Below are 144,179 nucleotides of genomic sequence, written 5' to 3' on the forward strand. Positions count from 1 at the left end.
ATGGATGCAAACATTCCAAACTCTTTCCACACAGGTAACTTTCCTTACAGAAGTTGTTCACAGCCCATTCCAGGCTGCCCAAACAATTCATTTCATGGAGTTCAGCAATTCCTGCTTGTGTACCTTTTCCAATTTAATCCTCCCAGTTGCTTTGGCTGCTACTTCTGAGCTAGAAATAACATGATCAAAAGACTGCACCATACACTGGTAGTAGTAGAGGAAGCAATAACAATATGTTTAACCAGAGTTGTCACTGTGTAAACACAACACAAAGCCTACTTTGCCCCCACCCCCTTTTTCACCTGCACTAATTTCACCCAAATTCATTTATTGCTCTACATTACCCAAGATACATCCTCAGATGCAGGGAATAGGCAGAAATAGGAGTACAATGTGGAACAAGACCAAAGCTTGTTGGGTTAATGTATTTGCTTACAACAGCACATATTCACCAAATGTAAAAATATTCCAGGTCTTAATAAACACCCCTGTAAACTGAATACAGTATAACTGCACAGACAAAACCTTCTTCTGTTTGTGCTATGCTTAGGACAATTTAGATACATGAGGGGACAGGGAAACAGACATGCTGCAAATATTTAAGACCTTTAATACGTTTTAAAAATAATAATCACAGCTCAAATACAATTGCAATGGTTGTCCACCACAGACCGTCGAGTTTGCATGTGCTACACTGTAACACAATCTGCAGACAAGGTGACGTTTACAAATAGAAGGAAAAACTGCATTAAGATGAGTGTTGCCACACATCCCATTCATGACTGGTTGACTATATGGAGGAATATTCAGTTGATCCATAGGTAGGGACCCCAAAGAATTGGGCCCCTTTAGGATGAGTTCCCCTTTAGAGAGGCACCATGAGGGTGGCCTTTTGGGTTATGGACACCTAAAGGTGGTCCTAGCTGTTTATGTGTGAAAAGGGAGTTTCCCTGTTGTTCAGCAGCAACCACTAGGTGGCAGTGTGCTGCAATATAAAAAGGGATGACACCTATTTTGTAAAAGTCTTAGTCCTGGGACTGCCTCTTGTGAAAAGGTGTACAACAGGCTAGTGTTCTAGTACAGGGGTACTGTAATAGGTCACTCTAGGAGTGACAGGCAGGCTAGAGAGAACGGGCAGAGATAGCCCCAACAGGAGAGAGAGGGGTTAAGACCCCCCAGCATTCATGGCTGGAGTTAAGGACCTGTAGTGTTTAGTAAGAGGGGCCAAGTCAGCACCTGGGAGTGTTCCCAGTGAAGGGACCCTACGTGTGGACCGGGGTGAGTTCCTAGGTGGGATCATCCGGGGGGAGTACTGGGGGTAGCCCAAAGAGAGAGAGTGTGACTTGAGCTGTCTGTGTGACATCCTCTGAATGTTCTGCCTGCATCAACAATAAAACAAGTTCATCTGGTTCATCATTTTAACCGGTGTCTGGGCTGTTCATATACTGAGGATCCTCAGCTACCAGGAGAAATATAGTTCTACCTATACCTACCCTGGGTGGAGGCACGCCATTCATTTATATCATACCTGTCCCCCATAAATAAGCGGGGGCTCAGGGCTCCTGTAGCGCCACACGCAGGTGATTGCGTGTTAAAAGTACAACAGTAGCCAAAATAGGGTTACACATACAACCAACCAGTTTGTCAGTAGTTGCTCTCCAGCACTTGAACTGGGTGAAAAAAGTGGAGGGATGCTATATGCACTACGCGTAGAGCAGTATGCTGAAAATAAACCCCTCCCACAATTATAAGCCACGATTACTGTTATAATGAGTCTGTAATGAGAGTATGTGGCCTGTCGGGACCCCAAAATGAAAAGTGTATATAGGACTTTTCTTAGCTGCCAATTCAGCTTCTACATAGTACCTTGCCTGTGTATTGTATACAGCACAATACAGCACAACCTCTCATCATTCCTTATTCTACTACCTTTCTCTACCTTTTCTTTTTGTTTCTCCTATTTACTTCTTCTCTCCTGTTCTCTATAACCCTCTGTGATGCTTTACCTTCTTTATCTATATAACACTTCTCCCTCTCTTTTCTACTTCTCTCCTAGCAATCTTTTCTCTCCCTTTTCTCTCTATCTTCTATGTGCTCTTTTGGAGAAGTTGGGAGGAGCAAAAGCTCTATTGTTACAATAAAAAAAAGTCAGAACTCTTGCATCCCACCTGAGGGATGCTATTTCACAGAAATAAAGAAGTGCAGGGATAGCATCCCTGTGCATCCCTCCCCAATTCCAGCTCTCTGTATCACACCAACACAAAAAAAGGCTGGTGCCCGGGTCGGACTGGGCCGCTGGGCATCAGAAAACCGGTGGGCCCCCACCCCTGATGCGCTGCTGTTCAGTTTTCTTCACGCGCCCTCGGGGGAAGGAGGCCAGATGGGTGGGGGGGCTAGGTGAGGTGTGTGAAGGCCGCAATGTCGGCCATTGCGGTGTGCAGGGGCCCCTGATGTTTAGAAAGTACATCCAAAGAAAACCTGTTTAACATTACTAATTCTATCCCCTTAGGAATAGGCAGTTTTCAGTACTATAGATATTGCATGACATTAATGCCCATCGTGTTCCTGACATCTCAGTTGAATGGGGAAAAAGCTGTCTGCCCCCGAATTCACTTTGAATAGGAATCACCTCCGAGCACCCAGCGCATTCAAGGGACTGGTGCTTTTTACTCAAAAGTGCCACATTTTTAACAATAAGGGCCTGTCACTTACAGTGAGCTCTCAAGTGATTCATGAACCTTGTCCCTAGTCCAGGGAGCTAAAATATGTGTCATTACCCATAGGAAAATTGCAGAAAGAGTGTTTTACCCTCTGTGATTTTCTTCTCTAAAACCAAGTGTCAAAACACTTAAGAGCACTCTTCATTGCCTCTTTGAAAATAAATCAGGAGAACATGCTAGCTCAGGCTATTATCATGTAATTCTATCTTGAAATCAGAAACATCTCCAGCAAGTACTGTTTTCTCAATCCATAAATGGCCAATATAATGTTGTTTAAGCCTATTTTTCTCCCCTCCACTTTCGCTTTCAGGTTGGTCAAGATGTATCTGAAGTCTACAAGCATCATGTGAGTTTATTCCACTACACGTTTTGGTGCTTTCGTCAAATACATTGTTTTGATACCAACCTTACCTTCATTAGTGAATAAAACATGAGTGATCCTTTCACTGAACCCTGTTCTCTTGACATACAAGTCTTGTCCATTTCAAATATGTTCCAGAAACAACCACTTTCCAGTTCTCTTTATAGTTCTTTGTGACACTGACAACCATAGATTGTAGGTGTTACTTAATATTTGAAAGAATACAAAAAATGCTATCTGGGGCAAACAAATGTATATACTGAGTGGACTAACCATATATGTCAGTTCTCCATATCAAATATGTTCCATTAACAACCACTTTCCAGCTCTATTTATAGCTCTTTATAACACTAACAACCAAAGAAAATGTGAGAGTTACAATAACATGCTAAAGAACACAGTGTAAGGTAGGGTATAATCAGGGCTGGCCTTAGGCCATTTGGACCTATTGGGCCCCATACCAGCAGGTTATGCAGGTCATGTAATTCCAAGGTGACTTCTAATATCCTCATATTTTACAACAGGGGGTGATATATTTATTATAATAATACAAGTTTCAGTGAGTCATGTGTCAGAAATGAAATCACTAAGCTCTGATTATAACCGATGACATTGCTAAGCACCGTCTATAAGGATATAATTTGCAGTTTGATAATTTCCTTATGGGGTCAAACTGCAAATTATATCCTATTATTATATCCATATTATAATACAATTACCGTATATACCCGAGTATAAGCCGATCCGAATATAAGCCAAGGTACCTAATTTTACCTAAGAAATCTGGAAAAACGGATTGACTCGAGTATAAGCCTAGGGTGGGAAATGCAGCAGCTACTGCTAAGTTTTAATAATCAAAATAAATACCAATAAAATTACCGGTACATTAATTGAGGCTGATTGTATACTGTGTATTATTTACTGCACTGTATGTGTTTAACTTCAAATTAATAATAATTAACAGTATTCACCTGTATTAGCAACTCTGATCACATGATATGGATATACCTGATCAGCATTGCAAATACTGTACTTAGGTACTAATTATAGGTAATTATTGAAGTTAAACACACATGATATGTGTAATCCTTTCAGTGCCACAAATACACCACACTCAACCCAACAGGTGTCCCCCGTTTTATTGCTGTTTGCACCAGATTTCGCCTTTTCCGCTCAGCAGGGTTGTCTCACTTTTGCCTATTTACTAACTGGGGGGCAATATTGTGCACTTGGTGCCAATGCAATGCCAATATGGGCAAGCTGTGTATAGGGGGGAGGGGAAAATGGGCGCAAAGAATCTCATCTGTTTTTCAGATGCAAAAGATCATTCATTTCCCAAAATGCCATTTATTTCCGAGAATGCCATTTGCCCCCAGCCAGATGGGGGGATGCTGGGCAGACACACTACAGCCGCCATTAGATTTGGTGCAGATATTTGCAGTCAGATGTGCACAAGATTTCCCCTTTAATTAACCCACTGGCTCCCTTTCTGTATTAGGCTGCAGTGGAATGAACCCTAATGTTCTTACCTCGCACTCTCCTTCAAGCAGTCTAAGAAGGAAAGAGTTAACAGCACCTCTTCAGCAGCCCCTTGTTACAGCCTGTAACTACTTGAAATGTGCCAGACCCCACCCACCCCCCTCGCATTGCCCCGCCCCACCTTGCCTCGCCTGAAATGCACGCAATGTGACGTCACACACTACTGAGGCGCGCAGAAGAGCACACTGACAGCCGCAGGTACCTGAGGAGTCCGGGGTTGGTGGGGGCAGCGGGAATTCTAGGTGTACCGTATATACTCGAGTATAAGCCGAGGGTGACTTTTTCAGCACTGCATTCATACTGCTATCCCAGAATACACATACTATGCATAGTGTGCTTGAGGATCCAATAATCACTGTCTCACACTGTATATAATAGACTTGGTGTGTCAGTGCCCAGTGCTTGGGGGCACATTGTGCCATGAAATGTTGGGGGCCAATGGAACAAGAGAATGAGGGGTGATCTATGCATTTCTTCTTATTCTGACATCACATCCCTCTCATTTTCTCTACCCACCCAGGCCAGCTTTCTCCTGCCTTAACTCTTTCCTTCTCACCTAACCACAGTTGAACCTAGTTCTGCCAATCTCTAAACATAAACCAGTGTAATCTGGCTGATGGTTATTCGGATCCTTTGTCATGCAGCCCCTGCGTTTATAGCTTCAGGGCTATCGATATATATATATATATATTATATTGGTAATAAAATACAAATTTTGGATACCTTGATATAGAATCCTTGCATCTATGTGAAGCATAATAAATAGGGCTTATGTATTATGTCTTTTAATAAAAATATTTACTATTTAACTATACCCCCAGAATGAATACTTAACCAACTGAAATATATATATCAGTAAATATTGCCCTTTTACATCCTTTCCTTTGAGGAAAGAGTTAACAGTACCTCTTAAGCAGCCCCTTGTTACAGCCTGTAACTACTTGAAATGTGCCAGACCCCTCCCACCCCCCCCTCGCATTGCCCCACCCCACCTTGCCTCGCCTGAAATGCACGCAATGTGACGTCACACACTACTGAGGCGCGCAGAAGAGCGCACTGACAGCCGCAGGTACCTGAGGGGTCCGGGGTTGGTGGGGGCAGCGGTAATTCTAGGTGTACCGTATATACTCGAGTATAAGCCGAGGGGACTTTTTCAGCACATTTTGGGTGCTGAAAAACTCGGCTTATACTCGAGTATATACGGTATCTAGCCACTATATGTAATTATATGTATGTTATATGTAATCATACAATGATTGCCTGATAATACTGCTATGAATTCTGGGACATAAAACACAAAGTGGGCACTGCATTCATACTGCTATCCCAGAATACACATACTATGCATAGTGTGCTTGAGGGTCCAATAATCACTGTCTCACACTGTATATAATAGACTTGGTGTGTCAGTGCCCAGTGCTTGGGGGGAAAATTGTGCCATGAAATGTTGGGGGCCAATGGAACAAGAGAATGAGGGGTGATAAGCCAGGGTTACTTCATCAGTCACATGGAGAGAGTGAGAGGCAGGGACTATTTGCCACGCAGCCCTGGAATCCTGTGCCAGCTGGCAACACCTCGTGTAGGGGGCCTCGCCAAACTGGTCCCACAGACTGACCCTGCCCCCACCCCACTTACTACATAATAGAATGCTCACACACATCTGCTAAAAGTTGTGGATTTTTCTTTTTCACAAATTGTATTTTTTAGCACAAAAAATTGTGGATTTTACTATTTTCTCTAGACTTCCAGCAAGCCATTGTAGTTTCTCTTTGTTATTAAAATCTCAAAATCTCAAATGTTTAAACAAAAATATCCTGTGATCACATGGTACTGATTACTGTCCCTACTGTTTGTCATAGGGTAGGTGTTAGGAATAGGGCACACTAGGCCAGCAGTGCACCTCATTTGCCCATCTAAATTATGAGGAATTTAGGTGGAGGAGAAGCCTACATGCCTCCTTCACCCTCCTCTCAGGGATACAGCCCTTATGCACACTGGCAGTGCTGTATCCATAGGAGGAAGTGCAGGTCTTTGAGTGCAAAGACCTATAGTATGGTGCAAAGTACTAGGAAGGGTACAACATGCAAAAATCATTGTGGTGCATCTGTGCACTATTTATTTCGCTTTGCACTCTGTCTTGCTCTTTCTAAACAACCCCTTGTATCTTGTCACCATTTCATATGTAGTGGACAAGATGGTGCAACTGCATGCAACTTCAGTGCTATGGACAAATGGAAGACATCCCAATGAATGTTTGTGCTAAAAACACATGCAAAGCTTTTCATGCCATCTTACTATTTATTTATTTGTAAAATCTTACACAACAGGTAGCAGCAGGCCTGGAATGGCAATATGTGGATTTTGGCAAATGCCAGAGGGGCTGCGGTAAGATGCCATAGACAGTCACTAGTGGGCTGGTGGGGATCTATTTGGGCCTCTGTGTCCTAGAAATGCCAGGGACTATTTTCAGTCCCAGTACAGGCCCGGTCGTATGCCTCAATAATTGTATAAAGACCCAACAAATATGTTTCTACACCAAACTACAAAGCCTTCCTAAACTCAGCATTCGCTTAAAAATGTTTGCCAAATTTATCTTGCGCATGATTATGTGTGACATGATGCCCAAAATGCATAGATATACCAAAGTATGTGGCATCTAAGGACCCCGAATGCTCCTACATTAATCTCAGAACTTGATGTCCAGAAAAGGGGCTCTATTCCAAAAAAAAATAAAAAATCTGAGTGGCAAAGTGCTGACATCCATTAAAAATTAAGCACTCACTTTCAGAATACTGAAGGGCAATGAGCCTTTTAACTAAATTATTTGCCCAAGTAATATCACAAGCAATGTGTATCAATTGACTTATTATTGCCAATAATAAGAAACTGATTTTTCTTGCCAGAGTTGCTTTCAGCTCCCATAGACAGCACAATTCGACTAACTGTGAAAGGGACAACCAGCCATAATTATAGTTGGCAATTTGACAGCTGGTATCATAAATCATTAGCTGCCCTTGAAAATGCAAAAACAGAATTTGTGGGGGTTCGTAAATGTAGCCACTGAAAAAGTCAAGACAGCACTCAAACTGCCCATTCTAAAGCGAGCTTGTTGTGCCAGTACACTGGGAGGTTTAGTGACTTGTCCAGGGTCACAAGGAGCTGCCCAGGAGGTAACCAAACCAAGATTTCCCCTGCTGAAGGCCGAAGCCCTAAACACTAGGCTATCATCCCTCTTGCTTGTATGAGGTTCTTGACAAGGGGACTCCTCAATTGACCTTGAGGCACACCACTGAACCCCCTTGTTACATACCTTAATGAAACACCAGGAGACAGAGGTTGAGAAAATGGCCACAGCATTTATTCACATTTTATCAAATAAATAGGACCATGCCAGCCTAACCCAAGGCAATATTCTAAAGCCATAATTCCATAAGGAGGTCGCTACTATGCTCTGCCGTTCCTCGCAGAAGACTTTAATGAGTATTAGACTGCCTCAACCTACAGAGAGGATGGCCCCAAACTCTGCTACCAGCAGGAGTTGCATCGCCCACCATGAGAGAAGTTCAGCAGCCCTGCTGCCCGTCCTGAATCTGCAGTGCCTCGATGATAGGAAATCCAAGCAGGTTGTCACATAGCACAAGCAGCAGTGTTAGCGTCTGTGTCTATCAATCCACCATGCAGTCACAAGAGAGAACCTCTTTTCGTCCTCTGCTAAAATTACCTGTGCAGTACTCTGGCAAGGTCCTACCGCTGCTGTGACAAATAAAACTTAAAATATATTATCATATATCCATTGTTTTGATCCAGAGGAAGGCAAAAAAACCCAACCTGAAGCTAGTGTCAATTATGCAATCAAGCAATTGTAGTTAACATGAATTAAATACAATGCTGACTCTTAATTTATACCATATAAAGATACAGAAAGCACAATATACCAATGAATTCAGGAAAACATCCACATTCAGTTATTAATAGATAATATGAAAAAGAAGAGAAACTCCTGACATTTTGCAAAATATGCAAAAAGGGTGAAGGTGGGTGGGATGTTTCTACCTGCTCAGAAGATAAGGAAGTGGGGGCTTCTTATTCTGACATCACATCCCTCTCATTTTCTCTACCCACCCAGGCCAGCTTTCTCCTGCCTTAACTCTTTCCTTCTCACCTAACCACAGTTGAACCTAGTTCTGCCAATCTCTAAACATAAACCAGTGTAATCTGGCTGATGGTTATTCGGATCCTTTGTCATGCAGCCCCTACGTTTATAGCTTCAGGGCTATCGATATATATATATATATATATATATATATATATATTATATTGGTAATAAAATACAAATTTTGGATACCTTGATATAGAATCCTTGGGACATTTGCATCTATGTGAAACATAATAAATAGGGCTTAAGTATTATGTCTTTTAATAAAAATATTTACTATTTAACTATACCCCCAGAATGAATACTTAACCAACTGGAATATATATATCAGTAAATATTGCCCTTTTACATCCTTTCCTTTGAGGCACCATTTAGCGATGGGCTGAGCTCATCACAAAATGGTGACTGAATAGGGCTTATGCTGAACATACCTTTTGCCTATTGGTTATTAAGAAATCTCCATTGTCTCCTGTCCCTTCCAGAGGAGCTTATAAAACTAATTACCAGTCCACTGACAAGCCCCTGATAAGGAGCTGCTCGAAGGGCTGTTTGTTCAAAGGTAGATAGGGAGGTCTGAACAAATTGCCCTGGTTATAAAGGAAGAGAGTGGGTAAGGTTAGTGAAAATAGTCCAACCAACAAATTATTTCTTTATAATGGCAACAATATGTTTTTTTTTAATTAAAACAATAGGCGAAATGTAATTTCAGTACATTCTTATGAACACATATTTATTGTGTTCATTTTTTAACAAAAGTGCTTTTAGGTGTATACTGTCCATTTAAATGAGTTAAGATAACTTTGGCATCCTGGGAAATGATGAATATAGCTAGCTCCATGTTAAATTTAAAAGTTAAATATAAAAAAAAAATCTGTTTGTGTTTGAAAAATGGATTTCAATGCAGTATTCCTTTAACAAACAAAACAGGGTGGCTTCATCTGTACTTCCATATATCTGTATATTTTGTACCAGAGACTGGCCCCTCTGGAAAAGGGATCTTTCAGTAATTACTATAAAATCATTTAGACATTAAATAAACCCAACAGAACTGTTTTGCCTCCAGTAAGGATTATTTATATCTAAGTTGGTACTATTTTACAGAAGAAATGAAAATAATTTCTAAAAATTTGAATTATTTGCTTAAAATGGAGTTTATGTGAGATGGTCATCCTGCAATTTAGAGCTTTTTGGATAATAGGTTTCTGCATAAGGGATTCCATACCTGTATAAAGTGAGGCCATACTCCATAATAAAACAAACTAAGTATAAATCTGTAAGGAATGCAATGTACTGTAGCAACTTATAACAACCAAATAAAAACAAGTTTTGATTGACTTAGAATAGAATACTGGATAGAAATGTCTGGTCAGTTACTTACGGTTATAGCTGTGGTGTAAAATCACACCCATGTAAGGGCCATGTTCCACTGCATGTTCCACTTCCGTTGTGCTAAAATCCTTCAGTGAGGGAATAGAAGATGCCTATCCTTGGCAGCACATTTCACTCTCGGTAACCCTGTACTGGGAAGCCCTGCAAAAATTAACTATTCAGTCCCTAAAAAGGCATAATCATTTCCGAGATTAGGGGTAATTAGCGGAAAGGCAATACTATTTTTGGAAACTATTTACCAAAATCCCTTTAGAGATTAGGGGTATAGGTGCAAGTGTCTCTAGTTCTCACCTGCATTCAGCACAGGTATGTAAAATAACCCAATTTCTGTGTACTACCCTCTTTATGTGTTACTATTGGAAAAACATAAATAAAGAATATATATAAAAAAAAATAACCCAATTTCTCAGTGCATCACAAGTCAGCCTCGATTCATGGTTTATTTAGATCAGTGTTATATTCCTACAATTGACTTAATCAGAAATCAGTTTTGGTTTTTGTTTTACTTGGGCTCCTGCACTGTAATCTTCTTGGGTAACATCATCTTCATTGCCCTAAGTTTATGTATAGTGCTTCCCATTCTGTGGGGCTTGCAAATAACTCATTATACAGAGGCAAGATATTGCCCACCTCTCATGGCAATGCTTGTTGGAACATGCCCACCCCTCATTTGAAACACAGACAGGGCCATAGCAGATCTATAGGGAGATCCAATAAAGGGGCCATTTTTAAAGGTTAATGATCATTTTTATCCCAGAGTGAAAGCTGGCACACATAGGTGCGGATTTATTACAATGTGAGATTAGAGCTCAGCACAGAAAAATTCACACACTTCCCTATAGTATTTATTATTGCCCACAAGTTATGGGGCATTTTCACTTATGCTATATGTTGCCATTAATATCACAAACAATACCATGAAGTATTTTAGCTCTTCTAATGTTATTTGTGATCTGAAGCATTTGCTGAGACACTGGAGAACAAAAGTTCTATAAACTGTCAAAGTTTCTAAATAATAGTATTGTTTTTTTCTATATCTATTATTTTTACAAATATCCACAGTAAAAAGTTAGTTTTTCCAGTTTACTTTTTGTAATTTTTTTGTCAGTCTAATTTTTATAATACACAGTGCTGTGGAATATGTATAAATAGTAATAATAATGCCGAAATGGTAGATTGTGATCTTCTTGTAGATCTACAGCTGGTGACCCTTAAATGACAGGAGCCTAGCACTGTTGACATAAAATGCCATCTGGCTTGTTCTTATTATTAAGCAGTATATGGAACATAGGAACCCATTATGGTGGTGCAATTGCAAGTTCCTATCTTCCATATACTACTTACTGGTATATGCCTGGTGTCTAGGTGAACCACTAATATTCTTGTATAAAGCAGTTATGCAAGTAGCAAAGACTTTGTAGTTCTAATTATTCACTTTTTAAATAAAATGGGAAGCAGCTGATCCTATATATACAGATATGCAAGAAATTGATGGTTTCCATGGCACTGAACCAACTGACAAGGTAGACTTGGAGGCATTAATTTAAAAGCGAACTTCACATGAGTAAAATATGAGTGCCCCTGTCCTTATGTATTCAGATTCTGAACAAGATTTCTATAAATGCAATGAATTTTAAACAAAAGAACAGTAATGTTATTATAATCTGTATAATAAAACAGTATAATGCATTTCGCAGAACTCTGAAAGCTGTTGTTTTATGCTTAACTTCCCCTTATTCTATTTTGGCTGAGGCTAGAATTCACTTAATGGATATTTACATCTTAGCAAAATGACATTTCTCTCTCTGTCTCCCTCTCCATATTGTTAGCTAAACGAGTGACTTAATCCTTCCCCAAGTTATGATTTTTCTTAATGTTTCTTTAGCACCGAGTCTGTGTGGCATCCTTCTTAATAATAGTTTAGACTGGCTTAGTTCCATTGTTGTAACTGCTATTACTGCCAGGTAGCTGAATTAAATAGACTGATACACACACAGCTTCATGTAGGGAGGAATTATCTACACTTTTGTGAAAGTTTGCACCTTTGGACATGAAGCAGCTCTATGATTTTTTAATAGCAGGACATGTGACTCCTTTTTTGATGACAGCAAGCAGTGACAAAACTAGCTTTACAGCCTGGCCCCTCTGTGACTGCAGGGTCTTCTGTATTGCAGTCCCTCCTCCCCCACCCCTCTCCTACCCTATAGGACACGTTGCAGAACTGTGCATTTATTATCCCTACTTTGAGTTAAACTGTGGGACTGCATTAAATGACTGTGTTATTTAGTCAGTTAGCTTATTACTTATTATCTTATTAGTAAGACTGCCAGACCCCCATACATCCCCATTGCAGGAGTGTTCAGTTGTTTAGATACCCACTGCATTAACTGAATTGTGAAACCATTACTTATGCCCATGAAGTGATGGCACTGTACTGTTAAATCCCAGTTCCCAGTCTCCCCCTTTCACTAGTTCTAGTGTCAATTGGATAGGTTTAAAAATCACATTGGGTCGAAAACAATAAAAAGCAAGGAAGGTCTCTAGCTAAGCCCTCTTACCTGTCTCAACTCTTTCAATCTTACATAGTTACATAGGGTTGAAAAGAGACCAGTTCAACCCTTCCAAGTAAACCCAGTGCACACAAACCTATACTTACCTATCTATACACTCACATACATAAACTATATATATAAACATCAATACTAACTGTAGATATTAGTATCACAAATGCCTTGGATACTTTGCTTGTTCAAGAACTCATCCAGGCCCCTCCTAAAGGCATTAACAGAATCTGCCATTACAACATCTTGCTCAAGCCTTGCCAACTTGCAAATAAGTTTTGGTTACACATTTTGTTACTTTCCTGACATATTCACATAGTCTGGTAAAAGACAATATTCAATATCCCTTTTTCTCATCCATGTACTAAGAACTCTAAATGGAAATTATCTACCCTTTCCTCGTGCTGAGTTTACTCACCTTTATTGCCATTTGTCCAAATGAGTTCTACTCAATGAGCAGCAAACATTACATCTAAAAAATGATATGTTAGCATCTTCAGAAAGGGCAATATGGGCATATCCACCACAGACATATGCAACTCTTAAGCCCAGTCCAAATATGAAGATATACTCTATGTTTCTGTGTACTGAGACCATCAAATCTTAGTTAATTTATGTAAGATTTATGTACAATCTTAGTTCATTTATATCCAATTTACATTTACAATTGTCTAACGTTTTCCACTGAATAAACAAGCCAAAAGTCAACTTGCTAACTGAGTGCTTCAGTATATATGAAATAATATAATTGTTTATTGTAAATTATATTTGTGGGGCCAAATAAAAGCACACGTTCGCACATCCTTTCTTGTGTATTTAAGGTAACTTCTGATATCCTTTGTGATTTTTAGTATGCATTCTAATACATGATTAGTTAATAACAAATATTAATATAGAAGAACATTTATTAGCAGTGGTGTAACTATAGATGAAGTATATAGAGCATGCTGCTTCTATAGCCTTTGAATGACTGTGTGCCGGTGCAGGCAGATACGCACATGCACTCAATCGCACGCACATCTGCCAGCAGTGGGGGGAGGAGGGATGGGAAGGCTTTGGTGTATGCCAGTGTATCGTTACACCACTGTTTATTTAAAATATACACCAGTGACTGAAACATTTTTTATGCCATCATAAATGCCATGACTGATGTGCGCTCCATTCCAGGAAGTGTGTTGAGCAGTCAAGGGACAGTCTCTGTTGCCATAATTGAAATGGAAAGTACTTCTTGCAGCTTGCAACCATTAGTGACTTTTCTCCATCCCTTACAGTTCAACACAAGCTATAACTGGTCATATGTGAACAAGATCCTATTGGAATCAGACAGCCTAGATTACAATGCATTACATATTGTAGGATGAGATTTTGCAGCATATCATAGCATTTTGTGCTCTTGCAAATAGTCAAGTGCATCAAAACCCACTACCAAGGCAGGTAAGCTGTGAGGTAATTCTACCAATAAAGCAATACAGAGCTCAAGATCGCATGTCATCTCATTGTGTCAACTGTATTCCAGTCGTCTGCTTTTATAAGGGCTGAGCTACAGGAATTTTCTTAATTCTCCTTTATGACTATTTTTGCCCTGCAGTTGCCATAGCTGACTGCGCCTGGATTGTCAAACTATAACTGGTGAAAGTGCAGGAATGTACATTTGTAGGCTGACCCTTACCTAATACATACAACAAAATGGCTCACAGGCTTGGTTGAATGGTTGAATTTTTACTTTAATACACCAACATTGGAGCAATTGAAATTGGAGAAAAAAATAAGCTTTTTTTCCCTAAATCAATCAACCTTGGAGGCAAAATATTCACAGATTATTGCACACCATGAAAGCAAATAGATGGAATTTTATTAATAGATCTGTGTGTGTTATACCAGTAATTTATAGAAAGCAGCAAGAAAGGGTTAACTAATCTCCAGATAGTAGAAATGCTGCTGAGCTTTGTGCCCTCCCAACACAAGGTTATTGGCAGGGTTCCCAGGAAGGTGGGTTTGTGGGTTTGCTTTGGCAGTGCAGTGTTGCCAACTGTATCCAGGTTTTCTCTGACCCATAAAATGTTCTGTTTTTTCTTTTTAAATTATTTATTGTTCGGTACAGCTTTGCTTTAAAAATTAATCATTTTGTTTTTGAATTTAGACAGATTTTCGGTTATGCACTATTAAAAGATTTCATTTAATATCAATCTTACATTTAAGCCTTTTGTCCTTCTGACTGTTGAAATGTATGATTACAGAATGTCTTTTAAGCTCAGAAGTAACTGAGAATGCTTGTGGGCATTGATATAGTATTCACATGTAAAGTACAGTTACAGAGTGTCAAAGAGACGAGGAAGAAGATTAAAGGAGAACTAAAGCTTAACTAAAGACATAGGCTAGAAACTTTGTACATTATGTTTTGGGCTTCTGTTTCAGTCCAAGCCAACCACAGCCCTTTAGCAGGGAAGATCTGTGCCCCCAGTAACTCCCCATTTCTTGTCTGCTGATTCCCTGCTTTGTGCTGCTGTCAGTTACTGAGCTTAGGTACCCACTCACAATATACTGAATATATAGAATATAAATATCACAATATAAGGCAGTTTTACAGAACAAGAAAAAATCTTTTTACAAAATTTTTTTTTTTGTGTTTAAATATCCCAGGTCTTTAGTATATCCTCGCTGGCTCCTCTCTACTTCTCCTCCGGATATAGCAATCAATAGGTTGTAATATATAGAGTAAGCACTCAAAGTACAGGAAAAGTGAAAAAGAAAAATCACAATAAGGTGCAGTATTTTTTCTAAGGCTATTCCACTTTTTTGTGTTGCTATGGATATAGGAAAGAATGTGTTCCTACACCTTTTTTCATAATCAGATAGAATGTGGTGTACTTGATTTTTGACTTTAGTGCACTCTATATGGTAGAAGTGGGTTCTCACAGACTTCAAACAGCAGACTTAAAATTCTATAAAACAGGAGAACTATATAGCATAAAAGCTTTTTATTAATATATAAATTAAAAGATTGTCACACTAACAATTTAAAGGCCATCTTAAATGCTTTAAAACAGTCTCTTCAAAGGTGTCCGCATCTGTTCCACTGGTTAGGATGTTCCAAGCCCAAGTTCTGAACCGCATGGTCACAAGGCGCACCTGGATGATATAAGCCTGGCGGCTTTTAAATTGTTAGTGTGGCAATCTTTTAATTTATATAGTAATAAAAAGGTTTTATGCTATATAGTTCTCCTGTTCTATAGATTTTGTCTACCATATAGAGAACACTAACGTTAAAGATCAAGTACACAACTTTCTATCTGGTTATGAAAAAAGGTGTAGGAACACATTCTTTCCTATATCCATAGCAACACAAAAAGGTGGAATAGCCTTATAAAGAATACTGCACCATATTGTGATTTTATAACAGACAAACATAATTTTCTTTGCTTGATAATTTCCGATGACCCCTAAGCTCAGCTTCTCAACAGCTGCTCACAGCGCACTGAGCTTGTGAGTGTCACAAACACTTCTAACATAAGTGTCTAGTATGGTCACCCCTGTGACAACTTTAAAGGACAGTATTATTACGACTATAGAGATATTAAACCTTCAGGCTGGTTCAATAAGTTCATTATATAAAATATGGCATGTCTAGCCATACTCATTTTAGGCTTTAGTTCTCCTTTAAGTGCTGCAGGTTACAGGGGTTGACACTGTAAATATAAGTGGCAGAAATGGGTCAGGTGTTATGTGTGTATTCCAAGAGACTGAGGAAGAATTCTCTCAGGAAGAAATCAGGGATGGCATTCCAAAATTTAAGGAGCAACACGGTAGAAAGGTTTAAGGCAGGAAACAGCAGTAGTAGTGGGGGGTTGTAAAGTAGTTGAGTGGTCTCTAAGTCTAGTGGCCAGAAACATATGGAGACACAAGAGAAGACATGTAGTGAGATTCAGAGGAATGAAGTGCTTTACAGGTTATAAGAATTTATCAGTTATTCTTTAATGGGAAGCTATGATAAAGACTTCCCAGGCGTGGGGCCTGTACTCTCTTGTATGAGAGCAAAAGAAGTCAGACTGAAGAAGAATTTAAGACAGACTGTAGGGGGGAGAGATGGAAGTTTGGGAGACCTCAGTAGTCTAGTCTAGGACGATAGCACACATAAACATCTTAGATGGTGGAAGAGAGGGATGGGTTTTGGAAAAATTGCGAGACAATGTGTTGAGTTGAAAGCATTAATAAAGATCAGTTCATTTTTTGTTAGGTTCCGATTGAGGTGGCTTTGATTGATTCAGTTGGAGATTGCTAGGAGGCAGCCAGAGATTTGTGTCTGATGGGGACACATGGGGCATGTGATTAGTCACGGTAAATCATGTATTAACCTATGGTAGCTAAATTGCTGCAATTAGTCAACACAGCCAAGTTTTTAAAAGTCACGCCGACTAATTGCCCCGTGTGTCTTCGCCCTTTCATGAAGGGGTTGATAAGTATATTTGGAAATCATCAGCATACAGAGGATGTTTAAAACCAAATAAACACATGAGATATTCCAAAGACAAAGTACAACAGACCAAGTACAGAACCATGTGGCACCCAATGGAACAGGAGTTGAGCTTCTGTTTGTATAAGAGACAGTAAAAGATTGGATAGAAAAGTAAGAGGAGGGCCAGGATGCAGCCAGATTAGAGAGCGCTAAAATATCTAATGAAAACGCTGAGGGACTGTGGAGCCACCGGGGGCTCAATTCCCTCTGTGCTTTTAAGGAGTTAAGTCACTTATCCATTCAGGGAAAGAACAGCCTCCTCACTCACCCCTCCCCTTTGTCTGCCTGTCAGCTCCCATGCAGCGTCTCACCCCCACCTCCTGCAGTCTTACAGAGCGACATCTCCCTCCCCCCTCCCTGTTTAAGCACATCTATCCTGTGACCTGTAATTCTGTATTTTCTCTAAGCTATATGATATATTTTTCTTTTCAGGCACTGTTTATTCTAAAAAAAATAAAATATATATGTTTATACTGTATTTAGTTTGTCACAGCTAATGGCGGGTGATAGTCCTAGCCATTTAATCTCTGGTGTTGTTTGATGGTTTCCACATGCCCACTGCATTTGCAGTGGCTGGAATTTGTTTTAAAACAGCTATAAAGTTCATTAAGATGTTTGGTAAAGTTTGAAATACATGGAAAGGACTATTGTGATGTTTGGATTCGTGATAAAGCTGTGGCCGAACTCCACCCACATAACGGTGTCAATGTGTTTTTATTGTGTCAGCTGGGTACATCGGGGTAAGGTTGGAATGGAGGGAATAAGTCTCCACAGTCTATAGATACCAAGCATTTACAGAATTTTCATTAAGAGAGTGGTCAACTGCATTAAATACAGCTGATAGGTCAAAACAAAAGCATAGAGAAGATACATTTGGTTTTGGCAACCTAAAGATTATGTGTTACTCTGTACAAGGAAGTCTCAGTAGAGTGCGCAGGCCAGAACCCAGATTGCAGTGGGTCCAAAAGATTTTGGGTGTGTAGGAAGTTAGTATTATGGAAGAACACAATACATTCAAGGATTTTAGAGGCAAGCAATGGAAACGGTAGAAGGGAGACAGGGCATCTTAAGCATGACCTCACCTGTATCTTCCTCTACCCCACCAATTTCCACTGTCACTTGTTTCACCCTTTCTTTGTTATCCATCTCCCTTCTTTTCCTTGTTCTCTACCTGATCATGTGTGTGTGTTTCCCTGCTTTTTCCTGTTGTTCATATGCCTCTTCAACCAGCCCACAATCCTTTCATCCCCCCATATACTCTCACTGTGACTTGTCAAACATCTTTGCTATCCATTTACCCTATCCATCTGTTCCATAATATCACTGTACTCACCCCTACTTTGTGCTCATTTTTGCATTCATAGCTGCTTGTCCCTTCAGTCCCCACCCACATATTTTCCCTTACTTGCCTGACCTCTTCTGCTTTATCTTGTGCCCTTTCTTACCTGTCTATCACTTTCCCTGCTCCACCTGCCCTCTATTGTGCTTCCCCTGCAGTCCTTATACAGCTGTAACCTACGAATTTCAATTTCCGCCTCCTTCTCCTACTTCAACTGCATTTTCTCCCACCCACTGCATTCTCTTCTACCCACCCTCTCTTGTCCTTCACCCTCCTCTACCTAAGTTTTACTTGTATTAAGCCTCCCCCTCCTATTCCAATTATAATCTGGTTCCCCTCCCTCTCCTACCTGCCTATTTTCTCTATTCTTCCACCCCCACCTATTCCCATGGTGAGCTTCCCCAGCACTTCTCTGCATTCCTCCTCCTGCTGCTAGCTGCCCATGACCTCAATTCTATTTTCCCTACCTTCTACTACTCAGAGATGCCCCTAATTTCCCTAAATTGTTGTCTCCATCATCTAATGATATCTCTATTTTTGTGGCTTTTTCTAATAGATTGTTCCAAAGGCCACGTAGGAAAAATTAAGTCTTATATGAACTCCTGTTCCCTACCAGCTCAGTTCACACTTTCATTGATTCAAGTACTTCTTGGAGACAATGGGTATTCTTGTTTTTATTGGATGAAAAAGGATGAGGGCACAGTGGCAATGTTACACATGGTATTGCCATACCAAGAAGAGATTGCAGTCAGGTTGCAGAGTGCAATTTCCCACCATGTACAGTTGAACAGTTAACAAGAATGTTACATAGTTAACTACTCTATACCATATCTGTAGATTATCTCCCCATTAACCCATTCTCTATAACAGTCCTGCAGAGCATTTCATCTCAGCTCTTTTCATTCTCTTTTGTTTGTTTTTTTTGTGCTGTTATTACCTTGTTTCATGTATACTTTAAACCTATCTATTTTAAACCACTTTGCCTACTTTGTATATGCAGTACCCCTTGCCTGGCTGATTTGCTTAGTACAACTCTATTACCCTTTCCTTCTGCCAGAGCTCGGCCAAACAGCTGGAGCTTAACCCCTTCTTAATGATCCATCTATTTATTCCCTTAGATAAATCTATTTTTCTGCCTGAAGGCTCCTATCTCCCATATATGGAGAAACGGCACAATTCTGCCCAGTAGGATTCTTATGGCAGTAATAAAGCAGAGTTCTTAATTACTGAGCCGGCATAACGAGATCACCACATCTGTGCTTTCTGGTAATGGGAGGTGATAGAATTTAGTGCAATTAATGCAATTTCTTTGAAACAGAGACTCTTACACTGACAATCTGCATCAGCCCTTTAACTGTAACCATTAAATAAAAGACCTTTGTATACAGCTTGGCATCCACTGGTGCTCTTGGCACTGTGTTATATGTGTATGGGGTGGGCTGCAGGGGGATAGAACTGTCAGCTCTTCATAGACCTCATTTTTAACTCTTCTCTAACCTGTCAGGAATATATCTCGCTGCAGGCTTTATAAGTCAGAGCAGTGGGTTTTAGCTCAGTAATCCAGGTTTGCAGCACAGACAAATCTGAAAATATTTAGAGAGATACACCTATCAGTGAGACACTGCCACATCAGCATTCTTTGATATATAACTGAAACAACTAGTGCTGGCTGAGGAAGCTTCAAAAGGGGCTGGTGAGCCATTACTTGGGTGACTGAGGATTCTGGGAGGTGCAGTCTGGCAGTAGCTAAATATATCCGTATTCTGAAATGTGTTCTTTCATTCCTTACCTGCAGTTTCCATGTTCCTCATCATCTTTGCCTTCCTCTGCCATCTACAGCATGCAGTGCTAACTGCACATCTTTCTTTTGATGTATTTCTCTATGAACCAATTTCCCACAAACAAAGCTGCCTTTCTGGCAATGTAATAAATTCAATTTCGGCTATAACATGATAATTGTTTTGCAAATATATAGATGGGATATTAATTAGCAGAGCAAATTGAAAATAAAAACTTCAAGAGCAAAACATAAGCTTTTACATAGTGCTGTTGTATGATATACCCTATATAGCAGTCCTTTGCAGCCAGATGTAGTAGGGTCCATTGAAATGAACGTGAAATTGCAGTTGCAACATTTTTTGGCAGTTATGGATTTAGGGTGAAATTTTATTTGGAAATTTTCATTTCCGCATCAACTAATATTTTCCTTAAATTGCAGAGAAATTTTGCAAAGAAGGAACGCAGTAATGAAACACTGCCTACAACTTCCTGCCTCTCCCAGATGTTTGTACAGTGTAGGAAGCCACTTCTAATATGATACATATAACATACATCATACAGGAAAACAACAATAAACTGTATGTATTGGGGGTCAACAACTGACCTGGAATGTTTTCTAAAGTGCTACAAGTGCCAGTATGCAAAGCACTTCTGTTATCTTCAGCTGTTAGTTCTTTGTCAAGTGACAGTTCAGCAATCTAATGCAGAAATATGGAAAGTGAGATGTATATTTCATATTGATATTTAATAATTGTATTTAATAGGAATGGGGCATCCCTGATATGGAACACAATATTTTTGTTGCTTGCATATTAGATAAGTAAGGATCAAGGATCAAGTTCTGGGTTTAAAGTCATGCTGCCATTAGAACACAGGCAGTTACATAGATACATAGTAACATAGGGTTGAAAAAAGACCAAAGTCCATCGAGTTCAATCCTTCCAAGTAAACCCAGCACACACAAACCTATACTGACCTATCTATACACTCACATACATAAACTATACTGTATATACCAACATCATCAGTACTAACTGTAGATATTAGTATCACAATAGCCTTGGATACTATGCTTGTTCAAGAACTCATCCAGACCCCTCACTTGGAAGAGCATTAAACAACCTCACTGTCCTGACTGTGAAAAACCACCTACGCTGCTTCAAATGGGAACTCCATTCCTCCAATCTAAAGTGGTGGCCTCTGGTTCACTGATTGTTTTTATGGTAAATTGTTCAGGGGAAAGTTTTCCCCCCACAATTTATTTTTTTTCATAATGGAAGAAAATATAATTCTAAACTTTCTTATATACATTATTAATGAAGCTCATTTATTGAAAATAGCATTTTCTGTCTCTTTCTATTCTCCTCACTGCTGTTTCTGACTAATCAAACAATGTAGCTTGTTGCTTGCAATAGCAATTACATTTCAATGAACTTTAAAATCATTGACATTTCTCAAAATTGTTCAGACTTTGTTGTTTAGAATTACATTATGCAAAAATAATACAAAATTAGTATAGTCCGCTTTTCAATTTTTTATGTTGTTGATGTAGCAGGTAAATGACTATCATTTTTTAAAATCTGTATTTATTCTATGACGTGAATTTGGTTTCTTGTATATGTTAACATACTAAGCAGGAATAACGTTTCTATAGTGCTGTTTCAAAGTGACCTTATTCAGGTCTACAGATTTGCATAGCTGAGGCTGAATAAAGACACGTCCGTCAAGTTCAGTGCTGAAATCATTGTTTAATATGAAAGATTGTGTGCACAATCCAGTATGGTGGAAATCACTCAGATGAATCTGTGGGCTCCAGGGAATTTTAACACTTGATAATAATATAGTAACAGGAACAGAGGGCACAGTATTTTCAGTATTAAGTAACTATAGCAGTAGTTACAGACAATATGGAAATTGGTTACATTTAGTACACTTGGGTTCCAAAAACACCAATTACAAGGCACCTCCTTTTGCAGACTGCCAGGGAACAGACTTCTATATGTAGCCCACTTTATAAATAGATGTGGCACTACCTGCTGATATGTCACTAGACTTGGCGCTTTCAGGAGTCCTGAGCCCCGCTTACTTTGGGGAACAGCTATTACTTTGTACTTTGGCGTGCCTCCACCCAGGATAGGGATAGAATGAACTATAACTCCCCTCCTGAGAACTTGATACTGTACTGCAGTGTGGGGACTCCCAGCACTCCTGGCACCTTGCCCCCTCCCTGGGGTAGTTGCTTACCAGGCAGGTGGATCCTCCAGATATGCAGAGACAGGACACTGGATGGATGTTTAACCAGTGGAACTTATTTATTGTCACAGATGTATCAGACAGGCAGGTTACACACAGGAGCAATGAGACAGTCTATAACAATCACTCACTGTCTAACTCTGACCTGTTGTTAACCTCTTCTCCAAGAGGGGTCCCAGGCTGAAAGACCTGCAGGCACATGGCTGCACAGCCTTATATACTGTGTGCACCTTGTGGCCTAACTATTGAACTGCAGGGAAGCTAACTCCCTGTTAACCCTTATAGTGCCAACCACCCAATGTGTCCCACTACTAAAGTACTACCCTCCCTTGGGGTCTATCCTGGGGCAACCATCCTAGGGGACCCTAAATTTTGGGGAACCCTACATTCTCCCCCTGCAAGAAAAATGTCACCTCCCGGCTGACATACCTTTTACAAAACCATATACATTTTACTCACACAATACTTATACCAAAATCACTTCTTCCACAGTTCCTCGCGGTGTCTGCGCAGAAACCTGTATTACCTGGGAAGGAAACAGTAAACACAATTTTACCTTTCCCACCACCCCCAAAGTCTTGGTATAAGTCCCAGAGAGTCTTTTCCCTGTAAGAAATTTCACACATAAACTCAGAAATGCACAGGACAATTATTTCTCAAAGAACAAAATAATTTTTATTGAACTGCTCCTTTACTACTCCCTCCTCCTCCTTGAGGGAGTCCTTACCCCCAGGTGATCAGCACCTCCTGGGGTCTTCCACCAACGGGTGGGGATGCTTAACTCAATTGGCAGCTCCAGCCGGCAGCTGCTGTGCCCTCCTTGGGCCATAACTTTGGGGCTTTTTCCCCCTTCAACTGAAGATAGATCCTCCTGGGGGGAGAAATGGCAGGCAGTCCAGGCCTCCACTTCTTAAACAGACAAGATAACTTTGCTTAGGCATCCCCCTCACACGAGGTAGGTGAACCTGCTCTTTACATCTGCATATGAGGTGTAGTAGCGGGGGTGAGGTTTCTCCACCTTCCCACCATCAGGCATAGTGTGTTCCACACTGAAGAAACGTGGCTTGGGGTTTCTCTTTCCACAACTCTGGACAGCATGCTTAAGCACGGTGCGGCCCCACCACCACTCCTTCTCCCTGGAGCGCACGTGTTTCCAAGCCTGTAATCTTTTGGCCCGGTCAGGGGAGTGCAAGATGTTAAGTGGCATTTTTTCCTTCCTCTGTATCTCCTCTACCACCCATTCTTCCATCATATGCTCAATTTTATCGTACACCCAGAGGGGTGCATATGGAAGAAAATACCCCCACATCATATGAACCTTATAGTTCAGCACCCTCTGTATTCTGGATACAGAACGAAAAACTGCAGGGTCTGCCTGGCCAGGCAGTACCCAGAAGTACTTCTCCTCTTCTGGGCTTACTTTGGGAGGGGCCACAAAACTGTGGGGAGATCTTAGCACTGCCACCATGCCCCCTTCAGCCTCCTCTGCTGAATCCTCTGCCCCAGTGGTGTATTCACTCTGGGAACATGTCCTTTCCTGACCGTAGGGTGGGGGTGCTCGGGCAGTTGGACCCTCTCTCAATGCTTGCAAATAGGAAGGGGGAGCCAGAACCTCATCCAGCCCTGACTCGGATGGCACTGGTGATGGGGGCCCCATTGCTGCAGCCCAGGCCTGATCCCTTTCCCCCTGGTAAGTGCCCCTCTTGGGTCCTCCCCTGCGTCTGCGGGATCTGGGTAGATTAGCTCGGTTAGCATCCCCCTCTGTGGGTGGGTCAGGGGCAGGCCGTGTATTACTTTGGGCCCCCTTTTCACTCACCTCTTCGGCCGCAGCTTCCACCGCCGGTGAAGTACAAGAGGCGGTATAGGCGGGAGCGCAGGCCCCATCCGGATCGATCTCCCTTCCTGTAGGATCCCCCTCCTGAGTTGGAATGGCAGGCACTTCATCTCCCTCCTCCAGCTCTTCCTCCTCACTGAGGGTAAGGCCCTCGCAGGCCTCGGTGATGTCCTCCACCTCAAGTACTTGCGCCCCACGGGGGCCCACTCCAAGTGGTCCGCACCAGTAGGGTCGGTCGCAGGTGGGGCAGTTTGACTCCGGATGTTTTAAGGATCCAAACGACTCGGTCTCACACCCGCCACATAGCGGTACCATCCAATGCAGTGAGTCATTCACTCGCATCTCCGCGAAGCTGCCCGACCAGATGAATCTGCGGCCGGTGTCCTCCATCCGCACGGCTCCCCGTCCGGACATCCTGGCAGGAGGTGGGAGTCCCTGCTCAGGTGGTAGCTGTTTACTTAGATGAGGCATTCAAAAGTTTTCTCGGTGATGCGCAGCAGCTCCTCTCTCTTGCTCAGCTCATTGCAGTCTGATGCTTCTCAAAATGGCCGCGGTGACGTCACCGGCCAAGCCGCGCCCACTCACTTTGGCGCACTTTTTCAGCCACACGGTTGGCTGGTAGCTCTAAGGGGCGGCTCCTACAATCAGGAGGGTCCTGTCTCCTCCTCCTCACGGGGCCTCCCACGTTATCTCCCGGGTCTGTTTGGCGCCACTGGCCTGCAATCTGATTGGCCCAGAGCAACTCCTCTACTCTTTTGGCGCCAATTATCCCTCTCTGGATACAGATTCTGGGTGCCCAAACTTTAATCCAGACGGAGGTCAGGCTTTTACAGTCACACTAGGCCCAAACGCTGTTATGACCTTTCTGCACTTCTTTTCTGTTCTTTTACTGCTGTTTCAGCATCTCAGCAGTGCCTCCAAATGTAGCCCACTTTATAAATAGATGTGGCACTACCTGCTGATATGTCACTAGACTTGGCGCTTTCAGGAGTCCTGAGCCCCGCTTACTTTGGGGAACAGCTATTACTTTGTACTTTGGCGTGCTTCCACCCAGGATAGGGATAGAATGAACTATAACTCCCCTCCTGAGAACTTGATACTGTACTGCAGTGTGGGGACTCCCAGCACTCCTGGCACCTTGCCCCCTCCCTGGGGTAGTTGCTTACCAGGCAGGTGGATCCTCCAGATATGCAGAGACAGGACACTGGATGGATGTTTAACCAGTGGAACTTATTTATTGTCACAGATGTATCAGACAGGCAGGTTACACACAGGAGCAATGATACAGTCAGGGTATACTCCCTCTTCCTTAAGAGACCCTCTCTCCACGAGATATTAGCAGTACTACACGCCAGATGATTCCCTTTAGGGGTTCCCTCCGGTACTTCTCGCCAGAAGCCCCTCTCTAGGGCACTTCCCGGTACTACACGCCAAGCGGACACCCCCTCAGCAGACCTCACCCCGGTACTTCCACTTAGATACCCCTGGATTAGGCAAATCTCCTACACTTAGCACTTTATACCCTGACTCCAGCTATGAGTGCTGGTGGATCTTAATCCAGTAAATCCTCCTGTAGGGGCCACGCTGCCCAGCTAGATAACCTGCCTACCACTCCTAGAGCGGTCTATAACAATTACTCACTGTCTAACTCTGACCTGTTGTTAACCTCTTCTCCAAGAGGGGTCCCAGGCTGAAAGACCTGCAGGCACATGGCTGCACAGCCTTATATACTGTGTGCACCCTGTGGCCTAACTATTGAACTGCAGGGAAGCTAACTCCCTGTTAACCCTTATAGTGCCAACCACCCAATGTGTCCCACTACTAAAGTACTACCCTCCCTTGGGGTCTATCCTGGGGCAACCATCCTAGGGGACCCTAAATTTTGGGGAACCCTACATATATTTATGTAACCCACTTGCACCCCTTTGTGGGGCCAACTATGCTCACTAAATAGTTCTGAACACTATATGCTTCTAAAGTAGTTACAGTTGGAATGTTACCCTTACTAATCTTTATTCATAGTGCTATCTAATATTTCTAGTACTCCCCACTAATATTTCTAAATATTTCCTTAATTTGTTTGCTGTTTTGCTTAACTATTAACTAAGCTCATAACCATCCATATTGCCACTCAGCTCACCTCCTAGCCACCTTGAGTTGGCCAAATTAATGCTGCCCCTCTATTCCACCCATGTGTCACGATCTCCCTGAGGAGACACCATGGAGTACCAGGAAGGTGGGAGCCTGAAGACTGGGTAACCCGGAGTGTAACCATAGATCACAGAACTGGTGTCAGAGGCCATGATGATAGTGAAGAACTTTAAAGGAGAAGGAAAGGCAAAGTCACTTGGGGGTGCCAAAATGTTAAGCACCCCCAAGTGACTTTAACCGCTTACCTTGTACCCCGGGCTGGTGCCCCTGTTCGGAGAAAATAGCACCAGCCCGGGGTACCTGGAGCGCAGCACTTCCTCCTTCCGCCTTCAGCTTCCTAAACTGCCGGTGGCCGGGCATGCACAGTAGAGCGAAAAAGCCGACTTAAATGTTTAAGTTCGGCTTTTCACTCTACTGCTCATGCGCGCGCAGCAAAGCCGGAAGGAGGAAGTGCCGACAGCTACCCCGGGCTGGTACTGTTTTCTCCTGACAGCGGCACCAGCCCGGGGTAAAAGGTAGGCGGTTAAAGTCACTTGGGGGTGCCTAACATTTTGGCACCCCCAAGTGACTTTACCTTTCTTTTTCCTTTAATAACTAGTGACATAACAGTGCACACAATGGATATACACACTGAATATAGAACGGCAGGCAGAGGCAAAATCCAAAACAGGCAAAGGGTCAGGGCAAGCGGCAATCAAGCGAAGTCGAGGACAGGCCAAGGTCAGAACCGGGAGATCAATGCAGAACTAGGAAGGGAATCAGAGAACAGGAACAGGGCAGAAAGCATGAACAGGACACGGGAAAACTGGAGTTTGGAACCAGCAAGATAACAAGAAAAGTCACTGGAACAGGAAACACGGAGGCAGGGTCACAAGAAACAATTAATGACCAAGCAAGGGGCAATGGTCAGGGAAAGGCTTATAAAGGGTGAAGATTAGGAGATGGGAAACACATGAGGTTAATGAGGTGGGCGGAGGAAAGGGAGCAGACAGAAAGCAGAAAACAGACAAGAGAAGAATCAAACAGACAGCCCAAATGCCTCCAGTGGCTACAGAGGCAAATGCATGCCGCCAGGAACACTCCAAGTGGTGTTTGAATCCTGGCTGATCCTGACACCATGCTTACGTTTTTTCGTGAGAGGGGGCCCTATAACTAGTGCATAGAGCGCAATATCTCTGTTTACACTAGAAGAGCCGACATTCTGGTGGAACACAGGAGAACGCAGCCGTAGGGGAGCACAGGAAGAAACTCTTGTAAATACCAGCCATAATGTTCATCAGATTATGGATCGTTTACATATTGACTACATCTGGACAACTGGAAATGATCAGTGATCATCCTAGCGTAATGACAAATCAAGCATTAACTCTCTGTCTACAGTTTGGTAAAGATGCAAGAATTATTTATTAAAAGCAAATCAATAGTCAATCAGAACAGTGTGTAATCCAGTTGAAAATATTTATGTGAGAGGCTCAAAGCATCTTTCAGTCATCAGAGGCTCGTTAATTTAAATCTACACTGAGTGCAGGAGAAAAGGTCATTAAGCAATGCCCTGTGATCTGCATGCTAACGATCCACACACAGAGTGCATGTGTTTAGAAGAGAGAACAGGGGAAAGGGTAGTGAAATAAGACATTGGGTATTTGGGTATCTGTGGGTGTTATATTTTGGAACCATGGCACCTAACTGAATGGTATAGAAATATGACATGATTCCCTTGGCACAGAAATCTATACCCAGTACAAGTACATTATGCAGAATATAATGCAGGCAGACTCTCTGGAACAGAAAGACACACATTTTGGTATGGTGCATTCAAAGGTTTCCTTATACATACACTTTATGTTGAATAACACACAGCTACCCTGGCATGATGCTTTGTATGCTACAGGCAGGAGTTAGTAGAGAAGGTGATATAGATTAAATAACCGTTTTCCCTAGACAGCATAAAGGTAAGGAGAGAGAGTACTCTGAGTATTCTAAAAATATAATGGCAGAGTCTTTAGAATGACCTCATTTTGCAGTGTAGTGGATAGCCTTGGATATTATGCTTGTGCAAGAAATCAACCATGCACTCTTAAAGACATTTAATGGAAACTAAATCTGAATAAGAATGTAGGCTAGAAATGCTGCACATTATGTTTTAGGGTTAAGCACAAGGCCACCACAGCCCTTTAGTAGTGAAGATTTGTTCCTCTAAATATGGCCCTGTAGCTCCCCATCTTTATTTCTGCTGATTCACATGACATCCTCTGTACTGCTGTCAGTTACCTGGGCATAAGGGCTGACTTACAAAATACAGTATATATAGAATATAGAAGTCATTATGCTTAAATCATAAGGTCTTCCATACCCTAAGCTCTGGTAACTGACAGCAGCACAAAAGCTGTTGTGTGAATCATCAGATAGGGAGCTACTAAGAACTACTGATTACTCATTAATTCAGATTGTCATTACATGGCAGCTCAGGAACCAGAGCAACTTACATCAGAATTTAATCAGCAGCCCTGTAGCATTAGCTTGTGACACGCAACTGTTATTTCCTGCTTAATGATTTGTGGTGACCCCTCAACTTAGCTTCCAAACAGCTACCCAGAGCCCACTGACAGAATCCAAAAAGGTGACTCCATGTGCACAACTCTGAAGGCCTGAATTATTACTGTTATAGAGATCTTGAACTTGAACTGGTGCAGAAAGTTCAGTGTATAAAATACAGCTTCTCCAGCCATATTTATTTCAGGGTTCACATTTACCATAATCTGCCATCACAGGGTATTCCACAACTATACTGCCCTCACTGTGAAGAACCATCTGTACAGCATAATCAAGGTGAGGCCTTTCCAGTGATCTAGAAAGAGGCAAAATTATGCATTTTGTCAGCAAGGTGTGTTTTGCATAAAACCAGGCAGGCACAAACTTATAGTATTGTTATTTGAAATGTATTCAAGTATCTTATCCCTTATACTCCCTCTAAAAGCTTTTTTTACAGGTATACTGTGTGCCCCCTCACTCTACCCCATGACCCCATTATAATCCCCAATCCCCATCTATATTAGCTTCTCTATTTATGCTCTAACCCGCAGTCACCCTGCTCAACCACATATGGACATATTAGACATATTTGCTTGAAAATACATGTATACATGTATAATACAGATTGTTTGTTGATGGAGCAATGTGCTCTAGAGGAAAATGTCAGTGGCCTCTACTTTATGCCTCTATATAGTCCACTGTGCAGAGCGCTGGTAAGGCCCCATCTAGAATATGCCATGCAGTTCTGGTCTCCAGTGTTTAAACTGGATATTATTGAGTTAGAGAGGGTCCAGAAAAGAGAAACTAAACTGGTAAAGGGTATGGAAAGTCTCAGTTATGAAGAAAGACTGGCCAAGTTGGGTCTGTTTACACTGGAGAAGAGGCGCTTAAGAGGTGATATGATAACTATGTATAAATGTATAATATAATAGCCTTTCTAATGTTTTATTTACCAGTTGGTCCTTCCAACGGACACAAGGGCACCCGCTTCATTTAGAAGAAAAGAGGTTCCGTTTACTGTGAGAGCTGTGAAGTTGTGGAATTCCCTCCCTGAACTGGCTGATACATTATATAGCTTCAAGAAGGGGTTGGATGGCTTTCTAGCAAGTGAGGTAATAAAGGGTTATGGGAGTTGATCCAGGGACTGGTCCGATTGCCATCTTGGAGTCAGGAAGGAATTTTTTCCCTCTGCGGCAAATTAGAGAGGCTTCAGATGGGGTTTTTTGCCTTCCTCTGGAGCAAATAGCAGTTAGGCAGGTTATATATAGGCATTATGGTTGAACTTGATGGACTTGTGTCTTTTTTCATCCTAACTTACTATGTTATGTTACTATGTTAAAATCCAGCACCACAATCAGCAGGAACATCCAATGTGATTTATTTCAGTCAAAAAGATATGTATGTATATTTTTTCTTTAATAAATGCGTTGTTCTGTAGCCCCTTTAAGAGGGAGAAAAAGCAACCTGCTGGCCTCATCAAGTGTTTGGTGGTGGGAGAACCAGCAAGCAGAACATCACAAGCCTCCAATTTACCACCATAAAAAATCTGCACTAAAGCTTTCAGATACAGGTATACATAGAAAAAAACATTCTAATACCAAATTAGAATAAAAAAAAAAAAAAAAAGAAAAGAAATGTTAAAACATTGTGACGTTAATCCCCCAGCTAATAATAACGTGCTGCTTCATACATTATTGTATCTAAAAGGGGTAATGCTGGGCCCTGGGCCAATGCCCCTTTTGTCCTTTTATTAATTTAATATCTATTTACTATCCATTTTAGTTTTTAAAAAAGGGCACAGTAGAGGCAGAGAGAGTTCTAGACTTCAAGCCTATTCTTGATTGTATTCGCCTGCTTTATCGCAGTAACATTGTTTATTAAATTTTCTACTTATAAATGGAACCTTTGGTATCTCAGGAAACAGGGAACTGTGCATTGCTATTTAAGCCACTTTAAAATGAAAAGAAATGATCCTAAACAGGGAAATTACATCATAACAGTATCCATTTAGTCATCTGCATTTGATTGCTATGGTCTAATAACAAAGCCGTTAATGTTTTATTAGCCACAGAGGAGACATCTTTTATATGTAAGATTTTTACACTGTTTCACCTGCTGATCTCCCACTGCAGAAAATTCTTGCTGATGAAGCAGAATTTTTCTTTTTTCCTGCAAGGCAAATTCTCTCTGCAGATATCTAAATACTGAATAAAAGGCATACAGCTGCAGACATAGAGGGGCGACAGAATGCATACTTAAAAGCCCATAACTATACATAAACATTACAAGGCTTGACTCAAAACAAACAAATTATGCAAAAATACACTAAAGGGAGGTGGATGACTATATAATTGTCATACAAAATATAAAATGCTTTTATGCTTAAATTGAACAAATTCCATATTTATATGTAGGGTTTGTAGTCCTTTTTGTGAATACATTTATGAGAATTTCAGGATTTGCAAAGCATCTGCACAGCTATCCCTCCTAGGGTGTACTGGACAAGCCAGCCAACACTGCAATACTGGGCTGAATGGGGAGGGTCATAAACATCACAATGAGCTTTGTGGGTCAGCAGATTCAATGCTTTGTTCTAATTTTTCTTTGTTTTTTTTTGTTGGAAGTTACTGGGCCCACAGCAATTCATTTTAGCCCCCACTATGCTTTGGGAACAAGACATTTTCAAGAAATTGCTTATCAGTCAGTTCACTCATGGGAATTCACAGGGTTATTCACAAGGTCTGTTTCCTCTATAATTATGTTTTTTTAGTCTTATGATCTAGTTGATGAATGAGTAATTGTATGAAATATAGTTGGTGCTGCTGAAGATAAGACTGTCCCTCACTTTTAGTGATATGGGTAACTTAAAAGTCCCAGAAGGTCAATACATACATATAGATCTCATTGCTTGTTTATTAGCATTGCCTACTTGTACATGAACATTGTGTTGGGTGAATAATTGGACTTCTACTATTTGCACCCAGGCCCACAGTTTAAACTAACAAATATTGTCTATATATCACCCAATATTCATGACAATTTACTTGGATTTGTGATTCTGAGCAGTGGTGGATTATTATATTAGCCTTGGGCAGTTCTCAAGACATGGACCCCAATTTCCTACTTGTCCAGGCCCTGATTACTGTAACATAGCATTTCATTTTGTAATGTGCATGTTAGAAATTCTCCTGTACCACTAGTACTTGGGGCCATTTATCAACACTGGGCAAAATTGCCATGGACAGTAACCCATGGCAACCAATTAAATAGTTTCATTTATTATTGGCTGGCTAAAAAATACAAATCACTCATTGGTTGTTATGGGTTACTGCACGCAGGCAAATTTGCCAGTGTTGGTAAATGAGCCCAGGATCATGTAAAGTATAGATTGCAGAAACTAAATAGGGAAATATAGGCCCACACTGGTAACTTGCTAGGGATTGCAGATGCCCAAAAGAGTGAGTTACTTCAGTAGAAAAATCACTGGCCAAAGGAGTCACATTGGACAGTTAGGGTCATAGACAGAAGAACATGATTTTAATGGGAGATGGTGCACAAATTCCTTTTTTTAAACCACACCCACTTCAAACCAACCCAACCAAATGGTTGGTGCTCACTGCAGGATACTCCCCTTCATTCATATGTGAAAGAAGTTTATTATGTCATATTAAGACACACCCTTAAATCCATATGTCTCCCCTGCGCCCTAGGTGACCCAGCCGGCCACCTAGCCTCCACCCCTTCCCTCTCTCCTCCCACCCACACGTGCACAAATGCCACACGCGCGGGGACATCATAGAGGGGGGTGCGCAGACAATGTGAAAGGGGGGAGCGGATGGAAATCAGCTATGGGGGTAAGATATCCCAGCCCCCTCACTGTTGCACCCTAGACAGATACATCTTCTGCCTAACCCTAGTTCTGGCCCTGACCCCCAGCATATAATTACATACCTTAGGGACCATATAATGACTATTTCCAAAAGCTAACAAACTCCCAGACCAAACCCCTGCCTGGTTCACCTTCCACAGGCAGCATAGGGCAGGCAGAGTAAGGTACACACAGGCAGCATAGGCAGGCAGAATATATTACACACAGGCAGCATAGGGCAGGCAGAGTATGGCACACACAAGCAGGATAGGGCAGGCAGAGTATGGCACACACAGGCAGCATAGGGCAGGCAGAGTATGGCACACGCAGGCAGGGTAGGGCAGGCAGAGTACGGGGCACACACAGACAGCATAGGGCAGGCAAAGTATGGCACACACAGGCAGGGTAGGGCAGGCAGAGTACGGGACACACACAGACAGTATAGGGCAGGCAGAGTATGGCACACACAGGCAGCATAGGGCGGGCAAAGGATGGCACACACGGGCAGCATAGGGTAGGCAGAACATACATTGACACAATGCTGGCACTGCTCCTACAGTCTGAGGTGTGAACAGGTGAACAACGTGGATGCTTACAGTCTGAGCTCGAGTTGTGAACAGTGAACAATGCAGGGATTTAAAGGTATGAACAATACAGGGTTTAAAGGTGTGAATAATACAGGGGTTCAAAGCCTGAATCTGACATGTGAACAATGTAGGGGGCCAGTTAATCTTAGTACTGATACCATTTAAAGTTAAAGGCCACTGGGGGGGGGGGCAGAGCAGGCTGGATGCGGCCTGTGGGCCACCAGTTGGTCAGCACTGGTCTAGAGAGAAAGTGGCTACCATTAAGATGTACTGTAATTCAAGAACTTGAAATAGTGAGAACATCTCATCATCTTCTGTCATTCCCATCATATTACACAAAGAGAACAATGAAATAGTATGATAAAGTAACAGCAATAGTTAATGCAACAGTGTCACCAAAACATTATACAGTGACAGCTGTAGGTAACAGAACCAAAGGAGCATTATACAGTGAGTGCATCGGATAATGGTGTAATTTCCCCAACATAAAAATATGAGCAATTAGAAATGTTCAGAACATTATTCACAGAGAAACATGGGGAATGACATAACCATCAAACTTTAGGATGGGAGTAGTGGATCCTGCAAGAATAATATCCAGTATATGGCATTTTACGGTGAGCGGTAAATTGAAAGAGAGCTGCAAAGTAAAAGTTTCTGGCACCCCATACACATTATACAGTAAAGAGTAGTGGGCACTGGCACCCCAGTGGCATTTTGCACAAAGGGCAGTGGATATTTGCACTGCAAGAACAGATGGGCAAGACTAGTGGGGTTTTGGTGGAATTTCTCAATAAATCAGTCCGAAGCACAATTTAATTATATAATTTAATTGTACATTCTTAATTTAATTGTACATTCTTAATTTTTATATGATATGTCTCCTTTAAGGCTTGAATGCCCTGTAGTCTCTGGTGTTTTGAGATTATTCTAAAAGTGACCATATGGCCATTGATTCGATATTGCAGTCCAGGCAACAACTCTTGGATATCTGAATTATATCTCTGATGTCTGAGCAGGGCACCCTAAGCAACCGGGTCGGCCACCTCGCCCCTGCACCTTCCGCCCCCCCCTCGCATTTCAGCGCGCATGCGCAGTTCTGGGGGAGGGGGGGCGGTGGCTACGCGATAGTTCATTGCCCCCACCGCGTATTGACAAGCGGTGGGGGCAATGAAAAAGGAGCTAGGGGTAGGCAGGAGAGGTTCCTGCCTCGCGCCCCCCAGTGTTTGCGCCCTAGGCAGCTGCCTCTTCTGCCTACCCCTAGTTCCGGCCCTGTGTCTGAGTGAGAAAGCAGAAGAGCGTTGATATGCAGGTAAAAGGGTTTTATTGTATTCATAGTTGTCAATATTTAAACATAATATTGTGAAACTTTTTTACTGGGCATTTATGCCATGCAAGTAGAATGTATGTATGTATATCTTTATTTTTAAAGCGCTACTTATGTACGCAGCACTGTATAGTAGAATACATTAATGCAAACAGAGGGTTATTAAAATAATAATAGATAAGTACAGTAAAGTATAATAAATACAAATAAATACAAGCTACCGTTACAATAAGTTAAGAGACAAGAGAATGGAGGTCCCTGCCCTGTAGAGCATTGTGCACTAAAAGTTTGTATCAGTTCTAGTAACCCATAGCAAATGCTAATTGGTTGTTATGTGTTTACAGTCTAAATGCCAAATTGGAGACGTGCCCCGGGGGCAAGTGCTAGACCCCTGGATCTGCCTCTCTCTGCTGTGAGCGTTGGATCAAAAATTTTGCATTTATTGCAGAGAGCAGCATGGGGAGGCACAGCTACACACTTTTCCCTACTGGCTACCTTAGGGCTTAGGGCCTCCTGCTGCTCACTACCTTGCACCTCTGAATAATGCTCAAGGTAGGGGGCAGGATGGGTACAGCTATGTACCACCCTTACTCACCCCTTACTAATACAATGCTGCCTAACATGGTCAGCCTGGCATTAGTGAGAGGGATCTTCAAAATGGAGTACAAAGGCCTGTGATTATTTGTGCACAGCTGAATGCAGTGTGCAATATGCAAAAAAACAAAAATGTGACCTCTTTTTGCAGTTTGCACGCTGTGCTTGGCTTTAGAAATTAGACACAGGGGTGCTGCTGCCATGAGGTGAGATGTTTTGTTTCTTGTATAATGCCTAAATATTTTTGTCTACATATATAAACATCCTTTTTAAGGATTTATGGCCTATAGCACATGGGGGTTTTAATCAGTCAGCGCAGTGTTCACATTGTCAAATGTGTTCCCTTCTTGTGGCAAATTGACAAGAGCCATAAAAGCCCATAAGTGCCTTAACCTTAAACCATTTATTTTTTCTTTTTAGTGTTGTTCAGGGCATTACCTGTGTCTTTCTGCCCATGCCCGTGGTCACCTCCCTTCATAAACCCTTCATAAACCCTTCATAAAGCAACTTACCTAGTTACCAGCTTTCATACTCCAGGCAAGAAACACTGGGATGCTCCACTCTGCAATCATCCTCCGTTACACCACCTTGACCAGCTCTTCATGCTGAAATTTTCCCTCTGTAGCAGTATACTTCATTAAGCTGCTGGCAAATATACCATGTTGCTTAGAACATCGTTAACCCTTAATATTCACAAAATGTTCTGCTGGGCATTTAGCCACACTAATTACTAAAAGCAATTAAAGGTAGTGGCATGAGCAAGAGTAGGACTGCACACTCCCTAGAGGAAAATAGAGCTGGGTTAGTAGCTTTCTCATCCCTTATCATTGGACCCCAGAGGTTCACCATACTTAGAAACCTTTCACTGCCAGCCTGGCTGGATGCACTGCTTATATTGCACATTAACAGATAATAATTTAAGCCCATCTCTGTGCAGCAGATCAGGGTCCAAAGATGCCTCTGTTTGGGAAGGCAAAAGTGGGACAAATAAGGAAGGTGTAGCCCATTATTTTAACTGTACAATACCCAATTTGTGCAACATTCATGCTCATTACAAGGCAGACTTGTTTCCTATTCACAAATCTAATTAGCTGCCGTCTCCTGTTGCAAAGTAGTCACTTATTATATGTTATTATGCAGAGATCAAACTCATTATAAGTCCTTTTATGTTTGTGCTGCCTCCTCCTTTTCTAATCATCTTACTGTGATGACTTCTATACATTTACTTCTGGGCTTCCCACTGTTTCTCTCGCACTCTTCCCCCACCCGCTCTCTTTGCCTATTTTATTTTACAGTCCTGTGGGGGTCACTGATTTTGTATAAAATTCCCCCAGTTATAGCCCCAGACACTGGACCCAAATGGCCTCTAAATAGCCACTAATTCTATTACTGACATAAAATAATCCCTTAAAATAAGAGAAGCAGAACTTAACACCTTTGTGTTACATACACATTCAGCAGATTTTTCCCCTTTTCATCTTATTTTTCTATGTTTACAAAAACAAAGAAAGAGATTTTAAAGGCAATAGGAATTATACATTCAGTTATGAGAAACTGGATGAGGGCCTTGGTATGGTTTCCTCTGATAAGTGAAATTGGCACAAATCCACCTGATAGTAGAAAGTAGGAACTAGGATTGGCACAAGAGCTTTGACAATGCTTGTTGTACAGATATATACTGATATTGTGTCAAAGGAACAGAACCCAATACTGGGCTGTCATGGAACTGGAGTGCATTAGAATAAGGACTGGGAATGAAAAGCTAAAATGGCACACTGGATTGTTCTGTAAATAGCATAGATTAGAATGAAATAAAAATGCAATAACTGGGGAAGGCAGACAGACAAAGGCAGCTACATACCATTAGATCTGCACCAGAACACTGGGTTATCCTGTAATTGGCAGAGGCTAGCATGGGATCAGCGTGCAAGGACTGGTAATGCCAACTGTGAGAGATTACATAGGTTACACTGGGAAATTTACAATCAGATTGGACTGGTTGGAAGTTCTCTTAAAATAAGTCCAACATTTTTAAAACCAACCAGAGACTGTCCAAACAAAACACATTTAGATCAAGATACAGGGGCATACGAAATGTTAATTCTAACAACTTGAATCCTTGATAAATTTTAATGGAATGTGGGTACCTACACTGTTCTTCAATGTCAGCTTCTCCCTTCTGCTAAAATCAATGGCAGTCACTCGGGTTAAATTCAGTGGTTGCAGGTAAATATGGTAAAGGAAATAAATGTTTAAGGCATGGTAGAAGAAAGGCAATGATATAAAGAAGAAAGGCAATGATATAGGAGGGGAAAGAGGAGGGAAAACATAAAGAGAAACTCTCTGATGGAACAGAGGCAGATGTTCTGCTCTAAAAGTGATCAGTATTAAACACCCACCCTGCCTCCCAACATATGGGATGTTAAAGCACTTGGGCATTCTGCAGCCTACTGCAATTACTGAGCTGGGTTTTACTAATTGTATAAAAATTCTACATGGCCAAACATTTAATGAGAAAGAAAACTCTGTGCCTATATTGTCAATTAAAAACCAAAAACACATTTATATATTTCTATACTGTTGAATGAAATATCTTCTAATACAGCAGTTCTCAACCTGTGGGCGGGGACCCCTTTGGGGTCGAATGACCCTTTCCCAGGGGTAGCCTAAGACCGTAGGAAAAGACATATTTTCTTAGGAATAATTTTATGGCTGGGGGGTCACCACAACATGAGGAACTGTATTAAAGGGTCCCGGCAGGTATGGGATCTCTTATCCAGAAACCCGCTATCCAGAAAGCTCCCATAGACTCCATTCTAATCTAACATTCTAACAGTACCTTGTAATTGATCCCAACTAAGATTTAAATAATCCTTATTGAATGGAAAACAATCCTATTGGGTTTAATTAATGTTTTATTGATTCTTTAGTAAGCTTAAGGTATGGAGATCCAAATTACAGAAAGACCCCTTATCTAGAATACCCTTGGTCCTGAGCATCCTGGATAATGGGTCCTATACCTGTATGTATGTATATTCTTGGAATTAATTACACATACACTAATGTTTTGCTGTATACATAGGTAAATAAAAGCTGTTGATTGTATTGGCTTGTTGATGTGATCATTTCCTGATACTGATTTGATTGTTTGACCTGGGGACCAGATGATCAGGTTATCCTGATTTGATTCAGCATGTTGGTGGCCAAATCCAGAAAGCTTCACTTATTTGGTGAACTTGCAAAATTACTGGATCTTACTAGTGCTGCATAGACCTTGTGAAACCACCGGGGTAAGGGAGTCAAACAGTTCACACTTCCAGTCATGTACTTTGAACGATTAACACCTGCATCAATGAGACTCATGGCACCATTGTGACTGGATCATACCTTCTTACAGCTGTCAGTTTCAGCCAAGACCTAACTGAACAAGTGGAACCATTGTGATTGGATGTATGTGACTGTACTACCCTCAAGGGTTTAAATGCCAGAGAATTCCCTATTTGAACTGAAGAAGCTACTCGGATGAGTGGTGGTCAAGAAAAAACTCAGAAAAGTCCAGTTGTTTTAGACTTAATTCTACTAGATTCTGGCCTTTTGTTTTCTTTTATAACCCTGCACTCTCCCATGACATCAGACCTGGGCAGGTTGAGCATGGGTTTATAAGGCATGTTGATATGGCAGGTTAAGTTGGGTCCAGGTTGTGAGAGGGCAGGTAATGGTCAACCTGTGCATCATCAGATCTTACAGTTTATGAACGGCTTTAATGGAAAAAGTCAGATAGCAAATGCCTTAAACAGACTGGGCATGTCTAGTACTAACTTACTTCTGTTGCTCCTTCACATAGTCAGAAACGAGCTGGCGAGACTCTCTTTAACAAACTTCTAATGATCCACAAATAAACAGCATAACCGCACACATCTATCAGCTTTATACTACTGCTCCACACAGCCAGCATCTTCCTTTTGCTCACCCACACAGGCAACACTCTGCCATTCACACAGACAGCGTGCTTATGTGGGGGAGGGACAATGAAGCAAATACACAAAGAAAACACAGAAACAGAGCACTGAATCACAGATAGGATTTTTATTCCCCCCTTACCAACTGGAGTGTTTCCCTCTGCAGTGGTATCTGAGGGGGCTGACACAGATCTTTAATGTAAAAACCTGTGTTAAGTATTAATCAGATAATCTTCCTTCCCGTCAAGTCCCAGGGAGGCTTCTGACTTCATGGACTCAAAATGGATCCAGACCAGCTAGATGTACAGAAGGTATAGGTTATCAGGATTCCTTGCCATCTTGGTGGATACATCCCTGTGGGATTTCACTTTCTCAATTTCATAGGAAGGTTTAGTACAGTACATTTGGGTATCGTGTCATTTGTGCATATGTCCTGTTTCCCCTGGATGAACCAGAATGTCCATCACTCACCTCCACCAACGGGCACAGAACCCACTAGGAATGAGAGGATGTCTTTTTCTGGCCTGGGTCCCAAAAGCCTGTGTGCTGGCCTCTCTCTTGGTTTAAGGCACTGCTTTGAGGGCTCAAAATGTATCCACCACAACATCAAAACATAAGCAGAGCAACAGCCCTTTATATCTCAAACCAGAAGACAGAGGTGTTAAGAAATAAAATTAGGACGTGTGAACTTTGTTACTGAGCAGCAGTGTTGAGTGGGTGGGCAGTAATCTAATTTTTAGCATTTGATGCTGTTGGCTTCAATTGCTGGGTTAGAAAGCAGTAGTGTTTGGTCCCATTTTGCTTTGCTGGCTCAGGAGCAGCAAGTTTGCGATGGTTAGCTGTATGATCACACCTTCACCACTCTCTTGCTGAATGAGATTGCTGCATTTTATATCAGTATCTAGCCTAATCTAAACACTGCTTCCTTACACTAAACAAAACATAGGCCATGGAATGTCATGGAGTGCATGGTTGGTTGATTTAATATAGGGGCTGGCTACTTCTTTAGTCTGGTTCTTGTTTGAGGACAAGTAATAGAGCACTCAGCAGAGATCTATGATGCAGCACACTCATTCTAAAGATGGATGGACCCTTTACATGTTCCTCTGTGTTACCTGCACCCTAGAGGTTCTGTGCCCCCAAAGTGTCCTTAAACTGTGCTTTCTAGCATCCACTCTGTGCTGCTAAATGTGACCCTCCTGTGACCAAGAGCAGTCTCCTGATTCTGCAGCTCAGATGTGGACATGTGTCTCTTTGTCCGTGCCCTGCGGGGATAACTGTGGCTCTGAAACAAGGTATAGTCTCCATCAAAGGAGAATCTATGCTGATAAGTCCTGGGAATTGCTTTAGGCCCCTGCTGATTTTGCCCATCAGTGCTTATCAGACACAGTGAGGTTGTTGAGCCAAGTGCACTGGTTTCTGTTTGTTCTCCATCCCCTGAAAGGGACGACAGGAGAGCCACTGTTTGGAGATCACTGGATGTCCTTGTTCTCCTCTTGTCCAACTCAGTCAAAGGAATTGGAGTAGGTGAAAGTTGGGGGTCTTCTTTACCAGGGTCTTTGCTTTCCACTGGATGATTCTTGCAAGGTGGTGGTAAAGGTTCATAGTTATTTTCTCCCAACTTGGCACAAGAAAGAGCAGAAGCCACAGCTTGTTGGCCATTTGTCTGGGAATATACATTGCTAACCCTGGTTTTTCCTCCTTCTTCTTGACCACTGTATACCTTATATCTTATCATAAGGATGATTATAAATACAAGCACCGATGCCACAATGATTCCTCCAATAATTATAATCATAGTGCCCCCAAGGAACTGAGTGTGAAGTGGCTGGCACTGCCCACTCTCATCCCGTGTGCTAAACTGGACACAGCCTACCACTCGAGTTGCAGTCAGTGCGGTCATTCCGTCATCATACACAGCCAGTACGCAGAGATCATACTCTCTACCAGGTGCCAAATCATTCACCAAAAAGCTTCTGTTGCTCGGCGGGATCATCCTGCAGGAAAACAGCAAATGAGTAAATGTGAGTGGTATAATAAATGAAAAAAAACACAGGTCCTTATTAGATCTGAATAAATATAGAAAAACAAATAATACAGATGAACAGATCACTGACATGATGATTGGGTAACAAAAATATCTGGTAGCAGGAGACAAGAAGCACCTATACAAGGCAAACAAAGCAAGAAAGATGGGAAAAAGAGGACAGTAACCTACATCTGCAGTCAAGAGTAAGAAGGGAAGAAAGAGACATATTGTATGAATAAGAAGGATAGGCATATCAACAATGGGGGTGTTACTTTTTTTGCAAAATACATACATAGGGGCACATTTACTAACCCACGAACGGGTCGAAATGAGTCCGATTGCGTTTTTTTCGTAATGATCGGTATTTTGCGATTTTTTCGTATTTTTTGCGATTTTTTTGACGTCTTTACGAATTTTTCGTTACCAATACGATTTTTGCGTAAAAACGCAAGTTTTTCGTAGCCATTACGAAAGTTGCGTAAAATCGCCCGATTTTTCGTAGCGTTAAAACTTACGCGAAAAGTTGCGCCTTTTTCGTAGCGTTAAAACTTAAAAGGTGCGAAGTTTCGCGTAAGTTTTAACGCTACGAAAAAAACGCAACTTTTTACGCAAGTTTTAACGCTACGAAAAATCGCCAGATTTTACGCAACTTTCGTAATGGCTACGAAAAACTCGCGTTTTTACGCAAAAATCGTATTGGTAACGAAAAATTCGTAAAGACGCCGAAAAAATCGCAAAAAATACGAAAATGTCGCAAAATGTTCGTTTTCAAGTCGGAACTTTTCCAATTCGGGTCGGATTCGTGGGTTAGTAAATCAGCCCCATAGAGTATTTAACACAGTTTAGATTGTAACATTTGTAATATTTAAACATGTTGTACATAAGAAGAAGAAATGTGCACAGGAGGCCTATCTGCAATATAAGCTTAGTTTCCCCAAGCACCCCGTCATAGAGCTTAACACATACTTATTTAACCAATGGACACTAAAGTACTACATTAATGATGATGGTAAACTGTGTTGGTTGTAGAATATGTATCAAGCTTCATCTGAATTTGTACTTTGCACCTTTCATTTACTGATTTATTTGTATTTTCACAAAATATAATTAAAATACAGAATGGCAGCTAAGTGTATCTTAAGGACCATTACTGTAAAATTAGATTTCAAAAATCAAGGCCATTTCTTTCAAGGGCAAATAGCTGATTTTCTAGAAGTGTCCCATCAATTGTCACAAATTTGAGATACTAAGATAGCAAGATATTTCTTGCCGTCACAGTATCACCATATCATCCACCAACACGTTTACCCTAATTTAAGTTTCACAGGAGAGTACAAGAGTGAAATCTGGAATTAAATCTGGAAAAGAGTAGAGAAGGAAAGGAAGAGACAGTTCTGTATCTAATGTGTCAAGGTAAAGCAGGAAACGAGAAACAATGTAATAAATCACAGAGAAGATGATGAATGCACAAGAAATATATATAGGAAAGCACAGAGATAAGCGGGGTTGTTCCAGGATGGTGACAGCAGGACAGTCAGAACAGAGAGGAGACAAAAGTAGAACAGCATAGAAGGACAATATACAAATAGTATGATCAGATAGAGGGCCATCAGCAGAAGAAGACAACTGTAGGAGAGATACTATAGCAGAACCAGCACTGCAAATAAGGTTCAATGGCTAAACAGTGACTGGAGACAGGGGCCAGGGACAGAAGTGGGACTAGACATAGCAAACAGCATTGGAATAGAGCAAATAACAAGCAATTCTGAGAAAGAGCTGTGACAGAAAATGGCATGTAGATAGAGGATTATGGAAGGACTGGTATTCTGAGACTAAAGACTGTGGCAAAAACATGAATGAAAAAGAAGCAGCAACCAAGCAGGAAATCCAAATAACCATCTGCATCAAACACATAAATATATATATACTGTTAGTAAACAGAATTCATATAAAGGACAGTGGCAGCATAACTACTGTAAACAATGGGCAATGAAAAAAGGAATGTGCAAAGGGGAAGCGTATAGGAACAGAAGTCAAACTGAGACTGCAGAGATGGTGATGTATTTAGAGGACAGTAGCAGACAAAAGAATATATTTAGGAGAACACCACATCAATTAACAAAGCAAGGGTGCAACAGTAGAAAAAAGCATTTCAGAAACAGCAATGTAGCTAGGGGACAGCTGCAAAATATGTATCGGAGATAGACAGTGTTGGAAAAAAATGTATTTAAGAGACAATGGTAATAGAAGGGATGTTGCTAGGGGACAGAGGCAGATCAGATGCAGAGAGAAAACGCTTGCAAAACACAGACTGAAGCTAGGTGTCAGCACCACAAACAAGTACAGAATCTACCATGGAACAGCAGCAGTACAGAAAACATAGGAGAGGATTATAAAATCAGCTGTTAATCAGTTAATGCTCATTCATCAGAAAGCAGTAGGGAAAGAGATGTAGATTGAACACAATGAATGCAGAACTTCAAAAAACATCAGTGATAGAACAATGACAGTAGCAGAGCTAGAAATACATATAAGGGGCCACAGTCAAGAACAGACAGAGCAGAACAGCACTGAAAAGTGAACAGCATAAGGTCCCCAGCTTGTTGCCTACTTAGTGCCTAGGGCATTGGCACCAACAGTCAGATTTATCTGTGCATAAGCAGCAATAACAGTTGTAGCGCACTATAACTATAAATATACCTAGATACATACATTATGAAGCATGACACATGGGGCAGAGGAATGGACATAACTGTGGATAGTGCAGAAGGGTAATGCAGATAGAAGACATCAAAAGCAGAAAAAGTAGGAAATGAAGAAAGATCTTAGCAATCTCTGAATGAAGGGGCAACACTAGAAAAGTACATTTAGATTTGGCTCTGCATAGCATTTTGAAAATGAAGTTTCCAGTTCAACGTGTATTGATAGTCATATAGAATTTATATGGTATATCAGGATTCCAGAGGTCTGAGGGAGAAGCAAATTATCTGAGACTGTGAAAACAATAAGGCAAAGGAACATCCTTAAATTTCCCTGTAAGGATACCTCAGCCTCTTTAAAATTAAACTCATTGCCTACCTATTGAAACATTAACACAACATCTGATTCAGCATTGGCACTTATTAATGCTTTAACCACTATGAATGGCAGCAATAAATCTGCAGCCTCGAGTGAGAGGGAGGACAGAAGCGCTCCCTTCCTTACACAATATACGGTCAGTTAATATGAAGCAGGACTAAGGATAGGAGAACAAGTGAAGATTAATTCAGTCAGTAAAAGAATTAGCCAGAACGAGGGTTGCAACCTGGCCAGTAAAATGGATCTTTATGGTCTATGCCACACAGATTGTATTTATCACTGCCATATTTCAGGGCTGGAGAAGAGCCGCTGCTACCTCCAGGGGTACCTGACAGTAGTGGTTACTGGTGGTTAGTTATGCCATCAGCCTTATGCAAATATTGTTAATTTGGAAGTAATTAAAAAAAAGCTATGCAAACACTCAAGCTTTCAGTTCATGTTCCTATTGATGCCTTATATTTGTCCATCTCTTTTCTCTGTTCATTTCTTGCAATTCATTTGTGAGTCATTTGTGAGACTGGAGATCTGTTTGCTTGCAGAGAGCTGCCAATTGTACACCGGGTCCATAGCACTAGACACCTACCCAGAAGCAGATCCCAAGTATAATTACTATTCATATAGTCTCTGAGCTCTGATTATCTAATGTACAATTCTAGCAACACTTTTATACAAGGAAGTCTTACTGTAAAGAGAAAACATAACAAAGTGCAAGTGTAACAAGGAAACTTAGGAAACATAATGAGAGGGTAAAAATAACATACAGACTTAATGACTGACAGTATGTGTAATTAGGGAAAACACAATAGGAAGTCAAGTCAGCAGTACAAAGTGGGCATAAAAAATATGAAATGGCAACTATATAAGTGTAACAAGGCCACTCATTGGGGCATACGTAGTCATGGGCAATTAGGGATAAATAAACAATTATACAAAAGGGCAAGCCTAATGGGGGAGGGCAAATCAGAAGAGAAAAAGGCAAAGGTAAAGATAGTAGGCTAGCTTTACAGTAAAAGCATGCTTAAGCAAACCTAACAATGTCATGCATACCAATATTGTTAATTTTCCTATGCTGTCTAATGGAATTTATAAAAGGCAAGTTTATAATTATTTTCCTTTTGCTTTGTTATCCTTTAGCCTTGACGAAGCTTTATCTGACTGCCATTCCAGCCCTTCCTTCCATTATCAAGCTACTGGCCCATTGGTCTTTACCACCTCCCATAACCTGATATTGCATAATAATCCTCTAGCATAGCCTAGTGATCCTGTGGCTGTGGTGTGACTTCATTTGGGGCACTGTCAGCAAAACAGGCCTATACTGGACATTCAACCTTGAAAAGGAAATATAAATAACACAATAATAGCTAACGTTTCTTTCTACAGGCTTGGGCCACAGTTAGGAACCAGAGCTTAGAAGGCTGAGGATAAAAATGCTCATAGCAAACAACAACATAAATCACCCCCTCTGGCTGCCAGGCAAGAGAAAAACATCTAACTGCCCAGCAGTGGAAAGCTGCACAAAGCAACTCCTAGGGTTTCAACAATTCAAAACTCAAATTAAATCAATGGTCTTTCTTATCCCGGAGAGAGTCACTAGAAGTGACTGCTGTGCTCAATGATGAATGCATTTTCTTTCCTTGGGGGACACTAGGTCTTTAAACCCATAGCAACCAATCAAAAGGTAGCAATTATCATTTACCCGGCTGAAAATATTTGATCGGTTGCTATGGGTTATAAGACCTGGTACAAATATTGTGAGTTTAATTATATTGTGCCAGAGGCAAGAATAAAAATAAGATGGTTTTGTCTTCTTAAAGCTTAATAGAACCTACAGTTTACTAGAGAGCTTTACATGAGCTGCAGCTTTGGGCTCACTCTCTGCCCTCAGATGACAGAGGAAGGCTACAAACAATTGTGCTCATTTACTCATACTGTACAAATTTACTCCAGTACAGCCAATACCTGCCAATAGGGGGTAGTTTTGGACAGTCTACTGCAGGTTTAATATTAACAGCACATTTTTGATTAGCTGCTCTGGGTTACTGCACTATTACAAATCTGACCATTTTTAATAAATTTACCCCAGTAGGTTTTTCATTGAACTGCTTGGGGTAGGGGGACTATGATTATAAGCCTAAAAGAGCATTGTGTATATATATATACACATATGCACAGCGCCTTATCTGGGAACTAGCACTTATATTGTAATGTCACCCACTGTGACCTACAGCACTTATATTTGCCTATTTGTGTCTGTTAGTTACCCTCCCATCTAGATTGTAAGCTCTACGGGGCAGGGACCTCCATCCCCTTGTGTCTTTGACTCTTAACTTATTGCAACTGTATCTTGTATTTATCTGTATTTATTACTTTGTATTTATCTATTATCTTAATAACCCCCTGTTTGTATTAATGTATTCTACTGTACAGCGCTGCGTACATAAGTAGCACTTTATAAATAAAGATATACATACATACATACATATACTGGTATATATATATATATATATATTTTTTTTTTTTTTTTTTAAGTGAAAAACTGAACAAAACAAAAGAGTTAACCTTCAACTAACTATATTAGCTCTTAAAAAGTGGATATTTTACTGACTTTAGTTTTGGTTCACATTCATATCCCACAGCTAAAAATTCCAGAGAAGTAACCTATAAAATATATGTAACAATGGGACAGTCCTATAATTTGCAACAGATTAACACAAATGTACCAGCCTGTCACTGCTGTAAAGTCCAAATTTCCTATTTCTTCTGAACCCTATAGGTAAATATGTTGATTAGCACTTAATGGATCAAAGTAATATACATATCTGCTTCCATAAATTGGAAACCAATAGTGCTGTGAATGGGGGCAATAAAATGAGTACTTCTTTACCCAGAATATATAATTCTTTCCCAGAATTCCAGATATTTTGTGGCCACAGCAATTTTTTGCCTCCAATGTCAGAGATGCAAGCGTTTTCACTGGGTATTGCATTGTGTGCATTTACATAGTTGCACTCTATTTAATATGTACAATTACAAGAGCCATTTGGAGCCCTGTACTTAGCTGAAGACAGTTGTTAAGTACACAAATAAATTGTGCCAGAGCTTGCTGTGCACTGTGCAAGGTAAGTGCAGTTGCCAACAGAGGTACAGAACACTCCCATACTGCCCAAGTAGGTGCAGCTTTTGTTTTTAGAGCCAGTTTCATAGTAAAGCAAACTGCAATTGGTTCTGTAAACAAGAGGAGCATGAGAAACTATAACAGGAATCATAAACCAAAAAAAGAAAAAATGCATAAATAGGAACAAAAATGTTCAGTGCAATGTTCCTCATTATGCAGTTATTTCATTGCAACTTAATTTTGCATAGTGTGTTTTTTAAGACCTCTTTGTTGGTGGCATAATATTTTTCAGCACAGAACGTTTTATTATATGACCTGGTATAAACTAGATAATGCACAATCTATTTTCCACTGGAGCAATGGTTGCTTAATATATTATTGGGTTCCTAAAGCAATTAAATGCATGCAAAAGAAAAACTTGCACAAAGGATAAGTAGCTTGGGTTGTGCATATATCTTCTGTTCCATATATATTAAACATAACAGTGATAGGACTCCATTGATGTGTCGTTAATGATGCATATATAATGGGCAATGCTCAGAAATCACTAGGCAGTGGCATCACCATGAGGAGTAAGTTTATGTTTGATGTCCAATTCATAATGTTAATTGGTTTTAGATTACAGCATAATACTGTTTCTTTTATTTTTTTTGCTCTTCCCACAAATCACTATGTTCAAAGAGTACATTTATGGTGGAATGCTGTGTGGGTTTTAAAATAGTATTTGCGGGCAAAATGATGTGCTACTGGGACCAGACTTCTGCTGGACTGAATGAATTGGGTCTGTCTGACATGTTCCTCTATCTACATTGATTTAGCATGTACTGTACTGTACATATGTCCTGAAAATGTGAATAAACAAAGCACGCTGATTATATTTGATTGCAGAACATGGCTATACAATGTCCTACCTAGTACATTAAAAAACACATATTATCACAGCTAAAAAATCACATTCAGTATAGATTGGTTTGTTCATGCAATCAGTACATTGTTTATTTCCTATATACAGATAGCTTATTTATATATATATATATATATATATATATATATACACTTAGATAAAGACACAAATTAAATGTTATGGGAAACAATAGTTTTAACAGGCAAGGAGGACGAGCCCGTGACTTTGATGAACTATCTACAAATCTAATAAAACTAATATTATGCAAAATAAAAAAAATATCTTACCTATACACCAGAGAGTCATCCAGAGAACTGTTATACTGGATCTGGTACATACGTATTCCAGGTATGTGGCGCTCAGATGGCCACTGAATTACTACAGATGTGGATTTGAGCTTGTCCACCACAATTCTTCGATCATGGTGGCTCTTCGTATCATTGAAGCCAGGTTTGGTAGAAGTTGTAATATCTGAGGAACCAGGATCTTGTTCTTTAATGTGCGCTGTATTGTTAACCAAAAGTGGAAGGGGTACTATTGCCAATTCCACTGGGGCAGTAGCCTCTCCAGCTGCATTGGAGGCAATGCAAGTAAAAGAACCACTGTCTTTCAGTGTTGTTATCATGATGTCCAAGGATCCATTGTCATGGGCCACAAGCCTTGTTGTATTATGGATCAGCTTGCCATCAGGAGCAATCCAATGGATTGATGGCTCTGGATCTCCTACCGCCTTGCACTTCAGACTGACTGACTGTCCTTCCATGACAAAGGGTTTGCTGGCATAATGTCGTGTTATAAGAGGTGGATCACAGATAAACTCCTCCTCTTGGATAGACCAGAAGTACTTGTCTGTCAGCTGCTCTGGAGAGGCACATGTCTCTAGATCGTCCTCCCTTGTCAGTCGTCGAAGCCACAGAAGTTCACAGTTACAGTGCAGAGGATTCCCACCAAAGCTTATGGCCAAGGAGGATGGGCTGGAGCCTCTAGCATTGGCTAACACTTGTGACCTAAGGAAGAGGTTGTCAGGTGGCAGCTTGTGCAATTGGTTTGAGGTCATATCCAGTCTTACCAGTTTATGAAGCATGGTAAATGTCCCCTCAGCAATATGGTCAATAAGGTTGTGATCGAGTGTCAGAGTGTTAAGATTGACCATTTGACCAATGTCTTCCCAGGGTAATTCCTCTAAATTATTGTAAGACAAGTCAAGGTCTTCTACAGTAGACAGAAACTCAACAAAAGCACCAGGTTGTATAAAACTGATCTGGTTGTTGCCAAGAATGAGGTGACGCAGGTTGCCCAGCCCCCGAAAGTGTTCATGCCTCAATAAAGAGAGCCGGTTGCTGTTCATGTGCAGAGCTCTTAAAGAACGGAGGTCAAAAAATGCCAGTGGCACAATCTGGCTAATGGTATTTCGTGACAGTGTCAGATGCACAAGATTGGTCATGTTAGCAAAGTCCTTTCGCCGGATGATGGTAATAAAATTGTCAGTCAGACGTAGCTCTACTGTTCGACGATCAATGGCTGGTGGCACAAAAAGGAGACCTGTTTTGGCACACAGCATGGTTAGTGTAGGGGAGTTGCTCTGGCAGAGGCATCGACCAGGGCAGTGCTGTGTGGCCTCTACATACCCCAGGGCTCCCATCACAAGCAGGCACAGCAGCTTCTCCATGGCCCTTTGGCCAAGATGGTCTGTGTAAGAGAATGAAAAAAACATGGATCCATTTTTAAACATAGTATTTCTTACTAACCACAAACGACAAATTGTCTTTTGTAATTTTTATTGCTTAGAAAACTCTGAATCCTCCAAAATCTAACAACTACTCTATGGCTTAGGTCACACAAAATTGTTTCAAACTTTTTCAAACTATTTCTTAGAGGCAAATGCAGTCTTTTGGGACAATTTCAGGGTTTTTGCTATGAGATTCTTCCAAATCAAGCACTTTTTCAAGGTTCAGATTTGGCTAGATCCTGAGTGCCCAGCCAAACTGTTAAAGTAAAACTTGTGGACAAATGAAACTAACTTTTCAATTTATTTGCAATTTTTATAATTTAAATTAGTGTGCGAGTTTTGTATCTTTTGTCGAGGATTCAGTATGCAGCTAAATTAAAATTTTTTAAAGTTGTTGCATGTCTAGAAAGAAGTCTCTTTTATTATAAATCCTACTGGTGCAAGCTCATGCTCATAGGTGCAAAGCTATGAAATAGTACAGTTACTAATAGCAACTAAACAGCAATTCATTTTAAACACTCTGTAGCAAAGAAGTGATTGCTTTCGAATGGCAACTGCACTAGTACCTATGTTGGTAATGGTAATATTATCCTTTCAAAAATTAGTCCAAACAATGATCCAACAACTTTATTAATGTCTAATGGAAATATTTTAATGTATGGTTAAAACCAGTAGCATACTATAAAGATCACAAAAATGTACTCATTATAAAGGGATACTACTTTCTGCCATTTGTAATGTATTGCATACTGCACCTAACATTATAATACAATGATATAATTAGGTCAGAGAGAAATGCGGCAAACTGGAGACAAGGTTGGGGGAGGGGGTTTCGCCTTCCTATGGATCCGTTTAAATATAGGTAGGAATTATGTAAGAGAGAGATTGAGATTGATGAATCTTTTTCTTTGTTTTCAACTTTAACACATGTGTTATATAATAAACACTATAAAACATGAAATGTAAAAGTCTGGTTTTAAGAATAACAATTGTAAAATATACTCGAAGGCCCAAGCAGCATGCCTTTTAAATGTTCATATAGTAACTTTGGTGAAAGTACATGGATCTCAAACACCAAAGTTCTGGGGGTAGGGGCGTAAGACAATAGACATTCTAGTAAACATGAAAGAGGGAACTCTTCACTCCTCACCCCATGAAATGTTGTTAAGAGTGTCTGGGGATTTCAAATCTGCAAATGCATTTTAATTTAAAACACATTACAAGATCCACAAATATATGCATGTTACAGGTATACTTATCTGCTGTGAACATGAAAAATGTGACTAGTGGTACAGGTATGGGATCCATTGTCCGAAATGCTTGGTATCAGTTTTCCAGATATGGTGTCTTTCTAGTATTATGCTTTAAAGCTAATATAAACATCATTTGTTTTGTCTTTAACATGGATTGGTACTAGCTTGGATAATCTTAAAAGTAAGGTACAGGTACGGGACCTGTTATCCAGAATTCTCAGGACCTGGGGTTTCTGTAAGAGTGTTGCTTATGAAGTATAGATATGACTGCATATATAAAATTCCCAAGGGGATTTGCTCAGAAAATATAATGTCATATCATGTAGTTTGGGAGGAATAATAAGTCATAAGCTCGAGGAGCACCATTATAACAATGTAGGTCCCCAAAATGCATGGGGAATGGAGTTTCCTAGATAAGGAATCCATTTGTAATATGAAGGACTGTACCTTAAAGCCTATTAACATTTAAACATCAAAATAAGTTAGTATTGTTTTACCATAAGTAATGATTTATGCTAGTTTAGTTTTCATCTAGTAGCAGGGATTGTGTTAATAATACAGAAAATAGCAAATCAATTGAAATAAGCAATTATTTGTTCAAATAGGACATTATGGTAAAGAGCACTGCAGTTTTTTAGAAATTTTCTAGATAATGGATCCCAAACCTGTACTATAAACAATGTAAATACCAGCAACCTGGGAACCTGGTAGGGCCTGGCATTTAGATACTATAGACATGCATGATCTATAGTTCATTTATGGTTAGAATGGCGCTTATGCCTCATTCTTTCTCCCAACTCACAAGATCAAATATCTTTTCTTGACAAACGTCTTTGAGAACTTTCCATATCCACTCTTTAGAAATAACAGTCAAGTGTTAAAGAAAAACGATACCCCCAGAATAAATACTTAAACAACGGATAGTTTACATTATGTTAAGTGACCTATTAAAAGGGTGGTTCAGCTTTGAGTTAACTTTTAGTATTTTATAGAATGGTTAATTCTAAGCGACTTAGTCTTCATTATTTGTTTTTTAGTTTTTGAATTATTTGCCTTCTTCTTCTAACTCTTTGTAGCTTTCAAATGGGGGTCACTGACCCCAGCAGCCAAAAGCTATTGATCTGTGAGGCTACAGTTTTATTGTTGCTTTGTATTACTTATCTTTCTATTCAGGTCCTCTCCTATGCATACACCATTCTTTCATTTAAACAACACCCTGGTTGCTAAGGTAACTCCTTAGCAACCAAATAGCTGCTGAAACTCCAAGCTAGAGAGTTGCCGAACAAAAACTGGAGTAATTAAAAAACTACAAATAATACAAAATGAAGACGAATTGTAAATTGTCTCAGATTATAACTCTCTACATCATACTAAAAGTTACCTTAAATGTAGACAATCCCTCTAAAGTGACATTGAAAACTGCTTCTCACCAACAAGACAGTGGGAATAAAAATATGGCCAAAAAAAGAAGCTAACGTTCTGATGAAGGGTACACTGATGTCTCTTCTGTCTATGGGGCCAGTTACTTTTGCTCCTGGCTGATATTTTTAGGCTTCTACTCTATTACTTAAAATGCTATTTAAAATGCTATTTTGCCATTTTGGGAATATACTTTAATCAAGATTTGGGAGTTGAATAATCATTTCATAGATGTGCCAATTGGAGTACCACTCTTCCTTTGTTTTTGCTGCCATGAAAATATTTTGCATAGGGTGCAAGTCAACAGTCATTTTTTAAATGCATTTAATCAGAAGGACTCGCTAACATACAGTATCTATGACATTTTTTTACATAACAAAGGCAATGCATACATATCTTCGAAAGTCGTGTCATATTGTGGCACAAATGTGTATTTTATAAACATTCGTGTTTTCTATCCCTGACCATGCGTGGTTGAGTGGCATGGCTCTGATAGGTTATGTGAGGTGGTAGTTATTCTCCTGCTGTTCTTAGTAAAGAAATGTCAGCTGTCTCAGATTAAGTAACATGAGACTGAGTCATTGTGACACTTTTGGACAGGACAAGCGTGGACTTTTCAGTTTGATTAGGCTTCACAAGAGACATGCAGGCTGCTTCACAACTGTGTGCCTGTCATTGGCAAGAGGGAGGAGGTAAGTCCAGGAGGCAAAAAAACATGCTGTTAAATAAAGTGAGCACCAATGAGCTGATACACTACAGAGACTGAGATTACTGTGTGGCAAAAGGAATACTTATGTCTTCACAGAAACTGAGATTTATACCAAGAGTCCAAGGCAACATTATACTGTATAAAGAGGCCAGATGATGTCTAATGTTAAACAGAGAATCAGATGCAGCATTGTAGGGAGAGGTCAGTATTACATTGGCCATACATGGTAAGATCCTCTCATTTGGTATTGTTGCAATTCTTCACTGACCCAGATAAAATTATCTAACAACCAAAATCACTACATTCATAAGCCATTTCTCCATACAGGCCCTCATCTGTCTTTTTTCCATATGAAGAAACTATTCTTTATATCTCATTCATACAATGAGTCAACTTTAAAGAAACAGTTCAGTGTAAAAATTAAACTGAGAAATTGATAGGCTGTGCAAAATAAAAAAATGTATTCAATATTGTTAGTTAGGCAAAAATGTAATTTATAAAGGCTGGGGTAATAGATGCCTAATGTAATAGCCAGAACACTACTGTCTCCTTTGCATGCTCTTAGCAGCTTTGCAACCTGCTACCAGTCAGTAACCAATCAGTGACTAGAGGGGGGGGGGGCATATGGGACATTAATGTTTGCTTTCTGGCCTAGGTACTCAGGATCAAAAGCAAACTAACTGAACAGTTATGTCCCATGTGGCTAAGAGGTTAAAGAGCTGCAAAAGAGGAAGCCGAGTTCACTTCCAAAATTACAATAATGTATAAAACATGGCACTTTCATGTATGTTCATGAATCTGGGTTTGCCTGAGAAACAATGATCTAACCTAGTAACTTGGGATTGCCTCATATTTGACCAGACCAGATTTTTGTTTAGCCATTTGTTGTTGTATTTTAGTATTTAAGGTCTGACCAGTGTGCTCCCTATGTGCTTTGCACACATGCAAATCAGTGCAGTACCTACCTCTCACCAGGGAGGGTGCATTACATTTTGTCCTGAGGTAGCACAACAGGAAGCCCTGTCACATTGCAGCATATTACAGGAACCTGCCAATGACAGATAAAGAAATGTTGAATTACAATTTTCAAAAAATAAATAGAACATCGGATGCCACATTGTGACATCTTGATGCCCTTGAGGCTTAGAAATGGACAGTTATGTAATGGAAGATTTCATATGTAACTTGCTGCATCTTCACTTTATTTCTATGACAAGGATAGCTGATAGAATACAAAGAACCTTCTATATTTCGGATTACCAATATAATGTTCCATGGCATTTTTGCATCAAATGCTGTGCTATAAGCTGTTAAGTCTCATTTATGATTGCACTGCAATGTTTACAATGCAGTTTTTGGATGCCAATCATCATGTTTTGTTCCCACAACAGAGCATTTATCCCCAAAAATTCCAGCCACAATTGCACATCATGTGACAAAACACATGCTATTTTGTGTGCATGCTTTTGCAAATCAAGCGTAAGTTGTGGTTAGCATTATCAGACTGAAAGTGAGGTTGCTTCCAGAGTACCAATGCACACAGCATTAATGATAGCATTCCTTTCGCTTGGTGCAAGTGTCTATAAGTGTCCACAGGTAAATGTACTCCTAACATCAAAGATAATATTTTACGTAGAAACATATATAGATTTCACCAAAGAAAGGAAGTTCTTATTAGAATGAACTATACATTTCTTAAGCCCATGGCTTTCCATTATCCCATCAGATCACTAGTCTCTCACCAGTGCACCAAACATTAACACAACTCAGTCTAACAGGATTAATCATCCACTTAAAATGCAGATATAATCCCAAAAGCTTGCAGTCTATTGCTCCTAGGAACATAATTGTTTTTCTGATCTGGACCCTAGATTGCAGTGTGAGGGGAACCTGTGTGACTGCGAGTACCCTGTTTCTATGGAGGGTTTTCATTACATTTCACACTTACATGCACCTGGTACCACTGGTAGCTAGGTGGACAATCTGGGAAAATACTCTGGTGCAAGCAGACCAAAATGATATGTCCAAGCTGCTTCACTCTAGGGTTATATATACCCATATATAATAAAGAGAAAAAAGAAAGAACCAAGCTTAACAATTCTATAGTCTATAATATCTAGTCCATCCAGTTCAGCATGCATTTTTCCTTTAGTTAACATACCTAACATTTGATGACACCCATTCTGGTACATGAAAACAGTACATAGCTGTACAGCCACACAAAATAATACTAAAATAAAACATAAAAAGCAATAGTTTTATACGTGTACATATATTAAACAGATAGAATCAGTATAAAATCTAAAAGCCTGTTACAGTGTCATTATAAGGTGTTTGGTACATATCAATACCCAAGCTACATGAGCTTTGAGATTTAAAGGAAAACTATACCCCCAAACAATGTAGGTCTCTATAAAAATATATTGCATAAACAGGCTCATATGAAAAACCTTGCTCCATCTAAACAAACCATTTTCATAAAAATATACTTTTTTAGTAGTATGTGCTATTGGGTAATCCTAAATCGAAAATTGCCATTTTAAGAGTTATGGGCCGCCCCCCTGGGATCATAGAATTCACAGCGCACACAAACAAGCCAAGGCACACATCCAGTACATGCTAGGCCCCATCAGCCAATGAATGGACAGAGTTCTACCTTTTGCTTCCACACTACTTCCTGTTACAGTAAGAGTTGCATTATTTCTGGTTATGTGATCCCTGAGGGAGCACACAGCCCATCATTAAATGGTGGATTAAGGGAAAAGATGTATAAGGGCAATATTTACTGATCTACTGTATATATATTTATTCCAGTTTGACACAATTCTTTAATAGGTCACTTAACATAATATAAACTCTCTGTTGGTTAAGTATTCATTCTGGGGGAATAGTTTTTCTTTAAAATTTCTTATGATAATTTGGTAGCTGGGCAATATATACAGTATTTGCTAATGCAACATTTTAGCCTAAATAAATGAATAAGTCTCTTGTTTGTGATCCACAACCTTCATTCAGGCCCAAAGAGAAATGAGAGAAAGACATTTCTCTCTGTATTCCTAGCTATGTATTCAGGATTATAAGGCAAAGGGACTAGTAATTTATTTGGTTATGGGAATAATGCTCAAAAATATTTAGTGAATGGCCCACAAAATCAGAACGCAAGAAAACTCTGCTGGTGGTGCTATATAACAATAATTAATTCTTGTCCTACAGAGTACAGAACGGTAACAGAAAGTGTTTTCATTTTGATGGATTAGTTTTTATGGTAGAGTTAACCTTTCTAACTTAATAACTATGGTTACAAAATGGGAAGGGTTGGCCATTTGTTTAGTAGCATATCACAAACATACAGAGTAGCTTATGTACAGGTATCGGACCCCTTATCCGGAAACCCGTTATCCAGAAAGCTCCGAATTACGGAATGCCCGTCTCCCATAGACTCCATTTTAATCAAATAATTCAGAATTTTGAAATTGATTTCCTTTTTCTATGTAGAAATAAAACAGAACCATGTAATTGATTCCAACTAAGATTAATTAATCCTTATTGGATACAAAACAATCCTATTGGGTTTAATTAATGTTTTATTGATTTTTTAGTAGACTTAAGGTATAGAGATCCAAATTACGGAAAGACCCCTTATCCGGAATACCCTTGGTCCCGAGCATTCTGGATAATGGGTCCTATACCTGTACAAACAAGTGGGCTCCACATCAATATATAGGGCCATCAAAACTCTGGTTAGATTAATTGGTTTACAGACATGTTTAGAAAGGGCTCATTTGTCTCATGTCCCACTGGGTCCTTGACAGTTTTGTGTCCGCCACTCTGGGTCTTCTTTCCTATGTCTCATAAAGGAAGTCTCTTGTTCTACAGATTATGTTGGTTGTTTATAAACATACTGTAATGCCAGTTAAATATAATGCTGTACATTTTCTTTTACACTATATATTCCCAAACCTCAAGGACATTAACAATAACAAACCAGTCATTAGGTTTATTAATCCACTTGTATGAACATATGATCCAGATAGCGGAACTGACTTAACTATGTAGGAATACGTCACATTCTGACATCTAAATGCCCTTGAGGCTTAGAAATGGACAGTTATGTAATGGAAGATCTCATATGTAACTTGCTGCATCTTCAGTTTACTTTTATGACAAGGGATAGCTGATAGAATACAAAAAACCTTCTATATTTCGGATTACCAATATAATGTTCTGTGGCATTTTTGCATCAAATGCTATGAGCTATTAAGCCTCATTTATGATTGCACTGCAGTGTTCACAATGCAGTTTTTGGATGCCAATCATCATGTTTTGTTCCCACAACAGAGCATTTATGCCCAAAAATTCCAGCAACAATTGCACATCATGTGACAAAACACATGCTATTTTGTGTGCATGCTTTTGCAAATCAAGCGTAAGTTGTGGTTAGCATTATCAGACTGGAAGTGAGGTTGCTTCCAGAGTACCAATGCACACAGCATTAATGATAGCATTCCTTTCGCTTGGTGCAAGTTTGCATTGGCTAATGGTGCACTCCACTGGAAATTACTACCATGTCCATAAGTGTCCACAGGTACTCCTAGCATCAATAAGCCCACTTCCATACTATTTATAAGAAGGCTGGGTGGGCAGATTAGTGCTTAGTGCAAGTACAAGGAAATACAAATGGTATAAATAGTTGGGTTCATTTTGGTGTGCCACACTTGAGGTCGTAAATGAGTATACATACAATGTCATTACCTACGCAAAATGTGTAATTAACTCCCAAATACAAGCAAAAATCACGCCACTTAGTGCTCATTCAAGTAGCCCACACTGGGCTCTGCACCTTTTGCTAGATTAGAAGTCTGCAAGAGAGTATTTATCTAAATTGTGCCTGTTTTTTGCAGTTTTCACCCTGCCCTGCTGTCAATAAATGACCCCTAAAATGTGCATTAGGGCTCTGGCACACGGGGAGATTAGTCGCCTGTTAGCGGGCGACTAATCTCCCCGAATTGCCATCCCATTTGCCGAAATCACGCCGCCGCGTGTGCCATCCCACCGGCAACTTACATTGTCGCCGGTGGGATGGCAACTGATGGCAACTCGGGGAGATTAGTCGCCCGCGAACAGGGAGATTTGTCACGGGCAACTAATCTCCCCGTGTGCCAGAGCCCTAACTCTATAAATTGGTAGATACCTACAATAAAGCTAATGGGAGGTAAAGAAAAATCCACCATACAGAGAGAGAGACAGAGGATTTGTGTATGAGGGTGCAGGAGTATAGCTGAATTATTGTGAGACCAGAGGCTCAAGTTAAACAAATATATTTAATTATACAAGGCTAGGTTATTCATTAATGGTCAGGAAGAATCACGCAGTAAAAAAAAAAAAAAATAGGTTTGAAAGATGTAAATGATATTTGCAATAGAGTATTTAAACATTCCCTATTAAAGTCCCAAATGCATTCAGAGTACTCATACATGTTATTTCTGTTCTGCTTTTTTCCTTAACTATACCATTTTAATGGTATCTATTTTACAGGCTACCACAATAGCATCCTCTAGGGTTCTAGGAAGCAATTCAGGAGTGAAAAAGCAATAACACCTCCTGCAGTTCCCACTTATCCAATATGATCAAATGGAAAGGAATAGTTTGCTCTATGTACCTTATATATATAATTGCCCATTTAAGGAAAATAAAAGGAAAGATGTTAAAGTTTAAATATGCTTATCAGCTGGCAGCATCTCCATTCCTTCAGTTTATTAACTCTGTTTAGCAGAGAGTTGCCTTGAAGTTTCTCCAGTGATAAAGAGACAAATATGCCCCTGTCTGGGATTCTCATGTAAGTGCTGGCCAAATGCCAGCAGAACTGTTTTCCCTTTGAAGTGTTTGATTTATAAGATAAGATTTGTTTTTTTCCAGAGCCTATGGGAGATGTCGGATTGCTGTGCAATTCCAAGGGCTTCCTTTGACTGATGGATATTTGAAATTATTTGAGTAGTATAATACTTTATTTATAAGGAGATGAACGTAATACAGCACTTTATACATTGTTCACATAAGTCTCTGGCCTAGGGGAGCTTACAATCTAGGGTCCCTATCACATACAATTTGATCAATTTAATAAGGAACCAATTACCCTACCTATATTTTTTTAGAGTGGGGACAAAAACTAGAGTACTCAGATAGTAAGACATTCAATAGGAAAGGCAGGCACTCCGGAAATCCAAAAATCCAAAAATGGTAAAGCAGAAGTTCAAAATTAAAGTAAAATCAAAAAATACTTTATTTTATTTATACACATACATGCTATATATATATACGCGTTTCGTACCAAATGGGGTACTTAGTCATAGGCTGGTTGGTATCCTATAAACACTTACTTAAACACTTGCTAAATACTGACCAATCACGGAATGGCAGTACTGACCAATTATAACATTTTACGATCATAAAATGCCGGAAAACCTTCGACTTTGATCCTTCTGTGCATGATTTTGGAAGCCTCCCATAGGAATCCATGGCACTATACAGCTCCATCCTGGCCCAAGGAAAGTCACGATAACGAAGCTTGAATGAATCAGAAACCTTTGTACTCTGCGTGACATTACGATTTTGTCGCACAAATTTTGTCGCAAAGTAAGAAAAAGTCTTGCAAAACATGAAAAAGTCGCTTGGATCGTTCGTGGATTAGTAAATCTCCCCCCAAGTCTGTAGGGGCACAGATGGCTCGTCTCAGTTAATACAGAACTTGGTACTTACACATGTACTCAAAGATAATTTAAACAAGGCACCAAGGCCTGATCGAATTTAACCTCAAATACTTAGAAAACTTAGCTCAGTTTTACTTAGGACACTTTTTCTCATATTCCCAGATGATCTTTTAACTGTTATGGTACCAATATTAATTCCAATATTTAAAAAGAGATTAAGATCTTATCCTGGGATATACACAGCGCCGGATTCGCGTTCCGGGTGCCACCACGCACCCCCCCCCACGCGCTAGTGTGCATGCGCAAACATTTAAACTCCCATACGGAGCAGTGGGGAGAAGTCCCCATTGCTCGGTATGGGGGCAAACTTTCAAAATTTAGTTGAGGCCGGGCGGCATGCCGCCCCTACATTTCCGCCACCCTAGACCCGGGCCTTTGTGGCCTCTCTACAAATCCGGGCCTGGATATACATTAGACATCTGTGGTCGGCAAGTTATTTGAACATCTGTTATTTTGCAAATTACTGCTACTAGATGTCAAAATTGCCCAGTCAAAAGTTAATGGGATACTACCCCCAGATTAAAGGGCATAACTACAGTCACTGTCAATAAAGTATCCCAAACTCATTACAGCAAGTTTAAAAAAAATTATTTTATTCAAATATCCATATTAAAAAAACATACAGTACAGGCAGGTACAATACAGGTATAGCTTTAAATTATACAGAGCCCTGTTAATGTATTTGTGTAATACTATGCATCACATTGAGGGGGGGGTGTCTTCCTCTGATGTTATGCACCTGGTATTTAGTTATTAAATACTGTATACAATACATGATGGATAAGGGTTTAGGGGTACTTGTTGCTGTAGCAAACAATGCCAGTCAGCAGCTAAAAGGACTGGCAAGGTCTGAGCTGTATAGACGGGTATCTATTCAAGTGAGAAGAAAATGAAAATGATGAGAAAAAATGATTCCTCTTTACTTTGATAACAAGATGACCTGGCAGTCTAAGGAAGAATGACTAAACTGGTCTAGCTATGAAAGGTTTCACTTATGAAGAAAGATTATCCAAGTTGGGAATGTTTATGCTGGACAGGAGGCACTCGCCCTAAGGAGGGCCATGATTACTGTGTATAGCATGTAACATATAAAGGGACCATACAACAAACTCTCTAATCCTTTATTCACCAGTATGGTTCTCTGGATAAACTAACAGGTTTCATTTAAGCAAAAAGTTTGAACTTGATGGAAGTGTGTCTTTTTTCAAACTATATTACTTTGACGATGCAGCTGCTATTTTTGTTGACCAATCTACTTAATATGCATTGTCCCCCTCCTGGTGCCTGTGTCTTTTTAGGTTACAAGTATTTAAGGTTTTCTTTAAGTTTTACATCCTTGAAAAAATAACTGAGTTTGGGTTGTGAATGGGTCTACTTTTCAAAAAATTGTTATTTTGCTCCCTTTTGCTGATTCTCTTTAAAAGATAGCAACATTAAATAAGAATATTGTTCTGAAGATATAAAGTAGGATGGGGATAAAAATCAGTAAGAGGTTTGTATGCTATAGCACTGAATGCTGTAAATCCTTAGTTACATCGCTAGTAATGTGTACCCTTGCCTTCTTTATCTATAGGAACAACATCACAACAGACAAGAATAAGTTGTTTAGGCAGATCTGCTAGTTCATGTTTTTTCAAAGAGGCTAAAGCCTCCATATTGTGGGAAGCCGTAATTGCTTGAGTTAATAAAATATACATGTTGGAAAGGCTGACTGTATTGTTTTCAGTTACTATATGGCCCATGGGAAGAAAATTCATTCAAATTCATGAGTAGTCTTGAGATATGTAAATTTGATTGGTTAATGGTTTAATCCTTTTGAACCTGGGCCCCTTCCTATTACCTCCTCCAAAACAAATCCTCTCTCTGGGTATGTTGCCTACTGTATACTCTGGGATTGACAGCTCTGTATCTATTTACTTCCTTCTTGTGGGCTGCTCTTTAGGTTCAGCTACAGCACAAGGATTAGTCACAACTGGTTGTCTCTGTGGTTTTTACACTACTCGAGGGACCATTTCATTCAGATAAAGTAATGTAAAACTCTCTGATTTTCTTCTGGCAACACACCCAAAACAGCAGAGTCAGTGTAGTAAAGCAGGCTCATTTGTGATGTAGAAAAAGAATCCAGGTTGAATATAACAGTAGTAGAAAGTAGTAGTAGTAGAAATGTGTATTTCATTCATTTGTTATTATTGCTCCATAAAATGTCTAATTAAAGAGGGATTTACATATTTTTCAAAGCAGGGATTATATTTTATTTATTTTCACTTAAACTGATATTAATATTGTTTGAGTCCTGGGATCTGGTGTGACAAATATCTTTATCTTAAAGTCTGTAAACAACAACTTTAGCATTCAACAAAAAAGAGACCTTGTAACCAGTGTTCTGCTCGATATGTAGGTAGTTGGTCAAAATAGGGTTACAAGTGAAAATTGATTAATGGGTATTAGATAAAATATTAATAACAGAATAGGAGGGTAATTAGTAGTTGTTTTGTAAGATTCTGGCATACAGAGTTTTATTTATCCTAAAATGGTAATATTTGGTAATATTTATGTTTATATATGATAAAATGTTGTATGAAATGTGTCAAGTATTTTATTAAAACATTTGGCTGAATATATCAGTGCAGAGAGACTCTGTACTTGCATCAGTTTACTGTACAATGAACACAACCTATTTATTGTGCTACTATTTTAATGGGTGACACATAGGGAAGGCATGATGATGAGTAAACGCAGATCCTGATTATGAACAAAATATAGGCTGGCTATATTCAACTAATTTAACAGATGGGTATTCCTTCTAAGGCTGCCTAAAAGTAGGTAGTTTAATGTAGTATATATGGAGGTCTAAGAATATTAAAACCCTTTGGGAGCTAATAAATAGACTGGCAGTTACAGTGTTCAGTAGGGTCACAATAAGTCTATACAATTGTCTCTTGGCTTTGCTGGCCATAGCATGAAGCATAAAAAAACCACTTCATTTTCGTGGAAACAAAAATAGATGCAAGATTACAATGTTAAATGGTTGTTATCAAGGCAATGGTTGTATGGAGCACCCAATCACGCTTCTTTCCACTTAGGTGGCGCGTCCATGGGTGTAATGTGGGACAAAGCACTGGCCTGGTGACATCAGATGTGTGATGTTAAAAATGAATAGATGCCAAAGACATGGGTTCAATGTTTGGATATAGGTCTTACTCTGTGAGTTCCTTGTTGTGCCTGAATTAATATGTTGACTTGATCTTCTGGTTCCTGACTATCTGCATTGATTCTGACCACACTGATTGCTACCTTTCTCAATCTTTTGCCTCAAATGAGTTTTCTTAACTCCCTGAATATCACAAATTGGACTATCTGAACACAGCTTTCTCTTTAGTCCAGACCCCATTAAGGGCCATCAGGCCTTGACAGTGGTGTAACTAGGAGTTACTGATTAAAATATTTTCTGGGCCCCTCCATCTACCCAAACCATTGCAAACATGATCTGTTCTGAACACATATAGTAAAATTATGTTAGAACCACACTAGGCTTTTCATACATTTGGAAATCAAAGTAACTGCTGAGTCTGTATTTAATATTATGGCTCTGCATCTAGAACAGTGGTTAACAAACTGTGGACTTGGACTCTCTAGGTCAGTGATCCCCAGCCTCTGGCTGGTGAGCAACATTTTACTCACTAAACCTTTGGATGTTCCTCCCAGTGACCTTAAAGAATGTGCTTATTTTTTAACTTCTGAATTCATTGCAAGTTTTGGTTGCATGCAAACCAGATATACTGCCAAATAGAGCCTCTGCATATTTGGCACCCCTAGGAACTTTTTATGCTTGTGTTGCTCCCCAACTATTTTTACATTTCAATGTTGGTCACGCATAAAAAATGTTGGGGACCCCTGCTCTAGGGGGTCCCAAAGCCATGGGCGGTTGTGAGATTCAGCCTAAAGGCCAGTTATAGTTAAGTTTGGGAGAATACCTGTTATTCTCAATGGTCTTGAAAGTAATTTAGGATGATATTTGGGTGGAAAATTTCTTTGCTGTGGTAGAGACTATGGGGGACATTTACTAATCCACGACTGCACCAAGCGTTCGTTCAAACGTTCTGTGTGTATTTTCGGCAACTTTTTCGTACCTTGCGCAACTTTTTCGTACATCTATATTACTGTTTCAGCTACATTTCCTGTGCACAGCTGAGCCACATATTAATAAATGAAAGGGTCCAAGAAATAACTGGCCAGTATTCAAAGAATTGGAGCCCACCAGATATTCAATGGCCTCTTATCAAAAAACAGCAAAGATGTTTGAGTGCCTGAAAGAGATTGGTGTATTTCTGTAGGGAAGGAGGGCCAGTCAGTGTTAAGGTGCCCATACACTATAAGATCCGCTCGCTTGGCGATGTCGCTAAGAGAGCGGATCTTCACCCGATATCCCCACCTACGGGTGGGCGATATCGGGTAGCAAGGGACTTAAAAAAAAAAATAATCCGATCGTTTGGCCCTGGGGCCAAATGATCGGATTGCATTTGAGGTTATGGGGCAGTCGGTTCAGTGACTGCATCAGGCCAGATCTCGGTCGGCCAGGCTGCTCTGTTCTGCCCATACACGGGCCAATTAGCTGCCGAATCGGTCCAAGGGACCGATATCGGCAGCTATAGTCAGCCCGTGTATGGGGGCCTTCAATAACACCACTGGAATTAACACAAGATATGATTATACTAAATAGAGGACCCTGTTGGCTATCTCAGTACTTATTCATTGGGTCATAAACTCACCATTGATACAATAGTTCCTTCCAACTGGAAAAATTTGTGAACTGATCACTTAGGGCTCTGGCACACGGGGAGATTAGCCGCCCGCGATAAATCTCCCTTGTCACGGGCGACTAACCTCCCCAAACTACCATCCCACTGGCAAACATGTAAGTCGCCGGTGGGATGGTACACGCTGCGCAGGTGATTTCGGCAAATCGCCGAAGTTGCCTCGCGAGGCATTTTCGTCGATTTTCTGAAATCGCACCGCCGTGTGTGCCATCCCACCGGCGACTTACATGTTCGCCGGTGGGATGGCAACTGATGGCTCTCTGATGGCAACTCGGGGAGATTAGTCGCCCGCAAACAGGGAGATTTGTCGCGGGTGACTAATCTCCCCGTGTGCCAGAACCCTAAGTGATCAGTTCACAAATTTTTCCAGTTGGAGCTATAAACTGTTTAAGACCTAATATATTATTGGGCAAATATAAGAATTAGAAGAGAAGATGACATTAAACTATGGAATAAATGTAATTAGGATAAACAGCAGTATGTTATATAATATATATTCAGAATATTTATATATAATACTCTCAGAACAGGCAAATGCAATGTGAAACAAGAAAGGCACAACATGTATTTGCTACTATTGCTTATCAGCTTGAATTTATTTGGAAAACTGTTGGCTAACAAATTTAAAGTGACTTTCCAGACGTTGATTTTCCAACCTGGTACAGGTAAGTTTAATTGCAAGATGAACAGATTCCTTAACAGTATCTACTACAACAAAACCAATTGTATTCACATAAAGCTCCTGCTGAATGAAGCCTAATTGCATTTGACAGAGCTGAAAAAACTCCCCTATGCAATCTATCCACCAAAGGGAATACTTTCAAGTCAGGAACTGCAAATTATATAGGTGCGTACTATCAAGGCTGCTCTTACTACAGAGCTGAAGATCTGAGTGTGGCCTGAGATCAGTCCATAATATTAAAGGGGCCTGAAATGTTCAGGGGTAGTTTTTTTGTTTTCTCATATAATGCTTATTTAGTTTTTATTCTGTGAAAATTTCTTTTTATATGTTTCCTTTTTATTGATCTAAGTAACAAGTAAAATATTATTTGCCTTGAAGTTTGTATATGTCTTTGTATATGAGTTTAAATCTAACTAGTTCATAAATTAGAAGTCTACACGGTGAATTCCCATCCTGTTGTGTCTTTGACTCTTAACTTATTGCAACTGTATCTTGTATTTATCTGTATTTATTGTTATACTTTGTATTTATCTATTATTATCTTAATAACCCCCTGTTTGTATTAATGTAGTTTGTATTAATGTATTCTACTATACAGCGCTGCGTACATAAGTAGCGCTTTAAAAATAAAGATATACATACATACATACATCTATGGACAATAGTGATGAGCGAATCTGTCCCGTTTTGCCTGAAATGGTGAAAAATCTGCGAAATGGTGAAAAAAAATTGTGCCCCAAGTTATTTTCTGTTTCAAATCCATGCCTGCCAAAATATTTCGCTTATCACTAATGGACAATCCATTTTTTACTTTTAGCTTCTAGAATTTTTTTACCCTTAAAAAAGAAGTATAAATTCTGTATGCACAGGCCACACAAAGATGGAAGATGCAATATGCATGGAGAATATACAGTTTCATTAAGATATAGTCAGTTTTTTTCTGATAAATTCAAAGGATATTGCTTATAGTTTACTTTATTATAACATTTAAAAATACAAAAGTCACTAAGGCAACAACAACTTTACACTATTGTAGGGAATACATGTAATGCACAAAGCATGTTGCTCACCAACCCTTTGGATGCTGCTCCCAGTGCCCCCAAACCAGGTAGTTATTTTTGAATTTCTGACTTGGAGGCAAGTTTTGGTTGAATAAAAACAAGATTTACTACCAAATAAGCCCCCTGTAAGCCAATAGCGTGCATAGAGGCTACCTAAGAGCCAATCTTAGCCCTTATTTTTTATGATGCTTGTGTTGCTCTCCAAGTCTTTTTACATTTCACTGGCTCACAAGTAAGAAAGGTTGGGGATCCCTGATCTACAGAATGATCTGCTGTTAGATGAAATAACTGTTGTTTATAGTCTTCCAAAATAGATAGTGGTCCCAAATATATTTCTAAAAAAGTGATTATATGAATCTTTTCAGTGCTTATTCTCCAATGTAAAAAAAAAAAATCCTTTCTTGCATAGTGGTTACGGGTGACAACATGCACCTGTTCTACCAAGTTCTACCATTTCCCAAGGAAATCCTTCCTAATGTCTATTTGATCCAAAAAAAGGCCCTGGATCAGCACTGTACTAAGAGTATCAATATCAGTAACCTTGCTCGTTTTTCCTTGTGAAAAAGACATCCAACCCTTTCTGGTAATTATCAAATACGTATTTCAGTGCACCTGCTTCAGGGAGAGAATTCCACTGCTTCACAATTCTCACTATAAAAAAAAACCCTTTTCACGCCATAAGATAAAACTTCCTTTCTTGTAATCTTAAAGGATGCCCTTGTGTCCTCTGAAAGGATATACTGAATGAGACATCAGGGAGTATACTGTATTTTTTTTCTCTTAAAACCGTTAAGGGAATCTTCTTCAATGTAAACTAACCTGGCCTTTTTACTGAGATCTTGCATAACCTTTATCCCTTTAATCACTCTTCTACGGACTTTCTATATTTTAATAATGTCCCTTTTAAGTACTGTAGACAAAAACTCTACAGCATATCTTAGATGGGTCCTTACCAGTGCTTTGTAAAGGATCTCTGTTTCTTGTTTTACAGCTGTTGATTGGCTTTGCTTGATGTAGCTAAGTTAAATGTCCACAGGCACTCTAAGTTATTTCTCCACCTTTGATTCTCATATCTTGGCCTCATTAAGGGTATAAACGCCTGCATATCTCTAAATCTGTAGTGCACTGCTTTACATTTATCAACTTTGAATCTCATCTACCACTGCCCATACTGCTAGTTTGTCAAGAACTCCCTGCAAAGATGAAACATCTTGGATAGATTTAGTTTTTACTGCCAACAGATTTTTTCTTTCAGTGCCCTCCTTTTCAGTAAATTAAAAGCAGATTTAGAAAAATAGACCCAATGCAGAACCATGTGGCTCACCATTACGCCATTCAAAGAATGTGTATTGGATGATTTCTGTTTGTACAAAATCCTTCAGCCAGTTCCCTAATCACACACACATAGAACTATTAAGGCTAAAGCCAAGATTAGAAAGCAAACATTTCTGTGGCATTTTGCCAGCTTCTAAGTAGATAACATCTAGTGCAACACCACTGTCCAACTTCCTACTTCCTTTTTCATTAAAAGAAAATACATTGAAGTCTTTTTAAAATCATGCAAAAACTTTTTTTTGACGTGCTTTTTTGACAGAACCACAACTTTTTCCTCCGCCCTGATAACTCCATGCTATATCTTGCTACTACCTGGCTCTTGTGGGTTTGAAATATTGAGAAAGGTTTTTGAAGACACAGGACAGAAAAAAGAGGAGTCATAGGTATTAGAAAGGCTTCCAAGAGTTAGAGAGATAAGTATTTTAAAAAATCTGGAAAGTTAAGGCAAAGGGAAGAATTTGGTGGTCAACAAAATTCCTGTAGGAAACTTATTCTAAAACATTGATCCCCAACCAGTGGAACACGAATTCGAATTGGAAAAATCAGATTGGAAAACTAACATTTTGCGACTTTTTTGTATTTTTTGCGATTTTTTCGGCGCCTTTATGACTTTTTCGGAAATTGTGGCGACTTTTTCGTTACCAATACGATTTGCGCGAAAAAACGTGTTTTTCGTAGCCATTACGATGCGCTCGTATCTAGTCGCGACTTTTTCGTATCGGCGGGCGAAACTTTCAGACTTAGCATGATTTTGGAAGCCTCCCATAGGACTCAATGGCACCCTGCAGCTCCAACCTGGCCCAAGTAAAGTCACCATACTGAAGCTTGAATGAATCCGAATCTTTCGTACTCGGCACGAAGGCTACGAAAAAGTTGCGACAAAATACGAGCGCATCGTAACGGCTACGAAAAACTTGCGTTTTTTCGCTCAAATCGTATTGGTAACGAAAAAGTCGCGACAATTTTCCGAAAAAATCGCCAAATACCGATCATTACGAAAAAAATGCAATCAGACGCATTCGGCCGGTTCGTGAGTAAGTAAATGGGCCCCCAAACCAGGTAGTTATTTTTGAACTCCTGACTTGGTGGCAAGTTTTGGTTAAATAAAAACAAGATTTGCTACCAAATAAAGCCCCCTGTAAGCTGTAATAGCCAATGTTAGCCCTTATTTGGCACCTCCATGAACTTTTATGATGCTTGTGTTGCTCCCCAAGTATTTTTACATTTCACTGTGGCTCACAAGTAAGAAAGATTGGAGATCCTTGTTCTAAAGAGTAAATAAAGGATCAAAAGACTTTCTTAGTCATATGGCAATTGCACCAGCTTGGAGTTTCATCAGCCCATTACACAGGATAAAAATGTAGATTGAAATATATATATTGGGGTTTTTGGTTCCCCTTTGAATCCTCCATTCCTAGTAACACTGAATGATTGCTTTATGTTTGCATGCAGCCCAGGAATTTACTGTGAATGCAGAGCAATTTCTAATAGGTTTAAAGGTTAAGGAATTAAGTAGACAAGAGCATAAATAATTGAAGCTCATTTGGTTGGGAAGCAAGCTGCACATAGCTTCCCAGTGGCCGAGCCCTGGATAATTATACAGGCAATTATAGGCAAGAGTAAACAGAATGTACCTGCAAGAAAGATTAATGTGGAAACCCTTAGATTCATCTGATACATTTCAAGAAGCATGGGCCTAATGAATGGACAGAACCTTTCTTACAACATCTTTTGTTTCTGAAGTAAGTCAAGCAATGTTCCTGAAAGCATTTGAGTTTCAGGGATATGCCTGTAAATCACTGCAGAATATCAGTAATTATTGTTTGTTACTGATAATAAGGAACAAACCTTTGTACTGTGTTGATGTTTACATTGGTTTTTACATCGAGCATAGATAATCTTTGTTAATATATACATTTAATTATATTATTTATGCATAAACACAATGTCAGCAGAGTTTATTTTTAGTTCATATACAGTACTTACTCAAGGCAAGATATATATACATTACACAAGAGTCATGAATATCATGTAAAGTATATCTTTTTAAACAGTGTTTAATGATTTGTTGACTCAATATAATTTGTATATTTTAAAAGCAATGTACCCCATGTTGTAAAACCACAGACAGGGCCGCTCCTGAAGTTAGGTGAGAAACTTGCCTCAGGTGGCAGTGTGGCAGGTTATCAGGTTAGTAAAAAGCTTTCTCTGGTAACTTTAAGAACCAAATTTTTATTTTTTAAAATGAAAACTCGGGTCTTCTAGTGTAGAGTACACTAGCAATACAGCCCACCCTGGTCCTGCTTTGATACAAAAGAGGTAAGTGTGGGAGGGGGGGGGTGAGGGCAGATGGCATTGAGCCTGCCTCAGATAGGAGCCTGGAGCACCCCCTGAGAACAGAGTCTTTATGTAGTCATGGAATGCCTCAGTGTGGGTACATTATTTCCTATACATACACTCTTCACCCCCTACCAGTGACTCCAATAAATAATAACTTAAGAGTTCCAACCTGGAATTTCAGACAAAGGATTCACTTTGACTTTTGGACTCTGTAATCCACAGATAACATTTTCTTCCATCCAAAAGTGATCCTGAACCTGTAATATAAAAAAAATAAAAATCAGTGGCCCAAATCATTAAACTACAGAGATCTGTAGAGGCTTACATTTTGAAACAATTTGTTCAATTGGCGTTTCATGCAACATACCCTATTAGTGCTGTATAAAATGTTTACTGACCATAAATACCTAATCTACATTTGCTACTAAGTCACTACTAAATGTTCCATTACATAGTTACATAGGTTGGAGGCATCTTTGGAGGCACAGATTTTCCCTGCTAATGGGTTGTGTTTGCCTTGGGTTGGTACAGCAGCTCAAAACATTTATCATTTATTATCTTAGTTCTCCTTTAACACCAAAAAACATTTAGTGAATTAACCAGAGGTGATATCTCTCACTTATATATATAACAGACAAGTGGTGATTGGCACAGTTCTTTTGTGGAATTTGGCAAAAAGTTAAAAAGAAGATAAGCGGTTAAAACCAAAACGGTTAGAGCGTCCATCTCTCTAGGGCAATGAGTTTAATGTTAGATACCCATGTGTAAGTAACATTCCACATCTGCTTCCCAACATGGGTTAGCAATGATGAGTGCTGCAAGTAGATGGGACAAGGCTTCCTGCATTGCTCTGGAGTTCATCGCCATTCATTTAACTCTGACTGAAATATGGTGTACTCCCTGACATCCATAGTCGTTTTTGGGTGCCATGCTCCCTATATGGCATAAAAATCCACAAGGCTTTTAAAACATATGGTGTAACCACTTTCTTACTGTAAAACAGACAACGACCACCTAGAATGACATAGAGCGTGGGGTACACTTGACTCTAAAACACAGGATGGGCCTTTGCTATATGGAAGGATCAAGGGGGAAGTGCAAAAATAAGAAATAAAGGACACCAGAAGGTTCTTGCAGCAAACTCAAATAGAACTGGTTTATTGTCCAAGACAATTGATCGACAAGGATAAGCACAAAATACTCACTATGCAGATGGTGGAGCAAATAGATTGGCAGGTTCAATGCAGAGCAAACAATGTAAAGCTGCACCACTGTGGAGAGTAGCTTGTATAGTAACAAACCTACCTCTAGTGGTCTGAATCCCACACAACAGACCTTGATTAGAACAAAGCTAAACCTGATAACCTTGTCACTAATTTGGTCCCTTCACTAAGGCAGCAGAGCTTGTAAAGAGAATACACCCAGCTATCTCTCCTGGTTGGAGCAAAGAAGCTGCTCCTGCTAGCTATAACTAACTCACGTTCCTAGAACCCTAGTCGTGCTATTACCAAAGATATTTCCTGCACTTACTAAATCCTCATTCATGGGGTCTCTGATCCCCGACTTCTTCAGAGGTAAAGGTCCCTCTGGGACAGAACAGCTTTACTGGGGCCTTGCTGAAGCCAGGCTCAGTGGTACATCCACCTGGTTAAACAGAAGCAGGCCAAAGAGAAAGATCCACCTCCACTAGATCCACTATACTATATTACAGTGGCCATAAACCTTATGGCCCAATAACATATGATATGTTAAATAGCAAAAGAGATACATGGGCTTCTGCCCAGTAACGATAGACATAAGGAAAGTAGGGTTTGAAGCTATAGGGATAGTTAACCCTATAGGTCCATACAGTGGGATGATTCATCCAGCATGTTTTTATGTACTAATTATGAAACATACAAGAATTATGGTAATAACTGACGTGTAGTTGCAGGAAGAACAGGAATAATTACTGTACATGTTTGCTAGAGCATGCAAAGACACTGTGTATATTTTGCATTCTATTATTATTCTCATTTACATTAAAGATATGCTGATATGTTTTTCTTCTCCCCATGACATTAATTCTTAGCAATAAGATGCTTAACTCCTTGACACATAAACCTCTGCCTTTGCAGATAATTAGCCATAAGTACATTACTCCTAATTGGGTAGGGGTTAAGTGTGGTGAAACACTGGAGTCTAAGCATAGGAGCTGTGTACATATTCCTGAGGTATGCAATCAAACAGACTTGATTATATGACGTTGAGCATGAATGCTCCCTGCGTCAGATGCCTAGCAAATCTCCCTCGGCACCATATCCCATTCATTATTCCCCACTAATGACACATGCTCGTTTTGCTATTAATCACACATAAACAGTGTTACACTAGTGGCTTTATTATTTCAGCTTTGCCAGCCTTTCTTTTTTTTTTTTTTTGGTTTAAAAAGAATAGTCAGAAACTGTTATGGTCCCATGAGGGTAGATGGCCCCTGGGGTTCTTGTCCAAAACCCAGTTGCAATATTTGTGTTAAAAACACCATATGTAATTGATTTTGCTGTTAGGTCTAGAAATATCTTGTTACCCCACTGATCAGGGGCATGGGAAAAGAAAGCTTTAGGGAAAATGAGAAAAGGATCATAATGTGGCATTTACAGTAATATAAATCAAGGTGCAGTACAAAGAACTGATGAAGAGCAGGCAGGAAAGTAAAGCTTAGATGGTGCCAAAATAGAAAGGAAAGAGAAGCAAAGAGAAACAAAGAAAAAGGGAACAGTAGGAAGGGATGAAGTGATAAAAAGCAATGAAGGGAGAAAGAGAAAGGGCGTGCTGTAGATAAGCAAAAGAAAAAATGGCATTGAAGCAAGTGGAGGAGAGAAGCAGAAGGACTGGGAAAATTGAGAGAGGAAAAAATGGAAAGGTTCTAAATAGCTTCTGTGGAAAAGAATCCTGGAGTATAAGAATGAAAATTCCAGTAAAATTAGAAATCAAACACATACACATAAATATGTGTCACATAGCACCCTTGAACAGGGGACACAGGCAGGGCAAAGTGTACATGAAGATGGATCTCTACAATGACTACTGCTCCGCAACAATAGCTTTGCATTAACCACACCTGCACCCAAAAGTCTCACACTACAATCCACATATCTCTCCTGTAGTGGGCTCCCGTGTTACCTCTGTGTCTGCATTGGCTCATGCTTTGCTCATCCTAAAAGGCTTGAGTTATGCCTGGAATTTGTTGCCCCATGCATGCTACCATTTGATATGTACAGGGCATTTATGTGTAAGGAAGCACTCTAGGGGCAAAGCAAAGGCTGCTGGAAAAAAATTACTTACTCTAAATGCACCAAAGTGGGCAATTTTACCTGCAAACAGGCAGAGGTTGCATCTCCTTTAATATTCTATGCTCCGCTGTGTTTTAGCAGTGTAAAGGAGAAAAATCAAAATCAGGAGCACTTAAAGCTATTCTCTGAGGAGGTTTGATTGAAGAATTAATCCGTTCTTTTCAAGTCAGTTTCTACAAGGGAAGCCAACGGATTCAGTTAAACATTTCACTTAATCTGAAGACCTAAAATGGATCCAGGAAGGGAAACTGAGCTACACAGTAGGTTGAAAATTAAAGTAGGGATAAGTACAGAGGGGGCACAATACTCTTTATGTGCACATATTTTTTTCATTTTTGGTTTAATTAATGAACTGCTTTCTTTTTGTGCATTTTACTACCCATAAAATATTAGCACATTATTTGGAATATGCACTCTGCTTGTTTATACTTTTCCATCCATTAACACACACTAAACACAACAAAACACAGCTAAAATAGGGTATTATTTGGGGTGGGCAACATGAAAGCAGCCAATACCCAAGTGGAACACAGACCAATTATAGAACCTGTATTCACCACCCAATCAGCACTGCAAATGTGATGCCACAGCAGCCACATCAATACACAAAGATTATGTGAGCTCAACCCTCTTATTTTTGGGAAACTTGGAGTGGAATTTTAAATAGGTCCCATGTTTCTTGGCAAGTAAACTATATTACTATTACTATAGGCCTGTATACCAGGGTATCAGAACCATATTCACCCCTATCTTAGAACTGTAGGATAAATGGTTGTCATGCTGTCCTAAAACCACAGCAATATGCTAGTGCCGCCTTACTATGTGTTTGTAAAAGCAGCTTTCTCATTAATTTGGTCAGTAATGGAAGTCCCATTAATATGAACCCTTCACCCCTAAGGTCTCAGGAGAGCTTAATATTGCTTTTCTAACAGATAGGCATTTGCTAATTGTTTTATGTGAGCGGACTATTAGTGTTTCAAAATAGGTAGTTTTTCTAGTGCTTCACTACTGGAGCTTTTCAATTAGTTTTTCTGTTTTTGCTGATTTATTAGGCACATCAACATGAATTTTGTAGCCCCCATATTACTGTCTAACTGCAGTCATAAGTCGAGTTGCTTACTGCAATTTTTAGGTAAAGATAATATATAAACTACATAAGTGGATTTTGCCATATTCGCTTTTTATATCATTTTCAGTGATCAGGTGCATTTTTTCTGTACAGGTATGGGACCTGTTATCCAGAATGCCTGGGACCTGGGGTTTTCTGGATAAGGGATCTTTCTGTAATTTGGATCTCCATAACTTAAGTCTGCTAAAAATCATTTCAATATTGATTAAACCCAATAGGATTGTTTTGCTTCCAATAAGGAGTAATTATATCTAAGTTGGGATCAAGTACAAGGTATTGTTTTATTATTACAGAAAAAAAAGGAAATCATTTTTAAAAATTAGAATTATTTGCTTATAATGGAGTCTATGGGAGATGGCCATTCCGTAATTCTGAACTTTCTGGATAATGGGTTTCTGGATAAGGGATCCTATACCTGTATTACATTTAAGTGATGCTATTGGCATCATGGTATTGGTTTCTGTGTGTGTTTTTCCCTGATTTTCTTTTAAATCATGTTTTCCTGTATGTGGCTTATTTATCAAATCTGTGCAGTTGTGGAAAAAGGACTGTGCACAATCACAACTAAACACAACTACCGTTGTTAAATAATATTCCTCTCTTATTCCAAAACACAATTTTGTCTTTCACAGTGGACTGGTGCAAGTTAAATCTTCTTCTAGAAAATCAGTGTCAGTACATACATATAGTTTTAGCAGTGGCAGAGCACCACTTTGCTGCATAAAAATATCTCAACAAATGAAAGTCCTTCTCACCATGTTGTGCTGCATGGCAGTTCTGCATTACAAATCCATGCTGATTTATTACCTGCTGTGAATGCCATTATATGTTATTGTGCCAAATGTATATATTGGCTCAAACACACCTGTGCTGGTAGCCGAGCACTGTAATGCCCATAATTTGCATTTGAATACCAATATTTGACACAAATCGCTGCACTATTTTATTCAGTACACACATTTGCCAGACCAAATCAGTATCTTAATGCTACGAATATGTTGATTTTGAATATTTAAACTCATTTGATACTAACAAAAGACAAATACTGGACGGTTAATGTGTATTTTTTGTCGCCCGCACTTTTTGATGCCTACTAGTACTAGTACCCTTAATAACAACATATGTACTAAATAAAAAACAGAATATCCAGCTCAACTGTAATCTGATTCTAGATACCCTACAGCGAAAAATGGTTTTCATTGTTTTAACTTTACACAAAAATGTAAATTAAGGAGTGTAGTTCAGTGCTTCAGAGCAGTTCTCAATTGCATAAAATCATAGTAAAAATGACCCATCTTAGCGTTCCTATCTGCATCCAAAACCAGCGTCACGCAAGGAGTTCTTTTGTTGTTTTGGCTTGAAAACATTTAATGTGAAAATCTTACGGATTTTCATAGATACTAGTCACTACGGCAAGGCACATAAGTGTGGCAAATATCCCATAGTGTGAACAGTATTCCATAGTGGCATAGTGATGATTTTATTATATTCTAGCATATTTCCACCCTCTCTGGAATGTTCTATTACCTTCCTACACTTACAACTGATTTTTGGTGAATCATTTTAAAGAGCCACTGTGTACAAACATATTTTGGAACTCCCCTTGAAGCAAAACCCAACCTCCCTCTGCCTCAACTGTGCAGTTGTAAAATTGACTGATATCTTTCCACAATAGGATAAGAAGAAAGAACACTGCTTAGGTGAAATGTCCATAATCCCCTAGTCTATAACCCATGCTCATTCAGAGCTAAGCGCTTTTGCTTTGAAGGAGAATTGCACAATATAATCAGCACGGATGCACTGATGTTCCTTTCATCAATATTTCCCATCTGCCAGATGCTACACAGTCCCCCACTTGACAGAGAGAGAGGGGCACCTAGCAAGGGAGTATTCTGAGAGTGACATGAGAGCAGAGAATATGTAATTAGTAAGCGAAGAGGTGGAATGAAGCAGTGTTATGTACAGCTTGATATAACACCATTGATTGCACAGGTCACACAGTACAATGCTTTGTGCTATCTTAGATTATGGTATGAAATTTGTTTCAATTTGAAGTAAACAATCATGCTAAAATGACCTCTAAAGTGTCATTAAAGCTTTTCATCTAGCGAGCTACTTCTCTGAAAGATCTGATGCTTCAGCCAAACGGGTGGACATGTTACGTGGACACAACAAGTAGAGACACACACATTGTAGCTGGTGGCAAAGCATGAGCAGTACGTCAGCACACCAACTGCGCTTGTGTGAAAGGGCACGCTGTGACATTCATGGATATATGATTTGATAAAAGTTAAGATGTGTACACAAGGTGGCTTTGATGTGCCTATGTGAATCCGGCATGCCCTGTTATGTGCGGGTGGAGGGAGCCCACACAGCTGCTTATCATTCTACACCTGTACTGCATACCCCGGGCTCCTAATTAGCTCAATTCGTAGGAAAATGTTACAGATTATAAACAACAAGATTCCAAGAAACTGTATCAAGGATGACATCAACCCAACAGACTCATTCCTGAAGCTCTTCTGGATTCTATTCAAAACGTAGCCCTCACTGTTTTGTGATTTTCTCTTCCATTACTTGCTGCCACACGTGTTATAGAACCCTACTGGACTAGCTACTCTTAAGGTGGCCATACACGGGCAGATTTCAGCTGCTGATTCAGGCATTTAAAACTGACTCGGCAGCTTATCTGCCCATGTATGGGGCCCTCCGACAGGCTTCCCCGGCCGATATCTAGCCAAAAATTTGGCAGATGTCAATTGGATTAATGTTCATTAATGTGGTCCTTGCTCTGACTTTTCCTATCCTCATTATTGCAATGCGGGTGTATGGCCAACTTAAATCCTTGAAACATCTTTGTTACAATGCAGATCAACACAGTGCCTTTCTGTGCCTACAGGGCCCATCATAGAGCCTGTTATTGGGGTCCAACTGTCATAAACATTAGCTGTACTAAGTGGTAAATGATGTGGGTGCTGGAAAAGTTATTACTCTGGAGCCCACGAGGACTTGGGCACACTGGGACATTTTTTGGAGCTCTGCCAGTCACAGCCCCAGGTAACTGCCTCCAGTTTTTTCTGCATGTGTTGCCTCTGTTGCCTCTTTGTTTTATAGCTGCTGTGCAAGTCCTGTCCCAGAGCATACCACACACTGCACCAACTTGTGTCACTTCTACCTATATGTATAACAACTCAGCTTTCACTGCGTGCAGCACTCCCAGGCTCTCTTTAGGTATGTTCCTTGCTGCTCCCAGCTGTCTTTTAACATTACTTTTTCTTTCTTGTTTTATAGCTCCCATTGCATATCAGACACTGTACCTGCTTGTGTCACTTCTCCCTGCATGCATGACTCCCCTCAGCTCTCACTGCTTGCATCATTCCTTTCTTTTTTCACGACTCACTGCGTATGTGAATGCACCTGACTCATGTCACACATTTTCACCTCATCCTTCCTGTTTAACAGCTCCCAGTTGAGTTACTCATGAATGTACAAGTCTTTACTACCTGCTGTAGTCAATTGTCCTGGCTTTGAATTCCTCTAGCCTATGAGTAAGTGCCCTTTTGGCGCGAAATGCTTTAGGCCTCATATGTCCTTTTACTTTGCTGCTGTTGTGATTTTTGATTTTCATATTTTTATTTTTGGGATTTCCTCTCACTTTAAATGCTGTTTATGTGGCTTTGCCTGTGACCTGGACTAGGGTTTGCTATGTGAGAGAGTCCCTATCTACTTACTTTTTTCACTATAATTTTCTCTGTTGTTTTCTTTTTCAATACTGAGGCAACTTGCAAGCACCCTGCTCCCCTTTTTTGCTAATTTGAATTACTTTCCCTTGCATGATGAAATAATCTCTCTATGGCATTGCTGTGTCTGCTTGGATTAATTTTCCTAGTTGCAAACCTGCTTTTCCACTGATTGGACAGCTGCTTTTTGGCAGAGCCAATTCCCTCTGTCCTACAGCCATAATAAATTCTTTCATCTCAGGTCACTCTTCCTAGATCTTATTCCCTCTGTCATTGCACCTTACATTCCTAGTATGTGCCAAAGCTCCTTCATTCCTCATTTATTGTGACTTATTTAGTAACACTTAGTGGATACTCAGTACACTTAGTGGATACTCAGTACAGTATACAAGTATCTGATCTGTTTAGATAAGGTGCCCATAGTGTTTTAAAAGTCCATTGCAATAAAAACTTGTGTATAAAAAAGATGGGATTTTTGCTTTCTTTAAATTTAAATGCTGGTTTTATAAATATTAATAAAGGTGTACCATTTAGGAGTCTTTCCAATAATATGGCCTATAAATAAATACATTGTGCACCCTGTTGTACACTACTGTGCAAGGTTACTTTTTGGACTATTGCTCCTTAATTTTCCACTTCCTTCTAACTTTTTTTTATAAAATCCCCATTGGAACCTATATCCACATATATCTTCACTATTTCATACTGCTCTCAGTGTTCCAAGCTATTGCCACTGCTCCCAGCTCTGACCATAACTTTTACTTTCACTGTTCCTTGCTAGTTTTGTCGTTGCTCCCTGACCTTCTTAAACTTCAGACTCATAATCTTCTGCTCTCTTGCTAATGTGTTATCTGTACTTCAACAACAGTCACAGTTTCTTTCTACATTACAGAACTACACTTGGGGTCACAGAACTGATTCTAGCAGGAGCCCCTCTATGTAGAAATGGAAAGGTTGCTTCAATGGATTCACTCAGGTCTATGAACAGGGCTGCCAGTAAAGGTTTCTGGGCTGACATGCTGAAAAACTGACATCAAATTAGAAGCACATTTTAACCTCTCTCCTCAGAGCACCCTTACTCAATGTGCAATGTAGCCAAAATTCAAGGAAGCGCAAATTTAAGTTTTACAATGTTCCTGTATTATCTCCTTCCTTGGATCAATGGCCTCTAATCTTAGCAAGCACCTTTGGATACCCTTGCTTAGCAAGACCTTTTATTCAGGCTTTGTGTGTACTAAATGAGCATGCGGGAATATGCTTTCCAGCTAGGGTCAGCTTTGGGCCATTAATTATAAAAAAAAACAAACTAAAGATGCTATTTTCTTTGTTTACAAGGATACAGCAGCTTCTGTTACATATCCAGTGACTGAAAAGCTTTGCACTAATTAGATTTTTTTCAAACTCTCTAGCTGCCTAGCCATGTGAAAAAACTAGAAATAAAAACACTCTGCTGGGAATTACGATATAGATTCTAGGTCTTCTCTCCCATGATTCAGAATTAACAAGAGAAAGTCAGCTGAAGGTAGCAGTGACAGCAGAAATGTATCAGAGAGCAACAAGGATTAAGAATCTTGTCATGATTCACACAAAATCAGCAAACATGCAGCCAGGGTCTTGTGGGGGTAGAAAACAGTTCTGGCCTTAGGTTAAAGAGCTACAAATATTACTGACAAACAATGAATCAAGAAACCTTGCTAAGAAATTTTCTAAACACTCTAGTTACAGAAGAGAACATGTTATTGGTTGCTGTTGGTCACAAGACCAGGAAAAACTTTGTGGGAAAATAACATGGCACAGGGGTCTGAATGAGTGAACACTTTGCTGAACTAATTCAGACAGGAATAGATACCGTGAGGACTGATTGTGTCCTTGACATTACAAGGAATATTACAAGGATTGTTCCCTCTAAAGGTGTCCATACACCCACCAATATTCGGTATGGTGGGTTGATAAGGTGACCGATATTGGCAAAAGCCTTGGATATCAGTTGTCGATGTGGCAGGTCTGAATTTTTTGATAAGGCACCTGAACATTAGTTGTACGTTAATGCTGAATCGTCAGATGGGGCCGAGTTCTGTTGTTTCTACCTGCATATCTGACCATTAACGTTAGTGGAGTGGACAACCAATGGTCACAGGAAAGATCGTTATTGTAACATGTATGGCCACCTTAACATCTTAGCACACATTGTAAGGTTACAGTGATTGCTTTGTCATTACATTCTCAGTTGTACCTTATGAGACCTACAGGGTCTATTCAAAACTGGAGATGCTGTATAAATGATAAACCACTGGCAATGCTGATTAAATAACTTACACTCAAATACATTACACAGGTACATATGAAAACAATTCAGCTAACCAGGGTCACTATGTGATGTTGTCATGTTGCCCTGCTAAATGACATACTATACATCATGAAAACCATAGTCTTCTGACAGTTGGTTCCCTTTCTGTTTGACCTATCCTACAAAAATCCTGTGTATGTGTTCTACATTTTAAAATGTTCATTTTATTTGTCTTTATTACAATGTTTGGATTGTCTAGCTAAAAAAATACAATAGCAGCATATCAAAGCATCAGATTACCTTGAAATTACCTTGACTTGGCACATCATGATCATGTTCTTTAGTTATGAACTCAACTAATTTCCAGTGCACTTGCTGTTTTGAGAAACATTGAAGACTGTAATTTTAAGTTCTAAAATCTGTTGAAAATGATGTAGTCTTACTATTTAACAACCCAGAACATTAACACTTAAAACTATAGGTCTAATTTATGTACACAAATTCAGTGAGCAAAGTGCAATGTCAAGTACAGTGTTCCCTACCCAGAATTCCATTGTTGCAACTAGTTGCAAGGGGGTGTTTTCCCTGGCACAACTGCTGCCGATGTTACAAATCTGTTAATCTCATACAATTGTGCAAAAAGTTTCACAAGGTTGATGTTGTGGTTTGGCACAAAACCGAGTGTCTGCCTATTGAGGTATGGTGCTGAGGGAACCCTGGAGTTACCTCCTGGCCAGAAGGTGGTGCTAGCTCGAGGGTTCAAAAGGTGCAACTGCATTATCATCACCAAGCAAAACTACATGGAAATGCAAAAAGTGCATTTTGACACAAGTATTTTTAATGAATGGGGTTTTACACTGGGAACTGGGAAATGTGCATAATTGCATCTGCAGAAGGGAACGTAAACAAGTCCTTACTTGTAAGCTACCACTTTTTGTTGTTTTTTGTGATAATTATTATCCTGTGCAGCACAATTAGAATAAAATTGCATGAAAAGCAAAGGTTACAGGACTAGATGTTTTAACATTTCAGCACTGCAGGAGATGCTTAAACTGACACTTTCATCAAGTTTGTTTTATGTTGATATTACATGAGTACAATATAGTATTTTTGGATCACACAATTGTGAAAATGGAAAGTTGTAGAGTTCTCCATGTGAACTGTACAGAGTTTATGTGTAAATAGTCACCAAGTTTGTACGCAGCATAGGTAGAAATGGATCAGTACAGAGGAACAATACATAGTTTTTGTCCAGAACCTCCATGTTTTTTTTTTGGCTATTAATGGCAATGAAGAGATGGGAAAACCCCTGCAAACAGAATTCAACTTTATGCAACTAGACTTTGTTGTAAAACATTTTACAGAAGAAACAGCTCCTACAGTGATCAAAGATTGCTGTAGATCAAAGATTTTAGCACCAAGATGAGCACAAACTACCACTGTCGGTATTGCTTCACCACCCATACAGTGCTTTATTGAGATGGAAAGTCATCCTCAAAAAATACATGCACAGGTCTCTCTCATTGGCTTAGGGATAGAACCAACATCTGCAACTTTAGTTAGGTTTTGTATGCTATTTCATTCTTTACTAGATTAAAAAGAAATGCAGTTTACTCATCCAAAGATACTAGAAAGACTCTGGGATCACATCAGCTTCAGGTCCCAAAGAAAATCCTGGCCCCTGCCTGGGGGTGATGTACTACGACAAATCTTTCATATGCACTTATAGAATGGGAGTTTTATACAGAGTATAACAAGTCCCACGTTTTTCATTAAGGGGTGCACTTGGAGTCAATTCATCAGTTAAAAAAGGAAGCAGATAAGCTGGCCTGAAGCTTGCTATATCCACTGCTGAGCTGCAGCTTTCTGCTGTCCACAGATGGTGAAGTTTGTGGTTCAGCATCAGCCATAAGTCCCAAAAGTAAGAAAAAAAACAAGAAGAGAATTATTTTTAACATATATTTATAAGAGGGCTGGAATTAGGGGTAAGCATAAAAGACATGTCCCAAGGGCACAATGGGGGGGAGGCGCAAGACTCATACTTTATAATCACTCCACTTTGTTTGTCTCACTTTGTTTGTCTCACTGCCCCACTCTTCAAATTTGAAACTCAGTACTGCATTGCCCTGCTCACTGTAGCAGGGGGGCAATCAAGGGGACTTGCCTCGGGTGATCCATTCAGTTGGCTTGGAGCTGATTTATAAGGCACCATCATATTTCACAGTGCTGTAAAATAAATGGTTTATATAATGAGGTTACAGATTACATGCAAAAATACAACATTTAACCAAAACAGCAAAGTAAGTGATGTGGCACTGAGCATTGCAATTAGTAGCATATATTGTACACTGAACCTATGTTGTAAATGAGGGTCAAGTCTCTTTAAAGAAATGGAATAGCTTTTAACAAGCAGAAGTGCTATGCAGCTATAGGCAATGCCAAATGATGACACTTTTTTCTTATGGAGTAATAGCGTTGTGGCAAACGCAGTGGAGCAAAAAGCAAACCAAACCAGATGTGCTTACTATACTAGAGTTCTGCTATTCTTTATTATTCTTCCATATATGCTTACTGTAACTGTTCCAAGTTATAAGATGACTAGTGTTGCCAACTGTCTGGTTTTGAACCATACAATCTGGTTTATACTGTACATTGGCTATTCAGTTCAAAATTGCCTGAAGATTTGAAAACCAAACAGGACTCTTGCCCGATTAACATTCAATTTCATTAATCATAACATTGCCTCTAAACGTCATTGTGCTGTTCTACTTTTACCGTCTCTGCCCCCATCTGGGGGATGAAATTGCATCAGATGCCTAAAGTTATGCTGGAACTATATAAAAAATACTGCATTTTTGGCAAATTGAGTCTGAATTTGCATTTTGCACACTACACTTGCAGTAGTTATTGACCCAACATATTATGCTCATCTTTCAGTCTACATTCAAATTACCACATAGTTTATAGGGTATCTGTCCATAGCTATTAAATGCAAAACCAAACTGGAGAATTGCACAGAATGGTTAGAATTCCAGTGTCTGCATGTATTACTTTTAATGAAATTAGCTCATAGCACCACTTCAAATCACTTAAAGTTAAAACCACAACATATTGGTCCATTTGGAATAATAAACAGTATAAAAAAATCGAGCGATTTCTTCAGCCAAAAGTAGAATTTACATAAGTGTTCTGCATACGCATGAATTAAAAATAAAATCTATAACAGATTGCAATGCATACAGTGAATACAAATACACTAAAGGGCAGATTTATGATTGTTTATGATTGTTTAAGAAAATATAGGGATTCTAGGTGAAGATATCAGTTCCTAAGGCTGTAAAGTGAAAGCAGATGCTATACAAAAGGACATACACTCTCGAAATGGATGGCTAAGGAACTGCACACATGATAAAAAACTTCTCCTTGCATCTCTAGACTAGTGCTTCAATATTCTCCCTATAAACTGGGTCAATTATTTGCACTATGGTCACTAAGATTTTTAGTAATTGTAGTGATCTGAATAGGTCCTATAGAAAAATAAGAATCCTTTGCCTCTTAATGAAAACATAATTTTCTTTCTCCATCATGAGACACCTTTCTTTGTGTCTCTGGGACCCATCTCCTTTAATCAGGTACTAAGTACCATCAAAGCTTCAGACTTATCACAAATACTCTGCATTACAAAGAATATGTGAATTCATAACAAGAGGTGTGCAGTTGTTGCTTGTCTGTTGAGGACAAAACATTCCCATGGGTGAGAGCATTTTAGTGTAAAAGATATAGACCAGAATACTATAGCATATAACTGTATAAAATGTATTGCTGGGGACACACAGTATTTAAACATCCAAAAATGAATAATGTATGATACGCCAGTCATGGATTTCAAAATAACTATAAACATAAATATAGCAAATCAAGCAATTACCTAACTGTTTAGATCCAATATTTGGATCTAGTAAACTTCATTTTGTAAAAGAAGGGATTCATTTTCTTCACATGCTCATGCCCGCAATAGAGAAGTTTTAACAAAGAACTGATGGTAGGTGACATTGACGATGTATAAAGGATAATAACACAATCTGCACTGATTACAAAAACTGAGGATAAAATCCAGTGTTGCATTTAGTATGATCTAAGCATTTTACAATGCCCTTACTTTACTTCTCTTTTAATTCATAATGGGATTGTATTCACAAAATGCAAGGTAATTCGGTGGTTTGTGTTCTCAGGCTTCCCTTATGCTGTCCCTCCACAGAGGCAGACTTTATGGTGCTCTCATGTTTTTGCATGAGACCACCCAGTCATTTTCCCATTGTACATTTTGGTGCAAGGACACTATATTGTACATTACCCCTGAATTTAAAACTAGTTACTAGTGTATGGATGATACAAAATCGACCATTCAAAACTCATACCAAACATATGTACTGTAAGTTGAAGATAACTGTACTATTTGCACCTTCTTGATAGAGAAGCATTATGAGGTTTCCCCATAATTTTGCCAAAATAGCCTTGATCCGGTATCCTACTCCTCCTTTTATACAAGTAATATAAAATATATTCTTTATCACAGTTATATACGGACACGGATATATATCCTTACACCAGTGATCCCCAACCAGTGTCTCAGGAGCAACATGTTGCTCACACCCCCCTGGATGTTGCTCCCAGCGGCCTCAAAGCAGGTGCTTATATTTGAATTCTTGACTTGGAGGCAAGTTTTGGATGCATAAAAACCAGGTTTACTGCCAAACAGAGCCTATTGTAGGCTGCCAGTCCACATAGGGGCTGCCAAATAGCCAATCATAGCTCTTATTTGGCACCTCAGGAAAATTTTTCATGTTTGTGTTGCTCCCCAACACTTTTTCAATTTGAATGTTACTCACAGGTATGAAAGGTTGGGAACTCCTGCCTTAAACAAAAGACACCAAATTTCTGTTAGTCTTGTAACTTCCCTCCACTACCTCATTCCTAGTTACTTGTAGCTATGCCTTACCATAATTCCTATCTAGAAGTCTTTTTACCATCATATTCCAAATGTAATTTCACTTTTGCAAACCGGAATTTGGGAGTTCCTTTAGTATATTTCTTGGGTCAATGTTCTATAATCCTCTATGGTATTTCTGTCAGTTTACTATATAACATGGTACTACCTTGGTCATCCCTGATTTTTACTTATACATCCAGCTGAGTAATATCAGATACCACATCAGCACTGAGATGTATATTTTTATCCAAAGAATTCAGAACAGGTCTAATAATGCCTGTCTGCCAAGGATAAAATACTCCAGTGGGTGACAGAATTTTTAATGTATTTGTATTTTTGTAATCTGTAATACTTATTTTGACTACAACTATCAACCACAGATTTCCATTACACCAAACCTATATTCTATGTTCTCCAGTAGGTTTTTGATATGACAACATGTCATTGATAAAATACAAATATTCTTCCAAAGACTCCTCCATTTTGTGCAGCCTCAGGACTAATGCCTATTGCCCACACTGAAACCTGCTCTACCATTTTTTAGTCACATTCTTGATAATTCCAACAATTCATTACCAGAATCAATATCTGCTTAGCATTATTTCACCTCATATATTATTCCTGTGATGGTGTGCATCTTTCATCTGCCTGTCACAACAAACTGTGTGTGACCAGGTTAGAAAATCACCTCCTGGATACAAATAAGATTGAAGGACAGATAATAGGGCATGTAGGTAACAGAGGATAACCCATCTGTAAGGGGTCAAAGAGAATTGATGATAGCCATTCTTATAGCAAAACAGAACTCATAGTCTTTCATCAGTTATTAAAAAAGGAGCAATATTAAGACAGATGTTGTGGGAGCTCAAAGCAGTACAGTTCCAGCAGATGGCTCTGTGTGTATGGGTGAGAATTGGTACAAACTCTGGGTTGGAACTCTGGGTTGTGTGCTTAGCAAACTTATGTTTGCAAACAATTTATTAGAGCTTTATTTGTCAGAATAGCAACCCACAAAATTCACTACAATTTCACTACAACCGTCATTGACTCTCTCGATCTCTCTCTCTCTCACAGTATATATATATATATATACTTTATTTAAGCTTTATTAAATATTCTGTTGGTCAAACAACGACAATAGATCGCTTAGAAACAGTATGTTTTATAAACAAAACAACATTGATAGTCTGTGACTTGTACAAGTGACTTTTATCCCTACTCAACAAATATAGCTATATCAAAAGGAATATCTGTACAAAGCTGGTACACAAAGGATCCCACTACTAACAGAATGTATTGGAAATTTCAAGAAAGAAGGCAATTTCCTGGAATTATGTTTTGCGAATATATTTACTTTGTTTTTACAAATTCATTAGAAGTCAGGTCCTCTGTGTATCAGCCAAGATTAGCTTTCTATGGATATTTCTGCTTTTGAGCACCTGGGCTTTTCCAGTACCTCTAAGGGTTACATCATATTACTGGAAGTCTTTATATGTATATATTGAATAGCAAAAGAAATGACAGGAAATCAAACTCTCCTTGTCAAGTTCAACTAGACTGTACATAGAAAGCGTAGGAGCTACTAATATTATTCTGGCTTCTATTTTTCCTAATATTTTCTTCTGTTGGCTATTGTTTTTTTCAATATAAGGACTTTAATAAAGAGAAGCAAATAAAATTACAGGCAACAAAGAAAATTCCCATTATTAAAGAGCGTCAAAGCTTTTGACAAGGGAATACATCTCCAGTTCATAGAATTTAGAAACTCTAAAAAGGAAATCCGTAACTACAGAGTTACTAATCTCACATGAATAGCGGGGGCATAAGTGACAATGGAGAAGTTAGAAAATACCCAGTAGATATAAGAGTGAAGATACTGGGGCCACAACAAATCTTCTTCCCAAATCTTTATAAACATTAGGAAAAGACACTAAGAAGCTTATTTATTATGCTGTATAAAACTAATTCCCCTAAAACGGAGTAAAAAGCTGTGTAAAATTAATGGAAAAGATTGCCATCTGAACGCCGGATATTGCGCTGTTATTTTCCGTAAGTTCCGGTGGAAGAAAAAACGCATAAAAAAATGACGCCAATTTTATGCCAATTTTACACAGCGAAGCCTGGCGATGTGTGGCAAATTTTTTCGCCATTTTTTACACAGCATAATAAATATGCTCCTAAGTTTGCCCAGGAGCTAAAACCCATAGCAACAGGGGTAGCATTTACTGGCCACCTGTTTAAAAGCAAAAATCTTATTGGTTGCTATGGGTTACTGGGTTACTGCTCCGGGGCAAACATAGTGCCTTTTATTACATATGGGCAATATGGTATATTTAAATGCACATTAGTTTGGACCCACAGCATGCCTGTTATATATTTTGGCCAACTGTTACTACTGTTACATCCCAATATTTAGAGCTTATGGAACTTTTACACCAGAGACAACACATGATTGGGACTATAACATATTCTGGAACCTCCATGCTAGAAAGGATGAAGGCTTACTTCTACTGTAATGATGGACTGTGTAATACTACCAAAAAAAGAGGAATGGACTTACCACTTTTGAGCAGCTGGGTGCTCAATACTGAACAAGTAGAACTCAAAGCATGTTTGATCAGACCTGCCCTTTCAGGTACATTTACTTTATGTTTTTTGTCCACACTTTCTGGTAATTAGAACAAATGCATTCTAATTAGAGTGGATTTGGAGCATCAGGGTGTATGAGTATTAAGTCAGAAAACAATAAATATCAGACAGACAGATTGAAGGCTCAAATCTTATAAAAGGTAAGAATTATGTTGTACATTAATTGATTTGCAAATGGTTTACATCAAGCAAAAGGAGTAGTAAGTTATTATTCAAAGATGTTGAAAGATCAGTAACACTATTATCAATTCCAAGTGGAGTCTCGCCATTCCTATACTGTATTCAATTATATAGTCAAGGTGAGAAATAACAAGGCATATCAATATATCACAACTAAGAATGCAAAAAGCTAAAAACTACCAGCTTTCCCCAAAACAAGGAATAGGTGGATGATCAACACTAATAGATTATGTGGACTAATGTATGAACTGAAGAGGAAAGGAATCTCACCACCAAATGTTGTATGCTAAAGAGAGGCTGCAGCTCATAGGCGAGGCCATGGCCTTGTTCCTGCTGAAAGAGGCAGGGAGCAATCCTTCTTGATATAAACATGCTATATAATGCTGACTTTGGAGCTGATATGATTTAGCTAATGTCCCACAGAGTGATTTAGTTGCCTGCGATAGAGCTTCAAAATGCCTTTCCACCAGCAACAAAGCCAATCGCTGCCAGAAAAACGTACACATGGTTTCAGTTTTCCGAAGTTGCGTGAAGTTTCCTCCTGCAGGTAACTTTGCAAGACTTTGGAAAACTGAAGTGATGCTTAGGCCTTAGGCCTTTCCACCAGCGATTAGTCACCCGCAGTAGCAGAGATCTATCGCGGGCAATTAAATCACTCCGTCGGACTTTAGCCTTAAATTGCTTAAAAGCCTTCTCCTCACACACACACATACACACCCCAAAACATAGGACATATATTAAGACTGTACAGTTAAAACAATCGGAGCAGTTTACATATAAAAATTTAACTCTGAAAATTGGTACATACAGTGTATGTGCACATACGATTACACACACCAGTGTATACAGTGTATACTAGTGTTTACAAGAATAATACAAAGATAAAAACATAAGTACACAAGCAGATATACAGGTAGAAATCTTCAGACACACATATATTTTTTAAACGCTGACACAAGAGAGATCATTAATATGAGTGTATATATATATATATATATATATTTATACAGTATAAATATATACACACACACAATACAGACATATGAAATATTATATACAGAATGTTGACACACATTTAAAATGATGTACAAGTATACACAAATACACATTTAAACTCAAACTTGCACAAACAAATGCACTCAGTATGCATATATTTGTTTTTTGACATCACATTCTATGTCTTTTCCTTTATTGTTTGTGTGATGATGAGTTATATCCTAAATTAGCAATGTGCTATCTCTTACTTCTCCCTGTTTCCAGATGGTATGAATGGTGTGGAACTGATGGCCTGTTTCTTGCATGTCTGGTGTATATCTTTTGCCTTCTGTGTCTTCTGTCTCTATGTTACTGTAGGTCTGTTGGCTGATACCTGTATGTGGATAGCATATCTAATGGATAAGCCTGGCTTATACAACAAGTTAAAATAGTGCCTCCTAGCTGATAGCTTTATATCATGTCACCTTTATGCTATTATTGCATGATGGTGCTACTGTATGTCAGTAACATGTCTCCCAGTGCACATTAGAGTATCTCTTAGCTGATATATCTACATTCATGCCATTTTTCCTGGCTGATGCTGTTTAGAAGAAGCATGTCTATTAAATGGCTGGCTCAGGCTCTCTATTGGGAGCAAATCATATGAAGGATGCAGCATTTTCATAGTGTTTTCCTTTTACAGTCACAGTATTATAACAGTTTTTCTCCTAATTGATGCTACATTCAGGTTTATTGACACCATGCATATGTACTGATGTCACATACTTTGGTGCATATACCCTGACAAATAATACATGCCGGTAGCATGCCTTCTGGCTAATACAGTATGTTGATAAGTATCTTCTGGCTAATAATTAATGACTCCTTATCCATGGGTGTCTACAGAAAATGTTTTTTGAGGGGCAAAGTCATAAGCTTAGCTTAGTTAGGATAAAGTACAAGGCACTGTTTTATTATTATTGGACTGTGTGGGAGATAGCCTCCCTGTAATTCATATCTTTCTGGATAACGGGTTCCCGGGTAATGGATCCCATAAATGTACTTACCCCAACGGTACTTACAAACTTTGCAGCAAACCCTTGGGGCCCTTACACATGGGCATTTCTTCCTGCACCCCCATGTAGTTGATCCATGATGCGTTCCACTGCAGGAGAACGCAGGAGGAAACACTGCTTATTCTTCTTGGTGCTTACATGAGCCTGAATGAGTACAGTTAAGCCTGGAAAAATGGACAGCATTTCTTCCTGTGTTCCCCTGCGGTGGAACGCAGAAAGGATCCACCACATGGGGACGCAGGAAGAAACGCCCATGAGTAAGGGCCCTTACAGCTCCCAAATCAGAGCTATGACTAACGGAAAGGAATGAATTCTAGGTGTAAGCAGGTGAGACGTCTACATCCACATAAAGTAGAATAAATCACATGACTTTAAGATTAAATATAGCCAACAGTACTACCCAGGTAACCATTACATTCAGATACAGTATCCACATTAGGGAAAGGGGCACCCAAATCAGCCAATACATTATGCTTTAAAAAAAGGCTTCTAAACTGAAAGGTTTTACCTGCATCCCTCAGGCTGTTGTTTAACTACAACACTCACCAACTCTCCTTTGGAAGTATAATAATGTGTACATTTGCTTCTCTAAAATTTCAGCGCCTGATATAAATTTATTGTAAAGAAAGCAGTCACGTATGTGGCTATCCAAGCTGGAAGTAATATAAAGACCTAAAAGCCACTATATGGTTTATATGAGAGAGTTTACAGCCACTATTTTATATATATATATATATCTATCTATATATCTATATATCTATATATATATATATATATATGCTTAATAAATGTTTATATTGGAAGATGTATTGGGATATTTTAGAAGCAAGACTCGTAAACAGGAACTAGCAATTAATGGGCAGAGTTGTAAATCAATAGGGAGAGTTAGCAAGAACATAGGAGACTTTCTTAGGAGTTATATTCAGACAATAAAATGTACCTTTTTCTCACAAAATAAATAAAGAGCAGTCAGACTGGCACAGCAGCCACAGGAGCCAACACACACACACTGACAGACACACTCATACACACACACACTGACAGACACACTCATATACACATACACACACACACACACACTGAAAGACACACACACTCACACACACACACACTGAAAGACACACTCACACACACACTCATACACACACATACTGACAGACACAAGCAGATTTCACTTCTCTCTCAAAATGAAGCAGAACCATATCCTAACATAGTCTATGTCAAATATGCCCTGTTCCCATTATGTGACCAGGCTGAGGGTCAGAAAAGATACCAAAATGAGACACAGACACAGAATCATGACTTACTGAGATCTTGAACACCACTAAGGGGCCCTGGGGCACTTGTTCTTGCCCTGTTTGGGGGATCAGGTCCCCCCTCCCTTGTCCCTTACTGAGGGCACCTATGTGCATACAGTGTGCATATCTTATGACCTACAATGAACAGTGACATCATAATTATGTTCAAAAGCTGCCTGCTAGTGCTTACCTCTGCGTTGATGTTGTATGATTGTAATGTGTGCCCTTGCAGTAGGCTATGTGCCCAGTGCCAAGACATGCAGGATGATGGCACGTACATAAGCCGCCATGCCTGTCTTTCTTGGCCGCTGCCACCGCAGCGAGTTCAGCACCACGGACAGCATCCTCCCTCCCTATCATCCAGCATCCCCTGCCCCCCGCCCAGCACTGCAGTGTGCCAGCCTGCTGCACCTACCTTTAGCTGGAGCCGCTCTGCGCCATGCCATACACCTGGGCCAGCACTCCCCGTTACTCCTTCTCCTGCAGCTGCCCTCCCCTCGGAAAACAATCAAAGAGCTGGCACGAAGGAAGCATTCAAAGGACAAGGACTACTCCATTCATAATGTCAGTTCCTGGGTAATCCGACAGTTGGGGGTCCTCAGTTGATGCCCTTAGAAAATTCCCCATGGCAGTTTAACATGGTGGCCGTCCCACTACTCCACAAGGTCCCCAGAGAGTAACAGGGAGAAGGGCAGACTCTCCTTCTGCAGCAAGGAGCTGGGCGCCGACCTCATCCAATCCCCGGCTCAGTGTGTCTGGGGCTCGGGTGGGGGAGCAGGGAGGGAGCTGCTGGAGAGGAGGAGGAGCCCAAGTTGGAAATCTTTAGCACTGCAGCAGCTTCATGGGAAATAATAATAATAATGATAGGAGGTCACAGCCAGGAGGGTCCAGGAGCTAGGGGAAATAGAGGGATTGGGCACAGAAGGTGGAGACTGAGCCTGAGACTGTGTGCAGCTGTGGAGAGAACAGATTACTGTTGGGGGGGGGGGGGGGGGGAGGAGGGGGATCGATGTTGCTGGACAGAAAGCAGAAAGAGACAAGTACAGTGAAAGGATAGTGGGATACACAGGTGTCCCCAGTAAGGGTCAAGGGGGAGCACTTGCCCCCACCTCAGAGTTTACCCCTCAAACAAGGCAAGAACAAGTATCCCAGGTCCTCATTCTGTGTCTCTTCCCTTAGCCTCAGCCTGGTCACATGATGGGGGAGGGGATGTTTGTCTGTAGAATATGGTTTTGCTTCAGTTTGAGGCAAGTGAAATCTTGTGTGTGAAAGCTTGTGTCTGTCAGTGTGTGTCTGTTGTGTTAGGGCCATGACTGATGGGGAGATTAGTCGCCTGCGACAAATCTCCCTCGCCACGGGCGACTAATCTCCCCGAAATGCCATCCCACTGGCTAGAATGTAAATCGCCGGCGGGATGGCACACGCGGCACGGCGATTTGACGAAATCGCGGAAGGTGTCTTGAGAGGAAACTTCGGTGATTTTGGTGCCACATATGCCGTCCCACCAGTGATTTACATTCTAGCCGGTGGGATGGCATTTTGGCCACGGTCCTTAGAGAGACTGGTGTGTGTGTGTGTGTGTGTATATAATTGTACAGTAAGTGGGAAGCATGGCTCCCACCAACTCCCAGTCTGACTGCACTGTATTTACTCTGTTAGGAAAATGGTCCTTTTTTTGTCTGACTATAACTCCTCATAAAATCTCTTATGTTCTTCCATAGTCCCCCCATTGATTGTCACTTCTGTCCATTAATTGCTATTTCTTTTTGCCAGTCCTTCTAAACTATCCTTATGCATCTCTCAATAAAAACATTTATTAAGCATTACATATGTATAAAATAGTGGATGTAAACTTTCTCATATAACACATATAGTGGCTTGTTTTGTTCCAGCTTGGATAGCAACATAAGTGCTTTCTTTAAATTGGGTGCCGACATTTTAAAGATGGAAATTTACCCAGTATTATGATATTCTAAAATGCTCTTCTTGATAAGGAGAGTTGTTGAGTGCTGTGGTTGAACAACAGGTGCTAAAATTTTAGAGGAGGAAATGTAGCCATTATTATACTTTCAAAGGAGAGTTGGTGAGTGTTGTAGTGGAACAACAGCCTGAGGGACACAGGTGGGATCTTTCAGTTCAAAAGCTTTTTTAGAGGAGTGGTTCTCCTTTCTGTTAACTATTAGTATGTTTTAGAATGTCCTATATCTAGCAACTTTGCAATTGGTCTTCATTATTTATTTTTTATAGTTTTCAAATTATTTGCCTTCCACTTATCTTACTATTCACCCCCTTACCTAATTATATTCCAGGCTTTCATTCACCCACTGTCTGGTTGCTAGGGTAAACTAGACCCTAGCAACCAGATAGCTAATGAAATTCCAAACTGGAGAGCTGCTGACCAAAAAGCTAAATAACTGAAAAACTACAAAAAATAAGAAATGAAAACCAATTTCAAATTGTCTCAGAATATCATTGTCTACATCATATTACAAGTGAACAACCCCTTTAAGGCACAATGTATTGGCTAATTTGGGAGCCCCATTCTTTGCAGCTGTCTATTTGTCTGTAATGGATATCTGGTTGGGACTGGATTTAGAAGGCCCACCTGCTTACACCAGGAATTCATTCATTTCTAGAATTATTTGGGGTCTCTAAGGGTCCTTACACAGAGGCTTTTCTTCCTGTGTCCCTTGCAGTTGAACTTTATGAGCATGTCGTATGCAATGTGATTCAAACTGGTTTCCCTTTTTTAAAGCTTTAAATTACAAGAAGCCCATTTCCTACAGAGTCCATTTTTAGCAAATAATATATTTTCATAATTTATATTCTCTACTTAACAGCGCCCCCTAGATACACAATTATGGAAGCTGTGATTGACTTTCTAGGCTTTGCCAGTTAATACATGTCCTGCAAATCTTGCATTACCTTAGCTTCTCTATAAAGAATTAATATAAAAAAAAAGCTTGCTTTTGGTTAATAACTTTGCCCCCACCCCCCAGTACATGTTCTGTGGACGCCCATGGTAAGATATAAAAGGCAGCTAAGTGTGCCGTGGATAAGTTTGTGGGGTTAGTTAGAGACCATGCATTGGAAAGATAGGGATGATAACAGGGGATTGAAAAGAGAGAGGGACCAGATACAGGTTCCAAAGGTACAGGCGCTTGAATGGAACCTGGGCTTCAAGAAGGAGGGAACAAGGGAAAATCAGAGAGATAGGGAGAGTGGGAAAACAGAGGTAAAACTGGATTGAAGTGAGCAGAGTGATGGCAAAATTAAAGGGTTTCAGATGGGGGATGGGAACTGACAGTAGAGAGACAGGGATGAGTAAATGAGAAGAGGGGGAATAAGACAGTTAGTCAAAGAGAATGGGGCTAGAATAAAATTACAAAATGGGCTGGACAGAAAAACATGCTTAGAAGAATGTCAAGTAGACGATAAAGGGCATAAATTAAGATGAGCATACAGGTAGGCATCAATAAGTGAATCTAATAGATTACTGAACAACTAAGAGAAATGCAGGGGCTTTGAAGGGGAAGAAATGCAAGAAGAATGCAACATACATAAGAATGGAGGCACTGCATAAAAAGATAAAATGCAGGGAAGTAGTGTGTCATAAGAATAAAAGCTGTAGGAGAGAAAAAGGGTTGAATTGTAAATAAAACAAATAGTAAGACATTACAAGGCATGGAAAGAGAAGAAAATTGGAACGCCAAGATTATGGAGATCGAAAGAGAATGGAAACGGGAAACAAGATCAGGGAGAGTTTTAGGAGAAAAGGAATTAAAATGGAATTGTGGTTCAGCTGAAAAGAAGAAGAAAGCCACTGTGCAGTGGGATAAAGTAAGAGAAATCTACATGCATAATAGGTGGTTCCAAAAAGTAGATAAAGAGAGCTTAGCAGAACTCAGAGTTTGCAGACTGAAAAGAAACAGCTGAGGATGTATGCAGGGCTGCCATCAGGGGGAGAGGGGATAGTGGTGGGCTGGGCCCCATGAAATCTTCTGCTATAAGGTGGCCTGGTCGCATTGTGAAAGTTACTCAAATTGTGTTGGTTACCTCTAAAGTTACACCAAAACATACACCATTTACATATGTTTTGGCAAAACCTGCCTAGAAAGCTATGTTACTTGCCTATATACTCAAGTGACTTGCATATCAATAAAAGTCAATACAGAGTAGCTTGCCAGGGGCAGGCAGGGGCAAACTCCACTGAGCACCAATGAATTAAAAAACTTAAGGTAAGTTCCCCAATAAACTGACTGACTTATTAGCATATTAATTATTCATTTTAGCTATTTATATGAACTGCTTATTATAGAGTAACATCACCTGTTTATATTGGAAATCATTTACTGAATTATATCAGCATTTTCTATATGAACTTTGCAGCAGGGTAATGACTGGTTAATAGACCCCATAGCAACAACATTGGACCTTACATTTACGCAATTTATGTAACTTATGCAAAAACTTACATTACTTTCAAAGAAACTTACGTAACTGACGTATAAACACCACTGACCCTCAAATAAAATACTGACTTATTAGCACTTTAATTATTTTTACTATTTTTATGAACTATTTCTGACTAGTTATTGGGCCCCACAGCAATATTATTGGGCCCCCAATCTTTTGCAGCTTACATAACTCAGAGATCAAAATAATCAGAGATAGCAAAATAATCAACCAAGTATGCTTAGTGTGCATGGAAATGTTGGCAATAATGACAAAGGACCAGAGACCTACAATATGCAAATGCTTAAGATAGAACAAATGACTGCCTTTCAGTACAACAAGAGTTAATTACAGAGTTATAATGTAAGCATGGCACAAGGGTATAATTTCAGTGCTCAATAATTAAAAGCAAAGCAATTGGGAAGGACATAACATTTTGCCTCCTATAGAACAAGTCAGACAAAAAAAACCAACCCTGCTGATTCACAAAGGTGATGAGCATGTGTATGGCCCAAACTAAGAGGATTTGCATATTTACGTTTGTTTCTCCTAATTGAAGTAAGTTAGTTCAAGCTTGGCCATCTAGAGTCAAAAGGACCAAGGATCAATGCAGCATAAGCTTTTAAGCGCTGTGAGACACGGGGAGATTAGTTGCCTCACGACAAATCTTCCTTGTCGTGGGCGACTAATCTCCCCGCAATGCCTTCCCACCGGCTAGAATGTAAATTGCAGGTGGGATGGCATACGCGGTGCCATGATTTGCCAAAGTCGCAGAAGTTTCCTCTCAAGGCAATGTCAGCAAATTGCGCCGCTGCGTGTGCCATCCCACCAGCGATTTGCATTCTAGCCGGTGGGATGGCATTTCAGGGAGATTAGTCGCCCGCGATAAGGAAGATTTGACACGTGGTGACTAATCTCCCCATGTGTTACAGCCCTAATTATTTTTTACAGACTCCGGGATCCACAAGAACTCTATAGACTTATGCATTGCACTATTACAGTGCTCCCCAACCAATGGCTCAAGAGCAACATGTTGCTTCCCAACCCCTTGGATGTTGCTCCCATTGGCCTCAAAGCAGGTGCTTATTTTGAATTCTTGGCTTGGAGGCAAGTTTTGGAGGCATAAAGACCATGTGTACTGACAAACAGAGCCTCTTGTAGGCTGCCAGTCCACATAGGGGCTACCAAATCATAGCCCTTTCTTGGCACTCCAGGAACTTTTTTTCACTTGTATTGCTCCCCAACTCTTTGTACATATGGCTCTCTGGTAAAAAAAAGGTTGGGGATTCCTGTACAGGTATAGGACCCATTATCCAGAATGCTCGGGACCAAGGGTATTCCGGATAAGGGGTCTTTCCGTAATTTGGATCTCAACACCTTAAGTCTGCTAAAAAATCAATAAAACATTAATTAAACCCAATAGCATTGTTTTGCATCCAATAAGGATTGTTTATATCTTAGTTGGGATCAATTTCAAGGTACCGTTTTATTTCTACATAGAAAAAGGAAATCAGTTTTAAAATTCTGAATTATTTGATTATAATGGAGTCTATGGGAGATGGGCTTTCCGTAATTCGGAGCTTTCTGGATAACGGGTTTCCGGATAAGGGGTCCGATACCTGTACTACTATTACTCTGGTCCATGAAATGGTAGGTACAAAAGATAGACAATAATGTTGGACAGCACACAAAACATTTAAAAAGTCAAACATTTAAAGTCAAAACTAATTCCACCTGTTGAAGCTGAATTCAATGTTTTTGCACTGTATTCATTTTGATGGTCAGCAGTTCCATTGACTTAAATTTTACCACCCCCATGTAATCTGCTACTGATTCCACCATGTATCCTTTTATGAGTGTGTTACCAACACCAGATTTTGTACTGGATATGCAATATACAGACTAGTATTCAACCAGGAAATAACCAATTGAAAAAATGATTTTAAAGGGACTTGTCACTTTAAGAAATAATCCAAATCCCTATTTATAATAATAATTGAGCAAAATAAACTTTACTTACACTACATAAATTCTATAAATCTTGTTTCCCTCAGTCTTGCAAGTAGCTTTGCATCCTCCAAAAATACTCCGCAATCTGTCACCTGATGCCAATGCCCTTGTACAGGATACATCTAGAAAGTGCTGAATGGAAAGTGAAAGTAATTGCCTGCTCCGCCTCTATTCCTAAGGCATAAAGGCAGGTGGGGCAATATATGATTGACAGCTCAGATTTTTAAACACATTTATAAAAGGTATGAATTTTTTAATAAAAAAAAAAGAATTTGGATTTCATGTTTAATTTGCAAAGGACTTTTTTTGTACAGCTTTCTATGTGTGGGCAACAGGTCGCCTTTAAGTTCAACACCAGCAATAGCGCAGATAGAATAGTAGAAAAACAGGCAATGGTCAAAACTTGGCAAACACAGCAAAGTTTCTCTGGTAGACTGAGGCCACACTTTGATACAAAGCGCAAGCAGTAGAGCCAATGCTAGAGAAGAGACCAATTAAAGTACTCTAGTGAACATGGAGAGGCTTGCTTGGAAGGAACATATGACAAAGTCAAGTATGTACAAAGATGTGTTGGGTGAGATCATGTAACAATCATACAAAGTTATGTAAATACCTTAACAGCAAGGTTGGAATCTTGTTTGAAAAAGCAAATTACCTTCATTTATTACATTGCTTTTCAGCCTCTTGACAGGGAAAAAGTGCAAGAGAGATTTAATTTCCCCAGCCTGCAAGAGAGAAAACAAAATGTAAATACAGTGGAGGGATCAAGAACTTGAGCTGCAGACTGTTTTGCATAATAAAAGGAATTTAAGGATAAGGGATAATTGTTGTTGGAGGGGGAAGCTCAAAAATAACATCCTGAATAACTTATTTAATAAACCAGTACTGGTTGCTTAGGAAAGAATTTCATGTATTGTAGAAAATACAAGTTCAGGAAGGATAGACATACAGAACAGTTTTAGAGAAATGCCTGATACAGCCAAACACCACATGTGCCAGTCCATCTAGTAGTCATAAAGCAGCTAAGCAGAGGGGGTCTTTATTGGATGTCTTCTGATGCTTTTATTCAAGAAGTTTCAATTCCTTTTTAGAACATGAGGCAAACAATGTCAATAATAATTAGGGCTGTGACATGAGAGGTATTTAGGCCATATCTACAGTTGTAGCCAACCTGCTGCAATTCCCCAAATATTGATTACTTCTAGCAACTTGCTTTCTCCAGGTTTTGTTGTGAAAAAATGCCCATAGACTCCTGATAAACGAATCAGGACAGATTTGCTAATCACTAAATACTTCTTGCTTAACTATATATTATTATAATTGCATGTCCTCTGTACTTCTTTAAGCCTGTATATATTGTACTGTAGTCGCACATTTTTACTTTTGTTAGACTTTCTTATTAATAGCAGGGTTTCCAAACTATGTAATTTGGCTTGCAAGATAGCCTGAAAACTATAATGAATGAATAAAATGAATGCTTATTTATTGTCCTTGGTGCGCCATGTCCAGAGCAGCAGAGAAAAAGTCTGTGGATTCACAAAGAAAACAATGGATAAACACAGGGTTGGACTGGGCTGAAGGGAAACTGGGAAAAAATCCGGTGGGCCCTGGCCCTTGTGGGCCCCACCAACCCAGGCCCGATACCTGACAGCAACTTAGACCCTACACCCTTATCTCCTAAGAACAGGAAGTGTAATGCGGCAGGCAGAGATGGGGTTGGGGTGGAGGAGGCGCATCTGCGAGTCTCAACTGGGGTGGGGGCCTCTGAGGTGGCAGTCCTGGTGGGCCCGGTCACTCCAGTCCACCCCAGTATAAACAAAGGATTGTTGTGCTTTTGCAAGGCAGGTATTAGGCTTTTGTGGATGCACCAGTATGGAGTAGCAGGACTGAACATTTTGGGATAATTCCTCCAAATGGAAAGTCTGTAAAACAATTCAAAATCAGGTCCAAAGTATACATGTCTCAGTACCACAAAACAAAAGTGAAAGAATGAAAAACTGTAAACAAGCAAGGGGCAAGTGATCCAAATAAACACTACTGCTAATTGGAGTCTATTGTCCTCTTTTCTGCTATACATCCCCTCAAAAATTCAGTGCCTGTAAAATAGCATCCCTTGTCAGAGTGTCTCAGCTCCACTGCGCCCTGCTGTGCAGGAAAATCCACAAACCTTAGATAGGGCTGAGGATCTGCACAGATATGTACTCCTAAGTGTTATTAGCTACGATAAACAGTTTTTGTAAATTCCATGGAGCCTTACAGGTGTGCTGTTGGTGATAAAGAGGTTGTTCACCTTTAAATTAACATTTGGTATGGTGTAAAGAATGATGTTCTGAGACAATTTGTAGTTGGATTTCATTTTTTATTATTAGCTTTTTACTCAGCAGCTCTCCAGTTCATTTTTAGAATAAATCTTGTTGCTGGAGTATCATTGACAGTTTGCAGTTGGTCTCTTTAAACTAAATATGATGAGGACTCTATTCTACTGTTTAGACTGTAAAATATGTTGGTATTCTGGGGCATACTGCATTTATCTACTTATTTGGTGCTAAAGAAGCTTTGTGTAATTTTCACTTGGCATCCTTGATAGCCTTGCTACCCTTAGCTAGCCATCTCACACATAAAGTTTATCATCTTTTGAGTTAAATTCTGAAAAGGGAAGAGGCAAAGAAAAAGGGTAAGGAGAATAAGCAACTGGATCTTAGTCCATACAGATAGTTACATGTGTATTACATCATATTAGCTTGTTATATTAGGCTCTTAAAGTGATACTAACACCAAAAAATTTCTTATAAAAATATGAACCTACTTCCAAACCTACCTATAGGTCATGTTGGCTGTTTTTTCCTAAAAGTCCTGTTTCTCTACATAAATCCTACTGAAGATCCTGAACCCGACTGTCTGGCAGCCCGACTGTAGCTTCTCAATCTGTCAAAATGACTACATCATAAACTGGGAGGATTCAGCTTGCTTTGCTTCAAAGAGTTCCCCTCCCTCGCATAGCATTGCATGGCACTGTGAACTAGATAGCAGGCAGGCTTGAACTTCTACTTCAAAGGAATGTGCCCCTTCTCTGCTCTTCCACGCAAGCCAGCTTAAGCTTTCCCGTGCCTCCCTCCCCCCTCCCTATTGCACATAGACAATGAAGCTGAGCTTGTCACACACCGGCTGAAAGCAGAAGGGGCGTTGCAGTTTTCTGATTGGGCATAATTATTCACTTGGGGAACAAACATGGCTGCTCCGTGGGTCTGTAATTTGTGCTACCATAATTATGAAGCGAAAAAACTTTGCAGATTTAGTTTATAAGGAATTTAAAGTTGATACAATTAAAACACAACAGCAGGTGTAAAAAAAAATTTAAGCGGCTGTTAGTATCACTTTAAGGTGGCCGTACACCGATTTTGCAGTTTATATGCTCTTGTACGGGCACCCTCGATGGGCTTACCCAACCGACATCTGATTGGGGACTCAGCCCTTTGTCTGAAGGCATCTTTGCCCACTGTTTTGATTAGATTGCTTGATCCTAGGGCCAAATGACTGAATAGCCAAAAGTGGGTATATCAGGCGAAAATCCGCTCATTACAGAATTTAATTTGGAGGAGAAATGCTTTTTTACCCTCTCCATGACTCCTGCCATAAAAAGTAATAGAAGCTACATCTTACCACTCAATGATGGGCAAAGGAAAGTGGTTGCTACCTGCCATTAGCCATAGTGCTCTTTTGAGGAAAACTATACCTCCAAACAATGTAGATCTCTATAGAAATATATTGCATAAACAGGCTCATATATAAAACCCTGCTTCATCTAAATAAACCATTTTCATAAAACTATACTTTTTTAGTATGTACTATTGGGTAATCCGAAATAGAATATTGCCATTTTAAGAATTAAGGGCCGCCTCCTGGGAACATAGGATTCACAGTGCACACAAACAAGCCAAGGCACACATACATGCTAGACCCCATCAGCCAATTAATGGACAGAGTTTTGCCTTTTGCTTCCACACTTCTTCCTGTTACAGTTAGAGCTGCATTATTTCCTGTCGGGAGATCTCTGAGGCAGCACACAGCCCATCAGTAAATGGCGCCTCATGGGAAAGGATGTAAAAGGGCAATATTTAGTGATATATATATTCCAGTTTGGTGAGATTCTTTAATAGGTCACTTAACATAATATAAACTATCTGTTGGTTAAGAATTAATTCTGGGGGTATAGTTTTCCTTTAACAAATGTTTCCTAAAGTTCCCTTTTAGCTTTATTTATAAAATGATTCCAGTATGTTCCTTACTGTCCTATTTTATTTGTTTGAAGAATTCAAAAATAACATATTTCATTGGGAAACAGACATTTTAATAGAAGCTAAAAGTCTTGTGGTTTTATCCTCTGCTTTGTTCTTTGAGAATGAAAGAGCACTGATGTTGGATCTTGAGCCACTGTAATGTAGATTAAGCTTTTGGCATCAGTCCATAATTGCACTGGTTAGTATTACTGTGAGCATCACATCTCCTTGCTCTCTGCAGCAGACAAGGGGTCATAGGGTTCCGCTTTAGTTGGCTGCAAATAGGGAAACTGCAACGCTTCGCCTGATACTGTCACTGACCACATGCTGGTCAATCTCACTTAGCACTTAGATAAATGTGTCTGTTGTAATGAGAAGAAACTATGCAGGCTGTATACTGTATTTAACAAAATCTTGCATGTATTCATTGTATGTTTATAAAGCCCAAGTTGGTAATTGCTCAGCCATTTATTAGTCAGAGTGTATATTTAAATTTAATAAAACAAGTGCTTCTAGGGTGGTATTGAGTGCAAGTGAAAATAACATGTTTATTTGGTTATTTCATGTTTTGTATATATTACTGACAGCACATTACAGAGATTATACATAATTCACCTCAGTTCCTCGCCCCCTGCTACCAGCTAAACCACCGAGTTTGATTATTAAATACATTAATGTTGTCTCTACATGGAAGCCCAAGGTATTTATTTTGATGTGAATGGTATGAGTAGGCAAGCAAATCATCAGTGAAGGTGTATATTACAAATAGAAGTGTGAGATGGCTTGCCATGCTAAATCTGACAATGCACTTGTTTACGTAGATTTTCCAAGATGCTGAAACAAAGCTGTTGCCATATGGTGTACTTGAAAACCTAACAACTTGCCCAAAGCTGTATTAGATACTTTAGCGAACAAGTTGGCAGAAACAAGGTCATTATTTACATTTCTAACTGCCAGTGCATGATACTGGGTCTGGTGCTTTGATTTCACTTATTTACTCTCACTTTCTGGTTCAGACTCATTTTCTCTGTCACACGGTTTGCTAACATTTTGTCCTCTTGCGGCAGTTTGAAGGCTGGTTTTGGCCAACATGAAGAAGATGAAAGAAAGGCAGGGATATTTCAATATTTGTTTTCTGCTAGGGCATGCACTCATAGCTATTGGCTGTGTGCCTTTTCATATTCCTAGATGGATATTCACAGACAACAACAGCACTATCATCCAAGAATCCTTCTGTTGCCAGCATATCAAACCCAGATCAAACCTGATCTAACAGATTATTCACAAGAACAATATTCTGCAAGCTGTAGGGTGCAGCTACTTCCTACCTCCCCATATAGGAGATGTACCATGTCACCTTTTAATTAACTGTGGTGTTAAAGGTTTTCTTTATCCACAAGCGAGTCTGGGACCAGATAACCTCCAAAAATTCTAAAACAATACAAACTTTCCATACCATACTAATAATTTCTAATGGTGAAACCATGCATGTAATTGGTAAATGGTAGTGATGAGTAAAATTTTTCTCCAGGCATGGATTTGCTGTGAAACCCTGCATTTTGCCATTTGTGGATTTTTTTGTGAAATGGCTGCAAAAAGTTACCGTGAAAAATTTTTGCAGAGTGAGGATAAAGCCAAGGTCATAGAGGATGCAATTCAAGATGTCTTGGATGGTACTGACTTTTTACAACAGTATAATGGAACTATTAATATAACTGACAGATATTGCTCACTGATAGGCCAAAAGTTTTCACTGATATCTTCAGATGATGGGGCTCATATTCTATGTGTAGGTGATTGATAAAAACACAGTTATACCACGTAGTGGTCATTATTCCTGGAAAACTGGAAGGCCAGCAATACTCTGGGAAGGAGGTTTTCCTAGAACCTGTATATAATGACAAATCGGAGCTCATTATTGGATGGTCTCTTGGCTGTAGCCACTCTTGCCAAGTCCCTGTAACTTCTGAGCCTCAGGTAATATATTCTGGAACCGTGTTGGGCATTCTGCACCATGATATTTTTGTGGCCCCTTCAAACACTATTACCACTTCAAAGAGTCCAAAAGTACAGACTAACCAGTTAACTATATACAAGGTCACCTCCTGCAGATGGCAACCTTAGGTAATCTTAAAACAGCAAGGCTGATACCATGTGACTGTACAAGGAAAGATGGGAAAGCGGAACTCAAGGCGAATGCAGGCACAGATCAGCAGAGAGAGAGAGATCCCCTGGGATGGAAGGCTGATCAAGTGCAGGAAAGGCTACACTAAATACAGGTGCCCCTTAGTGTGCCAGTAAGTGTCAGTCAGGGAAGGATTTCACTGTAGCTATTGCAAATCTAGGGCCCAGGGACTTTGGGAATTGTTTCATTAAAACAAGAAGGGCCATTAGTCAGGCCCCTTCATTGATCAGAGTAGGTTAGAGCCCCAAGTTCCTGTGCCCATTAGGGTCATTCAACCTTGCTTAGTTATTGGCCCAATTCTATCCCAGAGGAGAACCAGGACTAAATTCTGGACACTGCAATCCCTGGGAACATCGGATGGAAATCCATTAATGGATTACAAATTTAATGTACTAGATCTCATGGATGTTATTTTACACCACAGATTACAGATAAGTGTGCACCAACATAAGGGTACACAACAATCAGGCCTGAACTCTCACTTACAGTATATGTAGTTAATACATTGTTTTACTGTATTGCTTTGTTCTTTAATGACATTCTTTGTATTTGTTCTTTTATGGTCCTGATTTACCTGTTCTAGTAAAAAAAGAGTGCTGCATTCCCTCTCATAAACACAGCATGTGTGTTAAATTTACTCTGTATCAGGCTGCGAGCAGAAAGATTCCATGGTCCATGTTTGAAATCACTCTTTCTTGTGTATCAATTGTGTCCTGGAACAGCTTGAAATCCATGTATATGAATGCCCCCCTCCTATATAAGTACCCCAATATAACAACATTCTGTCACTACAACTGAAAAGAACATTGAAAATCAAGAAATGACAAGTGGTGACAAATATGCCTACTAGTATCAAATCTCATGGGACAAAGGAACCTAAGAAACATGCAAGGCATCATATGATCGAATGCTGCTGCTTTGTATTTGGCATCTAAATAAGCTTATCAAGAAGAATATATTCCATCTCCCTTAACGCACAGGGGATGTTGTTCATTGCATATTTGTTTAAGTAGCTGTCTGAGTTTGAACTGCAAACAGCTATTCAGCCCAAACTGGAAGACCAGATGGCTGCTGTTATATAAACAATCCCTAGGAAAGCAAGAATTTTTTTTGATTAGACAAGGGCAGAAAAAGTGTTTGTGCAAGAAAAGGTGTTTTCAGGATCTGATATCCAGTATACATAAACCTGGCTTTTCTATATAAGTAAGTTTGTCCAGGGACAGGAATGTTGGATTTTCTCATCAAGCAATTGACCTACAAGCACTTGCTCTCTCCAATCCCTAGTCATCTATTCCTTATTTCATCAGGACTAATCCTTTTACTAAGTCTACCCATCATTGTGTGAGATACCAAGGTCAGACAATAGCATGTATGGAGGGAAGGATGAAGCTGTTCTCTGTGTTGGTAATCGTATGCTGTACTAAGACTGATGAGTAGGAATGAGCACATTTTTGCCTGATACAGATTCATGGCTTAATTTGTGTTTTCGCAAGTGAAGGAAGTTTTTCACAAATTTGAGACAGAATTTTGCCATGGGTTATGTTTCACTATTTTCATTGTTATCTGTTTACTCCAATGCATTTGGTGAGAGAAAAACCACCCATTGACTCCAACGCAGGGTGCAAGAAAACAAAATGCGTAAAATATGTTCATTAATTCTAATGTATTTGATGTCAAAACACACACATTGACTGTAATTTCGGCAAAATTTCATCACGCCACAATTTTTTTTATGGTTTTGCAAATTTTTAGGTGAAACGAAACTGAATAAATGTTAATGTCCATTCTTCAATGGACTCTTTATATTAAGGTAAAGGGGCTTATTTACATGAGAATCTTTTTGGTCAAAGTTTTTTGGACCAGAAAAATAATATGATCTACATCTTTATTTTTTAATTTAATTTACTTAATTTTTTATTAATCATTTTAAACAGCAAAACCATTGTTGTTCAAAGCTGTCTGGATTGAATGGAATTTGTGAATTAATACAAAAGAACCGTACTTGTTTCTTTCCTTTTAGATTCAGCTTGGAGAGAGAAATAAAAATAGCACAGACTGATTTGCCATATAGCAAGAACAGAGAAAAAAATGCTCATGTAAATGAACACTTGGTATTTTCCATCCAGACCAAATTATATGACTCAGTAGAACAGTTTTCCCTACAGGTAAACACACAAATTTAAGATGGTATGAATCTGAAGAAGTAAAAATGAAGTCTCCAGCGAGAGAGATTTGTAATTCACAGGATATAAAGGGAGAAATATCCCAAGGCATAAAGTGACATCTCACAAGCAGCAAGGAGAATGTGCCTCATGCCATTAATAAAGGGTTAAACCTTGTACCGGGAACACAACAATACTTATTAATACTAATACCATCTCTGGGTATTCTCATTACCCTGCCGGCAATCACAGTTTCAGTATGAAAGATTGAAGACCCAATATCTTGTCTTTTAATTAAATTTATCCTGCTCTCATAGCTTTGGAATATGATCAAATTTAATTAGAGCCGGGACCTACGATTGGCAGCAGAAACTATCTAACTGAAATTAGCAAATGCGACAATCTCAGGCTTTAATTACAAGGTACTGGCTTATATATTCACAATGCATTTATGCAAAACTGAAAAAGAGGTGTAATATTACAGCTTGCTTGTTTCATGTAATACAGGCCTCATTTCTTAAAATGCTCAAGGTAAGCATGCCCCAAAATTCAACAATCTCAGGCTTTAATTACAAGGTACTGGCTTATATATTCAAATACATTGATGCAAAACTGAAAAAGTGGTGTAATATTATGGCTTACCAGTTAAACAAATGTTTGGCGCTAAAATGTGATCTTCAACAAACAAAGGTCCATTATCCAATTAGTGAATTGCAGCTTCCCTCTGTACCGGAATCCAAAATCTGATATAGAATTAGTAGTACTACAAGGAAGTGCACATTAAATAAACACTATATAGTGTAGTAAGTTAATACAGATTGTGTATTTGTAAAGATATATCTGAAAAGTGACCAATAAAATCCACTTAAAGTGACTTATGCACTTGTATGATTTCTCCTTAACCACACACCCAGTCAGTCAGCCTACTCACCAGATATAGATTAGTATTAAGCAGAATGGAAAGGATGATGGTGCATATGGTCCTGTAGCAGATCTTCAAATGTCCCAGCAATGTAAAAAGATTCCAATGCTCCAGAGGGTGGACATAAAATATAAAAGCTGGTATATAGTGTAGCAGATTTTAATAAATGAGCAAAACAGCAAGGCTAATGCCACACGTAGAATATGTAGCATTTTTTCAGCAAGCCTAAAACCGCTTGCCAATTTGTGGGTGTGGTTTAGTGTGGGAGTGGCATTAAGCCCTAAAATATTTACAGGCTCTTGCGATCTGATTGTGGGTGCTAGGCTTTCTTACTCTAAATAAAAGGGACAGGGCCCATATATTCAGGTTAAACAAATTGCTACTGATGCCTGCAGACAGTACTGTTGAGATAGTGAGAGTTGAGTTCAGATGGGATAAAGTAAGGTGACTGCCCAGACATTAAAACAATGGCTGAATAAAAGTGTTAGTGTCGAGGTTGGTATGAAAAAAACGTGCTTTTAAATTATTCAAGTTAGCTGAGACAGCAGAAACTTTCATCAGGTACAAGGAAGGAAATAAAGCATGCAAAAAAACTATCAGGCAAGCTAAAATAGAGATGGAAAGGGATATTGCTGCTAGGACATAAAAAGAATCCAAAATTATTTTTTAATTATGTGAATAGTAAAAAAATGAAGCAAGAAGGGGTGGGAACCTTATTATCACGGGGGGGTAAGTTGAGATGAGAACGGGGAAAAAGCAGAAATTTTGAACTCTTATTTTTCATCTGTCTATACATCTGAGGAGCCAGCTAATGAAGGCTTCCCTTTTAATATGGCCAGTTCTAGTAATTTAGCTACTGACGAGTGGGTCACTCGGGAGGAAATTCAAAAGAGACTTGAACATGTAAAGGTAAACAAAGGCCCAGGACCGGATGGGATTCATCCCAGGGTATTAAATGAGCTGAGCGCTGTGATTGCCAAACCTCTTCACTTAATTTTTCAGAATTCATTGAGGTCTGGCATGGTGCAGAGAGACTGGTGGATTGCTAATGTGGTGCCGTTATTTAAAAAGGGATCCCGTTCTCAGCCTGAAAACTATAGGCCTGTTAGTCTGACATCAGTAGTAGGAAAACTTTTGGAAGGGGTTATAAGGGATAGGGTACTTGAATACATTGCAGTTCACAATACTATTAGTTTGTGCCAGCATGGTTTTATGCATAACAGATCTTGTCAGACTAATTTAGTCGCCTTGTATGAGGAGGTGAGCAGGAACCTCGATGCTGGAATGGCAGTTGATGTCATCTACTTAGACTTTGCTAAAGCGTTTGATACAGTACCCCACAGAAGGTTAATGATCAAATTGAGGGATATTGGCCTAGAACATAATATCTGTAATTGGATAGAGAACTGGCTGAAGGATAGAGTACAAAGAGTGGTGGTAAATGGAACATTTTCTAATTGGACCAGTGTGGTTAGTGGAGTACCGCAGGGGTCAGTCCTTGGTCCTTTGCTTTTTAACTTGTTTATTAATGACCTGGAGGTGGGCATAGACAGTACTGTTTCTATTTTTGCTGATGACACTAAATTGTGCAGAACTATAAGTTCCATGCAGGATGCTGCCGCTTTGCAGAGCGATTTGACAAAATTGGAAAACTGGGCAGCAAACTGGAAAATGAGGTTCAATGTTGATAAGTGCAAAGTTATGCATTTTGGTAGAAATAATATAAACGCGAACTATCTACTGAATGGTAGTGTGTTGGGGGTATCCTTAATGGAGAAGGATCTAGGGGTTTTTGTAGATAACAAGTTGTCTAATTCCAGGCAGTGTCATTCTGTGGCTACTACAGCAAATAAAGTGCTGTCTTGTATAAAAAAGGGCATTGACTCAAGGGATGAGAACATATTTTTGCCCCTTTATAGGTCCCTGGTAAGGCCTCACCTTGAGTATGTGGTGCAGTTTTGGGCTCCAGTCCTTAAGAAGGATATTAATGAGCTGGAGAGAGTGCAGAGACGTGCAACTAAACTGGTTAAGGGGATGGAAGATTTAAACTATGAGGTTAGACTGTCGAGGTTGGGGTTGTTTTCTCTGGAAAAGAGGTGCTTGCGAGGGACATGATTACTCTGTACAAGTACATTAGAGGGGATTATAGGCAGATGGGGGATGTTCTTTTTTCCCATAAAAACAATCAACGCACCAGAGGTCACCCCTTTAGATTAGAGGAACGGAGCTTCCATTTGAAGCAGCATAGGTGGTTTTTCACGGTGAGGGCAGTGAGGTTATGGAATGCCCTTCCTAGTGATGTGGTAATGGCAGATTCTGTTAATGCCTTTAAGAGGGGCCTGGATGAGTTCTTGAACAATCAGAATATCCAAGGCTATTGTGATACTAATATCTACAGTTAGTATTAGTGGTTGTATTTATAGTTTATGTATGTGGGTGTATAGATTGGTAGGTGTGGGTTGTGTGTGCTGGGTTTACTTGGATGGGTTGAACTTGATGGACTCTGGTCTTTTTTCAACCCTATGTAACTATGGAACTATGTAACTATGTCAAATATCCAGGGGTTGTAGAAGCTGTAGATCTATGTGCCCTATATCTATAAACAAGTGTTTGGTTAAAGAACAGCAAGTAGTCCATTTATTTTACAAAATGTGGACCAGCAGACATGAAACAGCTGCTGATCTGCCGGCAAGTGATAATTCTGAGTGATAAACAAATTACTAGCGCCTTGGCTCCTTTACAGGAGGCATTAATATGCAAAGGTTCTCCATGCCTTTCAAGGTAGGCCACAAATCTACCAGTTACGTGAATCTAATTAATCTTCGCATACTGTAGTTCTATGGTGTTTTATCAGAAAACATAAAATCCAATACTTCAGAGCATTACTTTTTGCTTAAAAGTCTGCAAAACCACAGAAAAAGTGTGAAAACCGCAAAGTTTCACAGAAATGCATTGAGAAAGTCAATAGAAAGGAGAAATTGCATTGCATTTAAGGTCTGCAAAAGCATATATATTTTCCTAGATTGTTAGAGAAGCTCCTTTTCACTATCCTACATGTGTTCTTTAGAGAAAAAATTTAGACATCCTTTCTTTCAGTTGCTCAGGTCAGAAATTCTCAAAATTAGGTTGACCAAAACACCCTTCCATCAAGTATTGAATGTATCTGTCTCTCCAGAGTGCAAAGAAGCAGCAGATGTGAAAGGCAAAGAGCAAATGAAAGATTAGCAAAAAAGTTTGGCAATGTCGAAATCGTGAATTGCAGTGTGAAACTGTTTTGGGTGAAAACGTTTGCTCCTCCCTAGATGCAAATTAAATCTAATGTTTGCTTGGGGATTGTAGCAAGCTATTACTATGTTGTCTATTAGGTATACTAACAAGACTGTTGAGTTCTGTGGTATCCATTTACTTTAGCTTCAAATATGTCTAGGTAGCATCTAATTCATAGGTGGGGATTTCTGCTTGCCTAAATGGAGTGCAGCTCTTGTGTAGCAAATTATTAGCAAGGCAAGTGGCCCTGGCATTCCTGTAGACTGCTCTCTGTTGCCACGCCAAAGTTTAGTAAGCTATGCACAAAGCATGTAGCATGCTACAGACTGGCTCACTGCCTCTATGACCAATTGAAGTATGTATGGAATACTTAGAGCCCCAGTTAATCAAAACAACTCAACTTAGCCTACAGGTTTTAATGACCCACTAAAAGATGACTGATTAGAACTGTAGCACAACGCTTCTTATAGCAGAAAGAAAAGAACCTGGCGGTCTATGTAAACTGATTTTCTAACTCTGCCCCCCTTGAATTCCTTAATTATTCTCAAATAATTAAAGTACAGACATTGCATGCTAATGACGGCTGAGCATGATAAAGTGCAGAGCACCAAAAACCGGCACGTAAATCTGTCAGTTTTTCTTTCAGAGTCAATTAGTGCATGGTTAATTAACAGAACCTTGTAAAGTGAATGGTAAGCTGTGTACACTGGCATGCTCCCCAGGTTAATGCAGAGGTGCTGCGTACAAGTGAGCAAGGTCTGGCATAACTGCCAGGATCTTAATATCATAAATATACTTTCTAGGCTCTTTAAAAATCCTTTTTATGCTCTTCTCAGTATGGAGGGTTCTTAAATGCTTAGAAAGAGACCTCTGAATGAAGCCACACAAGGAGCACAAACAAGTTATTGAGAGCTGTAAGAAAGATGTGCCACCTAGAAGGTAGACTGTGCAGCGAATATGTTGCCAGCTGGTAAGAGGGTTGTGTAAAATGCACTGAGCCACCTGGTAGGAGAGGTTTTACAAAATACATTTATATGCTAAAATCCCCAATGCATCCACAAACAAGCAAGCGTATATCTGAATTAGAATATTTCACAGTGAAAAGACACCTAGATTAGACAGTTTGGACTTGCCTCCTAATTATCTCCACATCTGTTTTCTTCTTCAATTGCTGTAATAATACATCACAATGCATAAGTTAGATGGCAAAAACACAATGGACATAGGTAAAAATATACCTTGAATTCAGCCTGAAGGTGTTAAAAATAGATGATGTGCCACTTGGGGTAGGATAAATACATTTCACACAGATCAAAAGATCAAAAACTAAAGTGGCCCATAATAAAGTCCAACAGATACAAAAGAGAAACAGCAACAATGTTCTGTTTGCTGGTTGTCCAGTCCTGTGGGCAGTGTGGGCGCTGCAAATATACTTGCTCTATACGTGATCTACCTTATTTTTTTTTAAGTTTTTAAATGTATTCATTCTTTTTATTTTTAACAGATAAGGCTAGCATTGCAGCTAGATTGGGCAAGTCACAGAGATATGTCTGTCTTGCTCTATAGTGCTGTCTTGTTCCTGCTGCAAGGTTCTCAAACCCGGGAGCCTGTTCCACGTTCACGTTAGTGTGCATGTATTTGTCTAGAAGACATTTACTATTTGGTTATAAATCTTAGTACCTTCTTCTTTCAAACTTGTTTAATGAGAAGTAGCATTTATAGTAATTAATTTGTCAGAATATGCTACAAATATAGTTGATGCTATATTCTTAAACTAAAAAGGGAGTTCACTCACCCAGGATATTTGGTCTAGTACACTAAGAAAGAAATCTTTATTATAATTCTACACTAAGCCCTGTGCTGACTAATTATAAGGGGATTATAAAATACAGATGGGTTATGGCAAGTAATAAAGACATCAGCAGCCTGACAACAAAGGAAACATAGGCAAGATTAAAACTGCGTGCTATGTCAGTATCTGATTTATAAAAGCAAGGAAAGGCACAGAAAGAGGGAAATACACATTCATCTCTTAAAGGACCAATCCCTTTTTTGTTTAAACCTAAAGCATGCAACAGTACAAACAAGATTAAAACTGCATGGTAAGTCTGGATCACATTTATAGAAGCAAGGGAATGCAAAGCAGGGAGGACAGTGACAAGGAAGGACAAAGTGACAATCACTTTCTTTTATTTATCTATTTTAGAGCATACAAAAAAAATCACATTTGACATCCGTATCACATTTATAAAATGTAGAGCAAGAGAGAAATATACATTCATCTCATAAAGAATCAAAATGGTAGTACACTTTATTTTGCCTATACAGTCTATGGAACATACAACAAAAGAAACATGGCTGAAATTAAAACTGCTTGCCAAGCTAATATCACATTTATAAAAGCAAGTGATGCCAAAACAAGAGGGGGAAATACACTAATCTCTGAAAGGGCCATTCACTTTATTTTGTTAATAACTAGAGCATAATCTGATACATTTAGGGGCACATTTACTAATCCACGAATCACGAATGGGAATAAATCGCATTGGAAACGAAAATTTCGGAAGATCGAAAATATCACGAAAATGCTTAAGAAAAAATCGTATTAGTTACGATAATATCGTATTGGCAATCCGAAAGTCACGAAATTTTCGTACCGAACAATTGTAAACAACGGTAAAACCTTTCCGCTTTTTCCGTGCAAATGTCCGAAAAAGTCGTGCGGTGTACGAAAAAGTCGTGCGGACGCCCAAAAAAATTGGCGAAAATACGCTCAGAGCGTTCGTGCTTTTGTAAATGTGCCCCCTAGTGTTAGTTTAACACACTCATGATCTGTGGATCTGAAACACTGACCTGAAACACTGTGTAACACTGTGAGTGTGCAGACTGATTATAGACTGAAACACTGGAAGCCCTACAAAGGTGGCATCTTATTTTCTCACTTGCTTTAGCCCTATAGAGCTGCTCAGTGTTTCAGCTCCACCGTCATTATAGCAAGTACTACAAGCCTGCTTCCAAGTAGCACAGTTCTAGAGTACATTCTTCTGTTCAATCTGTAAAAGGGCACTTTGTGCACATGGCAACTGCAATATAAGAGCTTTATTGTATTTGGGTATTTATTAATTCATTTGCTGTAGTTTGAACAACTACCAGCTCCGCATAGAATCTTGCAGAATCTTTGTCAAGGCAAAGTGATTTTATTATGTTATTTTATTGTGGTCCAATAAAAGAAGACAATCTTGTCTCTGCATCCCTTGCAGACATTCTTTTCTCATCTTAAATCTTTTTACCTACCATAAAGAAACTCTTGCCATCCTCTTTCACCATACTCTACGCAATCACAAACACAGTATAGCTTCCATACAGAACTACACACAATTTCCACCTATGGCCACCTATCTTTATAAGATATAGCACTCTTGTGTTGTAGTGCCAGGATCCTTGACACAAGAATAGAGTAACAGAAGATTTGGAAAGGCTTCCTTGCACCTAAAAATACTATATAGCACATTAGTATAACATATAAAGTCTTTGCCGTACACATGTAATTGTATGTGAGCCTTTGAGAAAATTATATTGAGGATTTGGTCTTCCTTAACTAATTTATTGCAGAAGCAAAGACACATAATGGACTTCATCTCCCTCTATTAGGTATTTAAATTTTACTTGAGCACCCAAGCCACAGGCAATAGACTATGCACAGACACCAGTTGTTTCTATGTAAAAATAAATGATTCTGCTTAATAATCCAGGGTCTGGGAGGTGCTGATAAGTGAGGATCGACAGCGCAGGCTATATGCATACATTTTCTCCTCTGCTCTTGGTGCACTTTAGACTTTATTTAAATACTAATGAAGAAATAGGCATTTACATTAGTTAGTTAGCGGGGAGAGGAGAAAACAAAACGCAAGTAAAAGCTCCTGTTATATGGAGATTACAATAATAATCAGGTTATATCTAAATCAATGCATGCACGTCGCTTGTTATCAGATCTTAGTAGTCAATAACAAGGATCTTGCTGATTGAGACAAGTACTTAAAGAGGTTGTAAACTAATTAGGGACTTCGCTTTGTCATGTCAAAACACAGTTAGCTGGTTATTAAACTATTTGCATAATTGAGGAGAGTGTGGCTTACCCATGCATATGATGTGCTGTTGCTACACTGTATATAATACTGCAGTTTCCAATTGCATGTGATAATAATTTCCACCTGGCAGTAACGCATAGCAAACAATCAGCGTTTGGCTTTTTTCAGCCAGCTGCAGGTAGAAATACAAAAGAAAACTTATGATTGGTTGCTGTGGGCTACTCCTTGATGCAAATTTGCTAAGTGTTTATAAATGAGCCCCAATGGTTCTTTTATTACATAACCCCATTAAGAATCCAATGTGCCATTGTTCATAGCCATTCCAGGGCTATTACTGCTTCCTGCACTGTGGTTTTAATGTTGGAACCCACCAAGGGTCTTCCACGTTTTTTTAAACCGCACATTATTCACCTTACCATGTGAATAATGTTTGGCACCATTGGCAAGCAGTTAGTAATGTGATCAATGGAGTTTTGCATGCGAGGGATTGCACAGTTTGTATGATGCAAGGAGTGTGCCAAGGGACATCCATGTGTTACCCAGCACTCGCCCATTTTGTTTGCTGCCCTGCTGAAAGCAATCAGCCTATAACATGTCTGCTTGGTAATCTGAGACACTTATTTCAGGCTGCACTTTAGTAGGGCTGGTAACTTTGTTTTTATCTTTTTTGTTAATGGTACGTATTATTGATTTTCAAACAAGAACTAAAAACCAAAAGAAGACTAAACAAAACAATTTTCATTCACAGGGTTAGACTCTTTCTGCATTGTTAATAACTTACAAGATGAGCAAACCACAACATGGTGGTATGGCTTAAGGTAAAGACCTTGGGTTACTTTGACCCATTTTTTTTGTAAATGAGCCCTTAGGACTGACACAGAGAACTGAAGTAATCAGTGGGTTTATCAGCAAAGATCTCTTTTTTAAATGTTTTTGTGTCGCCTTTACAGGATACCAGAGTAGAGGCCAGGATCAACCGTACACATGTTTTCCATTAACACAAATATTAAATCAGTTTCACCAGCTGGGCTGTGAAGAGAGCTCTGCTAAAAGCATGAAGAGCCGCCTGCCTCTGAGGATTTCAGTTTTAAGTAGCTGTAAGTTTCACCCTTTTATGTTTCTAGTGGCAGCTCATACTGGATGTGGCTGTTTGGCTGGAAAAAGTCTTCAGTTTGTCATGGGTCGGAAAAACTTGACTGAGCAGGCATTATGTTAAACAAGATTAAACAAGGAGATCTGCTTGGTCAGTGATGGATTTTATCAGCTCTCCGTAAATCCTCCATCTAGATGCTACAGAAACGTCAATGAGAAAGCAAAAAGATCGGTAAGACCATTAATGACTTTTGGAGCAAAGCAGTGGAAAAAAGCTACAGTGTACAGGGTTTCATTTAAAAAATTACAGCATTATGGTCAGTGACTGCTTTGTGTTGAGCTCTTGAACCTGGCATACCAAAATCAAACCCATCCCCTTAATAAGTAAGACAGATGGCATCCACAGTGATACTGTGACATGAGGGGTTTAATCCAGTCAGAATGGAATGTGATACTTTTAAGTATTAAGCCACAGTCGGCATTAGTGGGTGCTGTTTCCTGAGCTAAATATAGTATTTGCTTCACTTGCATGTTGGCCTTTACACTACAATAGGAATTTCTCAGCTGAAACATGTTAACCGAATGAATCTGATAAAGATGCAATAAGCATTAATACAGTTGCAAACATTTGCTTTAATAAGCAACAAAATAACTGGAATTTTTATGACCTCTCAGAGGTAAATTGGAGTAATTGCATTAATGATGCACACTAATAGGGCTGCAATTATGAGGCATGGTTTTCATTTGCACAGTTTTGCCAGGAACATTAATGAAGTAAGAGCATCAAGAATCAACATGGGGTTTCTTACCATAGCAATCTGTGTGAATTGTTACAAATATGATGCACTCTATAAATATAATAACTACAGGCAATGTGGAACTACACTATGGCTACATACAGATTTGGCCAGTGGTGGTTCAAGATATTTTGTTGTTATTGCAGTAAAAGGTTGTAATTTTTTAATGTCATCTAAATATTTCTACATACTATAAGGGTATTAAATTTTAACTTAACTCCCAAATTACAAAATCTAATACTATTTGGACTAAGGCCCCTGCTGTTTCCAGCGTAACAGTTCTACATGTGTCTTACAGGTGGGCCCTATCGTACTGGTTAAAAGTTTTCTAGTCCAATCTGCACACACGCTTACTGCTTCCAAATGGTATGGATGGTAATGGCTCTTAAACACAGCTAAACCACAACCACTAAAGGCACTAATCTTTTATTCCCAGTAAGCAGCATGAGATGAAACCTGGGTGCCAGTGCAAAATTATAACAGGCATATTGATAGTAGTGACGGCACTCACAGGGATTTTCACACAAAGTCGTCAAGTGAAAAAAATGAGGTTTTATTCAGTCCAAACTTTCAATTCCCGCTTGGAACTTTTTGCCAGAGACTTTTGTCTAGAATATATATATATATATATATATATATATATTTATATATTGCCTTTTTACATCATTTACCTTGAGCCACAATTTTATAACGGTCTATGTGCTCCCTCAGGGATCACCTGACAGGAAATAATGCCGGCTGTAAAGCTAGAAGCAGCGCTGAATTTCTTATCCAGGTGCCCCGAGGCCGCCCCCTTTGGTTGCCCCCACATCCCACAAGAAGTGAGGAAGTTTCCACTCATATACAGAGCAGTGGGGGAGAGGTCCCCAGTGCTCCATATGGGAGCAAAAGTTCAACATTTTAGTGCGGCGGGGCAGCATGCTGCCCCCATATTTGTGCCGCCCTAGGCCCGGGCCTTTGTGGCCTCTCCACAAACCTGGGCCTGAATAGAAGACCAAGATCTGTCCATTCATTGGCTGTTGCAACCTATCATATATGTATGCCCTTTGTTTGTGTGCAGGGGAGTGACAAAAATGTTAAAAGAACAAGGCTTTTTTGTCCTTGTGATCTTTTATTTCCACAAGCATTCATTTTCTGATGTCGTGCTATGGGTGATATATCATCTGTAGGGTTTGATCCATGTGCCCTCCTAGCCTTATGGCCTTCCTTTATTTTTTCCCTAATATGGGGGATTTTTTTTTTCTTTAAATGGAGAAGCTGCCTTCCTCACAAGACTTTCCCAAGGTCCAAGAAGCCCTTTCCTTTGATTTGCTAGCTCACAGGTAATGTTCATGTGTTATAAGCAAGCCCAGTCTCAAGAATCTCTTAAAACTCTCAGAATGAATAGGTTGGTTTCTGCTGTATCTACAATACAGCTATTGACCTAGCAGAATCAGTTGAATTCATGAGAGATCAGGAGAATCAATAGCTAATGTTCTGGGCACTTATTAGGGTTGCTTGGCTGTCCCTTCTCGCTGTGTGAATGCAGCAAAATTAAAACTCACATTTGACAGAAGGTAGATTTCAATTACTGTAAAATTAAGGAAACCTCATTTGGATTGGATGAAAGATGAGCTTAGACTTTAGCTCCATGTTTGAAATTATTTCATTTGCAAATAAAGAATTCAGGTAGTGTGAGTAAAGTTATATTCATATACTGACATCAAGAAGGTAAAACATATGCGTCTGCTTATCAGCCATAGATAAAAGCCACTCCGGCTCAATACTGATGAATGTCTTGCCTGATAAGAGTAAGATAAGAAAGGATGTAGCAAGGACTCTCACAAAATCTCATTACAATTAGCAGGTACTATTCCTCACTGTCCCTCATCACCGGGCTGAATTTCTGAGCTCTTGTATCCAAGACAGCATAATAACAATGTAATGATGGATATCTTCATATGGTCTGTGATTAATTTGCAGCTTTTCATTTAAATTACAACATGATCAAATTGTGAAATAACAAAGGTAATTTAAAATATTTGTTCTTCCAAATTATGCCGCATATGTGCCATTTAGTTTTACAACACTTCTGTTTGGTGCATTGCCTTGTTTGGGCAGGAATGTCTGAAACCTACACCTACACATCACTTTATGTGTTTTTTTATTATTTATAGCAAGTTTTCTGCTAAGGCAGATGCAAACTTTGATACTAGAGAAATGAAAATATCAAGATAAAAAGGGAAACAGTTGTGTTTCAAGCTAACACCTAAGTGAGCAAGGTAAAAACCTTCAATTTCTGGTGTGGTACTACAACTGCCTCTAAGTAGAACTTTAATAGCTGTGATTCCTGCAGGTCTGTATCTTCCCTTTGCTCCAGTATAAATATACATAGTGGGGATTGAAAAACATCTATGTGCAGATAGCACAATATCATGATATCAATATGAATTTGTCCCTGTTTGTGAGAATGAAAAATAAGATATGTATTTGTACAGAGTGGGAGACAAGGTTGGCAGCACATATTTTTTTATTGAACCAACTATCATCCCTTGCAATAAGAAGTATTAAAATTCCACCAACATTTGAAATGTCCTATGTATCACATGGTCTGACAATCGCCGTAAGCTTACTAGCATTGTGCAAATAAAATGAACTCTGCTGGGTTTAGATTAATGCTCTCCCCCCTCTGTCCTTATTTCTACCCTCTTGCACTGACTCTTATTTGCTCCGCTACAATGGTCTTCTCTTCTTTGTCATTTTATCTAGCCTGCTCCAGGCTGTGTCAATATGAACTTTTATTTCCTGTGGGAGGAAAGAATGCCAAAGAAGTCTGAGCTCTGAAGCTGCACTAGAACATAGACAGACACAGGTTTTTTTCTGTCTGAAAATCGTATCAGTAAGACAGACTATGTTTTACTATATTAGGAACATACTTGCCATTATATACAGTTTCCACCAATAGAAAGATCAAGTTAGTATAAATCTTTTGAAAGACATGTATTGCTCTAGAAAAATAAAAAAGGGTCATGGTAGCATCATAGAACCAATATAGTTATTGTATCCCTTAGTTATTCTGTCTTTGGAAAAGTCTTTGTTCATCTCAACCTAAGCATTAGTGTATAGGTTTCATCCAGCCTAAAAAAGCATTCTGACTATCCAAAGCTTGGCAGTAGGGATATTTTTTTAACTCAGATACCAGCTAGCTTTCCTGAACATATAGAACTTTGGTTCTATATCCAGGAAATCGTCACAATTGTCACATGAAAGAACATAAAGGACATTTTGTAGGAAAAATATCAGTCACCTACATGTATATTCTTCACTTAGCTGTGTTTTTTCCTCACTGAAAGTGAACATTATGTTTACCTAGAAGCCAAAACTGATAATACCAATGTTCACTATCCACCCACTGTATTTATTTGTATTATTTTATACATCTGTCAAACATGTAGGTCCATAACTTTCCATAGGGCAAATTTATGCTAACGTTGCCCTCAGATGTGAATCCCTGCTTGGAGACTAATGTGTATTTACTTACTGTATGTGCCTTTAGTATGGAATGGTTTAGCCTAGTAAAGGTACTATACATAGATGAGTTGTTTGTCCTTTGGGGGAGGGGTGACTGAATTCTGGTTATAGGTTATATGGCTACTGCATTTTAAAGTAATACTGACCGTAAAAAAATACTCTTCAAATATTCATTTACAGTTACCTATAGGTCATGTTGTTTTTGGCTGAGAGGAATGCTTTGTTAAGTCATTGTTCCTAAACCTGACAGTCTGCCAAACTGACTGTCCCTTCTCAGCCTGTCAGTTATAGCTCCTAAAGCTTTCTCCTGCTGCAAAAATATGGCAGTTCCCACACAACTGATCATTGGCTTGCATAGGTAATGTAAAAGCATGGGGCAAATACTTTTATTGCAAAAGTATCAATAACATGCAAATATAATGCTTTGATAGATGTAAAAAATGTTTTAATTATCTGGTGTTAGTACCTCTTTAACGTGGATGTGGAATACCTACCATTTAAAGGAGAAGGAAAGGTAAAAACTAAGTAGGCTTTATCAGAAAGGTCTATGTAAATACAGCCATAAGCAAATGAAACACAGGATTTCTTTTCTTCTTCTTTGTACACATGTTCTTCTGTTTAAGACTTCCTGCTTTTAGAAAAATCCTTTGGGGACAGGCAGGAGTCTGCCTAGTTTGCTCCTGCTCCCCCTACCAACAGCGCTGTGTAATCTTAGTTACCATATTAAAGGGGTAGTTCACCTTCAAATTAACTTTTAATATGATGTAGATGTTGATATTCTGAGACAATTTGCAGTTGGTCTTAGTTCTTTATTTTGTATGGTTTTCAGTTATTTAGCTTTTTGTTCAGCAGCTCTCCATTTGGTATTTTTAGCAGCTATCTGGTTGCTAGGGTCTTATTTACCCTTATTTTAAATTTAAACCAATAAAATTCAATGGATGAAATCTGATTGGCTGTTAGTGGCTCACTTTTTCTAACCTTGAATACATGGTCAGCCAAATTAGAGAGGCTTCAGATGGGGTTTTTTGCCTTCCTCTGGATCAACTTGCAGTTAGGCAGGTTATATATAGCCATCAGGAGTTACGTCTTTTTTCAACCTAACTTACTTACTTGGGGTGTTTGGAGCGGCGCAAAAACAAAAGCACAAGCAACCTGCTCCGCTATAGGGCAAAGAAGTGTGGAGAGTTTGGGTGTTGTACCCCTAAAACTGTAGGAGGAGTAGCGTTTAGAAAATGGGGGGCGCTAAGAAGAAGAAGAAAAAGTGGAAGAATAAGCGGAAATTGAAGAACCATAGGTTGGGTTTTTCAACCCAACATAATAAAACCCCTGGTATTGAACACAAAACAATAAAAAAGATGACAATTGGCTAAATGACAGGGACACTCAGCAAACGTTCCCTCTGCAGTTGTGTAAGGTGTAATCAGGTTGTGTCATTAGGAGTCCCTGATGGTCAAAGATAGAGCAATGCACCTAAGCTAAGGGCTCATCAGCTGAATATAGCTAAACCTGCAGCCAGTAGTGATAGTGCCCCCCCCCCCCATTAAATAACAGTTCTCTCTCCCACAGCAGCAGTAGAGCTGTCTGTCCTACTGGGCAAGGAGATGCCTAGCAACCGTTTGAGGCACTGGTAGCTCATTTGCATATCATTATGGTGGTAGAGTATGGATGCATATCATTATGGTGGTAGAGTATGGATGCATATCATTATGGTGGTAGAGTCCATTACAAAGAGAGAAATATGTTCATTTATGCTTTGATTAAGAAACCAGAGGAACATGCAGGGGTAATATTGATGACACATACAACACTGTGCACTGAAAATGGCAACCTTTTGTTTACTCTCTACAAGGCCAACAGGACGGGCAATTCAGAGTCTCTCTCTTCAGACATGCCGGGCACCCCCCCAAACACCCCCCCCCCAATTAAGTAAACTCTTAATCTTTCAGCATTCTTAACTTTTTTTAAATTCTATTCTGCCGCTTATGCAAAATACAACCTCCTACAGCTACCCCACAAACAAGGGACCTCCATCTTTCTTTATTTACAACTCTAGGGGCCTATTTAGGAAAAAGGCACACTATTTATACACTTTATTAAATACAATTTACTAAATCAAAGCAACACTCATTAGGGCGTAACATTAGGCTTGCTTATTGACAACTTTCACAACTACTAGGAGTCCTTCATGCTCAAAAATAAGATAATAACATCCACAAACTTGGGGGGGGGGGTTTACTGTGCCTGTGCTGTAGGTCAGCGTTTTTCAACCGCTGTTCCGCTGGTGTGCCGTAGGCAGGGCCGCAATTTTTACTTTAGAAAAAAAATCCGGGCCCTGTCATTGGTTGCGCCCCGTGTGTACGGGTGATGTCAGTACACACGGGGCGCAACGTTATAAAAGGGCCTGTGTGCGGTCGCGTGTAGGCAGAAGTGCAGAGGCGGCGCGCGTGAGGGGAAGATGCTGCTGAAGCCGCTGAAGAGTAAAATGCTGCTGGGCACCAATGTATTAGGGGGGGCCACGGGGCACACTGACTTATGGGGGCACTGCTGCTGGGCACCAATGTACTAGGGGGGCTGGCTCTTGGCACCAATGTACTGGGGGGCACTGCTGCTGGGCACCAATGTACTAGGGGGGCACTGCTCTTGGCACCAATGTACTAGGGGGGCACTGCTGCTGGGCACCAGTGTACTAGGGGGGCACTGCTGCTGGGCACAGAGTTACATTTTTTAACATTTTCTAATGGTGGTGTGCCTCGTGATTTTTTTCATGAAACAAGTGTGCCTTTGCGCAAAAAAGGTTGAAAAACACTGCTGTAGGTAACAGAGAACAGCCCTAAGGTACAAGACACAATCAAATGTGCTGTGTTCTGGGCCTGCAGGTAAGAGGACAACATCAGCAGGAGCTAAAAAACTTGCGCAGGGTGAACACAAGCGCTGCAGAGCCTGCAGGGAACTCACCATGCTTGTGGCTTAAATGGGTGCTTCACCTTCTGCTATGTTACAGAATGCCCTATTCTTTGCAACTTTGCAATTGCTCTTTATTGCTATTTTTTTATTCTTTTTTAATAGTTTCTGAACTAAGTCTTCTTTTTTGGACTATTTTCAACTTTCAAATAGGAGTCACTCACTGACCCTCAACATCAAAAAACGATTGTTCTGCGAGGCTACAATTTTACTGTTATTGTTAATTTTTGTTACATAACTTTTCATTTTTGTTCATTACCTCATATATATATATATATATATATATATATAAACCAGTCTCTCATTCAAGCTACTGGGGTAAATGAGACCCTAGCATCTAGCTGTTGAAGACCAAACTGTAGTGAAACAGAAACCTAAATAAGTGAAAAAATAAAATAAATGAAGACCAATTGCAAATTGTCTGAACCTCTATGTCTACACCAAACATGCAGATTCAGAACAACATGACACAGTCAGATGGAAGCGGGTTATAAAAAGTGGGTGGAGCCACCAACAGCCAATCAGATTTTACCTATTGACTTTCAATGGGAAAATTCAACCTGCTGCCATTCTCACAGAATTAACGCCAGGGTCCCCAAACTTTTCACAGTTGATCACTAGGGGACTGCAGGTTTTTTTTTTTAAAGTGGGCGGAGCCACCAACAGCCAATCAGATTTCACTTATTGAATTTTATTGGTTTGATGCCAGGGTTCCCAAACTTTGCACAGTCTGTCACTGGGTGACTACATATTCAAGGTTAGAAAAAGTGGGTGGGGCTGCCAAAAGCTAATCATATTTCTTTTATTGTTTTCAGTGGGAAAATTTTCAATTTCCCTATTAAAGTCAATGGGTGAAATTTGATTGGCTGTTGTTGGGTCATCCAACAAATGTCGCTGTTTCATTTGGGGTGACCCCATGATTATATTATTCAAGTTTGGGGGGGTAGCTACAAAGCTGTAAGAGTGGCAGTAGTTTGAAAATCTCCCCTGTCAAAATCAATGGGAAAATTGGGGTGTTTTGAGTGGCACCACAAAAAGACAGGGGGCAGGATCGCTTAGAAAAGCACAAGGCTTAACAATTGTGGGACTGACAGCATTTTATACTTCACCATTGAAAGTAAATAGATGAAATGTGATTGGCTGTTTGTGGCTCCACCCACTTTTCTAACTTTGAATGGCAAATACCCAATGACTAACTCTGGAAAGTTTAACAACCCTGGAATTAATACTTAAATAATGGCATCAGTTTAAATATAAACCAATTAAATTTAATGGGTGGAAAAGGATTGGCTGTTGGTGGCTTCACCCACTTTTTCTAACCCTGAATATGTAGTTAGCCAGTGACTGACTGTGCAAAGTTTGGGAACCCTGACATAAAGAGTGTGAGAAAGGCAGCATTTTAAATTTAAACAAAAAAAAAAATCAATAAGTGAAGTCTGATTGGCTGTTGGTGGCTCCACCGACTCTTTAAAACCTAAAAATGCAGTCCCCTAGTGACCCTGGTGTTAATACTGTGAGAATGGCAGCAGGTTTAATTTCCCCATTAAAAATGAATAGTTAAAATCTGATTGGCTGTTGGTGGCTCCACCCACTTTTTCTAACTCTGAACCGCAGTTACCTGGTGACTAGCTCTACAAAGTTTGGAGACCTTAGTATTAATATTTAAAGAATGGCAGCAGTTTCAATTTAAATGTATGAAGTCTGATTGGCTGGTTTTGGCCCCGCCCACTTTATAAACTTGGGACAAACTGTGCAAAGTTTTGGGACCCTGACATTAAACATGTGAAAATGGCTGCAGTTAAAATTTCCCCACTGAAAACAAAGAAAGAAATGTGATTGGCTTTTGGTGGTCCCGCCCACTTTTTCTAACCTTGCATACATAGTCACCTAGTGACTGACTTTTCAAGTTTGGGAACCCTCACATCAAACCAATAAAATTCAATAGGTAAAATCTGATTGGCAGTTGGTGGCTCCTCCCACTTTTCTAAAACTAAAACTGCAGTTCCCTAGTGACCAACTGTGAAACGTTTGTGAAAAACTGTAGGAGGAGTAGCATTTAGAAAATGGGGGGCACTAAGAATAAGAAGTAGAAGAAAAAGCGTAAGAATAAGCTGAAGTCGAAGAACAGTATGTTGGGGTTTTTCAACCCAACATAATAAAGATATTTGCAGACTAAAGAGTGAACTGTGTCTGTAGTTCTTCTTTATTCATGTGGGCTTTGCAGTGAAAACTAGCGATGCAAACATTTTCACCTAGTACAAACTTGCAGAAAAATTTGCTGTTTCCCCATTGCCCATTTTGTTTGCAAATCTGCACTAGAATTCTGGCAAAAAAAAAACAAAAAAAAAACTGTGTGCTACATTGAGACACGTCTGACATCCCTGTACCAAGACTGATTCTGCCTGACATATGTGCATCAAGACTGATTCAGCTGCCATCCCTGCATTCACTCTTGCTGCCACCCCCTGGGTGTAAAAAAAAAAAGCTGTGTGGGTGACAATTTTTTATGCGGCAAATTTTTCCATGGCTAATTTATGCTTATATATATAGTATAAGTGAAAATCCCCCCAGTCTTGTAGGTAATAATAAATAATATGTCAACTTTCACTCTGGGCTAAAAATGATCAGTATGTTTAAAACTAGTCCAGTTATTGAAGTTTTTATAGATCTGCTACCCTCTCCCTGTCTGTGTTTCAAATGAGGGATGGGTATGTTCTAATGGTCCTGGCCATAAGCACAGTAGGAGGGAGATAGCCAATCACAGCCCTGCAGTCACAAGCAATGACAGGCTTCAGTTCCCCATCAGGTTAGCCTACCTCCTGATTGGTCCCTATTATAGGGTGCAATGTGCTTATTGTGTCTGCCTCCCCTGCACAGCCTGGGAAAGGAGGCAGCAGGAAGTGGAACATATGGGCAGAACTAGTAGGGTTTTTAGAGACACTTTTAGTGAATTAGCCTGAAACACAGCTTTTTTGAGCACAATATCTTTATATTTAGAGGAGTATAGTGCACTGGTATATTCATGTCTTCTTTGTAACAGTGGTGAAGAAGGTTACATCAAAAAGTTTCATGAAATAGGAAATGATATCTTCATTTCCCAAAATACAGAGATTGGTGTTTTTGTCAATAAAATCCCTATATTAAGTTTGTAGCATTCTATTTAGAGTCAGACAAGAGTCCTAATGCGTTCTCAGCTGTGTTCTGCTCTTTGATCGGATAGTAATAGACCACGGAACATTACTCACTGCACAAGGAAGAACAGGAATAGTAATTTCAGGAGCTACAAGAAATACACAAACAATAAAAGAACAGGTATTGCATGAGTCAGCACACATGTAGTTGAAAACAGTGGGGAATGCAGAAAGAAACTAGAGCTTGCCAGGGTGAATTTATACTGCTCTTTATTCATTTATATGGGAATTTAAAGAGTATTTATCAAATGGTGAACTCTCACTTTCACTCAATAATAAATATGCCTCCCAAAATAGAAATAGAAATGAATAGAACATTTTCGTAAATCATCTTTATTATTTTAAATGTTTAGTTTGGAAGCTACAGACCACATAAGCTTTGGATCAGTGCTGCTAAAATTTACTCTGAACTGGTTTTGTGCATGCCTTCCCTCTTCTGCTTTATTTGTATATGTTTGATATCTTTGGCTGGTAAAAGTCAGTCAGTTGGATCAATGAAATACAAATGAAGCAGTTGCGGGAAGGCATGCACAGTAATACTTCAGTGTCAACTTCCTGTTAGGACAGAATGCAAGTTTGTGTCAGTGACCCCTTCCAAAGAGAGAGGAGTGAGCAGAGGAGAGAGAGTTTTAGCAACACTGATCCTGGTCCATAACTTCAAAACTACACATTTTAAATTATATAATAAATATAATATATATAAATATTAACATAATTTACAAAAAAATTTTTTTTCCACAGGCTCTTCAAATTTAAACTATTGTCTGAAAGTTGAGCATCCCCTTTAACTCCTCTTCTGCCACAAAACAAGATGAGAACCTTGCCTTAGGGCAGGAGTGGATGGCAATTTACCTCCTGTGGCAAAATGCCACCTGTACTTTTTTTTCTACCTGAAATCTGGTGCTTATAGTGCAAAGTGCAACTGTGCTCTCTGCATAATGATGCCCCCCTGGGAGCACAGAAAAAGTAAGTACAGGGAGCTGAGGAGTGGTATTTGATTCACAGCCTGGGGCTCGGGAATTCCCTTGCACATGTGCAGAACAAATACTATCTCCCTGTATTTTGGCTGCATATACTTTGTGTAGCTTGTACTAACGGTGCTCAGGTACAGCATGTACTATATATCCCCAAAATAGCACTGTTCCCTTCCTCTCAGGATCAGTGGTCAAATTCACAGTATATAATGCCAGGAGACCAAGAAGTACTGGATAACCAAGCAAGGAGGATTTTTCTAGTGTCCTTTTATAGGCCCGAGGAGGAAAGGAAGCACGCTCACCAGTGACAAATGAGACACAAGGCGCATTAATGTAGACGTGGATGCACACCTGCGCCTCAAACGGCACACCCGCTCACACCGCCGGAATGAAGATCAAATCTGACCGGTATGTGGAGTAGCCTTACAATTTGTCCTTTACATTTTTTACTTTTAAATAAATATTAGTTTAACATATATGGGTCTACAACTGAGGAAAAAATCTTTAAGAAGCTTGTGTAATAATTAGCAAACCCCAGAATGTTTTTTTCAGGTGCTGTTAGTAGGAAGCAAGTAGCTGCTCCTCTCCATTGAGCCACAGGAGGCAGCACTGTTTAGCACTGGCTCATCAATGATTCTTCCGCCTGAACCACACCCATTCCAGTAGCAGGGGGGCTATTAAAGCCTGCCTCCCTCCCTCCCATACCCTGTTGCTGGAACATTCTGCCATTCCAAGCCCTGAGTTCCTGTTATTCCTTTCCTGAGTTCCTATTCCTGAAAAGTCTTTTGGCTGGTAGCAGTAAAACAAATAGCAAGAAAGGTAAAATGCCATCCCTTCTCTTTTCAAGTGTATAGCTGGAATTACAATAGGTTGATAAGCAGGATGTGGAAAACAATTCAGCAGCTCATCCAGGCAAGTTAGTAATTCAGGAAACAGGCAAGGTTAGATGCTAAGCTAGTTCAATTCATTATTAGGACAAAGTAGTAGATAAAAAAGATGGATCAATGTCATCGCTGAGCAATGCTTGGGGATGGCAAGGGCAAGAAAGAGTAATAGCAAAAGCTTTGTTCTGGACTAGCATGTTCCAATAATAGAGTAATAAACAGGGATAAGCCTTGGGTTTAATTCCTCAAAATGACTCCCATCAGGTCATAAAATCTGCCAAAACTGTCTAAACAGATTTTATACAGGAAGGTGATATAATGTGATTTAAAGCATTTGCACGAGGTCTAATAGCACATGCCGACCAATTAGCAGTTATTGGCTACCTGTTTAAAAGAAAGCATATCATTGGCTACTATTGGTAGTAGACCTTTTGCAAATGTTGAGTTTAATTATGTTTCTCCATAATTTTTTTGAAGACTTCTCTCTGCTGATGACCTGCTGTTGATAAATCTCCTTTCTCAAGTCTGGGAGAAATAAGAAAAAAATCTTGAGCTGTGTTTTAAGACTTTTGTCAAGCTTCTGTTGTTTCCATAGGGAAATGGATTATCCATGTATTGGCATTCACTGTTACAATACTGGCGGCACTTCTGTCTTGTATAGGTTATAGACCAGGGGTGGGCAAACTTTTTGGCTCGGGGGCCACATTGACTTTTAAAATTTGACGGGGGGCCAGGCCAGTACCAGATGCATACATATCAAACATAAACCTTAAAAAGGCATTACAGTGTTAATACTTACATTCACTTTTAGTGGGAACAGTGTTGTTGATCACCCTTTTTTGCCAGTGCATCGAAGTCTGGTATTAGTTTTGTTTTGAGGTTTGCTTACACCACGTCATCATATTGCCCCCAATCTGTACCTGTGCCAGAAGCCATCATATTGCACCCAATCTGTACCTGTGCCAGCACCCATCATATTGCCCCAAGCCCCAAATATGTACCTGTGCCAGCAGCCATCATATTGCCCCCAGGCCCACAGTCTGTACCTGTGCCAGCAGCAATCATATTGCCCCAAGCCCACAATCTGTACCTGTGCCAGCAATCATATTGCCCCCAAGCCCCAATCTGTACCTGTGCCAGCAATCATATTGCCCCCAAGCCCCAATCTGTACCTGTGCCAGCAATCATATTGCCCCCAACCCAAGCCCCAATCTGTACCTGTGCCAGCAATCATATTGCCCCCAACCCAAGCCCACAATCTGTACCTGTGCCAGCAATCATATTGCCCCCAAGCCCACAATCTGTACCTGTGCCAGCAATCAATCATATTGCACCCAACCCAAGCCCACAATCTGTACCTGTGCCAGCAATCAATCATATTGCCCCCAACCCAAGCCCACAATCTGTACCTGTGCCAGCAATCAATCATATTGCCCCCAACCCAAGCCCACAATCTGTACCTGTGCCAGCAATCAATCATATTGCCCCCAACGCAAGCCCCAATCTGTACTTGTGCCAGCAATCATATTGCCCCCAACCCAAGCCCACAATCTGTACCTGTGCCAGCAATCAATCATATTGCCCCCAACCCAAGCCCACAATCTGTACCTGTGCCAGCAACAAGCTTCAGAACTTTCCAGGCGCCAGCTCTCTGTTTGAATGACGCGCGCTATCCCCTACGGCGCATGCCTCACAGCGCCAGCGTGATGACCGCATCAGTTTACGCCAGTTTAAGGTACGTGCCGGCTCCTGGGTGATCAACACACACGCCAGAGAGGGTTGGGGAGGGAGGAGTTCCGGCCCTGGCGCCGCGCTCTAACAAACACCAGGGCCCACCAATCAGAGACGCCGCCGGCGTCCATGTGATGGGAGGAAGCAGCCCAGCTGCCATTTTTGACACTGGAGGTATGTTTTTAACCAGCAACTTTGGCGGCTTTGGCGGGCCGGATTGAAATCGCGAACGGGACGGATGTGGCCCGCGGGCCGTAGTTTGCCCACCCCTGTTATAGACGCTTTCCATTCATCTCGCACTGCATCACTTTTTCATCCCAGGTTGGCATTCAATAAGAATCCTGGCCCCCAAAGGCATTAGTAAATACCAATGATGCTGCCCTGCAGTTTTGGATTCCTTGTCCTACCCAGTTGTGTTCTTATCCCCTGAGGGAATTTTATTTCTTTTGGTCCAGAAGAATGCTATCCCATGCCAGATGGGAATTTGCAGTAGTGCTACTATGTGTATGTGCCGTTCAGCCATCTCCCCACATGGTTTCTTCTAAATAACATTGCTCAGGAGGTAGATTACAAACTGTTATTGCTTTTTTACCATGTATTCCTCTGAGCCCAGCTGCAAAAGGTTGTAATTTCAACAGCAGCACTTGGCACAGAATGAACTTCAATAATGCAGATGTCAATAAGGCAGCAGCACTTTCAGCTTCACAGCAAGTGCAAATTAAATAAGAGTAATAAAATAACCAAAAATATGCAAACATATTTACAGAAAAAAAAAAAACACTGTAAAACCCATTGGATTGTATGATTGTCATTCTACTGCGAAAGAAGGAAAAGATTTATTGCAGACAGGAGGAAGAAAGTTTACTCCCAAAACTTGTAATTAGAACAAAGTGACTGGGTGAGCTAATTGCCAATTTTCTCTAGTGTCGTCATTTTATAATTACATAGTTAAGGTGGGATAAAAAAAGGACCAAAGTCTATCAATTTTAACTTCTAAAAACAAGACCCAGAGCACATATATTCCGCACTCATACCAACTTATCTTTACACTCACATATATATCTATACATACCAATATTTATACTAGTTGTAGATTATAGTATCACAATAGCCTTGGATACAATGCTTTCTCAAGAACTCATCCAGGCCCCTCTTAAAGGCATTAATAGAATCTGCCATCACAACATCACTAGGAAGGGCATTCCCCAACCTCACTGCCCTCACTGTGAAGAACCACCTACACTACTTAAAATTAAAGTTCCATTCATGTAATCTAAAAGGGGTGGCAAAAAGATCCCCCCATATGCCTATAATCCCCTCTAATGTACTTGTGCAGAGTAATCAAGTCCCCTCGTAAGCGCCTCTTTTCCAGAAAAAACAACCCCAACCTCGACAGTCTAACCTCATAGTTTAAATCTTCCATCCCCTTAACCAGTTAAGTTGCACGTCTCTGCACTTTCTCCAGCTCATTAATATCCTTCTTAAGGACTGGAGCCCAAAACTGCACCGCATACTCAAGGTGAGGCCTTACCAGGGACCTATAAAGAGACAAAATTATATTTTCATCCCTTGAGATAATCCCCTTTTTTATGCAAAAAAAACCACATTTTTAAATTATGTTCCCATGTCATCTCCTTAAGTTCCAATGTTTTATCAGCCATTAAAACTTCTTTCCTGTTTATGACAGTTTCTTATTGTTCTCTTCATATTATCTTGCTCATGCTACCAAACACTGACCTTCTTCCACTGCTCTCTTCCACTTTTCAATTTTTTGTCACACTCATATAGTTTTATATAGTTTTGAAATGCCATATGAATGATCTTTCTACAACCCTCTTTGTGCTTCTTGTACTTTCTTGACTTTAGACAATTACTTTTCTGTTAAATCGTTCCTAATCTCCCAGAACAATGTTACAGTTAAGTGGCATTTATTAGTAAGCCTTGGCTTTCCTTTTTCGCCTCTTGTCTCTCCTACCTCTTATAATTATTAAAAGCTCTTGTTATTCAGCTTGAGGAGGAAAAAGAAAAACAAGATAGTCACTGATTTCACACTGAGCAAAAGAAAGTTCATTCAGGGCTATATTGTGGTAATTTGATTGCAGCTCCCCAAATTGATCTACTCTGCCAGATCCTCCAAGTAAAGCCAACAATTCTGTAGGGAAGCGATGAAAACAAACCACTGATGCAGTACCTTCAATAAAGTAGATTAAAGTACAAATGTGTCAATATTATTGCCTCATTCCCTTAAAAATGTGAGTGCTAACATCTTTTACATGCAAACCCATGTAGGTGTAGGTGATCTAAATAGCACACTCTGGCGGAATCACCTAATCACCAGATGCATATATAGCCACACCAAAAATCAATCATTCGTCAGGGACCTTCTGTGTATCCTGTGTCAATACCCACTGAAAACAAAGTGTGCCAAAACAGTGCAATAAAGCTTCAATAAGAAATAATTAGAAACCCAAATGGGATACTCACAACCAGAGATTCATAAAAGCATTGGATAAAAAGTCTTTAAAGTGAGGCTCTCAGAAGTTTCCAGGATTCTAAAGACGTTGAAGTGCTGCTTTACTTCTAGGTAATGCTGTTGGCTTCCTAACATTAGCAGGTGGTCACATTGATTCTTAACTGCTAAAGAGTGTTTATGTATTCAAGTGTCCCTGATACCAGTACTACATGGGAAAAGCAGATATCCTGCCAGTCTAGTGACAATGCATCACAGAACCCAAGGTACTGATAAGTGATGTAAAGCTGTCAAGTTCACCAGGTGCACAACAGTAGAAGGACTACAGTACACTTTACAAACTAACCAGGTTCTTGGCCTGTTGAACATTCCACACTAAGCTGATTCTGCGCCAGATACTGCACTGTACTAAGGCCTTCCCAAACATACATGGCTGTGTCCTTTGATGTACATGTATCTACTGTATGTATTTTGGCAATTCCATTATAAATTATTATCTGTTGCTAATCAGTTGTAGCTTATGTATGATCCATGTCACACCAACATGGTAGACTGGCCTACCAGTACACATAGCTGGTATACACAACGCTCCCAAAGCAAGATCTAGTTGAGTTTTACCAAAAACCTGATCCAAATAGATCCTGCCAGCACATGATGTGACCAAACCCACCATAATCACTCCAGCTGTACAATCAGCACCCACTGCATGTCTTGAAAGTGGGAAATTCCTAGAAAAAGACTGGTTCCTTATAATGGCAAGCTTGTATTATCTAAGCTCTGATTATTATTAGCAATGCTATTATATACACTGTATGTAGATGTTTTCATTGTCTAAGCAAAGCTTATCATGGCAATATTAGAATTGCAGTTTCCATATCACACAAGAAAACATTCATTTTGTTTTCATTAATTGTTCTGAGTAATATCCAGAATTCAATTACATCTTTGCATTCATTGCACTGTATTTCTTGAACTGGACCAATCAAAAATTGAACTGCCAACTGGTTAATACAAAATGTTAACAAATCTGGTGACAAAATGTTAGGCACCCCCCAGTGATTAAGATCGCTTACCTGTTACCCTAGGGTTGTGCTCCTATTAGCAGAAAATCGCACCAGCCCAGGGTGCAAGCAGGCAAGCGATCCTCTACCTTCCTTCTCCTTTAAAATTTGTGTTTAGTTTCCTTGTGACATTAAGGGGTTTTTATTTGGACAGGCAGACTACTAGCAATCCAGATGATTCCATCCAATTTGGCTCAATTATTTGATTAAACCATTTTAACATTTAGTCCAAAGTAATAGCAGCAATAGAAGTTTGCACAACAATATGCAACTAATGTAGCATGCTTTTGTCTATGTGAAGATATTCCAAGGTTAGACTTGTGATGATCCTCATGTTGGAGGGTGCAACTGGAGTTAAATGCCAGTTTAAGAACAGTGCAGATGTTCTATACTTACCTGCTAATTAAATGTAGATGTTTAGAACAGGTGCGCATTTGCTTTCAGGCATATCCTTATATAAAACAGTGGGAACAGTGCTGGATTTTTTTTCACATCTTTAAGATAGAGAGCTGCTATCTTGCAACCTTCCAATTGTTTGGCCGGTCAGCTACTGGGAGGGGGTGATTTTAATGCAACTTGCAGTGCAGCAGTAAAGAGTGACTAAAGTTTAAGTCACATGTCTGTGGCAACCTGGGAGAAAATATGGCAAGCTCAAATTTCACAATTAAATATATAAAAAGCTATTTGCTCTTTTAAAAACAGATTCCAGTGCAAATATTATCTATGAGAAATTTCATGTACCTTTATAAACTTGCATGTAAATAGCAGATTTTGAGACATATTTTACAGCAGAAAGATATTGTTTTAATATTTCAACATTTAGAATCATTAACTGTAAAAAATATCTCTATATTAGAAGTGATATTTATTTTTTTAGGTGCTTTTATTAGTTCTGTCGTTCCAGATACACTTCCCATATACTCTTCGACCTTCACTTTGCCCACAGATCTCTTCTGTTTTTAAGCTATCTGCTACAGTAACAGGCTGTTTTTCCTTTAAATTTCAGAGAGAGAAAACAGACAGAGAGATATGCCCCCTCCCCGATGTACCCTTCTCATCTTTCCAAATAATCGCTTGACTCCCAGTGTTTCTCTCTTTTTCCCCAATCACTTTCTCTCCTTTTGTCTCTCTGTCTCGTTTCTCCTTCTGCATTTGTGTGGCAGCTCTAGAATGGAAATCCGGTTACCTTGGAAACCAAATGGTGTTTTATGCCAGAGTCCATCTTTCACACAAGTATAAAAGGGATCCATAACCCATCTGATCTTACAGAGAAAGACTATTCAAAGACATACCAGAAAAGCAAGAGGCAACGGTGATGTAGGAGCATTAATCCGCAAGATGGTCCCAAAAGGGGTTTAATGTTAAGGATTTTGACGAGTCTGCAAGAACAATAAACTCCCATGTCCAGTTCTCGTGTCCCCAGGAGAAATCCATGTTAAAACCACAAAGCTCAAACGCAGCTCTAAAATGCTGTACTCGGCTTTGCTCTGACAATCTAATAATGATTACCGGCTTTTTTTTACTTTAAAATAACTAACGTTGACAAATTTTTTACACATTTCTTATTTTCTATCCTCACAAGCCAGTGTGTAGGGTACTGTATTAAAATGTATAGAAAAATGACAGTTTTGCTAAATAGCTCTCCCTTATGATTATTGATGTTAATACAGCCATATAACAATATTCACTAATGTACTTGTTGTTTGTTAGGGTACCGTTGCAGTAAGCAGTCCTGGAAATGCCCAAGTAGATACAGATTTCTCCTTGACTGATACCATATATGACTGCTGACCTTTCTGTCTCTTGCTATAGCTAAACAAGACTTTAATTGAGAAAGACTATGGTGTGTAAAGCATTGCAAGAGTCATTCCATATCTCTCTCAGACTGTTCCTGCCAACAGTTTCTGAAGAATGACAGCCTCATATGAACTATTACATGGGGCCTTTCACACTTATGGATTTTTTACAGTTTCTCATGAGACATCCATACCATGACTGGTACTTAGGGGTTATTAGATGCCTAGAAAGTGACAGCAACATGAACATGTTCTCTCTGCTTTTTATTATTGATAGTTCTTTTGTGCTTGCCCATAATTTGCTTTTACAATTTTTGTATATCCTTATTTTTTATATAATTCTATCACCTTTTAATGTCTCCCTCAGCTTTTTCTAGCTGTACTCACCTACCTGCTCTTGAATTTTTGTTAATCCATGATCTTTATCCACAACTGACAATTATGTAGAAATGGGAAAGCAGAGAGATTTAAAATGCCATTCTGCTAAAATGCCTCTAAGTATCAGTATCATCTTAAAGGGGACCTGTCGCCCTAAGAAATAATTTCAAATCCCTCTTTATCATGATAGTGGAGCAAAATAAACTTAACTTACACTATAAAAATTATTTACATTTTGTTTCACAGCAAGCAGGCAGATGCCATTTTGTTGTGTATCACCTCAAAATCTTGTTTATGCACCAGAATGTGAGACCTAATGCCCATGCACAGCATACACAATTATAGACCATGCTGAGGGGGGGATAGTGAGGAGTGCCATGAAATCTACTTTTTTTTATTTACTTTTACTCTGTAATAATAAAACAGTACCTTGTACTTGATCCCAACTAAGATATAATTAATACTTATTGGAGGCAAAACAAGCCTATTGGGTTTATTCAATATTTTAGCAGACTTAATTTATGGAGATCCAAATTATGGAAAAATCCCTTATCCGGAAAACCCCAGGTCCGGAGCATTCTGGATAACAGGTCCCATACCTGTACCTTGAGTCATAGAAGTTTTTGATTTTGCTTTTGTTCATATGATGAATTATAGATATTTTGTCATAATAGCTGGCATTTAGTTTTAAGATTAAAGTGCAGTGTCTATAAATAAATGGTCTTTGTTCGTATAAATATGTGTTTATGGGCAGGGATCTAGGATAAACATCCTAATAATGCTGTGGGTGACCTTCACCCACACTCGGTCACTGTGCCCTTCATTCATAAGCTTAGTTTTACCCTAGGCAAAGGGAGAATCTGTGTTTACATCTCTGCAGTCTCTAAGAGTAACATTGCTTAGCACAAGAAACATAAATGACATGAGTAAGATTCAATTTCAAACAATATTTTCTAAGTTATGAAGTTAAATGGAAACCTATCACCCTAAAATTTCTTCTCCCACCAAAGGTGCAGGCTAACAGAGCCGCACTCTGATTGGGGGAAACAATAGTCTGTATTGGCACTCGTATGTGCATAACAAGCAAGTGCCACAGCTCCCTCATCAGTATGTGACAAAGGCACATCCACCGCTCCTACATTACATGCATGCGCATAATGAGTGGGGGGGGAGTCTCGATCATAATGTGCATGCACAGTAAATTACATGGTTGCCCACACCGGGAGCTCCTATTACCAAATCACCTGAAAAAAATCAAAAGTTACTGGGCTGCACCGATAGCAATACATTTTAAATGCAGTCAGTTTAGTTTACATGGATTTTCTAAAAGTGTCCATAATTTTTAACATGATCTGAAAACCATACCAAAACTTGCTTTTTGATTACTTGCCACACTATGCACATTCTACTAAGTTACATTTCCATCAATCTCATAAGAATACTATGTTAAAAAAGTTCTAATTTCATACTTTTTCCCTTTACCTTATCCCCCTAAATGATTGCCCATTTAGCTGCGGAGAAAATACCATTCTTCCCCTAAAAGGTGTCTCTAAACACACCTTTTTCAGCTGTAATTCCTTTACAGTATTTCATCGTTTCTGCAATAAAAGCCTCACCTGAATTCATTCCTATGACCCTTTCTTATCAGTGCTTGTGCCATAAACTCTCTTTTGTATCTCCGTAAAGCTTTCAGTGCCTTAATGCTTCGATAAATGAAGGTTTCTATCCCACAAATTGGCTGAGGACTCATTCCAAATCCTGGGTGGTTAAGTGTGCATTTGGCTATTGCCAATGACATAAAGTGGAATTCCCTGCAGTTTCTATTCAATGGCTCTGCAAATTGTTTAGTTGACTTGGTGGGGAAGTGGACTTTCTATCCAGACCCAACAGGAATGAATACAAATGCCAACACTTGAGGGCAAATGGAAGTGGCACTCTCTGAAAAATAATAGAGGAAATGTTTTAGCTCCATATAAAGCTTTTTTTCAGTGCTGACAATACAGCTCATTCAGAATGAAAAATCTTGCAGCAGAAAGAATAAATTATTTCCCAAAACTCTGAATACTGGTTGGGAACCAGCAAGTTGCAAGTCCTCAATATTAAATGGAGCCTATTAATTCAAATCTCAGAGTGTATTTGGCTGGCATAAGCAGCCATCCTTTTCAGAGAGTTAAACACTCTGCATTTGAAATATTGATACAATTTTATAAGTCATTCCTTCTGCATGAGAGCAATGAAATGTTTGAAACCAGAGACCCATATGAAGGAGAGCTTCTTCTGAATATAACTGTCTCTAATTAGAAGAATCCACAAGAGAAAGACATGAAAAACCAAACACGAAATAAAAAGTTTATTCCAAAGAAAGGTCTTTTTGCTTTAGGCAAGGGTGCATCTCAAAATCAAACTTATATTAGCTGCAGTCCATCCTCATTTTGATTCTCTTTCACCAGAAATGATAAGGAGAAAAGGAAATAGGTTTAGAACAGCAGGATGGGAGAAGAGCAATTAAAAGAACACTCTATGAGAGCGTACAGTACAATGGAAATACAGGATATATTTTACAGCAACCTATTCCTCTCCTGAGTGTGCAGATTTCACAAATCGACAGCACGGCACAGTCTATAAATCTTTTTTTATTGTACACCTAATGCAAGTAGAGGGTATAGGATTTGTTTAGAATCCAATCACAGTCCAGACTTGGGAGTCTTGTACGGGAGAAGAACAACCAGACAACATCCAACAGACACATTTCCCATGTACTAATCACTAGACATTTACAGTTTTCTGATAATTAAACATACATTTTATGCCCCATAAAAAAATCTAAGCTGACAGACTTCATTCCAGTTTAGATTGGTAATCATGACTCCTCTGCTGAGAATTACAGGGTTGTAATCATTGTGCTTAATTAATGAACTTGTTTAGATAAAAGCCTATTAAAAAGTGGATGTGGAAACATAACTGAGGATGAGAATTCCTGGTTGGTAATCAATAAATGGATTATGTTAAAGAAAACATGTCCCTGTAAGGAACAGGAAGAAGCTGGCAGCTATTTGATTTATTCTTAGTTCAGTGATCTCCCATGATATCTGCTGAATGATTCATTTAATCCAAGAGGCCGCTCTGTAACACACTGAAGACTCTTGTAAGTGCAAATCCGGATCCTCTCTTCTGTATTATGCGTACCAAGGCCAGCTTCCGGAACTTTGGCCTTGGAAAACAGTCCATGATGGGTGAAAGAGTAAGAAGTCTGTAGGACAGAATATAATACAGGCAGCACATCTCCAACACTGTTTTATATATACAGTATATAGTTTTTTTTTTATATCGTTTTTACCAATTTAGATACAAAAACATGCACAGTAGGATGCTGCACCTTTCACCCTGTGTAAGTTACAGTAATAGCTCAATACATGTACTGATGCTAAGCACAAGAAAATATGTCTAAACAATGTATGTATGTTATTTTTCTGTATGCAAGTATGAGTAATAGTAAAAGAGACCAGTTGTCTCTAAATCTGTTATAGAACATGCTCACCTAAAGCTGCCCACACACGGGACAACTGAGCTACCTGTTACTTGATTTGGCCACCACGTTGGTAGGCTACATCAGCTTATCTAGTTGTTTTGAGTAAATGGGGTGCAATTGCAGACCTGTTTGCTTAAATTGCCTAATTCAGTTTTTAGCCATTGGGATTTTCACATTCAATCTAGTCTACACTCCATATAGGTTGGGGACACAGAGTTTTAAACCCTTACTTACACCAGTGAGTTGTCAACTCTAAGAAGGGTGGTTGAACTGGCAGCCAGTATTGGCCTGTGTATGAACAGTTTATATATTGGACAATTATCTTGTCATTTACTAATAAGGTCTGTAGCCCAATGAACAGACCAATGGTTTTAATTAAGGTGCACTTTTAAGCACTCTGTCTGGCAAAGAGATAGAAAACCTATGCCTCTATTCATCCAAGGCAAAAATACAGGTACTTGTATGTGTATTGGGTCTGTTCTCTCTAACTGCCATTATTTTGTTCAACTAGGGCTCAAGAGAAACAACCATAAAGCTGTTTTCTGAAGGTGGCCCTGCATAATACACGTATATGTATAATTAAATATATGCTAAACAGAATATTTAAAATACTACACAATATAATTTTCATTTGTTTTTTTTTCTTTTGATAGAACCAGTCATTATAAAAAGGACCAGCTAGGTTTTATACATCTAGACATTAAAGGAACAGTAACACCAAAAAATGAAAGTGTATAAAAATAATTAATATATTATGTTCTATTGCAATGCACTGGTAAAAGTTGTGTGTTTGCTTCATAAACATTACTACAGTTTATATAAATACCCTGCTGTGTAGCCATGGGGGCAGCCATTTAAATTAAAAAAAGGAGAAAAGGCACAGGTTACTAAGCAGATAACAGATAAGTAGCATAAATTCCCATTGTATTCTACACAGGTTATCTGTTATCTTCTTATGTAACCTGTGCCTTTTCTCCTTTTTTCAATTTAAATGGCTGCCCCCATGGCTACACAACAGCTATTTCTATTAACTACAGTAGTCTTTCTGAAGCAAACACACAACTTTTACCAGTGCAGGGCAACAGTACATTATATTTTAATTATTTTAAAACATTTTTATTTTTTAGTGTTACTGTTCCTTTAAGCCTAGCTGAGCCATAATGCAACACTGACCCCTTCTCTACCTATACTTTTTTTTATAGTGGGCAGAATTGTAGAGTTGTAGGGACATTTACTTTCACATGCTGACCATTTCAGCTTTTTCTTGACTTAATTTTGTTAAGAGGGCAAAGTCCCTGTTGTTGATAATGCTTATTACATTTTCAGTTTAACTACAATACAATTTTTTTGTTGGAGAGAAAATGATGTTAGAGAAGTGGAACCTCGGAGTTACTGTATGTAAAACTAAGAATAGATGGTAATGTGCTGTCTGCATAGTGACAAACCCTTCATTGCAGTATTGCAGTATAAATGCACATACTCGAGCCAATGCCCCACTTCTAGCTTGTAACCCCATAACATACGGATCCTTGTCAGGCCTGGAAAGATAAGTGGGGATATAAAGTGATTTATGCAATTATGATTCTGAGTTTAATTTTTCTTCTGGGGTAAAGTGCCTAGATCCAGTGTATAACAGACGCAGTTCACTATTATGATGGAATGTGATTGCATTTTATGACACATTTTGTAACAAAGAATCCAATAATATTTTCTTACCATCTATGTAAAATACACATACCTACAGCTGGGAAGGGTCTAATGTGGGATGATGGATTTTTAGTGCTGCAAAAAGCCAGCACATTCTCTCTGTATACTGAATCAAGAAAATATATTATCGATTTCCTGTAATGATGCGTCACAGCCTTTGTCTATATGTCTGTGCAGGCAAATGGGAATATTCATCCAGTTATAAAAACCTATATTTAGCCCTGAACTGAAGAAGCAAGACATTTAGATAGTAAACATGCTTTAATGACTGGTCTTACATCTGGGGTCATGCCAAGTTCTAAGTCAGGTTTTTGGCAAATCATTCTTTATTTCCCAGAAGAAACTATTAGTGTACACACAATACTGTCTAATGCATCGAACCTCATAATTATGGTAGGTGAATGTAAGGCCACATGCTTTGTGCTGTCAAGCACCACTAATGTCCCCTACACACACACATATGCTCAATTCCTACGGGTTTCAAAATCTTGTTTAATAAGATTTGTGTGTGGAAGCTTTTGTGAAAAATTCTCAAAGCTTTATTCCTCTATACTCGTATCTATGTGTTTCGATTCAAAGGGGATTATTATCAGGATGATCCCCTTTGGATCGAAATGTGTGACTACAAGTATGGAGGAATAAATCTTTGTGAATTTTACTACATACAGTATGGTTGCAGTGAGTGCTTTCTACTGCTTGAATATTTGAATGCCAGTGATCAAATCACGGAAATCAGACAGTTCAATTGTCATTAGACAAACTGACAAAGGAGCGCTATTTGACTCCTTGCTAAGAATTATTACTGCACTAAGCTATTGGGCCAACTCTGGGAGTATAATATATATTTACCTAATTTAAAATACATTTCCTTTTGAGCTGTATTAAAATGGGCATAGATTCGTGGGAGGAGGAAGTTATTCTTCCCCTTTGCCGAGCGCTGGTAAGGCCCCATCTAGAATATGCCATTCTCCAGTGTTTAAACGGAACATTATTGGATTAGAGAGGGTCCAGAAAAGGGCACTGGAAAATAGGCGCTTAAGAGGTGACATGATATCTATGTAGAAATATATAAGGGGATCAGATAATAACCTTTCTAATGCTTTATTTACCAGTAGGTCCTTCTAACGGACACGCGGGCACCCACTCCGTTTAGAAGAAAGGAGGTTCCGTTTAAATATTTGGACTGGCTGATACATTATATAGCTTCAAGAGGGGGCTGGATAGCTTTCTAGCAAGTGAGGGAATTATTGGTTATGGGAGATAGCTGGGGCCAATTTGAAAGAATTTGGATGGGGTTTTTTGCTTTCTAGTTAGGCAGGTTATATATAGGCATTATGGTTGAACTTGATGGACATTTGTCTTTTTTCAACCTAACTTACTATTACTATGTTGGAGTACAATGAAAAGCTTGACTGTATACTTACTTTAGGACTTGAGTCATGTGTTTGAAAAACTCCAGATGTGCATTCACACAGTTCTAATTGACTATGTTCCTATACAGGCCAGTGTTATGATAAGCTCATGGAATACAATGAATTACGGTGGTGGTAGTATCCCAGGGGCTCACGAATAAAAAGATTGTCCTACTTTGACTCTGAAAATCTATGGCACTATTTGGAAATTGAGGTACACCCTAACCTGAATAACCTGAATCAAATCTTGGTCACTCACAAACAGCAAAACTAGCACCTTCTTACCATGAAAAACTACAAGAAATCTTTGCTGCAAAAGATGGCTCTACCAAACATTAAGATGCAGAAATGAATACATCAGACAGTTTGTTTCAGTTTTTTTCCCTGTCATAAAACATAAAAGAAATTAATTTTGAGTCTCGGTGCTATAAAATATAAATATCACAGAGAAGAAGATTCTCAAGTGTCGAATTTTTCAGTAAAATGACACAACTGGGCAAGGGTGTGAAAACATTTGCAAGGCACTGTGTAGCAGTATAATTTAATCTGCATCAGTGGATAAAGCGTCTACTGCAGCTGTTTTCATTTTAGCATAACAAAATATAGACAATATAAAATATATTGTGAAGAAGTGGGTGGAAAGAAAAATGACATATATTGGGTGAGCTTTATTGGCTTATACTGCATACAGTGCATACATAAGCTTTATATATGAATCCAAGAATATTCTGTCTATCCTCTGCTGGGGTGTCTTTATCTGCAGTTCTCTAGATCTTTGTTGACAGATCTAATACTGGCAGCAGCAGAACATATCTGTGTATACCTCAATCTGCCTCAAAACTGTCTTTTTCCCATTTCATAGTATAGTATGGAATGGTAACAGTCTACTACCTTCTTCCAGGGTTGGACTGACATTTAGAATGCAAAGTAATATCCAAGATACAGTTTAGACAGCAACGCAAAG

The 144,179-nt window shown here is 39.5% G+C and overlaps 1 protein-coding gene across 4 annotated transcripts; it reads right to left on the reverse strand.

Annotated features, from left to right (window-relative positions):
- Positions 1-39,570: 39,570 nt before the first annotated feature.
- lrfn1.1 (leucine rich repeat and fibronectin type III domain containing 1, gene 1) lies at positions 39,571-108,582 on the reverse strand. 4 transcript variants are annotated; one of them, XM_012969569.3, is made up of 7 exons: positions 108,377-108,582; positions 108,088-108,169; positions 99,477-99,546; positions 70,870-70,957; positions 54,664-54,746; positions 48,876-50,277; positions 39,571-41,459 (listed from the first exon to the last, which is right to left on the reverse strand). In XM_012969569.3, exons 6-7 carry the CDS (start codon positions 50,255-50,257, stop codon positions 40,613-40,615), a joined length of 2,229 nt encoding a protein of 742 aa, XP_012825023.1. In that variant the 5' UTR covers positions 50,258-50,277; positions 54,664-54,746; positions 70,870-70,957; positions 99,477-99,546; positions 108,088-108,169; positions 108,377-108,582; the 3' UTR covers positions 39,571-40,612. The 4 variants fall into 4 exon arrangements, with proteins under 4 accessions (XP_012825023.1, XP_017952406.1, XP_031747458.1 ...); XM_018096917.2 differs by lacking the exon at positions 108,088-108,169; XM_031891598.1 differs by lacking the exon at positions 108,377-108,582 and having other exon boundaries at positions 108,088-108,253.
- Positions 108,583-144,179: the final 35,597 nt, after the last annotated feature.

The sequence above is a fragment of the Xenopus tropicalis genome, chromosome 8 (assembly GCF_000004195.4).
Source record: "Xenopus tropicalis strain Nigerian chromosome 8, UCB_Xtro_10.0, whole genome shotgun sequence".
NCBI classification, from domain to species: domain Eukaryota; kingdom Metazoa; phylum Chordata; class Amphibia; order Anura; family Pipidae; genus Xenopus; species Xenopus tropicalis.

Excerpts from the sequence above, each read along its gene's own strand:
- lrfn1.1 (XM_018096917.2), bottom strand. The coding sequence starts at position 50,257 with ATGGAGAAGCTGCTGTGCCTGCTTGTGATGGGAGCCCTGGGGTATGTA. Across the intron at positions 41,460-48,875 it reads GATGACTCTCTGGTGTATAG|GATGATCCCGCCGAGCAACA; the intron begins GTAAGATATTTT and ends GTTTTCCTGCAG.